At 50.2% G+C, this 142,428-nt stretch overlaps 3 protein-coding genes across 4 annotated transcripts in view; 2 read left to right on the plus strand and 1 right to left on the minus strand.

Annotated features, from left to right (window-relative positions):
• Positions 1–209: 209 nt before the first annotated feature.
• On the minus strand, positions 210–100,848 carry LOC114692653 (phospholysine phosphohistidine inorganic pyrophosphate phosphatase). 2 transcript variants are annotated; one of them, XM_028868551.2, is made up of 7 exons: positions 100,655–100,848; positions 78,707–78,894; positions 75,211–75,364; positions 66,468–66,531; positions 64,832–64,924; positions 58,069–58,160; positions 210–1,261 (listed from the first exon to the last, which is right to left on the minus strand). In XM_028868551.2, exons 1-7 carry the CDS (start codon positions 100,777–100,779, stop codon positions 1,165–1,167), a joined length of 813 nt encoding a protein of 270 aa, XP_028724384.1. In that variant the 5' UTR covers positions 100,780–100,848; the 3' UTR covers positions 210–1,164. The 2 variants fall into 2 exon arrangements, with proteins under 2 accessions (XP_028724384.1, XP_028724393.1); XM_028868560.2 differs by lacking the exon at positions 58,069–58,160.
• Positions 100,849–112,999: 12,151 nt separating this feature from the next.
• Positions 113,000–116,905, plus strand: Nkx1-2 (NK1 homeobox 2). The gene is made up of 2 exons (XM_028871948.2): positions 113,000–113,542; positions 114,989–116,905. The coding sequence occupies exons 1-2, from the start codon at positions 113,329–113,331 to the stop codon at positions 115,690–115,692; spliced, it is 918 nt and encodes a 305-aa protein (XP_028727781.1). The 5' UTR covers positions 113,000–113,328; the 3' UTR covers positions 115,693–116,905.
• A 16,918-nt stretch (positions 116,906–133,823) lies between these two features.
• The window catches only part of Oat (ornithine aminotransferase), a 20,041-nt gene continuing 11,436 nt past the window's right edge, over positions 133,824–142,428 (plus strand). The window contains exons 1-2 of the mRNA XM_028868537.2: positions 133,824–133,921; positions 140,421–140,653. Coding sequence (XP_028724370.1) covers positions 140,455–140,653 — 199 coding nt within the window. The 5' untranslated portion in view covers positions 133,824–133,921; positions 140,421–140,454. The remainder of the gene's footprint in view (positions 133,922–140,420; positions 140,654–142,428) is intronic.

Here is a 142,428-nt window from a genome sequence, read left to right on the forward strand (position 1 = left end):
TCTTTTTCCATTGGAGACGAAGAAACTCTCCTTGACATCTCTTAGTCTCCATGTCTTAATTTCTTAAAAGGGTCAGAGCAGGTAAGAAATTCCGTAGCTTTGCCCCTCTACTGTTCAGTGGCAGGGACAGGGTTGGAACCTAAGAACCTGTTTGGGGCCTGCTCTCTCTACCCACTTTGGACCCTTACCAAAAAAAGCTGAGTCAAAGGTGGACTGTTGAGGTCATGTTTATTGAACCATAATTTGTGCTGTGCACTGGGCACAGCCAATTCAAGTCTGTCCATTCCAACTCCAGCCCATTCCAGTCTGTCCATCCCAACTCCAGCCCATTCAAGTCTGTCCATCCCAACTCCAAGGTACTTTCTGTGTCGCAGCCTTGCTGTAGAGGTGGACATTTCTGCTCTGTGGGAGGGTATCTTCAGTTTCCTGAGAGCTCCCCAGCCCATGTCTGGGTAACTCATGGGGACAGGAAGAACAGTGGGCTGGCATGGTTTGCTGAGGGAAGGGGGAGGGGGCAGACTGCTCATCAGGCGCTCTGACTGGGGCCAGGTAGGCGCTCTGACTGGGGCCAGGGAGGGCTGTGAGTGTTAGGCAGGCTGGCTCAGCTTGGGCTTCCCGCATTGTGCAGGGCAGGCCCCTGAGTTTTCTGCAGGCTCCTCACTCACATCAGAGAGTTCAAAGAGGAGTCAACATGCCTCATCCAACTGGATGGTGCCAATCAAAAGACCATGTGCCAATGGTGACTGAAGGAATTCAGGGACTCAGGGGGACCTTCCAGCCCATGTCTGAGGGTTTCATTTTCTGGAGGCCTGACAGGTCTCTTGCTTTTACCTTCCTGGAGGTCACTAATGTAAACACGACATGGGCCAGGGAGGGGAGCAGGCCATACAGGTAGGGAACAATCCTCTGCCCAGAGGCTGGGGGGGAGGGAGGAATGCTGACAGGCAACTAGCAGAGGGACGTTGAGGAAGGGGAGGGCTGGCTCTGGCCGAGGGACAAGCATCCCAGAACTGCCTGCACCTGCCCATGCCAGCAGCGGGCAGAGGGCAGGGCAGGCAGAGCTCTGGGTAGCCTGGGGCCTGGAAGCGTGGGGGAGGGGGGCACAGCAGTGGGAAGAAGTGTGGGCACAGGGTGGTGCACTTGTCCACGGCTCCGGAAGGCCTGTCACTTGCCCACGTGCTGCAGCAGCAGGTCCACAGCCTCCGCAAGGTTGTCCACGTACCCGTCAGCCTTCACTTCCGGATGATGCTCATCGGCAGGCCTGGAAGACAGGACTGCAGCTTAGTCTGGAGGCGGACGGTCCACGTTTGTTATTACTGTGTACTAGAGCCCAGGTAACATCATAGAGAAAAGACATCTGTGTAGGTCCATGTTTTAGAGACTGAAAATCCCACCCGAGTCCCTCGCCCAGGCTTCATGGAGAACGGAAGGACAGTGTCATGGAGGGAGTGTGGTACAAGAGAGTGTTCGGGGGGGTCAGGCTTAAGCTTTAAAAACTCACTACTAAGCAGGTGCTTCTTCCTCTCAGTGCCTGCAAGAACCACCCCCGACCCCTCCTGAAAACAGTAACTCAGTGAGTGTCCCCAAGACCCCAAGTCGTTCAAGGTCCCACCTTGGTCACACTGGGTACCAAGCCTCCATCACACAAGCCCTTGGGGGACAAACCACACTCAAACTTTAGCAGCCAGAGACCCCCGACAATGGCCTCCTGAAGCCACTGCCAGCTGGCCACAGTGAACCTGCCTCCCAGCATGTAGCATGGGCCTGGCTTTACCCCGAAGGAACCTCCGTGCTGTCCGCCCTGTCAGGCAGCCAGGGCTGTGGCTCCCTCTGTGCCCTCCTCTGCCGTCTCTCTAGGGCACACACACACACTCCTGTCTACAGCAGAGTAACCGCTAGCCTTGGCTCCCTTCTTCATCTAGCAGAAGAATCACCCAGGAAGAGCACCCTGATTGGTAAATTGGGGTGCTGGTCTGGTACATGTGCTTTCTGGGAACGGTTAGGGCTATTGACAATCAAAATTCTTCCCTTCCCTGATGCTCTGGGGTGCCATGCGCTGCCCAGTTCTTGGAGGCCCCTGCTGCCTCATAGGGATGCCAGGGGCTCCTGGCAGAGCCATTCTCTGACTGGGATGCTGAGGACTAGGACCTCGCCTAAGCCTTTACCCATTTATCTGGCCGCGCCTGCAGTCTGGCTGGACACTGACCTGGTGCAGAAGCCTGGACACTCAATGTGGTTGAATCTTGAATTCAGAACGACTCTAAGCAGGCAGCAAGACTGGGGAGGGCCCGGGTGGGCTCATCTTCACAGTCCTCTGAAGACGTGTGGGCCTCATCCCAGGCACCATGGGCAGCCTTGCCAGGGAAGTGAGCCAGAGTCTCATCTTGGCCACCAGAAAGCCCCTTCCTTCCCACTGTCCCGGGCTTCATGGCTTCGTGCTGCTAAGCAGTCAAGCAGGGTGTGGCAGGAGGAGGGCTAGCCTCTGCAAACCTCCCACTCGCTGCTAAGGGACATGCTGCTGGGATTACCCGAGGCCTGACTCACACGTCCTCGGCACTGCAACATCCTGCAGTAGACTGTTATTGCACCCTCGAGTCTCCACCCAGCCTGAAGGAAGTGGTTCGGTTGCCTGAGAATAGCTAAAACCCATGGTGTCCTTTTCAGATATTAGATTCTGACAATTCTAGAACACTAGCTTGGAGGTCACATCCTGGAGGGAAGGGGTTTTCCTGCAGCTGCCAAGGCCCTGGACTAGAAGGGACCAGAGGAGCCTCTCTCCACAGGGAAGGGCGATAAGAATAGCCTAGCTCCGTGTTCACGGGCGGGGGTGTGGGTGTGGGGTGGGGGGTGGAGGCTGTGCAGAGAAGGAAAGGAAACAGCCAGGATTTGAGGGTATGATGGACAGCCAGAAGGTCAGGGAGTTCGTGAAAGGGTTCAAGGCCTGAGCTCAGCTTCCACCATTGTGCTGGGGATGACGCAGGGCGTCTCTGCAGCAGCTAGCCCCGGCCCTCAGATCCTGTCTGGAAGTGGGGCAGAAGCGGCTTTGCCAGCCATCTGGCTCACCTGGGGACGACTGTCTGGAATCTGGAGCTTAAGGGCTTACCTGGGAGAGGCCCTCCTCTCTCCCCGCACAGCAGTCCCCGGTGGGTCTCACAGAAGCTGCATGATCGGGTCAGCCTCCACCAGCATGGCTGCCATCCTGCCCTCTGGTGGATTCCTCACAAGGGAAAGGGGGTATTTTCTGGCCAGGCCAGACTGGTTCCTTCCAGCTTGCCCCTGCCCCTCCACTGGATCCACTGGGTTCTCTTCAGTCTGGCCTCCTCCCCCCTCTCTCCTGCAGCCAGGGATGTCCCAGGATGCTCACCTGCTCCGGCCTCTCCCTTGAATAAGACTGCTGAGTGTCTTAAATGCCCGCAGCCCAGACCCTCAGCAGAGTTCCATCCCGTCCCCCTCCCTCCACACGACAGCCACCAGCCTCAGACATTCCCCACACATATAGGCCATCGTCCATGCTAAGTTCCAGAATTCTTCAATCCACCCTTCCTCCCTTCCTTCTTGAGATGGTCTCACAGGCTGCCTTCAAACTTACAGCAATCCTCCTGCATCAACTGTTAACCACTGCCTTTCTTTAGAATGCTCGACCTCCCCCCCCCCCAGACAGGGTTTCTCTGTGTAGCCCTGGCTGTACTGGAACTCACTCTGTAGACCCGGCTGGCCTCAAACTTAGAGGTCCGTCTGCCTCTTCCTCAGAGGCGACCACCACCATGGCCAGGCCTAGAATGCTCTTGAAATTCGCTCTATGGGAACTCCTGCATACCCTTCAAGACTCCGCTCCCATATGCTACCTCTGACCCTCACTGTCTATGCAGTGTGGCGCTCTCTGAGCATACAGAGCTTGTCCCCTGTCCCGCTGTGACGGGACAACACCCTGCTTCTCCACCCGCCAGGGATGGTGCTGCGTGTGCTTCCTAGAGGAGGGGCCGAGTTGCTCACCGTCTTGTCCCCCGAGCAGGGTTGGCCCCCAGCATCACCCAGGAAGTAGCTGTCACCCAGTGAATGAACAAAGGGCTTGGGAGGCGGCGGGGTGCTGCCTGTCATTAGCTATTCCTCCCCCACATGCCCCAGGAGCTGAGTGCAGGGAAGGGCTGGGGAAGGGCAGACACAAGGCGGTTCTGTGCACGCAGCCCACGGGCCAGCTTCACAGGGATGGGCTTTGTACCCAGTGGAGGAAAATGGCACAGGGACCCAAGCAAAGAAGTCCAGCAAGGACAGCCTCCCTCCCGCCACCTCCACCTCCAGGGCACACAGATGACAGGAGCCCGTCGAGGGCCTCCTCAGGGGCAGCGCTGCCAGGGGGTTCGCTCCTGCTCTCTGCCAGTCATGGCCTGCTCCCCAAGAGGCAGGGCAGGGTTCTCATGACTATGCGGGGGAGGGGGCATGCATTCTTGTCCACTGCTTTGGACCAGTTGGGTGGGCTGCCCCTGGTGGCTGAGGCTAGGTCCTGGGGCTGCCCAGGGACAGAGCATTCAGTGACCTGGGAACTGGCATGGGGTAGCGCTGCCAACTTTAGGCCACAGTGACACAGCTGGAGGACAGAGGGTATCACTTCATGGGGCCAGATGCAAAGGGCATTTTTACATCTGAATGTGGGTGGGGAAGGAATCTGAACTACCCGGGAGCCTGGAAACCAGAGACTGGCTCCCACAAAGGCCAGGAGGATGGGGCTGGGAGACCCTACCTCCTCTGGTCTATAAATCCAAGCTGTTCTGGAAGCCCATAGGGGACACCTCTCTACTGGGCATGTATTCAAAGGCTTCCTGCTGTCTACCTGCTGGCTCAGAACACACATGGTCAAGACACAGTTCCCTGGGCTCCAGAGGAGCAGGCAAGAGGCCAGGTCACCTTAAACCCAGCCAGTAGCCAACCCCTGGGCTGCTGGCTGGTACCCGAGGGTCAGTGATCTCCCAGGAGTGTACCTGGGTGGTCTGCATTGGACATAATTCTCAGGCAAATGTTCCTCTTCCTCTGTTTTCTGTTATATAGCACTGGTCCTAGGTTCTGGAGGTGGGTGTGGAAAGTGTGTCCAGAGTTGGGTGTTCCTGCCCTGTCCCTTGGGGAAACACTGGGTTATGAATACTGATTATGAACATACTTATGTGGACATCCTTCCCATGGAGCCCATGTCCTCATTCAGCTGAGGCCTCTCTGGTGTCCACTGCACTTAAGGCCTGGTGGCTGGGAGACATAAAAGGGGTTTATTCCTGTCACAGCCCTTGGAGGGCTGGGCCTGCCTGGTACCTAAGTTTATGGTACCTCCAACCTCGGGCACCAGCAATTGCTCTTGTACCCTTGCAACCCTCGGCCCAAAGCCTGTATCTCCAGCCCTGTCTCTACTTGACACCAGCTGAAGCCACCATGGACAAGGCTTCATCAGGATTCTTCATTGGCCTGGAGCAGTCTGAAGGTTGGCCACACGTCAAGGATGAGGGCCATTACCCAGCTCCAAGCTCCAACAAGAGAGGCTGGCCAATGGCAGGCCTGGAAGAGTCTTCCTGAGGCCCCTACTGAGGTGTCTTAGTTACTGTTCTACTGCTGTAGAGACACCATGACCAAGCAGCATATAAAAGAAAGCATTTTGGGGCTGGAGAGATGGCTCAGTGGTTAAGAGCCCTGACTACTCTTCCAGAGGACCCAGGTTAAATTCCCAGCACCCACATGACAGCTCACAGCTGTCTGTAATTCCAGTTCCAGGGGACCCGACACCCATGGAGATAATAATTATACCAATGGGCATAACTTTTTTTTTTTTTAAAGCATTTAATTGGGGGCTTCCTTATAGTTTCAGAAGGTTAGCCCATGATCACTGTGGGAGAATTCCCACAGAGCTCCACCTGGTCGGCTCCAGAGTGCTAGCACCTCGCCTTAATCCACCTCGTGTTTCTCTTGTTACCCTCCACGTGAATCTTGTCTCGGAGTCTGGCTGACGGTGCAAAGCCTACACAAGTTTGGTTGAAGAACCCGGGACACTGCAGGGATTCTTTAGCGTCAGTTACTCTGCACTTGGCACCCTCCCTTTGGGAAGCTTGCATGAGAGGTGTTGGGGTATGAAGATGAACTTGCTGAAGGATGTAAACTGGAGAACAGTAAAAGGGGTTCTTTGCTAAGCTACAGCGGGCCAGTCTTAGAGACGAATCACCCCTGCAGCCTCTGTCTCTCGACTCTGGGGACCTGTGTGAACCTACGCCAACACCCGGTATACAACAGATCATCGTGGCGGGAAGTATGGCGGCAGGCGTGCAGACATGGTGTGGAAGCAGTAGCTGGAAGCCTACATCTATCTTACCAGCAAGATGGAGGGAAAAAATAGAGACTGGCCTGGCATGGGCTTTGGACACCTCAAACCCCACCCCCAGTGACACACCTCCTCCAACAAAAAGGCCACACCTCCTAATCCTTCCTAAACAGTCCATCAACTGGGAAACCAAATGTTCAGATCTATGAGCCTGTGGGGGCCATTCTCATTCAAATCACCACGTTAGGGCTGTGGCTCCCTGGCCACTGAAGGGAGTGGAGACATCATCTATGGCGGGTACCTCTCTTGCAGTCAGAGTCCTAGTCAACACAGGTGACCAAAATGTTCCATCTCTTGGCAGCCCAACAGAGCAAAAATGTGGCTGGGGTCTGGCCCAGCGCGCTGCCCGATGCTCTGCCATTTTGGCTCTGAAGTGGGAGCATCCCTTCCGCGGACACCCCCAGCAGAAGTGAAGTTCAACTGAAAATGCTGTACACTTGGAGGGCCAACCAGTCCAAGCCCCAACACCTGCGCTTCTCCAGGAAGAGATGGGGCTGAGGAGGAGGGCGGGGCTCCCAGCCAGCCCCTTGCGCAGTGGTGAGGAGCCCCGTCTCCCAACACTGTCCAGATGAGCTCCCGTTCCCATCCATCCCCCTCCCGGGGCTCCAGCTGGCTGTTCTCACTCCACCTCCACCGGGGCAAAAACCCGTCAGCATGTCAGCAGGGCTAAGGGTGGGATGGGGACCTGTGCCCCCGACTGAGACACACCCTTCCTGCATGTGGGCAGCCTATGCTGGAGGCTGGGCGCGCAGCCCAGAGGCAGGAGCGGGGCATGTTGTCTGTCCTAGCCCCATGGCTTCCTGGGGTCCCTGGTGGTCTCAGGCCCATCCATACCTGAAGACCTATGGTGGGACAGGGCTGATCTAACCAAACTCCCCTGAGACAGACAGAGCCTCAGGGACCCAGAGCCTACCCCAAGCTCTCCAACTGGGAGAGAGATCAGAGGTCTCCCCTAGCAGGAGGTGGTGCTTGTCAGGCCAGTTACAAGGGCACTGAGCCCTGGTGGGTAAACTGAGGCAGGGAAAGGTGTTACCAGAGGTCTCGCACATTTTCAAGAGCCACAGACTCAGGCCAGGGTGCTGGCTGTTCATCAGGTATGTGACATCCTGGCCTCTTGCCTGCCCCACTGGGCCCTAGGAAACCTGTGAGTGATTTCTGAGCTGACAGGTAGACAGCAGGAAGCCCTGGTGTGTCTAGTGGAGGGCTGTCCCTTATGGCCTTCAGAGCAACTTGGATTTATAGCAAGAGAAGGCAGGTCTCCCAGCCCCATTCTTCCGGCTTTTGTGGGAGCCAAGCGTGCTGGTGTCTTAGATTCCCCTTAACCCAGACCCAGAGGTACCCTTTGCTTCGTTACCGCTGACCCTGTGATGTGACACACTGGGTTGTGTGTGGGGAGATGACTCGTTAGTCACCATGTGAGCTGCACTCTAGGTCATCAGGTCCTCCACCTGTGTGGGTGCGGACCCTGCAGAACACCCACCGTGAGCTCTGTCCAGCACTCCACGCAAGTGTGGCCAGTGTCTCCAGGGACAAGGAACAAGAGCTCAGGGGCTGGGGACAGCCCAGAGCCCCAGCCGTGACGGCTCTGGGTTGGCAACATTTCAACCTAATCTAGATCAAGGCTCCTCTGAGTGGCCCCTCTGGGAGTTGCTATTGAGTTTGGTGACCTCTGGCTCGCCCTCGATGTCTGTGGCAGGGACACCTCTCCTGCCTTCTACCTTCAGACCAAATCTCAGCTGAAAAGTGTTTGCAGCTTTGACCGTGAGGCGAAGAGAGCCCATAGCTCACAAAAGCTGACAAGATGGAGGTCTGGAAGCCTCTAGGAAGGGCCACCGAGAACAACTTAGAGTCAATAGGACTAGAAACCAAAGTCAGACCTGACGCGCTGGATAGAGCAGGCAGCTGGAAGCAGAAACCGGGCAGGGATTTTGCAAAGGACAATGTTACCTACTGCCTGGGATCACCCTGTGGCCTGGCCTAGTCATGACTTAGTTCAACTGATGACACCTCTCGACCAGGACCCAGCCCATGGAGCCACCTGAACCTACTCCACACAGCGGACAGCTTCCGGTAAGGTTCCCGAATCCCACAGACGGCAGCATATGGTGAGTGTGGGCAGAGCAGGAACCAGCTGTTGGTGTGATGGTGGTCTCCTAGGAGACCTCCTTGAAGTCCCTGGCCATGGCTGGAGTATGAAGGAGGTGTCCTCAATTTGTATGTCTACTGAAGATCTTTAGAGTTTCTGGTTGGTAACTACAGAGTCCTTCAAAACTAAAAGCCAGCCAGGTATGGTGGCACACATCTTTAATCCCAGCACTTGGGAGGCAGAAGCAGGTAGATAGATCTCTGTGTGTTTGAGGCCAGCCTGGTTGACATAGTGAGTTCCAGGCCAGCCAAGGCTGTTATTTCATGAGACCTTGTTTCAAAAACCCAAAACAAACAAAACAAAAACGAGACGCTACAATCCGGCTTCTTGAGCACTTTGGTAGACCCAAGAGTGGACAGAGGCTGTGGGCAGCCACACAAGGAGACAAGGCAAGTGGCTCCTGTTTGTCCCACCTCCACCTGTCCCTAATTCTCACTCGTGTGCCGGGCACCCTTCACTCAAGTGCATTTCCAACCTACCCATGTAAAACTTGGGCTGAGACTCAATCCCCAGGGAACATGCCATGTCCAGCAGGCAGTTTTCCTTGAAGCCTTCCCAGTCTTGGCCTCCTTTCTTAGGGACCCACTCTGTGTCCCTGGCACTCACACCGAGCACCTTTCATCCTTCTAAACTGCATGGTATCAGTCATGGCCCTGCTCTGCCGTCAGTGATCTGCCTTCTCAGGGACACAGGAGATCCTAGAAGGCTGGCTTTGACACCGCGAGTCCTTGGACAAATGGACATTCAGAGCCTTCTCTCTTGGTCTGTGGAAGTGAGCTGAGAAGAGCCCCTCCCGAGGCTGCAGGGGGATGAAATGGCTGGGACGAGGTGTGCCCACAGCAAGTGCTGGACCTAGGTGGATGTGCTGGATGGAGAGAATAAACGGTGGGGCCCAAAGCTGGAGCTTGATCCCAGGTCGAAGACTGATGAAGGCCTGCTGCACTGGGTGGCTGGTCAAATGTGCCTCCACTGCCTGTTGTCTCTCAGCGGGCTCCGGCCAGAGTGGGCAGGGATAGCTTCCAAGCCTTTTGGGAACTCACACTGGACCAGCTACAAGACTTGTAGCCAGGTCTTGAGGCCAACATATTTCAGCGGAAAGCATTTTCCTTAAGGGGCTCTCAACGGAACCATGCAGCTGTAGGCTGGTCACACCAGGGGCTAAGGGTCACAAGGGCGCGATGCCGTTTCTAAGTAAGTCCCTGGCAGCAGATACTCAGGCCCTGCAAAGACCTGTGTAGCTATGCCAGGAGAGAGGTAACAAGGGACTCTGGATTTCCCCTAAGACAGAAAGGGCAGCAACTAATAATACCTCTTGGATCCCCAAGCCAATGAGAAGTGCTGTTCACAAAGTCATTTTGAAAGTCTATCCCGGCCACCTTGTATGTCCGGGACCTGGCAAGAGGACTTGCCCCACATAGCTCCTCTGTCTTCACAGCAGTTAGGGGAGGAGGCACTACTGCCCCATCTTACAGCTGACAAACCAAGGTTCAGAAAGGGTAAGTGGCCTGCCCAGGGTCACAGAGCTGGTGTTGAGAGGTTGGTTTGGCTGGGCTGTGGTGGCGCACGCCTTTAATCCCAGCACTCGGGAGGCAGAGGCAGGCGGAGCTCTGTGAGTTTGAGGCCAGCCTGGGCTACAGAGTAAGTTCCAGGAAAGGCGCAAAGCTACACAGAAAAACACTGTCTCAAAGAACCAAAAAGAGAGGTTGGTTTGGAAACATATGTAGCCTGGTCTAGATCCCATGGGGATCCAGGGCTGAACTGTCAGGTGATGGACAACGGTCACTTGGAGGCCGGCAAAGGCAGGGGCTGGCAGCTGGCTTGGGACAGAGGAACCTCTAACAGCTGTTCATGTTTTGATGAAAACACGGTAAGCACCTGGTATGTGTGTTTGGCTTTAAACAAGTTGGTCCCACCCCTTGCCGAGTACAACAGCTGAGTCCCTGAGTGATCAGGGCCTCTCAGAAAAGCCACTCTGCCCTCTCAAGCTGGCTTCCTGAGGCTATACCCCTAAGCTCCGAGTCTCCACGGGGTGCCAGGATCGCAAAGGCATGGAGAAGGGGCATCCTTGCTGGTCTTGCAGCTGGCTGGCATCCCTGAATCCTGTCACTTGAGGACCTAGTGCCATGGGCAGACCTCAGTGACTGAGCCAGGGATCCTGTTAGCAGGCCAAAGAGAGGCTTGGCACCCTGGGAGAGGGGACTAATACTCCTGAAAACAACTTTCCCAGAGTACCAGGAGGGCAGGGTGGTGCTTCCACTTGGAACCTCTGTCCTGATCTCTCTGTTCCCAGTGAGCACCCCCCCCCCCTTCAGAGTATTTGCTGCTGGAGAGCAGGCTGCTCCCTGGGGGGAGTTCCTGCTCCATGCAAGTGTGACCTGAGCCTAGCAACTGGCTTCCCGACCTTGTGGCTCTCCAGGGACTTCTGGTGGAGCAGCCTCTGCCTCTATCACACCTGCTCACTGACGAGTATTAAACTGGGAGTCCAGGTGCCGAGAGTACCCGAGGGGGACACAGGCCACAGGAGCCACCAGGCAATATCGGCAACAGCATGCTCCAAAAGCCTCGGCCAAACGCCACCCTGAGTGAGCTGCCCCTCTGAAGCGCATTAATACAGTGCATTAATAACTAAGGATGCCTATGAGTGATGGGCTGAGCCAGCATTAGATGGGAGGACAGACTGCCTGTGACTCCACCCTATCCAGGGGCAGGAGGGCTCACCCTGTTCATTCCAGATACACCAGCATCTCTGATGGAGAGACACTGGCCTGAGTATGCGGATCCATGGAAGGCCTGGGTATTTCTGCTAAGAGTTAATTCTAAAGCAACATGGAGTTTGGTCTGTGGCAAGTTCTCGGTAAATCCTTGCTGAATTAAAAGACAAACGCTCTAAGGAATTCCAAGGACGCTTAGAGCAGCTGTGCCCTGCAGTCCACAGTAAAGAGAGTACTCCCCTGCAGGAAAGTAAGTCCAGTGTGGTGTTTCTGCTTGGTAGGATACTACACAACTCTGAAGAGGAGTCAGGATGAGTAGACAAGAGTTAAATATTACAGGGCCACAGTTACAAAGATTGGGAAATTAACAATTGTCCCAGTGAGGCCATGGTGAAGGCACACTTAAGCTGCTTGGAGGTGGCTTAGGAAAGCACACGATGAGGACAACAGTGATTCTATTCTACACTGCCACGTCTCCCCAGAACCAGTATCAGGCTGCAGAGTGATAGCTGTGGATGATTGATTGATAAATAAAACACTGATTGGCCAGTAGCCAGGCAGGAAGTATAGGCAGGACTAGCAGAGAGGAGAATTGAGAGAACAGGAAGGCGGAGAGGAGGAGACGCCAGCCTGCCATCCAGGGAGCATCATGTAGAGGCAGCAGGTAAAGCCACGGAACATGTGGCGATATATGTATTAACAGAAATGGGCTTAGTATAAGAGTAAGAGCTAGACAATGGTAGGCCTGAGCTAATGGCCAAGCAGTTTAAATAATATAAGCATCTGTATGTTTACTTTCTAAGTGGGCTAAGGAACTGCTGGGGCTTGGCGGGACCCAGAGAGAAAAACTCTAGCTACAAGTGATGATGATGATGACAGAGATCTGCCTGCCTCTGCCTCCTGGGTACTAGGCGTCAAGGCGTGTGCTACCACACTTAGCAAGTTTATTCTTTAGCCTCAACCAGGACCAGGGCAGTCCCTTCTGAACCTGTGGCTTGACAACCACGGGAGGAACAAGACTGGCTAGTGCTGGCCCTGAGGGCAAATACGTGCCTGGGTACAACAGATGCCATGTGCTCTGCAGACCACATCCAATTGTTGCAGACAGGGCCAGGCCAGGTAACCCCGAGGCGGACATAGATCAAGTACCCAATGTGAAAATATCTGATTTGTGACCCAAGGGGTTGCGACCCACAGGTTGAGAACTTTAGAGCTTTAGAGGCTTCAGGTCAAAGAGCCAGCATGGGGGGACACTGGTCCCAGCCTAGCCCTGATGCTGGAAATAACCAGAGGGAAAATCTGTCAAGCCCCCAAACCTGACAGGGTCTCTATGGTGCAGCCCCCTAGCTTCTAAGTGAGGAACCTTAGGCCAAGAGAGGACAGATATGTTGAAGAAGACTGTACCCGAGAGGTCAGAGCCAGCCCTTGGGCACATGAGCCTCTCTGCCACCCCTAGGTGAGCGCCTGAATAGGAAGGGTGCCTCTATGCCTTCCCTAGCTACTCTCCTGGACACATGGGAGGCTGGGCAGACCAGTGCAGTTTACCTTCATGCCTCTGTACAGATGAGAAAATTGAAACAACCCCAGAGGGACCAGGGAGGAGGCCAGCATCCTACCCATATTTACTTAACACCTCCTGTACCGGGCTCCCCGAAAAGCTAACTAAACCACCTCCTTAATCACAGGCCAGAAAAGTCAGCTCGTAAATCAGCGGAGCAGTAGGGTGAGGGGCCATTCAGCTTGGGCTGGGAAGCCAGCCCGCCTGAGGTGGTGTGCCCCACACTGGGCCAATTGTGTCCATGGGGGACCCTGTCCAAGCTGCCTGGGCTCCTGGCGGGCTGCCTGGACGGCTCCTGGACAGAATCTTGTTTTCTCCAGTTTTCGTCCCTGACCAGGAGGCTGAGCCGCTCGGAGGAGCATTTACTCAATGTGGCTTTGCCCCTCTCAAAGGCCTGCCTGCCATCCCACTGTGCCTAGGAAGCCAGAGGCCAGGCCAAAGGAGGCTGAGATCTCCTCCTGTCACCCGCTGCTTGCCGTGAGTGGATGGTGGCAGCAGCGGGACTCTGTGACCCTCAGAAGGGTGCCGGGGTGCGGGGTGGGGGGTGGGGGGGAGACTGCACGAGGGGTTGGTGACAACAGGCTGGAGATTCTAGGTTGAGCTTTTTCCTGAGTTTGGAGAAGGCCCCAGAGACTAGCTTCCGCTTACCCCCCTCTGCAGCTCCCCTCCAGGGGTCTCACAAGGGAAGCCCCTCGTTAGCTTTCAGTTTGGTGTATTAGGGATCGGCTCTGCTCGGCTACGAGGATGGGCAAGGCTTGTTGGGGGCTGGGTGACAAGGGGAATGGGACACCTTCGTTAGCGTGACCTGGGGGTGATCCCTGGGAAGCAGGCCCAGGGGCACCTCCCGTTCTAGCTCTTCCTAGGAAAGGAATGGTCGCGCCATCTCTCATCCACTCGGGGCCTGCTCTGTGTCAAGTCGGGTCCCGAGCACACTAGCCTCTGAGGCTTTCTGCTGTGGGGTTAACATCCCACAGGGCTTGTTTCCGCTCCCTGCCCACTTTACTTCCTGACTCATTTAATTTGCTTATTCTCCTCTATAAGCGTGTTTGTCTCGGGTGGAGGTGGAGGTGGGGGGGGAGGGAAGCACACACCTGGGGTTGTCTTAAATTGTCCCTAAATGAAGTTCCTCGGAGGGGAAACCCTAGTGTCTAATTGCCTCCAGGGATATTGAGAAGGGATATTAGCCCAAGATCAGAGGTGGGTGGAAAGAGCTGGTTTAGGTGTTTGGTGGAACCCCCGTGGACGCAGACAAAAAGTCATGCCAGTATCAAAGTGGGAGGCAGCTGATCAGGGTGAAGAGGGAAGCTATAGCACCGAGGGCCCCTTAGACAGAAGAATGGAGAGTCTCGAGTCAATGGCGGAGGTGACACCCGGAGAAACTGTAAACCTATCAAACTAGTTGTTGCTGGAGAGGTCATGGACCTAGAAGAGAACAACCTACTTCTGCCATTGTCTTAAACCTGTGTACTTCTTGAATGTATTCTAAATGCTCATCCTTCTGCCCGCAGGGAACGGTAGCTCTCACCCCTCATCAAGGAAGCTTCCTTTTGCAGCAGACAAGAGACAATTACAGAGAGCCACCAGGGTCAAAATGCAGAGAATAGGCGACCACTGCGTGCCCAGACTCAACTGATACATCTCAATGCAGCCCCCATACCTGAGACTCAGGGAACATCACGGAAGAGCGGGTGGAAAGACTGTAAGAGCTGGAGGACCAGAACAGCTACTGCTAGATAGTGTCTTCTAGAGATGGCAGCGAAGCCGTACCCACGAAGTCTCAACAATATAGTTACCCACACTGGACCTGCATCATGACAGCACCAGCTGGCTGGTGAGGGAAGCTTTACAAGGTCCTACCCCTCGATGAAGAGCTACAGGCAGTCAATGGTTCAGAAAAGAAGGATCAGTCATCCCTGCCCACCCCCACCCCGCCCCCGCCGGGATGAGCCCCCCTGATGGGCTATCCAATCCCAAGTGGTCAGCCCTAAACACATACAGAAGAGCAACACTAAGTGACCAGTAGGCTGTGTGTGAGTGTAACAATAATAACTATAGAAAAAGAGGTCATGAGTTTGAAAAGGAAAGGGAGATGGTGGGAGGAAATGGAGGAGGGAAGGGGTGGAAATGATGTAAATACGGTACTCATGTATGAAATTCCCTCCCCCAAATTTAAATAAGAGAAAGTAGAAGGCTGTAGAGACGGCCCAATGAGTAAAAACGCTTGGTGTGCAAGCACAGCCCCGAGTTTGAATCCCTAGGACCCATGAGAAAATGCAGGGCATGGCTGCACTCCACTGTTGGAGGGTGGAGACAGGCAGATCCTAGCCAAACAGCACGTTTCAGGTTCAGTGAGAATAAGGTGGAAAGTGATGGGGGATCCTCTGGCCTGTGCATGCCCATTCACAAACACACATACACATGAAGGAAGAAAGGGAGGGAGGGAGGAAGGGACAAGGAGGGAGGGAGGGGGAGAGAGAGGGGAGGAGAGAGAGAGAGAGAGAGGAAGAAGGAAAGAAACCAAGAGAAGATGAACCCAGAGCAGGCAGAGGCAGGAACCGGAAAGGTGCCCGTACCACACCAGCTGCTCCTGCGTCTCGAGCAAGTCCTCTTCTCTGTAAGCCACAGTCCACAGACCAGATAGCTTCCTGTGCTGTTTAGAGCCTGGAGCTCACAGAAGAGCCTGGGGACAGCACAGATCGGAAGGACAGCTGGAGTAGAAGCCATGCCCTCCGGGTCTCTCCCCCTGGGGGTTGGTTAATAGAGTCCCCAGCTTACACCAGCAAATGAGCTCCAGCTTTGCAGCACCTACAGACACCTCACCATGCACGAGGCTGGGCCTTAACTTTTCAATTATTCCCACAAAACACTCAAGATGTATTTATGGGTTGCCCCCTCCCCCGTAAGTGTCGTGCATGCCAACATTTCAATTCTCTCTTGGACCCCAACTGCCCATGTTGACACACCCAGACCCCCAAGCAGCACTTAGGTACCCTCTGTTCTGCAAACTCCTCCCCAACTACTTGGGAGGACTACTCTGCCTCTGTCTGTGCTCCCTACACAGAGACGCAGAAACAAGATTTCCTGGGTTTGGGGCTGGTGGAAAAATCTTAGAGAAAACAAACAAAAAAACGATGACCTCAGACCTTTTCTGTCTAGGGCAAGGAGCCTACTTCCTGCAAGGAGGCCAGAGGCTGTCTACCTAGCCAGCCCCTTGCCTTGCCTTGCCTAGCCCAGCCAGGGCTGCGAATGCACCCTGCCCCTCAATTAGCTGGCTCTTTGACGCTCTTTGCCTTTCCGAAAAGGACACATGTTCCGGAAGGGCCATACCTTCTCTCACATACAGAGCCTGAAGTGACAGCGCTGGGCATGGGACCTCCTACTGTCTCTTCACGCAGTGTCCAGCGCTCTGTGGGGCTGGGGGATAGATGAATGCCAGGCCTCCTGAAGCTCCTGCCTTTGGGGACATGAGTTTAGCCCCTGCACAGAGGCAGGTATTGGTGGTGGTGGTGGTGGTGTGTGTGTGTGGGGGGGTATGGATGTTTCAAGCAAGGAAACCAAGTTCCCTAATGGGGCTGCAGAGTAGTTGTCTCTGGGCTGACTGGGGTCACTCACCATGACCAATACCAAAACTAGACCTTGGCTGGGAATTCTGGATCGGCAGAGTTCTTGTGTCTGGGTTAGGAGAAAGCCTCCCCTGACCATGCCCTTCCTATACCCATCTCCAAAAGACTTGCGGCCACATCCAGAAGGCAGCATGGCACAGCCTCCAAACCACTGGGCGGGGTGGGCATATCCATGCACGGATGTGTTGTTAACAGAGCCAGGCTTCTACGACATCACGGGCAATAAAGACATCGAGCTGCGGCACAGCCCACAAGGTCCCGGGGCTTTCCCATGGATGCGTGGGGGAGGATACCTTCCTCCACAGGCCCCAGACAAAGCCAAGCGTCTGTTCCGCACCCCAACCCCAAAACACGCGCCACATCTTCCTGCTGCTGGTGGACGGGGGAGGGGCAGTAGGGGACGGACGAGAGAGGGAGGGAGACAGAGTGTAAATGAATGGATGCTGTTAACATTACTCTTTGGAAAGAATGACAGATTCAAAACCCGCAATGCCGATCAACTGCACCTCTATTTTTCTAAGCAGGGGAGGTGTGTGTGTGGGGGCAGGGTATACATAGAAAACTTTCCTGAAAGGACTTGGCCTTGAAGTATGAAGTCAAACAACTGGAATTGGCAGGCCGACAGCTCTGGATTCCACCAGCCTGAAGAACGGTGGCCCCAGTGGCAGGTCAGGCGGAGGCACAATGCAGCTATTCATAGCCCAGCTGGGCAGGGGCCTTCAAGTGTGAGAGGCCACGGCACCAGGGACCCCAGAGGTCTGACCCAGAGCCAACGGTAGCTCTGCGGCGGTGGGTATCCCCCACAGAGGCCAATGGGACAGTGTGAGGGCAGACAGGACAAAGTCCTGCTCTGAGTCACTAGCAAGCACATCAAGGAGACACCTGAGAACAGAGATTTGGACCATCCACCATGGCAGTCGAGCTGGATGGGGCTCCAGTGCCATGGCCTCCCTGGGCCCGCAAGGCTCTCCCTCAGGAACACAACCCAACCTTCCCCTGTGGACCTGCCGTGGGCTTCCTGCGGTCACAGCCGCGTCACCTTGTGAAAGTCAAGTTTACATTGATGCTTCGACTCCAGCCCACAGCCGAAGCTTCTGGGCATAGAAGAGACAAGAAGCTGGCACTTGAGATGCATGCTGGGAGAGGGACAGAAGTCCCATCTGTTCTGTGGTGAATGACCTCCACTAACAGGCGCCATCTTTAACCTCTTGAGTTGTTGGACGCGGAAGGATCTGTGCTTCTGCACGGAGTGTCTGCCTCGTGGCGGCAGGAACAAGGTTTGAGAGGGTCTGGCCAGAGCTGCTCAGCACACTGGTCTGTAAGGGGGACAAGCCTGTTCTCTCACAGTTCCAGAAAGGGCACCATGAGATCACGGCAGGGCCCTCCTCGGTTGTTCTGCCGTGCAATTTATGTCCAGTCCACGCTTCTAAATAAGCGACACAGCTGGTCAGGAGGGGGACATCCAGGTTTCCTAACCCCTCCGCGCTCTTCCTTCCTCAGCCTAGGACGCAGAGCGGCGCCGGGTGACGGCCACCGCCCCGGTGGAGGATGGTCAGCGCTGCCCGTGAGCTTCTCACTCTACTCGGGATCAGTGAGGGAGCCGACAAGGTGACCTCAGGGCAGGACTCATTATCTCTCAGAAGGCAGCCTTAGGGAGCTGTGTCCCAGGCTGCAGCCGCAGCTGCGCCTACGGAGCTAGGTCCTCACATACAGGCCTGTTTGTGTGAACAGTTGTAGACGTATCTGTCTAAAGGCACCGGAAGTTTCTCCAAAGAGGAAGGCCTATTGTCCTCCGGCCTTCGCAGACACTGCCAAGGTGCTGACAGGGGCCCCTCCTGACCCCTCTAGGTTCAGGCTGGAGGGGTGACAGCTGGCACGAATGCTCTCTGAGTGCCAACTGTAATGGGCTGTGGCTAGAGCTGGGCCACCGGTACTTTGCAGAGACCCAGTACTCAGATGCAATACTGAGAGAGCCCAGGAGCCTGAGGTCAGGCACGCGTGTCCAGTTTGGGATAAAGCTCCCACCTCCAGACCCGTGTGATCTCCCCAGGTTGGTCTCAAGACAGCTGGCTTCCCTTTGAGGTGGAGGTGGAGGTTACCCCAGAGCCTTCCGGAGAGCCGTGGAGTCCCAGGCCGTGTCCCGTGGTGGTACCGGGGCTTTTCTGCTCCTTAGCCATTTATGCAGCCCATTCGGGGCTCCCTTCCGTACCCACGCTTACTCTGTGTTTTGCAGAGATTGGATGCAACAGTCTCCTCTCTGAGTGGCACCTGTGCATCTAACCCCAGGCCTGCCGCAGCACAGCTAGCCCCACCCACCTGGAGATGCAATTAGCTGATGCAGCTTTTTTTGTTAGTTTGGTTTTTGTTTTTGAGACAGGCTGGAACTCCTGACCTTCCGTTTCAGCCTCCTAAACTGCTGGAAGTACAGACAGCGACCATTACTCCAAGCTACTGTCCCCTCTGCCCCCTCAATGGCTGAGATTAAAGGTGTGTGCCGCCACCCCTAACCTACTGTCTCCGTTCTTGAAGGCATTTTCAACCCAGAGAATCATTAGACCACATTCTCCTCGTTAGCACCCACGTCAAGTGGGTCACACACAGTGGAACCAGTCAGCAAGGGGCAACTGCGTGTGTCTCTCCCCAGTTCCACATTTGGTGAGAGAGTGACCCGGCTGCAGCTGGAAAGCAGGGCAGAGGGTCACCAACACCTCAGGAAGCAGCAGGATGACAGGTCAGCTCCCCTGCCCAAGCCCAGAACTGGCTGATACACTTCAGGCACGGCGCCACTTTCCCAACTTCCTCTCAGTGGTTAAGAAGACTCCACATGACAGTGACTTATACGGGCTCACATGTAAATGTGCCTGCGCCCACAGAGGCAGAGAAAGCCAACACCCAAGACAATGATAATGAAATAGAATGACTTAATCCAGGGAAGGCCCCTTCGAGTGAGCAAACCTTTTAAACTAAATGATTAATTAATTCATTTCTTTTTTGAGACAGGGTCTCATTTGGTAGTGCAGGCTGGCTACTGAGAACTGGGACTCCAGGTGTGATCCACTTATGCCCAGGTCTGCAAACTTGTAATTTATGAGAAATTTTGAGCCATTAAAATCTGCTGGCACACTGTGCCTACCCTGCCTGTAGGCTTCTGCAGACCTTCCCCCTGCCTGCCCGGGAGCCTGCCCTTCCCCCCGCAAGACTACAATCTCATCCTCTCCACAAACACAAGTTCAAGTGATGCTGCTGCTAGATCCCATGTGGCCAGGCAAACGCTATCCTATGTCTCTCCCCATGAATCTGGGAGGCCCTTGAGGGTGGCTCACCTCTGATTTGTAACTGACCATGACTCACATTTGATGAAGTCTTGGGACAAGGCCCATCTATTTCCCCTAATTCTGCCCCCATGCCAGGAAGGAGGATCCCAGCCCAGGATCACTTCCAGTCTCTGTCCACTTACTCCACCAGGGAGGACTGGCTTATCTCACAGATGTCCCCTCCTTCTCTAGGTATCACCTACACAGAAAAGCAGCAGCCCCAAGTGTAGGAGGGGCAGGGACCTGTGTGACTAATTTGCTACCTTAGCCATGAGTAATATGGCTCAGGGGGTAAATAAAGGCTTGTCACAAAGCCTGACAACCAGAGTTAGATCCCTAGGACTCACATGACAAAGGAGAACCCCCTCCTGCAAGTTGTCCTCTAACGGCCGCATGTGCACCGGCACACGTAGACCCCCCCCCCCCAAACCAATGAATAAACTCCAAAATTATCCTGTCTCTTTTAAAGAGAGACACAGCCAACAGAGATCCAAGCCCATTCATAACCGCATCAAAAATAGTAAAACGGGGGCCGGAGAGAGCGCTTGGTGGGTAGGAGCACCTGAATCCTCACACCCACAAGAAAGGCCGGATGTAGGATGTAGCTGTGCACACCTGTGACCTCGGCGCCGTGGGGGTGGAGGGAGGACTCATGGGACTTGGATGCCAGCACAGCTCCAGGTTCAGTGAGAGCCCTTGTCTCAGAGCAAGATGGTAGAGAGTGGAGGTGCAGGAGTCTCTGGCGTCTCTGGCGTCTGCCCTTGCACACACGGGCATGTGTACACACATCCACACCACACACACACACACACACACACACACACACACACACACACACGAAAAATTTAAAAATAGCAAAACAGCACATGGAGGGGCGCCATCTTGAGAGCAGAGAACACGCCTCAGGAGAATCTGGCAGCACTGATATTGGATCTACCTGCCTCCAGAACCGAGGAGACTCATTCCTCTCCTTCATAAACAGTTCCGTCTTGGGTGTTTTGTGACGGCAACTCAGTCCAAGACGTCCCCCAACTTAAGCTACAGATTCAATACAATCCCAGCTGAACTCAGAGAAACCAACAACTTGATTCTAAAATTCACACAAGACTGCAAAGGCCCCAAACCAGACGCAAAATTGGGAAAAAGAACAAAGCGGGAAGACTCGTGCTCACCAACCTCAAAACTAACCACAAAGCCATGGCGACTGTGCAGCGCTGTGCTGGTGCTGGTACAGACAAACCATTACGGAAGGCCAACTGACTTATCACCATTATTGTGTATGTGCGTGCACAGTGCAACGACTCTGCTCACGGTATAGCGCAGTTTTTTTTTTAGACTTCTTTTTCTTTTGTGGTATGTCTTTATTATATACATGAAATGTGTGATGAGACAGAATGAAAGCGTGGAGTCCACCCACGTGTCTATCCCCGGGAGGCTGGAATACAAACTGCGGGGCAGCAGTAGGTTGAAATACGACGATGTCGCTTTGGCCTCTTTCCTGGCTGTGCTGAAATGCTGATTTCAAGGTGTGCCAGGCCTAGGGATGAATAGGTGCTATGTGCGGTCGGTCTTCCCCGCTTGGCGCCGTGTGAATACAACTGAGGGCGACTGGCTGGTGCTCAGGGAGGGCAGTACTGTGTTTCCCTCCCCAGAAGCTGACTGTCGGCAGGAGTGACTCACATTTGCCAGAGCTGGGGTAGCAGGAGAAGAGGGTAGGAGACAAGCTCCCTGGCGTGACGGGATGGGGTGGGCAGGGGAGGAGAGATAACACGGCCGGTCTTGCCCATCCCCTTGCCTACCCTACTGTAGGAGACCCTTCTGCTGACACCGTCAGTACCAGAACAGCCCTGGGGGTGGGGTAGGGGGAAGGTCCCTCGGCACATTAGCTTCAAATGTCCAGTATTTCCCACTGATTACCCACAGAAGCCTCTGCCCGTGTGACCCCTCTCCTGGGAGCCTTCTTGGTCCACATGTCACGCCTCTGGCATCCTGAGGGCGACAATACTAGCACCGTGGCAGCACCTAGTGGTGCTAACAATTCTTCAAGCCCACAACCGAAGTGCAGCGCCCCGGTGAGCGCTGGTGGGCACCAGGCCACACAGGCGCGGCTCCGGCCTCATTAGGGAAAGCTTCTCTTCTAAGCAGATCCTTCTGGTCTTTTCCACCAGGTTCCTGGGACACAAGTCACAGATCACACAAGTAGGGTGGGGTGGACTTAGGTCTGTCTTTCCTGATGGCTCTGCTGACCTGCAGCTTCCTCAGTCCCCAGGGCCCTTCCCATCAGAGCTGCTGGACTGTGGATCCTGGTACCCGTCTAGGGCCTGCAGAAACCCTGCCCATGGTGGGTTCCCATGCCTAGCACAGTGCCCGGCACCTGAGGTATTCTTCAACCACGCTGAACAATGCCTTGAGCTCTGCTCATCTGTCAGATGGGGCTTACAGCACCACCCCCCCAAGAGGTTCCTAGGATGTTTTCTGATGCCCCCGGGGCCTGGGTGGGTAGAGGTGGTAGCCTCTGACTGAGGCCAGGAGGTCAGTGGAACCTGGAAGCCTAGCTAAAAGGAGGAAGAGTAACTTGGGCATGGGCTGGCCTCCTGCCTCAAGGCTTAGAGGCCAAGTTCTGCGCAGAGGCCACTCTGGTGAGGCCTCTGGGCTTCCACTGGGCACCAGCCATCTTCTGGCCTCCAGGAGGGGTCTGTGGGACTGTGGAAAAAGCAGATGAGTAAGAGCCATGTAGCCTATTCCTGGAGTCCCGATGACATCTGTCATCCCTCACCAGGGCAGCCAGGGGTTCTCCATTTGTCCGGCAGTGACTGAGAAGGCCTGGGCCCATCTTAGGGAGCCCAGCACCTAGGGCCAAACACCACGCACAGAATAATAAGTACAGCGGTGGTGTGGGAGGGAACAGGGCAGTATACTGGGAGAGGGAGAGATATCACCCTAAGAAAATGCCTTCACTGAAAAGGAGGCAGGGAGCTATGTGTGTGTATACACACATGTGGTTCGTCTTCATGTATATGTACACACATGTGAGTAATGAGGTAAAACCTAGTCCCACTTGACCAGACAGTGATGGTGACGGTTACCGGTGACAGGCCACCTGGTCTTTCTGCCTGTCTTGGGGCCTCAGAAGCCTAGGGGCCCTGGAATGATCTCTAGAGAGTGTCACATGACCGTTTATGAATCTAATTACTATTTCCCTGGAACAATAAAATCTCAGGGTGGGTTCATTGCAGATGTACAGGAAAGATTAGCTGCTGAACAGGGCTGATGGGTGGGCTAGGGGTGGGAGGTGCTACCTACGTCCAGCAGGCTGGGCTAGTTTTCATCCAGGGTCACAGTTTGAGGCTGTCCCACGTCCAGCGGGCTGGGCTAGTTTTCATCCAGGGTCACAGTTTGAGGCTGTCCCCGGATTGTGATGGTTGGCATCAAGAGACCCACCAGCCCATCCAGTTCTCCTGGCACAGCAAAGACCCCCACCTCACTCTGTCCAGCAGCTACGGCTTCTCTGTGGACTCAAACCGGGAAGGGTAATGGTTCCTTCTGCCCAGGTACTAAATAAGGCAGTCAATGCCCAGTGGTTGGTACTCAGTAGATGTGATATTTGGTTTCTTTATCTACAAGATGCAAAGCCTAGGACTAGATCTGTTTGATCTTATTCACCCTTACAGGGTGGAACACTAGAACACTGAGACTTGGCTGTGGTGGGTGTCCTGCACTCTACCCAGGCACAAGCTGATGGAGTGGAGGCAGAAATCCGGAAGCATGGGACAGAAAAGGAGTTGGGAAGACAGGCCTCCATCAGTGGTAGCCTCCTCCTCCTCCTCTAGGGTAGATCCCACACTTGGATCCCCAAACCTTGGACCAGCTCCACTGTACCTCCAGTCCTTTGCCTGTCCCCTGTCCAAGGAGGAAAGACGTTTGTGTGGGCAGGCACAGTGGGGACTCCAGAGGTCCCTGTGCCCAGACCCTGTAGGTCTGGGGTAGAATGTAGAAGCAGACCATGGAAGAGGCCTGAAGTGGGATTTAGGGGATTTAGGGGATCTAGGAAGTCTGGGCATAGACTACAGGGGAAGCCTGGGGCAGAACTGGGGAACTTGGAGCAGGCCATGTGGGAGGCCTGGGGTAGGGCTTGGTACCTGGGGGTGGGCTGAGGAGGCTGGACTCTCCCCATGCGTCCCTCATCTCTCTGCTGCCTCACACCTCACACTGGTGCTTTATGCTCTGCCAGCTCCTAACATTTGTTTCTTTAACTTTCTGGAAAAGCTGCGTTTTCACTCCTGTTCTGCCAGATGCTTTTTTTTTCCCTTTCATATGTGTGCTACATCAAGCACATGAAGTCATCTTTCTTAGCCAGCAACAGAACCCTGGGTGTGCAGTGGTTACGAAAACCAGGCCTGAATGCTCTGGACGAGGTGAAAAAGGACCAGCCCTGCCAGGACCCACGCTTTCCTTTGGCGTGCACTTTGGTTTCACAAATCAATGACTGTGCAGAAGATTTGGCAGAGGGGCTTTGGGGAGGGGGGAGGCAGCAGGCCACCGCAGTGTTCAGCCCGGCAAAGCCACGGTCTCTGCTCAGCCCCAGGCCCAGATGTCCACCACCTCACTAGCCCTGCTCACCCCCACACCCAGGCTGCACGCATGCGTGCGTCCTTCCTTCCACCCACCTTCCCTTTCACCTTGTTTCAGCTCTGCATACCTGAGGCTAGCTGTTTCCCAAGCTCTGCATACCCGAGGCTAGCTGTTTCCTGAGCCTCAGGCTGATTCTCCTGTCTCCACCTCCCACCTCACCCTAGGAATGCTGGGATTACAGACGGGAGCATGCTACCTCTTTCTGTGAATTCTGGGGTCATCAGGCTTGTGAGGCAAGTGTTCTTAACCACTGAGCCGTCTTCCCATCCTTGACGGGTTCTTGTGTACATATTTTACTCACTCATCCACATGCCCGGCACCTTGGGGGGCCGGGGAGCAGAGGACTAGGACCTGAGTCTGAGGCAGTAACAGAACAGGGATATGGTGGCTCCTAGTGAAATGGGTGTCAGTGTGCTCAAGGGGGCTGGGGTAGGGCGAGGGCTGAGGGAAGAGATGAGACAGCTGTGGGCGAGAGAACAAACAGGAGGAGGATTAAGTAAGATTGGCTAAACTGAGCCCTGGCCAGAGGCTGGAGTATGGCCTGGGACCCACAGGAGCTGCCCTCCCCCGTAAGAGGGAGGGCTATGGTATGAGGAATAGCAAATGACTGAGGGGCCGGGCAGTGGTGGCGCACGCCTTTGATCCCAGCGCTTGGGAGGCAAAGGCAGGCAGAGCTCTGTGAGTTCAAGGCCAGCCTGATCTACCAAGTGAGTTCCAGGACAGCCAGGGCTACACAGAGAAACCCTGTCCTGAAAATCCAAACAGAGTGAGGGAACTGTCTAGAGCAGTGGTTCTCGACCTTCCTGATGCTGCGGCCCCTTAACACAGTTCCCCATGTTGTGGTGACCCCCAACCCTAAAACTATTTTCTTTGTTACTGTTATGAATTGTAATGGGAATATCTGATATGTCTGATGGTCTTCGGCGACCCCCGTGAAAGGGTCATTCGACCCCAGAGGGGTTGTGACCCACAGGTTGAGAACCACTGATCTAGAAGGTTGGGGACAGATGCCCACACAGAAGAGGGCATGTTAATCCCAACTGTCTCCCCACGTTCATGCTGAAGGCCAGACCCACGGTGAGTGTTTGGGTGCATGCTCTAGACATGTTGTGTTGGACCAAAATTGTGCATTATGGGAGATACCGCCCCCCCTCTTCAACGCCTCTCAAGTGTGGGACGCTGCCTGTCATCACAAGGCCCAAGTGTATGCTAGCATCCTTCACTGCCAACTTCCTGTTTCCCTCCACTTGTAATGGCTGGATGCTTGGCCATGGGGCAGGTGTTTTGAAGGGTTACACGCATACTTCGTCACTGTTTAAATCTCAGAGGGCTCTGCGGCGGGTAAGGGGACAGTCAAAGCTTCCTGGACTCAGGGTAGGGGCTAGCTGGAGACAGAAGTCACAGACAGAAGCATGGCATGGCTGGGCTTAGGGGAGACAGAGGAGGATGGTGGGCCCAGGCCAAGCAGCCGGGAGCCCAAGCTCTGAGAGGCCAGATGGTGAGGGGAGACTGAAGGTTGCTATGATGGGCTGGGGGGCAGCAGGTGGAATATGGAGCCCCTCCTGGGTCAAGATGGTACCCCTCCCCCAACGCCCTGCCCTGCCCAGAGCCACCATGTGATCTTACCCTCCAGTCACTCTGCCACGCATCCTCCCTACCCCCATTCAGCCACTTCCTCCTCCAGGGCCATCCCAGATACCCAGTACAACGTGACCACTCCCCTCTCAGAGCCTGGCATACCTGTGTGGTTTATGAGTCTCTGTGGACTTGGTCTGATGTTCACAGCCCCCAAACCTAGCAAACTGTAAACAGGACAGGACACTTGGTGGAGATAAAGTCAGGCTGTATATACAGGAAGCGTGGGATCCAAGCAGCCTGGGCTGAGGGTCTCCCTCTGGGGCACAACCTCAGACAGTGGATGAGCCCTGTGCTTGTCTGGGGACCTGCTGCTGGCATGTTCCTGCTCCTGTGCCCAGCAAGCCTACTCCCCTGGTACTCCTGCTCGTCTGCCAAGGCTGCGTGCTGAGAGCCATGTGTCAAACACGACTTCCTGCTCAGTGTGGCATCAGATATTTGGCAGGCGGGTCTCATCTGCTTGTCTTTCCGGTTTCACACAAATGAACACAGACGACACACGCTATCGAGTGGAAGACGGAACACACACCACAGGGGCACCAGGACTGGGTCTCTCAATCCTCTGAACGTGGTTGCCACTGTACTGGGTGCAGGGCCTGAGACTGGCATGACCACCAGTGACAGCTGCAGGGCAGTGTGGTCACTTCATGGGGCCTGTGTACCTGGAGGCTGTGAGGATGGCTCTGTGTTTCCCAGGTATGGCATACAGACCAGAACCTGTAGGAGTCTCAGGCCGGGGAAGCCACTGTTGGAGGATGGGAATCTCCTGGGTCAGGAATGGCTTGGGGGAAACGCCAGTCTCGATGTTCAGTTCTACAGAAAGGGGTTGTGGGAGCTGCGTGTGTAGCTCAGCTGACAGAGTGCGTGCCCAGCGTGCTCCAAGCCCTGGGTGCCACCCCCAGCACTGCATAAACCAGGAGTGGTGACACACTCCTAGTACTTCACAAGTCGGGAAGTGGAGGCAGGAAGGTCAGAATTTCAAGGCCAGCCTGGGCTACATGAGACCCTGTCTCCAAAGAAGGGTGGGCTGTCCTGGTGACCTGGATCCCAGCATACTACTTTGGCTTGGTGACAAGAGGCCAGTGAAGGTGGGAACGGCGTGGTCCTTGCTCACTCTGTGGAACGGCACGGCCCTCCCTTTCTTGGAAGCAATAAGGAAAAGGGGTCAAGAACTGAACGGCACAGCTGCCTCCTGCGGCCCAGCAATCCCACTTCAGGGAACTCGGTTCTGACAAATGATCAGAGCACACAAAAAACGTTTGCAGTGAAGCCCAAGCCAAAGATGTCAGCTCCCTGGGTGGGACATATGTAGCAGGGCATGTGAGAGGTGAGCAGGCAATCAGGAAGAGGCATGATGGGATTACAGTCTATTTAGGGAACCTTCTAGAAATCCCAAGGTTACTGCTGGGCATAGAGGTGCACGCCTTTAACTCCAGCACTTGGGACGCAGAGGCAGGTGGATCTCTGTGAGTTGAGACCAGCCTGGTCTATAGAGTGAGTTCCAAGACAGCCAGAACTGCATAGTGAGAACTTGTCTCAAAAAACAAACAATCAAAAAACCAAACAACAACAATAATAATAATGATAATGATAGAAAGTTATAAGGAGCATAGCCAGGCATGACAGAGCACATCCGTAATCCCAGCACTCAGGAGCTGGTTGCAGGAGGCTCACACAGTGTGGCTACCCAGTGACTGCCGCCTAGGAGGGAATGGGTTCCCAAATATACCACAAGAACATGACAAGGCCACTCTGTGAGCTATGTGCCACTGATCTGTTAACATTTTCTTCCAATAGCTCCCTGAAAGAACATGCCTCCAGAGGGGCCATTTAGCCCAGGATACCAAAGGTTCACATTAGCCATGTTGTTTTTGGCTGGCTCATGAGGGGAAGTGGAATAGATGGAATTTTCCTTATATATTCTTGCTCGTGTGTATGTGTGCATGTGTGCACGTGTGCACGTGTGTATGTGTACACCAAAGGTTGATGCTTAATAAATTGTTCTTCAATCTGATTTTTTTGAGACAGAGTCTCTCACTGAACCTGGAGCTCACCAATTGGCAAGACTTGCTGGCAAGTCCCAGGGATCATCCTGCCTCTGCCTCTGCCTCCCCAGAGCTGGGATCACAGGTCTGTGCTGCTGCACTTGTCTTCGGGTACTGGGGAATCTACACTCAGGTTCTCATGCTTACACAGAATGCATTTTTCTGACCAAACCATGCCCCTAGCCCCTCTCCCCAGATATTCTTATCCAGTCTTTAAAGATGGCTGCCCAAGTTGGTCACAGTGACGATCCTAGCACTCAGGAAGTGAAGGAAAAAGGGGTGCCAGTTAATGCATGACAGAACTTACAGAAGAACATTCCAGAACACCATTCCAAACAGGCCCCTAAGTCTCTATCAGTGTAACACTGGAAGAGTAGAGGACCGCACAGTGACACCTGTGAATGATCCTGGTCTCCATACCACAAGTGGGGAGGATCTACGAGCTCATTGTAGTCTAGGAAGTTAGACCTCTGTGGATACAGCTCAGATGAGAGAGAAGCCCCCCAGCATGCACGGAAAACTTGAGTACCACCCACAGCACTACACAAACTCACTCCAGTACTGAAGAGGGAGAGGCAGGAGGATCAGGGTTTTGAGGCCATCCACCGATACAATGTAAGTTTGAGTCTAGCCTAAGCTACAGGAAACCTGTCTCAAAAAGCAAAGAAAAACAACAAAAACAGAAACAAACAAATAAACAGACCCCAAAGTACCAATAATACAGTGCTCCCTGTGGGGGAAGTATGGGATGTAGTTACCCGCAAGGAGAAGCAGGGATCTTGAAAAAGCAGGCCACGTCCTGCTCTTTCAACTGGGACCAGTTACAGGGTTGTGTTTTACTCTGTCAGGACACACCAACTAAGCCGGGCATGGTGGCACATGCCTTTGGTCCCAGCACTTGGGAGGCAGAGGCAGGCGGATCTCTGTGAATTCGAGGCCAGCCTGGTCTATATAGTGAGTTCTAGAACAGTCAGGACTGTTACAGAGAGAAACCCTGTCTCAAAAAACAAAAACGAAAGATACACCAACCAGAGCCAGGCGTGGTGGCTTACATCTGCATACAGCGCTGGGGAGACTGAGGTTGGAGAATGGAGTGTTGGAAGCCAGTCAGGGCTACAGAGTGAGATCCTATCTGGAAGGAAGGCAAAAGGCAGACCGTGCCCTCACGCTACTTGCTTTCCAGTAAAGGTAATTTACAGAAGAAACGCAGCTACTTAATATGTGCGTCAGCGCCAGTCACAACCAACAGCTGTTTGTACGTGGGTGTGGGCATGTGAGCATTGTGTGCACGTGTGGACTTACATAAGTGCATGCCTAGATGTCTGCTTGTATACCATGTGGGCTCACGGGCACCTGTGCGGACATGTGATGGTGTGTGCGTGCGGAGAATAACGACTCAGTTTAGCAGAGGTGATCATAAGTGACAGTCAGCAATGCAAGAGGTCAGCTGTCTCTTGTCAATAGTTCTGTCCGCTGCCAACCCCAGGTGTTGTTTTGTGGTCAGCTGGGGACCTTCCTGATCTACAGTAGACCAGAAAGGGTCATTTTCGCTGACACTCGTTATGTACAAGCCTTGTTCTGTGCTGGGTGTCAGGCCAAGAACGAGGTATTTCCTGTTCTCTTCCTTATGCCCATCTATAAATGGAGGAGACCCAAGCCAGGAGGGGACAGCTGAAGGCTGAGCTGGGATTGGATGGCATGGGTCCTTTGGCTAGTCAGAGCGGCCAGCATTCTGTCTCTCTTATTTAGCAATCCTTATCTTGGCTAGGCCCAGGCCTCTGGCTATAAGACAACGAAGAACCTTAGGGATCTTCAAGTCTTCTTTCAGAACAGTCAAAACAAATACAATCGGCAATACAGAGACAGGGACAAGTGTTGCTTGAGTTTTCCACCTTGCCCACAGTTAGGACAAATCTCTGTCACCCGCCAATCCCACAGCCGCTCAGACCCAACCAAGTAAACACAGAGACTTATATTGCTTACAAACTGTATGGCCGTGGCAGGCTTCTTGCTAACTGTTCTTATAGCTTAAATTAATCCATTTCCATACATCTATACCTTGCCACGTGGCTGGTGGCTTACCAGCATCTTCTCATGCTGCTTGTCCTGGCAGTGGCTGGCAGTGACTCCTGCCTTCCTGTTCTTTTATTTCTCCTCTCTGTTAGTCCCGCCTATACTTCCTGCCTAGCCACGACCAATCAGGTTTTATTTATTGACCAATCAGAGCAACTTGACATACAGACCATCCCCCCAGTACAGCCAAGTGCAGACCATCTCAGACACCTGCACTCAGGCCCATGGTCCTAATCATCCTTTATGCGGACCTGCTGGGTAACGCCACAAGGAACCCAAGAAGGGCTCCCACAGGACATACAGAACATCCCACAGCAGACAAGAGGCTGGAGTAGAGAGATGTGCTACAGGGGCCCATGCCTTCTGATACCCTTAGACCAAGGTACAAGTCCCAGCTTGGAGTTTTTAGAGTCCTAGGGAAATGTCCTCAACCTCATCTGCACTGCTCTCAGCAGGAGCCTGGGACACAAGGCCAACAGAGAGCTCTGCCTGGGGCTGGGGGGTTCCAGCCCCTGGCCAGTACCATCTGAAGGAGTGCTGGGGGGTTCCAGCCCCTGGCCAGCACCATCTGAAGGAGTGCTGGGGGTTCCAGTTCCTGGCCAGCACCATCTGAAGGAGTGCTGGGGGGGTTCCAGCCCCTGGCCAGCACCATCTGAAGGAGTGCTGGGGGGTCCCAGCCCCTGGCCAGTACCATCTGAAGGAGCGCTGAGGGGTTCCAGTTCCTGGCCAGTACCATCTGAAGGAGTGCTGGGGGGTTCCAGCCCCTGGCCAGTACCATCTGAAGGAGCACTGAGGGGTTCCAGCCCCTGGCCAGTACCATCTGAAGGAGTGCTGGGGGGTTCCAGCCCCTGGCCAGTACCATCTGAAGGAGCACTGAGGGGTTCCAGCCCCTGGCCAGCACCATCTGAAGGAGTGCTGGGGGGTTCCAGCCCCTGGCCAGCACCATCTGAAGGAGTGCTGGGGGGTTCCAGCCCCTGGCCAGCACCATCTGGAGTGCTGAGGAGATACAGGTTCTGGCTGCCTACCTGGGTACTTCTCTAGACCTGTATCTACAGTGAAGAAATATGGCTCTGGCCTGGAAAATACACTGCTTCTCACCAGTGTGGGAAAAAAACATTGCAATATGGTTGAGATAAAAAAAAAATTTAATTTATTTTATGTATGAGTGCTCTATCTGTCCTTACACCTTTGTGCCGGAAGAGGGCATCATATCTCACGAGAGATGGTTGTGAGTCACCATATGGTTGCTGGAAATAGAACTCAGGACCTCTGAAAGAGAGCCTAGTGCTCTTAACCACTGAACCATCCCTCCAGTCAGTCCCCTGAGATAAATTCTAAACAGAGATTTATTTATTATGTATACAGTGCTCTGCCTGCATGTATGCCTGCAAGCCAGAAGAGGGCACCAGATGCCATTATAGATGGTTGTGAGCCACCATGAGGTTGCTGGGAATTGAACTCAGGACCTCTGCAAGAGCAGCCAGTGCTCCTCTTAACCACTGTGCCATCTCTCCAGCCCCCTAAACAGACCTCTTGATAGCTGCTCACCAGACTCTGCCTCCTTCATCTAAGTGAGGAACTCAGTTGCCCACCTCATGCGATCAAGTTCTTCAAGGGCCCTACCAACCCTGCCCAGAAGACCCCACTAAGCAGGCCTGTACTGTTCCTGTAGAGTGCTGCCCGTTTTGACAAGCTAGCCAATTTTCACAGTAAAAATGTTTCCCAAGCTGTGAATGAACCATGACTATGCGGACCTGGGAAGAGGTATACCCAGTACCACCAAGACGCTCCCAACACCCTCGGGCCTACCAGTCACCCACGCAGACAGAAGCAGGAATGCTTCCCTGGTCTCTCAGCTTAGTGGCCTCTGCGGGGTGGGAGGCAAGAAAGTGGCTTGTGTCCCAGGGAGGCAAGGGTAACCCCTGCTGAGGGTAAGTTCCTTTGGGGACATGGCCATCCTAAGCAGGCTGTTCATGTGGAGAAGGTGCCAAGAACTGGAGAGTACTTAGTATCGCAGAAGTCTCGAGGATCTGTTCCCTTAGGGTAAGAGGAGAAGGTGCGTCTGGGAGGCCAGGCCAGACTGGGAATCTCTGTGCTCAGCCACACCTGTCCCTGGGCCTCTCCCGGAGATACCAGAGGGTGGCATGGTAACCGACCACAACAAACACCTCCCAGCTGCCAAGGCTGCAGCTCCAGGCCACCCAGGGACAGCATGGGCCTCCGGAGCCCAGTAACCCAGGCCCTCTGAGGTCAGCCAGGGTCGTCCTCGGCTTTGTCGCCTTGGTTTTCTTGGCTTCTGAAGGCGGAGAGGTTCTCTCCTTCGCTCTCAGAACCAGATCATGTCGGCTGGAGCCGGGAGTTAGCAGCCATGGTCAGGGCTGTCTGCCACCCTCCTTAGCTGCCTCCTGACCTTCGGCAAGGTCTGGGCATACTGAGACAATGAGAGGGATGCTCCAACCTGGGTGTGCCTGACAAGCCGTCACCCCCAACCCCCCTTCTTTCGTCCCTGGTACTGTTGGCGTTGCTAGGCAGCCCACTGCCTCAGCCTCCTCAGGACCGGGATTACAGGCACCCACCACCAAACCTGGTGATAACACTGGATCCTAAGTCCCCAAAGGACACAAGGTCAGAGTGACGTTCTGGATGTCTGGAGACCGATTTTAGAATAGTGCCCCGAGCTAAATTAGAACCCTTAATAAACCCCGCAGCAGGGACGCACCACACCGGTGGTTACGTTTGGGGCGATTACGGCTTGCGCAGAGTCCCAAGGTGCCTGTATTCTTTCTGAAAACATATTTTTTAAAGAAAAAGAAGCCATGAATTTAAGAGTGAGCAAGGGGGGTAGGTTTTACATAGGAGAGGCTGGAGGAAGAAAAGAGGAGGGAGAAAATGATGTAATTATATTTTAATTTCAAACAATAAATAAAATACCTAAAAGGTTATTTTTTATTTATTGGGTGGTGCATATGCCATAGAACCCACGCCCCGAGTGTGTGTGTGTGTGGAGGTCAGAGGACAGCTTTTGAAAATGGGTTCTTTCCTCCTACCGTGTAGTTACTGGGGATATAACCTAGGGTGTCAGGCTTGGCTTGGCAGCAAGCACCTTTACTGTCTGAGCCATCTCACTGACCCCAGGGTCTCCATTTTTATTTTGTAATGCCTTTATTGGCTTAAAAAAAAAAAAAAAAAAAAAACACTTTATTTGTGCATTGGTGTGAAGGTGTCAGATTCCCTGGAATTAAAGTTACAAACAGTTGTGAGTTGCCATGTGTGGGTGCTGGGAATTGAACCCCGGTCCTCTGGAAGAATAGCCAGCGCTCTTAACTGCTGAGCCATCTCCCCAGCCCCTGTGGTCTTCATTCTTTACAGACTCCCACTGAAAGACGACAAGACAAGGGGGGATGGCGCTCGCTTCTGCAGGCAGATAAAGGACAAGCAGGCAGACAAACCAACCCTCCAGTGTGACCAGAAGGTGTCTCGAAGATGGAAATTCCCCGCCTACACGTGTGTTTGCCAGCCTGCCACGGGCTGTGGAAAGTGAGGGCTGCTTGGAGGAAGTCCCTACCTACAGAGTCTCAGGTGGGCCTCCCTTGTTGACGCTCTCGGAGTGCAGAGCACTACAGAGTCGTGGAGTAGGGCACGGACCACACTGCAGGGTGACTGTTGGGCCAGAGCTGTCCCATGACCACTGCGGCCGCAGCCTCACTCAAGTGCTCTCTGGTCTAGTGCCTGATGGGAGGACAGGCTGGAACGGGGCGCGTCAAGGGAAGTCAGGGCAGAGCCCAGCAGTTGCAGCAGTCACGAGTTCTCCCACAGCCTGGCAGGTCAGGCCCTTCGGCCCAGAGCAGCTGCCAAATGGCTTTCCAGGCCCTCGGACACCCGACCAGTTCTCTGCGAATGGCCAGGTGGCTTCCTTTCTCAGTATCTAACCTTTTCCTTAATAAACAATAATGTAACTATAGCAAACACTGGAACTAGGGACAGGAAGAAAACTCTCCATGATTTCACAGTCCTGGGCATGCATACCTCCCAACCCAGAATCACTCCATACTTACCCACCTCCCCCTGGGGAAGCAGGGCTTGCATCCAGCGTTCACTCCACAAATGTCTGTGGGAAGGATGCTGATGTCCATGTCCAAACAGACAGACGGGTGACCCCAAGCCTCTCCCTCTGCTACTCTGGGGCTCCCTCCCCGTGTAGCATGTTTCCTGTCTGTCACTGGCATCTACCCTCAGGTTACTGAAGCCATTTCCCTGGGTTGCTACATGTGAGGGCTCCTTTCCTCCTTGATACAGCCAGTAAACTTCTCCAGATACGTATAGATCCACATGGAGTTGTAAGAAATGGAAGTGACTCGGTTTCCCCTAATGGCAGCCTCTCGCAAAACTACACAGCACTCTCAAAGCCGACATGCCGACCTCACTCCAGCTGAAATACTTCCATCACCACCAGAGTTCTTCGGGCGGCTTGTCTGTGGTTGGTTTTCTGAGTCACATCTTATTTATTTGTTCCTTTCTTGCATTTGAAGTTCTCTCTGATGGCATCTTAGCCTGAGAGTCTCTGCCACCGTCTTTCACTATACAACGGCTACCAACCACTTTACAAGATTTCTCCCCGTGATCTGCTTCACGGAGGCCCATGCCCCTAGTTTCTTGTTGTCAACCTTAACTAGGCTGACTTGGTGCTCGGCACAAAGGGTCTCCACCAACTTGTGTACACAGGCTCACCACGACTGGATACAGACATACGAAGATGGGCTTGGTGCTGGTCTAAGGGTCTGGCAGCTTCTCAAATGCATGTGCTAGGCTGACACATAGAACCCACTGTCTACAAAAATCCAGAGCTGGCAGTACACATCCCAAGCAGATGCCCTAGGGGACATGGCAGGGGAAAGTGAGTGCCGGCCCTCTAAGAACCAGTCTCCCAGGCCCATGGCCCACTCCAGATTGCCGAGAACACCCTCCAGGACCCATTCGTGACCCTCTGTGAAATAGTTCGAGCCTGGTGCCCTTCCACTAGACTCCCCCCACCCCACTGCTGCCTTGGTGGGTGGCCTTTAAATCAACACAGCTTGGGTTATGACCAGGCTGGGAGGGTGTGAGTCCTAGGGAAGCTGGTCAGGTCCCTGGCTGGAAGCCTGGGACCCACAGCTAAGGGAGTAGAGGACGCGATGCAGCTGGAGTCAGCTAGCATACATTCCAGCAGGTGCACCTGGATCCCACCCAGCCTCCTTCAGCACTAGGTCAGTATTGCCCAAGGGCCAAAGGGCAACTTCTAGAGTTCATGGAGATCTGTGAGCATTCCAGAGTCCAGACTCCACTTCAGATGGCTCCAGCCTGCTGGACGGAAGCCGCCCTGCTGAAGTACTCTCCATGGCTCTCTTGTTTTTCATGTCCTCCTCTTCTCTTTCAGCCCAAGGTGTGGACACCTTGCTCTCTGAAACCATGGCTGATTGCCTTTCAGAGGTGAAGCTAGTTAGACGTCTGTGCTCAGAGTTATCTGTGGAGAGCACAGCAAGGGTCAGATTGGAGGAAGGGCCAGGCCTGGCCATTGGGCTGTCCAGGCCCAGGAAGCTGGCCAAGATTTTATTTGTAATTTCTTTTGTTTCCTGTGTTAAGGGCCTACAAGTCCAAGCAAAAAGGTCGAGAAAGAACTGAGTGACTTGACATTCTCCCCAAACGTCACCCCAAAGGGTGCCAGGTGGGGAGGTGGTCAGCAGAGGAGCCTGGCTGGCTGTCACCATGAAGTTCCTACTCTGGCTCATCCATCTTTCTTTGGCAAAACCTCTGCTACCCCCATGCTCAACATCAGGGCCTAGGAGGGAAAATGAAAACACTAATGGCTTGCTCAGTGATAAAAGTGGGCATTAGGCCCACTCTGTCAGGCGCTGAGCAGGCTGTGGGGTGTGGCAACATGGCAAATGTCACTTGCCTACTGGTTCTGCCTCTATGACTTCTACCCAGTCATTTCTTACAAGCCTTCCAGAAAGTTCTGCTTCTGAACTGGACTCATGAAGCCCAGGCCTTCCTAGGAGACGGTGTGGCTTTCCCCCAGTCAAGTAAGCAGGACTTTGGTGACCACACTGGACGCGCTCGACCATGCACTTGCTGAGGTGTCCAGCCTCCTGACAGAAAGTGGCTAAGTGGGGAAGCGAACCTCGGTCTGTGCAGAGTCCACACAGTCTCACCATTTTGCATAATGACTGAAATGTAGTTGGCCAGGAGCCTTAATGTGCACCGACCACCACCCTCACATGCCTGAAACTAATTTGCCGGTGTCTGCAGTCATAGGATCTGATGGGCCTAGAGAACAAAAAAGAGGCATCCTCTCCAGGGAATAAATAAGCTACAGATTCTGCGTTCCATCTCTGATGAAATGCAGATTTCTCATTAAGAGAAAGCCGTCATCTAGAAAACACAATAAAGGCTGAGAAAGGAAATGAATATGCAATTTATAGAGGGAGAAAGGTCTCATCAGCCATCAAAGATGACTCCATTTCCCCTATCAATGAAGGCCTGCTTTTAAAACGACAACACTGTGCCTCAGCAGAATTAGTTGTCACGGATATTAAGAAGTAAGATGCCCATCATACAGATAGGGTAAGCAACTGGAGGGCAAATTCTGCAGAAATTCAAATCTTAGAATTCTGCATACCCTCTGACCCAACAATTTCCTCTGTAAGAATTTATCCTAATGCAGAAATCACAATTAAGTGCAAGGCCACGTGAACAAGAATGCCCATGGTGGCCCTGTCTACAATAGGGGTTAGTGTCAGGCATGGTGGCTCAATGCACATCATCTCAGTGCTTGGGAGGCTGAGGCAGAAGAATTGCCACGAGTTCAAGATCATTCTGGACTACAAAATGGGTTCCAGGGCAGCCTGAGCTACAGAATGAGACCAAACAAGCAAACCAAAGAGTCACAAACAACTGTATCGTCCGATAATAATCATAATCATAAAAGGCTGGCTATGGTATGTCCGCACAAAGGAGTTGGATGTGACCACTAATGTGGCCATGCAGGAGAAGGCACCGTGGTGACAGGCTTAGTGATGTAGAGGGATGTCCTTCACCCATCACTGGTAAGACTGTTTCTAGACAGAACACATGCTCTGACCTCATTTTCTTTTCCTTCCTTCCTTCCTTTCTTCCTTTCTTTCTTTCTTTCTTTTCTTCCTTTCTTCCTTCCTTTCTTTCTTCTCTCTCTCTCTCCTTCCTTTCTTTCTCTCCTTCCTTCCTTCTTTCCTTCCTTCCTTTCTTTCTTTTTCTTTTTTTTTCTGAGACAGGGTTTCTCTGTGTAGCTTTGCGCCTTTCCTGGATCTCACTCAGTAGACCAGGCTGGCCTCCAACTCACAGAGATCTGCCTGCCTCTGCCTCTGCCTCCCAAGTGCTGGGATTAAAGGCGTGCGCCACCATTGCCCGACTGACCTCATTTTCAAACAGAGCACAGAGCTCGCCATGTGCTCTAGCAGGCACGCAGTTTTGGGGTGAGCAGCAGATGCCATCAGAAACCCCATGAGCTGGTGGGCTGGTTGATGCCTTTTTCTTTGAGTTTTCCTAAAATTCTCAACAGCAAATCTAAGTACAGGCTTGGGAGCCAGCCTGACTGAATTTAAAATATTGCCCTTTCTGCCCCAGAGTAGTGGCCTCTGGGTGACTGCAGGGACAAAATGAGTGGCTGCAAACACTGAACAAATTCTGGGTACTGGGGCAAGCCAGCCATTGTTCGTCCTGGTTCCCATACGTCATGGGGGTACAAATACAGTCAAGGATTTTACTTATCCCTAAACAAGTGATGTGCCCACATCCAGGACTTAGTGTACGGAGCCAGAGAACCTACACATGGAAACAGCTCAGGGCAGAGCTGCGCCCAGAACTCCAGAGCTCTGCAGTGCCGGCAGCTTTATTACCTGTAAGAAAAACTGCAAACGGGAGTGGTAGGAGCACTTTGTTTTCGCAGAGGACCCAGATTCCATTCTCATCACTCACAGAAGGGCTCACAACGGCTTTAAACTCCAGTTTCAGGGGATCTGACACCCTAGTCCTGCCTCCACAGGCTTCTGCACACGGTGTACGTAAATTCACATGTACACATACCTTTTAAAAACCTTTAAATAAAAGAGAAACTGCTCCTTTTTACAGTTGGGTTTTTTGTTTGTTTGTTTGTTTCAAGACAGGGTTTCTCTGTGTTGCTTTTGGTGTCTGTCCTGGAACTCGCTTTGTAGACCAGGCTGGCCTCCAACTCACAGAGATTCACCTGCCTCTGCCTCCCGAGTGTTGGGATTAAAGGCGTGCTCCACCACTGCCTGACCCTATAGTTTTATTAACTCATTCATTTTTAAATGAGGCTGATGGTCATGACAGAAAGATTCTCTAGCCTTAAAGAAAGTAGAAAATAGTGATCAAATATGTCCGCAGACAGTATTGGGGTCCTGGATGCCAGGCAGTACAGAAACCCAATGAGGCTAGCCCTTCTGCGGCCCTGTGCAGGAAAAGGGATCCCCTGCCACACCTACCTCTGCTGGGAATGCCAGCATTCCCAGGTGGCAGAGATACGATGGAGATGGGAGTTGCATACATTCTCTGAAGCACAGAACTCAGCAGGGTTCTGGGCAGGGAGCACATCCTTGGTAAGGCGGCTTCTCCGTGGTGCCCTCCCTTCCTGGACAGGCTCTCTGTGGAACAGCTGTGCTGGGAAGGCCCACAGACCACCAAAGGGTCCCGGGGCAGGGTTTCCAGACTGTGGTCCTTCCCCTGGGCTAGCCATCCCCCCCCCGCCCCCCCGCCTCGTCTGGGCCCTGCAGCCTCACCCTGCATCTCATCCCCTGCCATCCCCACCCCTCACATGGCTCACTTAGGAAGAGAACAGAGTGGGGCTCCCTGGAGAGGCAAGGGTTATAGCGAGGCAAGAAAGCCTAGGTTCAAATGCTGGCCCAGTCACACTTTCTGAACAGACTCTGATCGATAACTCAGCCTCTCCGGACTTGTTTTCTCACACCTGCAAGGCCAGCTGCATTACCGTTTTCAGGCATCAGAGCATGGTATCTGTCATGCACTGTCATGCACAGCCGTCATGCGGGTTTGCCATCTTCTTCGGTGTGGGTGCACCCCTCACATACACTCATGCTCCCCATGCGCACCCTGTCCTAACCCTCCATCACAGGAACCTGCTTCTAGCTGGAAATTTCTCACAGAGTTGCAAAGCGCTGAAATAATACCCCGATGCCTAGAAATGAAAGAGTGTAGAAATGATGAGAGGAGAGGGCCCACCAAGGGACTCCAGCCACAGAGACGCCAGCAACACACAGACACTGGCACCAGGACCTGCCCACCTGGCCCTGCCCCCGCGTGGCCCTGCCCTCCTGGTCAATGTAGATGGCAAGAGCAGCGAGTACAACACTTGGTGCTTACTGTGCACAAGGCTCTATACTACGAGATTTATGCCCACTGTTTTTTATCTTCATATCCCCATTGTGTGGAGTCTAAAAGAGGTCACCAAACCACCAGCACCCAGGTGGCCCAAGCCAATAACCCCTCCCCAAATCCTTCTGCACACAGGCCAGAAGTGTCCTCCTTCCACACTGGAAATGCTCACACAGGGACGCTGCCCGGAGAGTACCCTGGGCCCAGAAGACGTGTTTCGAGGACAGTGGGAATTCCTACCCCTCCCCAATCAAGGAAAAGTTGGATCCTAAACAGGACAGCTGCTGTGATCCTTTCAATGCAGGGGCCTGGGTTGCCTGGGCTTTTCTGCTCTCCCAGATGGGGTGGGGGCTGACAGAGGGCCTCTGCATGGCTCTTAGGTGCCGTGGTACTTTGCCTAACTGTGGTGCCGTCTGGGTTTTCTGGAGGCCCCTTCTTACCAGCCTCCACTCAGGGCAGAAGCCATGTGCAGGGGGCAGTGAGGGGAGAGCATAGGCCATCCTGGAAGCTCTTGAGCCTGGGGGGGCTCCACATCCCCCAGATGAGAATTCTGCTTTGGGTGTGAGGGACTTGTACCTTTGTTTCTCCCAAATGCCCTTTGGTATGGGAATCTAACTGGTCAGGAAACAAGGCACAGGATCCTGCTTCCTACAGTTACCACTACCCTGGTGGGGACCTGCTTCGGAGCCCCAGGGGTGGTAACAGCAGGTGCTGACCCCTCCCCGTAGGGGGACCCAGAAGGCCCCCGATGTGCAGTATAAAGAATGCTGAGTGGCACTCATTATCAGCTTGGAAGGCCAGCTTAGAGGATAGCCTGTAATTGCAAGGGTTTTGTAAATGTTAATTACGGTTGCCTTCATTAGCTCCAAACCCATTGATCTATGGATTATATTAGGTTTATAAGTGTAATTACCTTAACAGGCATATGGATTACAATTATGCTCTACTTAAACCCCAAATGTATAGCATATAAATTAGCCAAGGGACCATTCCGAGTCCTCAGGGTCACACTGCTGAAATGCTAGTTCTTTGAGGCTTTATTCTGAAGGCTGCTCCCTGCTATACAGGCGGAGGGGCTTTGAAACCGGGAGGGAGAGGAAGAAGAACAGAACACATGTCTCTGGAAGCCCAAGCCAGCTGGTTGCTGTGAGCTCTGGATTCTTACCTCTCCCCAGGAAACACCGTGTGTATGCCCGTGTGTGCCCATGTGTGTGTGTGTGTGCCCGTGTGTGTGTGTGTGTGTGTGTGTGTGTGCCCATGTGTGTGTGTGCCCGTGTGTGCCCGTGTGTGCCCGTGTGTGTGTGTGTGTGCGCGCCAGTGGGCGCGCCTCCAGCCCCACCCCACATAAGTGTACACATAACCTCAGGTGTTACCCTCAGTGTGCTTCTACCTTGGTTTGAGAAGTCTCTCACTTGGTCCCTAGCTCCCCAATGGCTAGGCTGGAAGTCCAGAGAAACCCAGGGATCCGCCTCTCTGCCTCCCCACTGTTGGAATTACAAGCATACACCGCCATGCCCAGCTGGTTGCTTGTTTGTTTGTGTTTTAATGTGGTTTCTGGAGACTGAACTCAGGTCCTTGTGTTTGCGTGGCAAGCTCTTTACCCACTGAGCCATCTCCCCAGACCCCCAACGAGCCCTTCTGCACCCACTGGCGGTCATACCCACATCCTGGTCTCTCTGGTCTAGCCTCACTCCCACTCTGTTCTGGCACCCTCCTTCCAGGCTCCTGGGGACGATCCTCTCGGGCTGCACACTGCCCTCTCCTGCCTGTCCTTTTCTCTTTATAGGGCCACTGGGTTTGAGGCTGGTGGGGTGCATAGGCAGAACTCATGTGATGGGACGTCATGGAGAGGTCAGAGATGGATGAGGTCAAGTTGGGACAGAGCACAGTCTCTGGAGCAGAGAGAGATGTTTTTGACAGACTGAGTAGAAGTACCGTGGCCTCTTGTCCCCAGGAGCTGGGCTAGTCTCCAGGGAAGAAAAGTCACAGAGACAAGCACGTTGTCAGGGCCTCTCTACCTTAGCTTCTGGGGTCAGAGGTTAAGAGTCCAGGTTTCAGGGGGTGACCAGCTGACTTGGGCTTTCAGAAACATGCAGTCCCCTCTAACCTGGCCTCGCCACTAAGATATAGTCAATATGTCCAAAGGCCCTGTGGCTGCCTGCTGTGCCAGATTGTGCTACGTGGCCCTGGACTCTCAGAGGCTGCCCTGTAGCCCTTCTACCTGCCACAGGCGGTCCAGCCCTCCCCTGAACTGTGGGGCCGGCTGCCTTGGCCCTGTGCGCTGCTGCTCTTCTGTCTCCCATCCGTATCCCCCTTCCATCCCCGTCTATCAGCGCAGAGGGCCTGGTGCTCAGGGTGCCCTGCCCTTCTGTCCTCCGCAGCACCCCACTTGAAAGTGGGTTAATGGTATTCATCCATACGCCAATCAGGAGAGAAAGCCATCTTTGCCTGGTGGGCTGTGGATTAATGGACTGTGGTGTGTCCCTATCTCCTCGAGAGACGGGGCTCCTAGGCTGTCCTCACTGGGGAGGGCCATGGAGTCCTAGCTAGCTCTTAGCCCCTCCCAATGCAGCCTCCCTTGCCAGCTCCTGCCACCTGGACCTCTACAGTCATTCCCCAGTCAAGCTCAGCATTCCCCACATAGCCTGAATTCTGCTCGGAGGCCAAGTCTGTTTGGCCAAGTGGTGGCCCAGGGCCTTTGCACCTCAACACAGGCCAAAGGCAGTCAGGAATGGTAACGGCCCTTCAGAGGGAGGGCACAGGCTCACTCTTTCTGTCTGTTCAAACTCTACCTGTGGACACTGCACAGGATAAGCTGTGGATTTCTCTAGAATGTGTCCTTTGTCCATAGACATCCACAAATAGAATTAATGGAATCATTAGTGAATCTTAAGCCTCAATATTGAGGTGAGCAATTAGGAACAGGATTACAACATGCCATAAGAAAGCCTATCTTGTTTGTCTGTAATGGAAAGACCTCTCCCATCCCAGCAAAACCAACAGCTCGACTGTGCATTCTCCGGGGACTGCAGGGTTGAAGGGCATGCTTACAGGAGGCTGACAACATCGGCTTGGACACTGTTCCTGTCACCGTGGGGCCTTAGCCACGCACCTGGGGCCACTCCAGCCGGGTCACGGGATGTTCCTATTTAGTCTGTAACGCTCCCAGAAGTGGGCACAGTCAAACATCCTGTCTACCACAGAAGAGAAGGATGCTTCAAGAGGGGGAGGACTAAGCTATGACCCCAGCACCCAAACTTGGCTCTTGTTGCCCCAAGGCTGCAGCTCTCCCAGGCCTTGAGCATCCTCCTCACGGAGGGGCCAGCGGGAGCTGAGGCTGTAACTCTCGGTTCTGAGGGTCCCCAGGGGATTAGTCACAATGTAGCTCACATGTGTCAACCCACACGGATCAGTATACTCCGCTGAGCTTGCCCTCTGTGACGTTCCAGGATGAACAGCTACAGCCTGACTACAGGCCTGCTGGGTAACCCATTCATAATGCCTGCTGTCGGACTGAACCCTGGGATGTCCCGTGAGAGGAGACACGGGAACAAGCTACTCCGCCAGCCCAGCGAGGACGCTGCACAGGGCGCTACACTCACTCTGAATTGTACAAGACCACATGGGGGTGAGCTATAAACAGCTGCCAGGCTCCTACAGGGAGGGGTGTGGGTTACGGCATGAATACTGCCGAACCTCGGCAGCCCAGGCAAGATGGATACTGTCATCGTGACGGACCCTCGGAGGAGGTGGGCTCTGAGGATGGGCCAGGTGTCACTGTGCTCCTTCCGAGAGGTGGCCGTGTGCTGGTTTCAAGCCCCGGGGGCCTCCCTGATGGTGAATGACAACGGGTGACTTATGAAGAGGCTCCAAAGGGCACCTTCCTCTCTTGGTCGCTGCTCTGTTCTCTCGCCTTGGGAGGACACAGCAAGAAAAGCCCTTACCAGGGGCAGAGCCTCGGACAAGCTTCTGCTCTCTGTTGATTACCAGCTCTGGTAGAGCAGCGCGGATGGGCCAAGACAGGTGGATCGGGAGGGCTCTGTGCTTGTGCATGGACAGAATCAATAAATTCTGCAGTCTGAACTGGGGCTGACTTGGCGGCACCGTGTGGCTGCTTCCTGGCCTCTGCCAAGATCAGGACCCATCCAGGGTCCCTCTGCTCCATGTCCACGGAGAACTCGACAACAGGTCACTCAGAGCCGTCCCTTGCATAGTGCTCTATAATGCACCCACTTCTGCGGAGTCCCAAAGCCCGGTCACAGCCCAAACCGAGAGCCACACCACCAGCTCAGCCCTCGCTCCTGCTCCTCCAGATCTGCTGTGGGAAAGCACCAAGCCCTGAGCTTGGCACACTACTTGATATTTCAAGTGTTCCCTAAGATGTCGGACCCTCAGCTGGGGAGGTGACCAGAGATAGACCCCAGAGCCTGGTCAACCAACTCTGCCTCTTCTGGGAGAAGAGCTTAAGACCCACTGAGAGGCAGGCCTGGCCAAGTCATAGCTGGGTCACAGCATCTGGTCCCCTTCCCATCCTACATGACTGTCTGTCTCCCTTCCTCCTTATAGTCCTAAGGTAAAGAAACGGCTCCACCCCCTGGAAGAAGGTGGATGCGGTCTGGAGAAGTAGCTGCTTCCTGGAGGCCCCAGAATCAGCATGTGTCACTGTCTCTCTGGCTTCATCCAGGAGCAGAACATGTAGCGCTAATGAATGGGTTCCCCTAAGGGGTGGGATAGGTCATGGGTACCGCTCTGGCCCCTGCCCTGGCACACAGGCTTCCTGAACCTCCTGCAGCAAAAGGACAGGGCAGATGTGGCCAGGGCTTGCTCCTCTTCCTCATTTACCTTCTCTTGACTCTCCTATGAGGTACTCATCTTTACCCTTCAGGATCCTCCTCAGGGAGAGGCCATGCTGGCTGGAGGCGTGTCCTGTGGCTGCAACCCCATGCCATCCAGCCCAGAAGCAGCTCCTGGTTCACATGTGACGCTTTCCTGGTTTCTGCAGGGGGCCTTCTCCACCATAGGTGGCAGGATGGTGTCACACAGCCTGATTGCCAGACCGACAGAAACCCCTTTAAAAGTCTGACCATGAGAAGGAACATGGTTTGTTTCCATTTATAGCAAGTCTTGGGACAGGCAAAACTGTCTCTGCTATTAGCTTTCAGGAGGGTGCGTCTGGGGGCTGGAGGGCAGAAGATGCCAGAAGGGCCAGGGCATCCACTCATTCACAGAGCTGCGTGCATCTAGGGTCTGTGTGCTTTTGTGATGCATTAATAATCAGTTTTATTTGTTTATATATGAGAAGAACCCTGACCACAGCAAACAGGATGTTTCTGACGCCTGTCTTCTGACCTAAACCCCCAGCCCAGGGGCCGCTAACAGCTGGATATATGCTGGGAGCACTTCGGCCTATCAAACTGACCAGCACTGTAACTGAGGGGGCGGCTATCTCTGGGGTGGGGCCCTCAGGGCTGCCAGCCACAGGCCACACCACAAGGAGGGTTAGTTAGGTCGAGGGCTGGCACATGACAAATGTACACAGAGCTGTCCTCAGATGAAGGCACACAACGGGAAGCAGAGTCCCCACCCCTGACTTCCAAGAAGAGAAGGATTTCTACTCTATCCCAGAAACCACAGATGGGGAGATCCAGATTCGCACTGTATGGGGGCGGGAGGCCTCGTCTGGCATCCAAGGCTGGGAGAGGTATGTGCTCAGCTCTGGCTTCCACTGCTTTCAGGCCAGACCGGACGAAGTTCCCTACATCCCCTTCACTCTGCTAGCTTCCAACTTCCTGGGTACACGTAGCCCAGGGCAGCCCCAAGGGTCACTCCCTCACTGTTAGGTCACCTGCCAGGACACAGTGATGCCCTAGGATGGAAATATGGTGGGGCTCAAATACTCTTCACAGGATTTTAAGTACAAAACTGCCTTTTATAAAGAATCGTACTTCGTGTCTTTTTGTTATTGCTGCCTCTTAAGGAAACAGGCAGAACAAAACGCTAACTGGAGTCCCTCAGAGAGATGGGATTCTGAATTATTTCCTCTGTGCTTTCCCATATTTTCCAAAGGGCAGACATTTCTTGCAGAAATAGAAAAATCACTTTAATTTTAAAAATGAAAAAAAAATTGCAGCCTCTATTAAACATATAAAAACAGGAAGAAGAACTGGAATCTTGAGGGCAGGAAATGGCTTTACTATAGACTGCTGACTTGGGCCTACGCAGGCCCCACAAGAACCCTCCACCTGACGAGAAAGGAGGACAGAGCACAGCCTGGCATCATTGTGGAAGAGGCCCTGGCTACTCAGATCTCTCTTCTCAAGTAAGAACCCAGGAAAGGTTCCCTGCTCCCAGGCTCCCCTGTCTCAGTCATGATAGGGCTTCAGATCTCCTCCTTCTTGGAGGTTCACAGCAGCTGCAGGCACAGGCGCTTGTTATATGCCCACAGGAATGTCAACCCTGGAATGGAACAAGTCTGAGGGGAAGATGATGGGGTCTGGGGTCCCCCGGGCCAGCTAGAAGCATATAGGCTATGGGAGGACAGGACCCGCCCCCCAGTCAGGGATTCCTGCCTCTCTCAGTATATGTACTCTCTATCCTACATATGGCCTACACGGGGTTGCATAATACTGGCTGAAATCAGGGAAATTCTCCCTCCTTTTCACCTCTCAGACAAGGACTTAGATCTGGGCACCTATCCCTCCAACAGGTCTTGACAGAGGATTTGGTGTGCACCATACCCTGAGATGGGTACCAGGTGACAGTGAGGGTGGCCTGGGTAGACCCTGTTCATAGGACACATGTAACAAGGTGGGGACAAAAGACACTGGTCACAGAGTGGCTGCATCACAGCTACATTAAGAACTACAGGACAGGAGGGCCAGAAGGATCAGTGTGATGAGGTCCAGATGTGCAGGACACAGATGGACAGCAGCTGTGAGGGCAGGCAGGCATGCCCTCCAAAACCCCCAAGGAAGGTGAGGGAGATCAGCGGGGAAAACGTGGGATTGAGAGGCTCGGGCCAGAGTAGGCAGGGCAGCGAGAACCCCGGACTTGTCCCCGCCCAGGCATTTAACTACACATACGTGTTTTTGCTTCTGGTTTCAAAAGAAATGAAAACATCTTCATGAGCTCCTAAACTATGGCAAGCCAGCCCACACAGCCCCAGACACCAGCAGGAAAAAAAAAAAAAAAAAAAAAAAAACTACAGGAACCACCAAGGCAACTGAGAAGCGTGGCTGCCTTGGGCTGGAGTGCCAGGCTGAGCACACTGCCAGGGTATATAGTACCCGGGGCAAGAGCTGCTCCAGAGTTGCCCGCTGCAGCAACTGCCCTCAGGACACAGGGGGAGCAGCCTGCAAGAGGTGCAGAAATGAAAGACTCAACTGCAGTGAGCACCCTGGCCGCCGGGGAGGGGGGGGGCGTAATGTTCTCCTAGCTGGTGAGACTCACTGCTACCTGGACCCGGAGGAGGGACAGGAGAGGGATGGCATCCAGCCAGAGCTGCAGCCGGGCACTGGGGAGCTTTGGAGCAGTTCAGGTTTGCTGCAGACCTTGGACTGGGCATCGGGGTAGAGGAGGTGCCGACGGCATCTACAGCCTCGCACCAGCTATCTACTACCCCCCCCCCCATGCACAGCTCTGAAGTGTGATCCCAACAAAATATCACACGACGCAAGCTCGCCTCAGGCTGGGCATGCCTGCCACCCACTCTCCGGGCCTTGATTCATGACACCCCTGGAGCCTCCATCGCGGAGGCTGCTTCTGGTCATGCGGGCGGCGGTCTGATGTCCAACATCTCCCTGGAGTGCCTCATAGCACATGTGCCCTGGACTGTTCTCGGCAGCTGGAAAGCTGTGGGAAGACGGGGGGAATTGGGAACTCTACAGTCACTTGAACTCTAGGGTCTACTAGGTTGAACTGTTCCCTGAACTTGAATTATTGAAACCCAGAGGCAGCTGAGTTTAAATAATTTACTATATTTACTTTCTAGGGTTGTTCCAAGAAGCAGTACCGGGGGTTGTCTCCTGGCGCAATGTGAGGCTCACATTCTTTTCCGAGATGGCTATTGTTTTTATTAGGAAACCAGGGAGTCTGAGCCACCTGGCGCTCTCCAGCAGAGCCAGGACAACATTCCAGGGGCCAGACTAAAGCCTCGGCGTGCCCACCTCCTGTCCACAGCCCACTGGGCTCGTGGGGGGCACACCAGCTGGGACACTCACCCAGCCCGGCACTTGAGTGCGCTTCTTTCCATCTGGCCTCAGCAGCCCTGTCTGAGCTCGCCTCGAAGTTTATTTTAAACTATTTCACATGGAAACACTAAGCTTCCTCTTTACTGGTGGGGTCCAAGAAGGTTAACCCCTTCTTCTCCATGCTGCCTAACGCCTGCCAGAACTGCCCCACCCACCCACCCACACAGAGAGAAAGAAAAAAACAACAACCAAGGACTGCCTTACACACACTGCTGGGGATCCTACTTTCCATGAGCATCTGCACCCATGGGAGCTAGGGTTCCTGGTGGAGCGCTCCAGAATAAGCCTGTTCTACTGTGAGGTGGAGAGGCTAACAGAGAGGTGCAGGAAGACCGAGGCCAGAGCAGCCTGCTAGCCACAGACTTCTTAAACTCAGCCTCCCTCTTTAACAGGTCAGGACAGAGCTCCCCAACCTGGCTCTGTTTTTAAGGCAGAGGTGGGATAACCACCACCTTCCCTGGTCCAGAAGAGTCAAGGAATAAGGAAGAGTCAAAAGAGCTGCTTACGATACACTATGAGGAGAGACTTCTTCTAAGTTTCACCATGGTCCCCAGGTCCTGAGAGACCACGGCAGAACTGGAGCTTGGCAGTCACAGACTGGGAAACCCTGAAACGGCCCCTCTTGGTTCTGCAGTTTGAACCCCTTGGGATGCAGGGAAGTGGGACACAGAGTTCAGACCCCAATGCCAACAGCAAGCAACTTCTCTTCGGAACCATCAGATGCTGTGAGGGTGGGGACCTGTTTGGAGCCCCACAGCACCCTGCAAGCTACCCCAGCCTCCCAGCTTCCTATCCGATACTGCTGACAATGAGTGCTGCCCCTTCCTGCTATTGCTATCTGTATAATTTAGACACAAGAGACCAAAAACAACAACAACAACAACAACAAATACCAAAGGGAAAAAAAAAACCTCAACCAAACAAACAAGATTAAATGAGAAGCCAGCATTCTGCTAGGGCCATGTGGAGAGCTGAGGCACTGAAGGAAATCAATACATCGCTTCTAAAACGGGGCACCACTGGCCATGGACTCCCCTACTCACCCACTGGAGGGTGTCCGGGAATTTCCTCTGTAGCAGAGGGCTCCAAGTTCCCCAGTGCCCGCCCCCGACCCCCCATGCAAAACCCTTTCCTGGAGGCGTCTTCATCACTAGTGCCCAGTAAACCTGAGGTTCTCATCTTCAGAGCTCACACCCTGCCACACTAGCACACGATCACCAAGCACAAACGCCCCTTTCCCTGGACACGGAAGCCTCAGAGCTGAGCCTTCGCTGGAGACACAGGAGACACATGCTGGCACAGTCTTGCTCGACCTTTCCCAGCAGGGCGACCCCAGGCAAGTCAGCTCCTTCCTAGGGAAGTGGACTTCCGTCCGCCTCGAGGCTCAGTGAGAGAGTATGAGGGGGACAGCTGGGAGGTCTCTGTTGCTCAGACTGGCTCATGCTCCCCAGACAAGGCCGAAGAAGGGGAGCCAGCAAGTAAGAGGGTGGGGAGAGAGAGCAGGAGTCAAGTTCTCCCTATTGGAGGAGGAAAGTTGCAGCCAGGTGCCACTGGTAAGCACCTCACACTTTCCACAAATGGATGTGGACGCAGAAGTAAGCTCGCCCACTGTGTAAGTACACCATGAGGGTTGGGGCATGCACTTTTTCTCCTCTGGTAACTTGAGGGCCGAGAACGGCGACACCCAGAGGCACTCCTTACCCCAAGCTTAGAGGCTACGGGGCACTCGGCATGGAAAGAACCAGGGCTTCCTGGAGAAATGGCTGGTTCCAGGGTTGTATAAAGACCGAAGATGAACCTGAAAGGGTTTTCTGCACCAGAAATCCAGGAAGGGCACAGAGAGCGGTGTGGGGCATCACAAGGATGCGCGGCCAGCCGGAGGGGCTGCGAGGGGACACAAGGCGGAGCGTTTGAGCAGACAATGATAACCTGATAGATCAAACAGGAACCTGCGGACCCATGGTGGTACAAATGGACTGGAGGGAAGAGAACTCTTGTTTTTTTAGAGGAGAATGGCAATATCAAACCAAAGGACAAATGATGAAATTATTCCAGGACGGTCACACAGACTCGGGCTGGGGAGAGGACTCTGTGGTTAACAGTGTGCCCTGCTCTTGCAGAGGACCTCAGTTTAGTTCCCAACACCCTGGTCAAGTGGCTCATCACAACCTGTAATTCTAGCTACTGGGGACCCAAAACCCTCTTCTGGACTCTGTGACCAACTGCACTCATGGACACATCCCTCCTGCCCAACCCCAACATATGCACATAATTTAAAAAAAATAATAAATCTAAAAAAGGAAAAATGACCAGCTGAAAACAGAAATGTCCACTGATATTGAGAGTACTGTGTCAAAGTGGGTGAGTGACAGGCTACTAGTGTCCCCACAGACACTGAAAGTAGAAACAATGGTGGCTGACAGCTGTTTGCTTATGCTTAAGGCACAGCCTCACAGACCCCAGGCTTGAACTTGAACTCCTACCTCCAATGGTAGTCACCGTCGTCATCATCAAGCAGTCAGCGCTAACCTCACCAGTAACGGGCATCACCGGTCACCTGGCAGGATGGCACTCTGGGGGCACTGGCCCTCAGCTGCTGCCCCACAGTGTGAACTGGGTGTTGTCACGAGGAAAAAGCACACGAAACCGCTGCCTGTGGGCTTCAGAACCGCTGCTCCTGACAGAGCTGGGTCGGGGTAGAGCATGGGATGAAGGAGCCCGGAGGTCTCCAGGGGACTTCACAGCTCTCTCTCGGGAGCTCTGGGAGTCACGAAAGAGACCCGAATGGGATCTGTGTGAAACAGCATATGAAGACATCGATTTGGAAAATTCCAAAATGGTGTGGAAATAAGAAGGTTGGGGGAATTCTTTGTTATTCTTATTTATGTGTGTGCACGCTTCTGCACACTTGTGTTCATCTGTGACAGTGTGGCTGTGCCTATCAGTGTGGGTGTGCCTATCACGGCCGCGTGTGGAGGTCAGAGGACAGTCTCGTGGGATCAAGACAGGGTCTCTGGCGGTTCGCTGCTGCAGACAGCAGGCTCGCTGGCCTGCAAACTTCCCATGATTCCCCTGTATGGGATTACAGCCGCTCACTGACACAGCTAGTCTTCTGTGTGTTCTCAAGATCGGAACTCGGGTCCTCGTGTTTACAAGGCAAATAAATGCTTTACTCAGGAGCCATCTCCCCAGCTCCTGGAGCACAAAGCACATGTGGGGTGCAGAGAGAAAGGAGCTACTGTTACCACCTGGTGTTAAGTCACCCTGCCCCTCTAGTCCCACCCAGAGCGGTAGAGCCTCCTGCTGGATGGAGGACGCTGAGAGTCCGGCCGGCATGAAGAAAGCCAGGCAGGGATCCTCACGGGATCCAGACAAGCTTAGGCGGGGGGCACGTGGGCACAGGGCTGGAGGGGCACAGCATGGACAATGGCTCCGGGAACAAATGCAGAGGGGGCAGCAGGGGACTTGTGGGCAAGGACTCTCCTGACACAGGGACCCGGCCTCTCTGCTCTCTGACAATGGCAGGGGACCCGGGATTTTCCTCCTGGGAAGGTACCAGCTGGAGAAGAACAAAAGAGAAGCCTCCATGGGTCACAGAACCAGCTTTGGTTCTTGAGACCCCAGCCTGCCCTGCGTCTAGCAAGCTAGCCCGACCCCAAGGATGACAAAGACACGCATCAGCAGGGGAGCAGGAGCGGGTGAGCATGCATGGGAGTGAGCTGCGAGTACAGGGGCATGGATGTGGATGATGTGTGTGTGTGTGTGTGTGTGTGTGTGTGTGTGTGTGTGTGTGTGTGCGCGCGCGTGTGTGTGTTGGGGTGGGGGGTGGGAGGGAGGCTGGCTGTGAGTGCCTGTGAATGGGCACTAGGGTCTGGTGTGCTGCAGCCTGTGGTCTGTGCATTCAAGTCCTCAACTAAGGAAGGACTTGGCTCTTCTAGAACCTGGTGATCAAGCGCCCTCTCGTGGCCGGAGCAGGAGGCAGCGCAAGAAAGAGGAAAAGGAAAGTTGACTGTGGAGCTGGAGGTGATCCTGGGAGAAGATGGATGGGAAGAAAAGGACAATTAGGGGAGGGGGGACCTGGTGCTGTCCTGTCTTCCCTGAGCTTCACCCTCCCCAACACTTGAGATACCCTGTCAGACTAGATGCATGGAAATAGGAGGAAGCTTGGGCCTTTCAGCTGGCATGTGGAACCCAGGTCTGAGTATGAGATAAAATGAGGTCACCCTGCACCAGGGAGAGGGAATACTGTGAAGACAGTTTGTGTGACAGCCCCCCCATTCTTCCCTGTCACAGGCCAGGGTCAGATGCCACAGCCATCACCCCATGATCCTGGAGTAACCCTGTCTGAGGTACAGAGTCCTTGTCTAGATGTGGTTTTGCTTGGTGGGGAGGGGTGGGGGCCTGGGACAAGTTAAAGTGTAGGGATAGATTGGCTGCCATTGAGCCCACTTAAGGGGCCAGCCAGCCTGTGTTGGGGCAGGCAGAGCCCCGTTTCCAGTGATTTCCACTTAGGCAAGGGCCGCCCTGGGTGAGCATGGGTCAGCAGGTGTTAGCTCTGGCGGGATGGCTTTCCTTTTTGAGAAGCCCCAAATTCACAAACCTTGGGCAAGCTGAGTGTACCCTGAAAGACCATTCGTTCTTACAACAGTGTCATGACACAGGGGACCCCTAAGGGTACAGGGCACAGGGCACAAAGTCACTTATGACACTTAGCCCTTGGTCACCACCTACACTCAGTGTTCCTGAGCACCAGCCACTGCTTTAGCGATGGCAATCTAGGACGCAGAGGTGGCGGTCACAGAGCTGGAGGAGTGGTCGGCAGGACATCCCAGCACCAACGTCCCTGCTCTATTTGGGCCTCAGTTTCTGTGTCTGCAAATGGGAGATGGCACAATGATATTGGGAGCTCTATGGTCCCTCTGAGATTCGGCTCCGTTTCCCCTTTTAGCTGCGGGAAATAGGACCAGCCTCCAGTACTGTCCTAGGGACCAGAGGACAGAGGCTAGACCAGTGTCACCCTAATGCATCGGATGCCTTGGGCCTTTTACTCAGGCTTCTGGCACTTTGTCCTCTGGGGTCGACCCTAGGTAAGGGACCTCACCCCACTCCAGGTAGCTGGGTCTCTTCTGAGATGGCTCTGATGTACCTTCCTGGGTGCCGTTTCCTGGAGGAGTCTGTGAGGGCCCTTCCAGCACCCCACGTGAACACAGCGGGAGCTAAAGGCTGCACAGGGTTCCCGTCCGCCTCTCAGAAAAGCCTGGGAACCAGACCCTACAGGCATCATCCACAGGCACAAGGTGACACTTCCCGGGGGGTGGGGATGAGGTCAGATGACCCACTGCAGGACCTGTTCCGGGTCAGAGGCTCCCAAAGCCAGGCCTTCCCGTAAACCAGCTCATTGGTAGAGTTGGTCCTCGGACCTGATGTGTTTGGAAGGGGCAAAATGAGGAAGAGGGAGAGATCTGAGCCTGTCTGAATTCAGAGGCCGCCCACTGGCACACACTGAGAGCGCACATTGCAGGGGGCAGTGTGCAGGATGCCAGCGACGCTGCCGGAGTCACAGCAGCCACCAGGGCTATTCACAAAAGCCACCACTATCCCTTAGGGATAAGGGACACAGGACCCCGTGGCCACCAGTGCGCAGTCAGCGGTCACCTGAGGATGCATCTGTGAATTAAGAGTGTCATCTGCAGTGAAAAGGGGACAGTGCGAGAACACACACACACCTCCGGTCACAAAAGCTCAGGGTTAGGGTTAGACTAAAGTTTTCCAGTAGTTCACTGATAGAGAGTGTAACATAAAACGTTAGGGTTAGCCTTCAGGGTTAGCGGTCAGGGTTAAGGTTAAGGTTAGATTTCCTAGTAGGCCACTGTGGTAGTTTGAAGCTCATAGGGAGCGGCACTGTTGGGAGGTATGGCTTTGTTGGAGCAGGCGCGGCCTTGTTGGAGGAAGTGTGTCGCTGTAGGGGTGGGATTTGAGGTCTCCCGTGCTCAAGTTACTCCCGCTGTCACAGTTCGCTTCCTGTTGTCTAAGGATCAAGATGCAGAACTCTCAGCTCCCTCTCCAGCGCCATGCCTGCCTGCCTGTGTGCCACCGTGTCTCCCACCATGGTGATAATGGACTAACACTCTGAAACTGTAAGCCACCCCAATGAAATGTTTTCCTTTATAAAAAGTTGCTGTGGCCATGGTGTCTCTTCACAGCAATAGAAAGAAAGACACCACTAAGGCAGCCACTAACAGTAAGAGTAACGAAGTATCAACATTCCAAACTGTCTTCTCCATAGAAAATCAGTGCTGGCCTTGCTATCTCTACTTGGTCTCTGAAAACAGTGTTTCTTGAATGTTCCCATTGGGACAAGTCACTTTTCAAGCCACTTGAGGCTCTCTTCTCTGGCAGTGTTTCTAGGGCTATTACCTCTAGGTCCCATGTGGTGATACTGTGTTCCCCAAAATATTGTGCACCCTAATAAACTTATCTGGGGTCAGAGAACAGAACAGCCACTAGATATAGAGGCCAGAAAATGGTGGCACACACGCCTTTAATCCTATCACTTGGGAGGCAGAGATCCATCCGGATCTCTGTGAGTTTAAAGCCACACTGGAAACAGTCAGGCATGGTGACTCACGCTTTTAATCTCAGGAAGTAGGCCTTTAATCCCAGGAAGTGATGGCAGAAAGCAGAAAGGTACATAAGGCGTGAAGACCAGGAACTAGAGCTGGTTAAGCTTTTAGGCTTTTAGCAGCAGTCAGCTGAGATCCATTTGGATGAGGACACAGAGGCTTCCAGTCTGAGGAAACAGGATCAGCTGAGGAACTGTCAAGGTGAGGAAGCTGTGGCTTGTTCTGCTTCTCTGATCTTCCAGCATTCACCCCAATACCTGGCTCCAGATTTGTTTTTATTAATAAGAACTTTTAAGATTCATGCTACAGTCCCTCATCCTTTCAACACTCACGAACAACGGCACAAACCGAGCCTCTTGGGCTGGAATAGACTCACTGTGGGTGACCTGTTGTGGAATATTATTTTCAGATGTGTTACATTTGTTTATGCTGTGGAACATTTGTTTAATGATGCAAAGATGTGTTGTATTCTTTATGTTCCCTTTACTTAACTCTGGGAAGCTGTGTTACTTTGCCTGCCTAAAACACCTGATTGGTCTAATAAAGAGCTGAATGACCAACAGCAAAGCAGGAGAAAGGACAGATGAGGTTGGCAGGCAGAGAGGTGGAGAAATCTGGGAAGAGGAGATCAAGGAATGAGAAAAGGAGGAGGGGGACTTCAGGTGCCAGCCACCCAGCTACACAGCAAGCCATGGAGTAAGAAGTAAAGAAAGGTATATAGGATAAAGATAAAGGCACAGAGGCAAAAGGTAGATGGGATCATTCAAGTTATAAAAAGCTGGCTAGAAACAAGCCAAGCCAAGGCTGGGCATTCTTAAGTAATAATAAGTCTCCGTGTGTAATTTATTTGGGAGCTAAGTGGTGGGTCCTCAAAGAGTAAAGAGTAAAAGAGTAAAAAAACAAAACAAAGCAAAAATACAACCAACTACAGTGACCCAGTTGCTCCCTTGTAAGAACTAAGATTCTTATTTTGTCATTCTCCCGGCTAGCAAAAGAGGATCTGCCTCCTTACAAACAAGTCCTGTCCTGTGGAACCAGGGCAAGTGGTCAGTTTCCAGAAGCCTGTTGGTAATTAACCACAGCTGCACAGTCACCACTCCGGGCTACCAGCAAAGGACTTGGCATGTGCCAGGCACTAGACGGAACTTTACAGTTACAGAAAGATGCCGTAAAACAGTCAAGAAAGAAGCACGTTGCACAGTATAATCCCATTTGTGTAATAAAGGAAAACCCAAAACATTAGCCATGTGCTTGTATGACCAGAAGGGTGGTCTCCAGATGGAATTCTCTCTCCAAGTGCAAGCTCCATCAGGCGGATATCACTTCCCTCTGGCTGATCTTAGGTTTTCCGGTGCTGAGGATTGACTGGGTCTAGGGCCTCACACATGCTGGGTAAGCACTCTACCACTGAGCTACACCCCACCCCACTGACAACACTTCCCTCTGAATGGCATGGAGATGACTGGACTCGGCAATGGGCCCACACCTGGGGGACTAGAGTGGGTGTAGCTCCTAATCCTACTCGTGTGGGGGGGGGGCTCCCTCCTATGTGTGGGATCTTCCTTAAAGACTCAACAGCCTAGAGGTTTGTTCCAGCCAATCGCAAAGCCACAGTGCATTCTGAGTACATGGGGCCACACAGGTTTAGACTGGCCAGACAGGCCCCAACCAAGGACACATTTTCCTCAACTACGATGTTTTCCTTAATAAACTAGAGTTGTCCTGCTTCTGGGCTTTCAAAGACCAAAGTGCTACTCAGGTGTCTGGCCACTAAGTTGCAGCACACACTGAACATGTGCCAGCTGGATTCCCACTGCTGAGCAGCAGGGGACACCACCATAAACAGTGCAGCCACAGAGGGGTGCTGAGCACCACTGCCCAGTGAGGAGCCTCTGGCCAGGACAAAGCAGAATCAGGCTTTGCAGCTCTCAGGGAAAAGAGGGATCATGGATCATAAAGTCTGCTCTGGCCTGAACGTGTCCCCTCAAATTCTGGTGTTGGAAACCGAATTCCTGGTGCAACCGTGTTGGAAGGCGGGCCTCGGGGAGGCGCTTGGTCATGAGGATTGATACCCCATGAAAAGGCCTTGAGGGGGCGTGTCTGCTTCCCATGGCACATGTTAGGATCCACGATCCCTCCTCCTCTGGGGATGCAGGAAGACACATCCGGAGCCATCTTGGAATGGGACACTGACCTATCGGCACCTTGATCTTGGACTCCCAGCCTTCAGAACTGTGAGGGACTCTATTTCTTGTCTTCAGCAATGCGGTACTGTGTTTTACATCAGTGTGAACAGACCAGGAAGGGGCAGGCTGGCCACTTGGGAAAAACGCTTCTGTGGCCTCTGAGCAGGACTCCCTCAGATCAGATATAACCAATGGAGCCATGAGAGCTGCCTCAGAGAGGCTGGGGAGGAAAGGAAGTCTGTTTTTCAGGGATGCTGGGGTTTCAAAGGCACTTCCACCCTGGGAAAGTCTCAAGTGGCTTCTGACGCCGGACCCCAGGAGTGTGGACACTCCCTCCCTCACTCTGAGCTTACAGAGGGCCTCAGCTCATGCCTGCCTCAGGTTTCTCACGCAGGATGGATCTCAGAGTGAAGGTCAGGCCATTGGTGGATTCTAGCCCTAAGACAATCATTCAGATGTGTGTGACTGACCTACCATCCTTCAAATCCAGATCACCATGTTTTCACCAAGTCTCCCTAGCACCGACAAAATGGTACTTTGTTTGAAGGGCCTGGCCACGATGGAAGCCACTGAAAATAGGCAAGGCAGGGGCTAGTGATACTGTTCGGTTGGTAAAATGCTTGCTTAGAACGCACAGAGCCCTGGGTTCGATCCCCAGCACAGCATAAATTAGGAATGGTGACACACTCCTATAATCCCAACACGTGGGAGGTAGAGGTGTGTGTGTGTGGGGGGGTGGCGTTCAGAAGTTCCAGATCAATTCTGGCCACATAGCAAGTTTGAGTCAAGCCTGAGCTACATGCGAGCCTGTCTCGAAACATAAAAGAGGGGTAGAAGAGAGGGAAGGGGAGAAATTATGTAATTATATTTTAATTATAATAAAAAATTATTAAGCAATAAATAAATAAGCAAGACATGGCCGATGCATAAGACACTCTCAATGGTGAAGCAAGTTACAGCCCAGTCCCCAGAGGGCAGACCCAATGGCCCAATTCCTAGCAACTGTTCATAAACGCCAGACCCAGAGTATGCCTGACAGCTACCTGTGGTCTCTGTGCCTCTCACAGGTTGGAGAAGGTGAAATGCAAAGACAAGGAAGGTAGCCAGACAGCGTGAGGCCAGCTGTAACCTCAATGGCTGCAAAGGTTCTGAGCACACTGCCCAAAGGAGCGTGGATGGCTCCACCAGATTCCCTGGCCGCAGCCCCAGCATGGGCAGAGCTTTGCCTCTTTATCCTCACACCACACAGATTCACGTCTGCCTCGAGGTCCAGGCTCTGCCTCGAGAGCCACTCTGCCTCACCACCACCACCACACAACGAAGGACAGTGATTTCTACTACAAAGGTCAGCCATCCGGGTCCTGAGGGGCCAGCTACAGACAAGGCCACGAATGTCCACATACTGTTTGTTTGGAAAGGAAAGCCCCAAGACAGGAAGGCTGTCACCCTGGGAGGGTCCAGAGAAGAGCAGGAAAACGAAGCGGCCGCAGGCACTGACCTGAACTTTCCGGTCCTCACTTGCAACGCCCTCATCCCACACTGCTGGGCGCCGCCAACATCACCCACGATGTCGTCGCCAATCATGATGGCCTGTCAGAGGTGAAATATGCTCAGAGGTTATGTCAGGAGAGTCTTATTCCTGGGTTCTTCATCTTTCTTTTTTTTCTTTTCGTGACATAACAAACGGCTTGATTTGATGTTTAAAGCCACCATCATACAAATTAAACAAGATAATATTGTCATTGTATTGATTTAAAGTCAACCCACCTTGAATCTATCTCCCGCTGCCCCCCTGGGCCATGACCAGTTTATTTATTCAATGTGAAATCAATCAGCAGCCGTCCAAGTGATCTGGCGCCTTGAGGGGCACCCGCCTCCGCACAGAGCAGACTGCCTTTTTTACTTGATGCTAAATGCTCCTCTGGGGTCAGGTATTGTGTTGTGAAAACTCAGTCAGTGTCTGGCAAGTCTGTGGAGTCTCCATTTCAAAAGGTTTTGCTTTCAATTGTCAAGTGACTCTGTGTAAAAACTAAACTCTAAACACACACACACACACACACACACACACACACACACACACACACACACACACACAAGAAATACTTGCTTACTGGCTAGGGTTTCAGAAGCAGTCTGTGGGACAGATCCCTCCCACCTGAAACAACCCCCCAAACCAGGCAAGTTCTCAGAACCAACAGTTCTCAAGGCACTGAACATCACACCAGGAGGGGTGTGTCTTTCCAGGCACAGGAAGCAGGTGAGGTGAATCTGTGAGTCGCCCAGCCCTGCCTTCAGTGTTCTCACGGTGTGTGTGGGGGGGGGGAGGATATCATGGGCTGAGCTGTACCCTCCCAGGTCAGCAAGGCCTGAACCCCAGTGTGAGTACTTGGACATGGCCCCTGCAGAGGTAACTGAGATTCCGTGAAGTCAAGGGTAGAGCCCTGACCCAGTATGACTGGGGTCCTTATTGGAGGGGGAAGAGACCCCCACAGCTGTCTCCAGACAAGCATAGCAAAGGCCATGTGAGGACACAGCAAAGAGGCAGCCACTGTGGTTTGGATATGGTTGGAGGGTATCTCCCAAAGGTTTACGTGCTGGTGGCCTGGTCTCCAGTGTCATGGTATCAATGGAGGCACCTATAATGGATGCAACTGGAAATCATTACATTAAGCAAAACAAGCCAGACTTAAAAAGGCAAATACAGCATGGTTCCTCTCATAAGCAGAATCTGAAATTGAAACTATACACATATGTATGTATCTGTACATGTACGTGTGTGCACTTGTGTGTGTGTGTGCGTGCATGCGTGTGTGCATTTATATATGTGTGTGGTTATAGGTCCTGAAACTAGAAAGGCGACCATGTGAAGAGAGGAACAGATGGCAGGACGGTGGGAAGTAGAAATAGTAAAGGAACACATGGAAAGGAAGCAGAGCAGGGCTGCCTAGCAAAGAGGAGAGACCAGGTGGAGGCCAGGGGGTGCCAGGGACCAGTGCACACTTGAAAATCCTCACTGGATTTCTCTGACCTCTCTTCCACTTCCTTCCTGTGTTTCACAGATATGTTACAAATACTGGTGACAAGCTGATTTCCATCAATGTCCCCAGATAATCGTATGGTGCTTACTCTTAGAATATTATGGAAAGTCAAGACATTCTGGTCTTCCACTTGTAGTAATGCACCAAAGTTCCTTTTAAAACTCACTTAATTTTTATTTATCTATTTTTCTTTCTTTTTTATTATTATTAAGAAATTTTCTGTTCATTTTACATACCAACCACAGGTGCCCCTCTCCTCCCTCTTCCCACCTCCCAGCCTTCCCCTCCTCACCCCACCCCCCATTCCCACCTCCTCCAAGGCAGGGACTCCCACGGGGAGTCAGCAGAGCCTGGTACATTCAGTAGAGGCAGGTCCAAGCCCCTCCCCCTGAACCAAGGCATGTAAGGTGTCCCACCATAGGCACTGGGCTCCAAAGAGCCCGCTCATGCAGCAGGAACGGATCCTGATCCTACTGCCAGGGGCCCCTTAAGCAGACCAAGCTACACAACTGTCTCGCCTATGCAGAGGGCCTAGTCCAGTCCCATGGAGGATCCACAACTATTGGTCCACAGCTCATGAGAACATAAGGGAACGGGATGGTCAAGCTGGAACAGGGACAGAGTGGGAGAGCAAGGAAAGAGATACCATGACAGGGGGAGACGTCAAGAGAACAGGAAGAAATAGGGTGCTAGGGGAGTTCCCAGGAATCCACAAGGATGACCCCACCTTAGACTACTAGCAATAGTGGAGAGGGTGCCTGAACTGGCCTGGCCTATTCCGGTAATCAGATTGGTGACTACCCTAACTGTCATCATAGAGCTTTCATTCAGTAACTGAGGGAAGCAGATGCAGAGATCCACAGTCAAGTACCAGGCTGAGCTCCGGAAGTCCAGTCGAAGAGAGAGAAGAGGGATTCTATGAGCAAGGGACGTCAGGATCATGATGGGGAAACCTACAGAGATGGCCAGCCAAACTAGAGGGAACTCACTTAATTTTTAAGAAGTCAGTTTAAAGCAATCCTGAGCAGATACTGGGGCCAGTAGCAAGAGCCCAGCTTTGACAAAACACGGAACCTTCTCCTGGGAGGACAGTGTTGGGGGGACACTGCTTGGAGCTAGAGTGGAGGTTCTCTGTTTTGTTTTGTTTTCTACCAACTTTCATACAGCAGTGTAGAAACCATCCAGCCACCTGGGAAAGATCCAGCCAGTGACATCTATTTGCTGTAGTGGAACATCCTGGGGTACAGGGACACACGGGCTGGAGACTCCAAACCTGTAGGACTACCTAACAACCTGCACAAAGTGGCCTCGGGTATAGATGGCCAGACGCTTCATGTCAGGCTTGCAGGCCCCCTTTCCAGGAGCCACGCTGAAACTGTTGATCCAGCCTTTGAACACTCCAGGGTTCCGACTCGGGCGTCTGCTGCTGCCAATGGCATTGGGACCTTTGTGTGACTGGGCTTCCTTAGAAACGGAACGCAAATCCCAGCTACGGCATGTCATGCCTGGCACCTTCCCTGCCTCTGAGAACAGCAGAATTGTGTACACGTGGGCTAGGGTGGTAGCTCAGTCGGTACAGAGTTCTTGATTAGTATACACAAGGCTGGGGGTTTGAGCCCCCAGCACTGTATACACTAAGTGGGGTGGCGTGTGCCTGTAATCCTTAGGAGATAGGGGCAGAAAGATCAGAAGTTCAAGGCCATCCTCAGCTACACAGGGAATTCAAGGCCAGCCTGGACACATGAAATACTGCCTCAAAGCAAACTCTTATGCACGTGCCTGCACACATGCACAACTAGACAGTGGGAACCGTCTTCTCAGGATCCTCTCGGGCTGGCGTTTGTGGATGTGGCTCCTGGAGATGGTTTCTGAAAAAAAAAACTAATCCCTCAGAGGAAGCACTATCACATGGAAGAGCATCTGTGGGATAGATGCTTGGGATGATGACATGATGCCAGCATGGGACAGAACCCCCAGGAAGCAGAGATGTGGGTGGCAGGGAGCTGGGGCTAGACATGGGCAGCCAGTGGGGTGTGCAGTGAAGCCTGTCTGGGCCAGCTTGTGGGCTCCGCATACCAAGATGCTCTCAGAACCCTGGGGAATTTCCAGATTTACCATCAGTGAAGGACAATAATCACACCGAGAGGAGCAATTATTGCCAAATCATTTAGGATTTAAAAAATCATTGGCAAGAAGATGGAGGTCAAGAGGTGCGCTGTCGGGGGAAATAAAAAACTCTACCTGTCAGGCTTGGCTTTTACTCCTTCCTGACTGTGATGTGATACAGGGGAGACAGACATTCAAAACTCGGAGACTGTTGGTACTCCAAGAGAACCCAGAAATGCGGAGGGCTGCAGGGGGGCTGTCACCCTCCAAGACAGGCTTCGTGGTTTGGATTTGTGACTCTGGTGTGGGGCACGTGGGGCAGTCGGCAGAGCACTTGTCTAGTGCCTGCATTCCTATTCCCCCAGCAGCAAAGAGAACAAGGTTGGTAGTGAATGCCCGAGATCGTGGAACTCGGGAGACGGGGCAGGAGTATCAGAAGTTCAAGCTCATCCTCGGCTCTAGAGTGAGGTAGAAGACAGTCTGGGCTGAAAGAGGAGATCCTCCGGCTCCTTCAATACTGCCTGCTTGCCGGTCTCTCCTTCAGCATCCTAGGTGCTCAGAATAAAGCCTAACAGGTAACATGCTATGGAGGACAGGCTTCCAGGGCCCAAGGGCTTCCCAAGAAAGTCTGTGTTCCGTGAGCTGTCAGCTCTCCCTGGACTCTGCTGGGCAGAGTCCGCCCCCGTTACAGGGAAGGACACAGTGGGGCAGGCAGGGCACACACCCTGCATGGAGAGTCCTCAACGGCTATCTACACCTTCAGCTTCCAGTCACCTCAGAAATGCAGAGGTGACACTCTCTAAGCCATTTCCACCATGGCCTGGCACATTTATAGACAAACACTAACATGGCAAAAGCCGAGGATCTTTTTTTTTTTTTTATGTGACTTTTTAAAAATGTGTATTTAAGGTGTGCTGTTCTCTCTATTTCTGGACCCTTGAAAGGGCCTGATTACCTCTAAGGGTGATGAATTTCCAAACATCTAGGGTAAGCCCAGTCCTCTGCTGTTTCTAGGCTGTTTGGGAATGATCTGGTGGAAACTGGGTGGGGGGCTGCCACCATGGGAGCTCAGGCTCTAAACACCTCTGCAGAGCCATTACCAAGGGAAGAGCGGTGATGACTTTGTCGATTAGGGCAGCTCAGAACAGTTAAGGTGAGCCACGACCCGGCACCGGAGCAGCTTGCAGCCCTTCCCAGGCCATTTCCATTAAAAGCATGCACATGCACACACGCGCGTGCACGTGCACACACACACACACACACACACACACCAGAGCCAGGGATTATGACTTGTGTGTGCCTATAGTTACGCGAAACTCTGTCTATACCTCCCGAGATTGAAATAACACCAGCAAGCCTTTCAGCAAAGTGGCAGGCTGGAGCCAGGAGGGAATGACGTGGGGAGACGCACAGGCACCGTGTTTAAATTCAGACCGCGTTAGCTCGCCCAGCGCCAGGCACACAGCCCAGGTGTGCACCAGGGCGCACATACAGAGGTCAGAAGACGAGTTCCAGGAGTCAGTTGTCCTTCCACCCTGGGAGGCCTGGCCACCGGGTTTGGCTGTGGGTGATTTAACCCACTATGTTATCACGCCAATCCGAACTCTAGAACATTTTTATCACCCACAGGAGACCAGGTACTCATGAACCGATGTTCATCACGTGCCCACAGCTCAACCTCTGGTAACCACTAGTCCACTCTCTCTGCCTCTGTGAGCTTGCCTGTTCTGGACAAGCCCTATAGAAGGATTCCATGCATTCTTTTACACCTAGCTTCCTGTCCTTGGCAGACTGCGTTCATGGTCCATCCCTCCTCTTTATGAGTCGGTGATACGTCACGGTCCGAGTGGGACACATGCTGCTGACCCATTCCTAGGGGATAGGCAGACAGCTGAGTTCCGTTCAGCCTTTTAGTTACTGTAAATACAGCTGCCATGATCATCTATATACGTGGTTTAGAGGACTCTTTGGTTCTGGGGCTCAAAACCAGGGTTTCGTTCTTGTTAGGCAAGTGCTCAGCCACTGAGCCACCCTCGGGCCCTCCAAGTCTGTTGTTGCTTGAACGCCAGTGTCAGTTCGTCTGGGTCTACACCTCGGAGTGTAATCACGGGGGCAGACGGCAGACTCATCCCCAAAGTTTCCCTCACGGCACCGGAGCTCTAAATCAGCCCTACCGGCAGGACACAGGCCCCCGCTCTTCCACATCAACACTGGCCATTTCCTGCTCTTTCTCTCCTTTAGTGGCCACAGCAGATGATGGGGTTTGACTTGTGGTCCTAGGAAACCAAGAGACTCAACATCTTTCTGTCTGCTCCTGGGTCATTGCCTGGGGTTTTACTGCTTTGTGCTTTTGTTAAAATGCCCGGTTTTAAAGGAAATACTTTAACATGAAAGGATCCAATCGGCCTGAGATTTGCTTTAAAACATGACGGTAACAAGTCAGCTCTGGGGCTGAGGGGATGGCTTAGCTGGAAGAGTGTCTGCTGTGCGAACATGAGTCCCATGAGAAGCTGCGCACAGCAGCACGCATCTGTAATCCCAGTGTTCTACGTTGAGACGGGAGACAGAGACAGGAGAAGCCCTGGAAACTCACGAGTTAGCCAGCTTGACATATGCAGAGGCAGGTAAGAGAGACCCCATCTGAGAGTGCAAGGCAACCCGAGGTTGTCCTCTGCCCTCCACATGCACACTGTGGCACACGTGTACCTGCAACTTACACACACGTTCATGCATGTACGTACACACACACACACACACACACACACACACACACACACACACACACACACAGAGAGAGAGAGAGAAAAAAAACAAGAAAGGAAAAATTTGTTTTTTAAGAGGGGGGAAAACATTACAAGAGGAGAATGTGTGTGATCTGGTTGTTGGGACACATGGAGAGTAACTATCTCAATCCTCTCAGGGAGAAGAGTTCTGGGCCGGAAGGATGGCTCAGTGGGTAATGGCACTGGCTGCTGATCCTGACAATCTGAGTTTGATCCCTGGAACCCACAGGGTGGAGGGAGAGAATGAATGGACACCATCCCACACCCAGAAGAACTAAGTAAGGAAAGGTCCTTTTAAAAAGTAAAAGAAGAGAGGAGATCCTGCTCCTCCTACCTGGTGAGCTTCCACCCCGATGGCTTGTAGGGCAGACTTGAAGAACTCAGGGGAAGGTTTCCCGACCACTTCAGCCTCAATACCACAGGCATACTGGCAAAGAAAAGACAGAGCACGGGTTTGAGATCAGGAACAGGAATGTGACCAAACATGGGAAAGACTGTCTTGTGATGGGTGAAGCCCTTCACAAAGCAGGATGCTATGGGCCTCAGAAACCTCTCACAGACAAGAGTGCCACAATTCCACAATAGGCTGCAGCCCAGAATGCTTAGGACACCTGCCCCCAGCTCTGCCACCCACTCCAAGGCTGTCCACAGCAGGGTAGCACACCAAACCTAGCAAAGCCACAGGCCTCCCAAGGGACAGGGGACCAGGGCTCTCATCTGCAATCCTGTTCAACTACAATCCCGTTCTCTTGCCCCTTCCTGCTGCCTACCTGCAAGTAGATCAGAGGCTCCCCTGAGGGGTCCAGGATTCAATCCACCTGCCTGTGTTGTGGAATATCAGTTTAAGATGTGTTACATCTGCTTATGCTGTGGAACATTTGTTTAATGATGCAAAGATGTGCTGTATTCTTTTTATGTTGCATCTGTTTAACTCTGTGAAGCTGTATTACTCTGCCTGTCTAAAACACCTGAAGGTCTAACAGAGAGCTGAACGGCCAACAGCAAGGCAGAGGAAGGACAGGCAGGGCTGGCAGGCAGAGAGAATAAATAAGAGGAGAAATCTGGGAGGGAAAAAGGGAGGGGGGAGAGGAAGAAGAGGGAGGAACGAGAAAAGAAGGCGAGGAGAACACCAGGGGCCGGCCACACAGCCAGCCGTGGAGTAAGAAGTAAAGAAAAGGTATATATAGAATAGAGAAAGGTAAAAGCCCAGAGGCAAAAGGTAGGTGGGATAATTTTTTTTTAAAGATTTATTTATTATGTATATAGTGTTCTGCTTGCATGTATCCCTGAAGGCCAAAAGAGGGCACCAGACCTCATTACAGATGGTTGTGAGCCACCATGTGGGTGCTGGGAATTGAACTCACGACCTCTGGAAGAGCAGCTAGTGCTCTTAACCTCTGAGCCATCTCTCCAGCCCTAAATGGGATAATTTAAGTTAAGAAAACCTAGGCAGAAACAAGCCAAGCTAAGGCCTGGCATTTATAAGTAAGAATACATCTCCATGTATTTATTTGGGAGGTGGGTGGTAGGCCCCCGAAGAGTTAAAAAAACAAAACAAAAAACACAGGGCAGGGGCTGATACCACCGGTACAGGGCGTGATATAGTAGCAGTCTAGGCAGGGGATTTTGGCCGCAGTCACAGTGGACTCCAGAGGTCTGGCCACAGATGGTTCTGTAACCTGGAGGGTCATCTCTGGGACAAGGCCAGGGAGGGCACATCAAGCCTGAGGTGTTACAGGGCCAGGAAGGAGGCAGCCATGAGTCAAAGAAGAGTGGTAAAGAGCATGCTGGGAGAGAGCAGCAGGAGGTTGGCCGGGGTTGGGGTCAAAGAAGGACGCACATGTAACTGACTGATGCCCCAGGCGATGGGAGAGCCAACCCCAGAGGAGAGGGAGTGTGTGGCTGGAAACCCCACACAGGAGGCCCACTCAGAGATATGAAAGGGCACGGGACAGAACCAGGGCAGGTACCTCGAGTGCCTTCATATAGGCTCCAACATCCAGCATAAGGCCAGAGGTCTCCTTGTAGTAGCGTCTGCAAGAGAGCAGAAGGGAAGAGGTGAACAGAGAGCCAGAGGTGCAGGGCAGTACTGACGCCATGCCGAGAGTGAGTGACGGAGGCCACATGGCAGAACCAGAGGGCCAGCAGCGTTAGGACACCACGCATCATTCGGCCAGTAGCCCCCTGCCGCTGGCCTTGCAGGGACCCTACCGCAATGATTAACCAGGGACCCAAGAGGGACAGATGGATCCAGTTACTAACACAGAGGAAGACAAGTGACCCGTGTTCTGGGAAGGGACCGCAGGCCCCCGGAGCATGTGCTGACTCCCTAATTGCTAATAATTAACCCTTAACTGCTGCCCGAGGAGAGAACTCCATTAGTTCCACAGCAGCCTGCCACATCTCCTGTTAGCTGGGGTCAGGCAAGGTGCCAGGTTTCACGGGCACCAGCTGCTTCCATGAGATGACAAGAATGTCTTCCCAACCAAAGGGACAATGCTGCAGGCTCTCTGGGAGCCTTCCTCCTTAAGATGCTCTCGTTGCTCTTCCAAGTGCCCACGGGCCCATCCCACATCAGACCAAGGCCTCGAGGTACCAGGAGTCCTGACCGCAAAGTCATCGGTACCTGGGGCTCTCTGAGCAAAGCCATGTGACCATAAGGAAGCAAGAAGGTGGCTAACACATCATGCTCTAGAGACAAGGTTCACTGAAGCCCAGGAATGGTACAGGGATCTGAGTTTAGAATTATTGAGAGGTCTGACCATCTTTGTCAGTTTTCTCTTCCTTCTGGGTCCAGCAGGGGACATTAACTAAGCATGTGTGCAGAGGACAAGAGAAGAGAGAGACACACACACAGGCTGGCTTCCACATTCAGATCCCCTCTGCTTCCTAGCAGGGACTTTGGGCTATGTAAGCCTTTAGACCTCAGCTTCCTCACGTGTAAAATGGTCCAAAGAAGCGACCCATCTGTATCTGGGCTGTTGTGAAGCTTGGGCAAAATAACACACTTAAAGTTCCTTACAGGCCCAGAACACAAACACCACTCAGCAGAGGACTGGAGAAGTCTACTACAAATCGCTGTTCACTGGAGCTGAGACACAGGCCCCGAGACATGAGCTCAGTGGAGAAATGAATACAAGCCCCAGCCTGGTGGTGCTGCTCCTGTAATCCAGCACTCGGGAGGCTGAGGCAGGGGGATTGTGAATTCTAGGTCAGTCTGGGATACATAGCGGATCCTATCTCAAGAATTCTTTTCTTCATGAGTATGTGTTGGAACACGGTCTAAGGATGGAGTTATGTGAGGAGAATTCCGAGTGCTTGTGAGAAAACTCCCAGAAAACAAGACAAGAGTCTTGTGACCTCAGTTTCTGCAGAACACTGACCTGTTCTTGGAATGTGTTTTCGTGTTCCTCCCAGATATAGCGGGCAGGAGTGAGTTTACTTCAGATGACTCATTATTGCTTGCTGCAATGCTTGATGCAAACATCAATGAAATGGTTAAATGATCCTTCCTATGCCTCTGTGGAAAAACAGGTTTTTGCCACATGCCGCTTGTCCCTGTGGTTGTATACAGCTTGAACTCATGAGAACCTTACTCTTGTGATTCTTCTTAACCCTCAGACTATAAACTGTCCGATGCTCTGAATAAAGCTGCCTATTGCATGAGACTTCTGTCCGACTCATTTACTGGCTCCATTCTCCTAGATCCCACCACCTCTAGAGTGGTGACATGTATGTATGTGTGTGCAGTATGTGCACACAGAGGCCTGAGGCTAGGATCGGGAACGCCCTAGACCACTCCTTCACCTTATTTTTTTTTGGGGTGGGGAGAATGGTCTCTCAGTCAAATCTAGGGCTTGCTGATACAGCTAGTCCTGCAAGCCAGCTTGCTCTTGGAATCCCCCGTCTCTACATGGCTGGAAGTATGGGCAGCCTGCCGCCACCCACCTGGCATTGTATGGGTTCTGGGGACCCAAACGCCAGCCTCCGTGCTTGCATGCCGATAGCTTTAACCACTAAGCCATCTCCGAAGTCCTCAAAAAGTTTTCTTCAAAAGTTTCCCCGGGCTGATGAGGTGGCTCAGTGAGTAGACATTTGTTATGCAAGCATGCAGACCTTCCGGTCCCCAGGATCCCCAGAACCCAGGCGTGGTACCAGGTGTCTGTCTGTAACCCCAGTAATCCTGCACCAGATGGGAGGTGGAGACAGGAAAAGCCCCAGAAGCTAGCCTGGGCAAACGACAAAGGGACCCCGTCTCAAACAAGGCGGAAGGTGAAGAGCGGCAGCTGAGGTTGTCCTGTGACCTCAGCATGCACACCCCAGCATGAGCATGCCTACACTAACTGACAGATACTGACAGATAATAGACAGACAGACAGACACACACACACACACACACACCTGTGATCTCCACATGCACCCCCTGGCACGAGCATGCCTACACTCAAACACACAAACACAGACAAATAGAAAGAAAACAGACAGCAGACAGACAGACACACACACACACACACACCTGTGACCTCCACATGCACACCTTGGCATGAACATGCCTACACTCGCAGACACACAGACACATATACACTTACTTAAAAATGTTTGTTTCATTTTTTCCCCCTATTTTTACCATAAACTATAATGACTATTTCCTTAGCCAGGGTCTAGTTTCAAAGACCTGGAGGATAAACAGAATCTGGCCAGCAGAGGGAGACACTGGTGCTGTGCTGAGCCAGCTGGGTGGCAGGTGCCTGACCCTACTCTGTCCAGGATTCTTTGCAGGACTCAGGGACATGGCAGACCTGGCATGCACCCCTGGACTCCCAGTGTAGAGGAGACATACACAGACCCACAGAGAAACTGTAAGCACACACACGGTGAGCTTTATGAATAGGTGACAGAGGCATCCCTCAGAAGAGATGATTAAGCTGTGCCCTGAGGGGGAGCAGGTCACTCTATGAGTGAGGGGAAGTAGTGTGAAGACCAGGGGTCACTTTGGGATCACCAGAGCATCTGATGGGGTCCACAGTAGCCCACCTCCACACCCACAGTTGGTCCACCCTCTTTGGGCAAGGGCCCTCAGGAGACTTCCAGAGGCTGCGACCCTTGTTCCAATAGGTAGCCAGAGAAAGATCCCCAGGAGAGGATTCTCAGGGTCCTCCCAAAGGAAAAGATGAGTAGAAATGGGTTAAGCAGAGGGCAGAGTAGGGACAGACCTAACTCAGCACATGAGATGCTCGCCAGGAAGTAAACAGAAACTTCCAAAACAAAACTGTAAGGGGTCCAGCTGTTTGCAGCTAAGGATTCTGGGGGTTTCCAGGTTACACCAGAGCCAGCTGGAGGACACAGGAGATTGGATGGAGGGGAACAAGCCATTCTCATTTGGAAATCTCACCCCTAAGGAGTCCTTGGAACACAGCTCTGCTGGCCTTGGATCTAGAGGTTTATTTTAAAGTAATTTCAGGATGTTTGGATTTACTGGGTGACTTGAAATACAGCCAAAGCATGACCTTCTCTGCCAGAAAAAAATGGACTTTCAGAAATTAAAATAAAAACTTTTTAAAATTTTTTTTTGAGACAGGATTTTTCTGTGTAGCCTTGGCTATTCTAAAACTTGCTCTGTAGACCAGGCTGGCCTCAAACTCAGCGATCTACCTGCCTCTGCCTCCGCTGCCGGAGTGCTGGGATTAAAGGCGTGCGCCACCACTGCCCGGCTAAAATGAAAACTTTTAATCCCACCCCACCTCTCTCCCTCTCTCTCAACAGAGGCTTGTTTCTAAGACAGGGTCCCACTACACTCTCTATGTAGACCTCCCACTCACTGAGGTCCTTCTGCCTCCACCCCTACCCCAAGTGCTGGAATTACAGGTGTGCCCACGACCTCGGTTTATGTGGTGTTGGGGATGGAACCCGGTGCTCCATGAATGTAGGCAAGAACTCTAACCAAACAAGCTACATCCCCAGCCACCCTCTCCCAGTTTTCTTTCTTACTTTTTTGTTTTTGTTTTTTGAGTTTTTCTCTATGTAATAGCCCTAACTGTCCTGGAACTCACTCTGTAGACCAGGCTGACCTGGAACTCACAGAGATCCACCTGCCTCTGACTCCTGAGTGCTGGGATTAAAGACCTGGGCCACCATGCCCAGCTTATTTTCTTTTTTAGACTGAATCTGGGCTGCTTCTTATACAGCACACTATTTTTCTGTATTTCTTATTCATTCAGGAGAACAAAAATCCACCCTGCAGCCAGCTGCTGGCTGTAAACACTGTGCGTTCCCCTTTAAGAGGAACAGCAAACGGGCATCTAATTTACACCCTCCACTAGCAACCGGATCTAGTTTTCCTTCCTTTATGGCACAGTGTGGCCCGCTGGGGGCCTGGGAGGGCCCTGGGCCCTCTAGCCACTGAGGGCCACTGTGGCTACCGGGAGAATCGGGGCGCAGGGAGCAGTCACATCTGATTTTATGCTTCGTTCTCCCGCCGTTTCTGATTCCTCGGTGAGGCCTCCCTGCAAAATGACCACTTGACCTCTCCCAGAAGAGGCATTTAACCTCCATAGTCTGTAGAGTAAACAGCTTAATTTTCTGACGGCAGCATGACAGGAGAAATTACAAAGGCAATTCCCTCTCTCAGTCCACACAGATGCCAAATGTAAATCACTCCATCTGGAGGAGGGGGACATCCTGCCTCCCTGCGCCCTCAGGGAAGACACCCCAGCCTCGGCTGTAGGGACAGGGGCTCTTCCTGGGTCCTTGGGCAGCCTGGAGAAGCTGCCACCCTCTGGAAGCTGTCGAGCCCTTTCTCTGTCCGGGTTTGAAACATGCCACCCTTCACCCAAGTCAAAGTCTAGGGAGCTGGAGGCCCCGCTCATATCAAATCAACCCTCGGATTTGATACTGCTGAGTCTGCTGAAGTTATCACCCAGCCAAGAGCCAGCAATTGCTGCTTTCATCTTTTTCACCAGCGTGCTTATTCAAGCCATTACTCGCGGTCTGGAATAACCTTTAGCAGTGATGAAACTGCATCAAAGAAAAATGCGGTGACATAAATGACCTACAATATTGCTTTTTCATTATGCACATTTTCTGGTGGAGGGTTGCCAACTCAAATACCCAAGGGCAGGGCCCAGGTCAGTAAGTTAAGCAGGCCAAGTGTGCCTAGATTAATGGGTGTGAGGGCCCACTCACCAAGCACTGGATGGAAATACTTCCAGCAGGAAGCCCTGCTGCCTCCCAAGCTCAGCAGGAACCCCAAAGCATCATGCAAGCTCCAGAGTGTGAGATTCTGACCTTCTGATACTGTTTCTGTTGGCCAAACCAGACATGTACAGTCTTCTGCAAACGAGCTGGGCAGCATGCATCATGAAGCTCAAGCCAGACCTGGTAACTCACACATGTAATTACAGCACTTGGGAGGCTGAGGCAGGAGGATTGCTGAAAGTATAGGTTATCCTGAACTACAGAGTGAGACCCTGCATCAAAATAAATAAATAAAAGGATAGGGAAAAAAAACCCTTAAAAACCTTCCTTTAGTGGTCTCTAAGGACAACGTCTAATGTGAAAAAGACACTCAACCACCACTTACTGTCACAGACAATAAGACACAATCTCACTGTCCAACACTAGGGATTACTGAACACAACCCCAGGACACTCACAAGGCAGATAACTGTGTCACAGAGATATTGGGTCACGGTGTACCAAGTCATTCACAAGCTGTTGTTTGGTGACTATAAGAAACAGGCCACAGGGGCCTGAGGATATTGCTCTGTGGTTGAAACCTTGGCTGTACACGTGTGAGGACTGGAGTTCAGATCCCCAGCTCATATAAATGCCAGGTAGACATAGTGGCCCGCCTGTAATTCCAGCCTTGGAAGGCAGAGACCCCCACGACAAGCTGGACCTTGATCTGTGTGTGACTGAGAAATACTGCCTCACTGAATCATGTGGAAGATGGATGGAGGATGCTATTCCTGATGTGCACACACACGCGTGCATGCATGCACACACACACAAACATGTGTACCCATGCACATGCAAAAGTGTACACACACACACACACACACACACACACACACACACACACACACACGAAAATAGAAGCAAAAAACAAACAAACAAACCCCACACGTGACAAAGCAAGTCAGAGCAAGGTCAAGCCTGACTCCCACACTGGTTCCTTGTTGTTGGACCAGATACATAACCGGGAAGGAAGGAAATGCTGGTTCACAGTCTGAGGGGTAAAGAACACCATGGTGGGGAGGTGTGGGGGCAAAATCATGAAGCGCTGGGTCCCACTGCATCCAATTCTGGGAAGCAGAGAGCAGTGAATGCTGGTGCAGAGTCGCGTCCTTCTTCTCCCTTTTTCTTAGGGGTCACAGACAGGTGTGAGCGGCCATGGAGGTGTGGGAACTGAACCTGGGTCCTCTGGAAGAGGACTTAACCAGGGCTCTTAACCACTGAGCCAACAACTCTCTAGCCCCAAGGATGAGTCTTCCCTCTTCATTTAAACCTCTCTACAGATACCCTCACGGACAGGTCCAGAAGTGTGTATCTCAGGTGACTCTCGATCCAGTCCTGTTGGCAGCACCGGGTGAATGTCTGCATCTGAGCACGTACACCCCCAGGCTGGCGTTGGTGCTGCACAGCCAGACTACAGACACCTTTGATTTTCTTCTGAGGCTCTGTGATTTCTAAGTTTTCTTCCATGAGCATGTGCTATCTCGGGGGTAAGGAAAGATGCTACCAGGCTGGGGATACAGCTCAGTGGTCCAGCCTCGCCTAGCTGGTCAATGCCCAGGACCGACAGCGAGGGAAAGAGTGCTTTGCTGGCTGTGGCCGCACACCTGTAACTGCAGAGGCGGGAGATAGAGGCAAGGGAATCGGAAGTTGAAGAACAATCTCAATTATACAGAACATAACCAGCTTCAGGCCAGCCTGGGGAGATACCAGACCCCATCTCAAAAAAAAAAAAAAAAAAAAAAAAAAAAAAAACCAAAACAGGGGCTGGGAGGATGGCTGAGCAGTTAGAGCACTTGTTCTCACAGAGGGCTTGGGTTTGGTTCCTGGCACCCACGTGGCAGCTCACAACCAGCAATAACTCCACTTCCAAGGAATCTGACACCCTTTCTGACCTCCGTGGGTGGCAGGCACGCATGTGGTGTACATACATACCTGTAGGCAAAACATGCACACACATAAAATTAAAAAAAACAAAGAAATCAAATAAGGGAGAAAGGAAGGAAGGGAAGAGGTGAAGCAAACAGTGCTTTCCTTTAAAGGAAAAGCTGGTGCGAAGGTGTGCATCCTGACTGTCCCCCAGAGGCCCAGGGGCGAACGCTTGGGCCACAGCTGATGGCAGTGTTGAGAGGTGGTAGATCCTTAAGGAGGTGGAGGTCTAGGACTGGAGAGATGGCTCAGTGGTTAAGAGCACCGGCTGTTCTTCCAGAGGACCTGGGTCCAATCCCCCAGGACCCACATGGCCTGCTAACAGCAGTCTGTAAATCCAGTTCCGGGAAATCTGACTTTCTCTTCTGGCCTCCACCAGCACTACACATATATGGTGTGCAGACATGCATGTAAGCAAAACACTCATACACATAAAATAAAAACAATTATTTTTTTAAAAAGGAGGTGGGGTCTAGTAAAAGGAAGTTGGACCCCTAAGGTGGGAGAGCTCGGAGGGGACACTGGGGACTTGTCCTCTTTCTCTCTTTGCTTCCCAGTCCCCATGGAGCTAAGCTGGACACTTCTCCCATGGTGTCCACCCTCACCACAAGCCCAAAGCCAGCCTGTGAAGCTATGACCCCGATACCTGGCCTTCCTTGAACCTGTTTACCTCAGGTATCTTTTGGAGCGGTAGAAACTGACTAGCATGGTGTTGAAGTGTGATAAAAGCCCCATGAAACCATGGGGACCAATCCTAACTCTAGAGACGGCATCTGGCATCCAGACCAAAGCATCCTCCCAGACCCCAGGTGCTGTGGATATCGCTCTGTATAAATAAAGTGCTGATTGGCCAGTAGCTAGGCAGAAAGTATAGGCGGGACAAGAGAATTCTGGGAAGGGGAAGGCTGAGGCAGAGAGACACTGCCAGCTGATGCCATGACAAGGAAGATGTAAGGTACCGGTAAGCCACGAGCCACATGGCAAAGTATAGATTAATAGAAATGGGTCAATTTAAGATATAAGAACAGTTAACAAGAAGCTTGAGCCATTAGGCCAAACAGTTTAAATAATATAAGCATCTGTGTGTTTATTTTATAAGTGGGCTGTCTGACTGTCGGGGGGCTTGGTGGGACCAGAGAGAAAACACTCTAGCTACACCCAGGTCCATCGACTGATACATGAATTATCCCAGGGACCATTCCTAAACATCTTGTGCTATGCCCCATGCTAAGGGATCTTCTCCTACTTTACTATAAACTTAGGACAGACTACACCTGGCCTTTGAGATCTCCTCAGGGCCTCCACCTGCACTGATGCCCCTACCCCTCTCCTGGCCCAAGATTCATAAAGAAACTTGGTCAAACAGCCCTGGAAAGATTATGAAAGGGGAGGAAGGAGGGAATGAAGAGAAAAAGCAAGGCAGGGAGAAAAGGCCCCCGTGCCCACTCCCACAGCACCTGTCTGCCTCTGTCTCTACTTGACCCCATAGCAGAGAAGCACAAAGCACTGGGCAGACCTGCCCAGCACCATCCCCCTGCCGCGGCCAACTCACCCCTTCCCCAGTGATATGAGCACGGGGTTTTCCAGCTCCATGAGCACTCGGAAGGCTCTGTTCATGTTCTCATAGGAAAAGCCTTCACCAGCATCCGCAATCACGACACAGTTTGGGTTGGCCATGTCGATGTCATCAAATTCTGAGCGGACCCCTGGAACGACAAGAGACAGACAGTCCTCAAGCCCAGAATGTGGCCTCCTACCAGCTCCTAACTGGGACACCTTCTCTCAGCTAGGTCTGCCTGGCAGAATATATATTCCAGAACAGCCTGAAGCTGGGAAACATCCAGACATAAATAAAACCGTGGTACGGCCCCTACAGGGCAAAGAGCAAGAACACAGTACATGTGGTGAGCCGCTAGGCTGCTGAAAAAAACTTGACACAAAAGACTGCTTTCTGTGAAAGAGAGGGCTCCCTCAGCAGGCCTGGCTCGCTCGAATCCTGCACACTCCAGAGAGAGGCCTGTCCTTAAGACCCGCCCTCTAACAGCTCTAGGGAGAACCCCTGGGTCCCTACAAAAGTCCTTTCTGACAGGAGGAGTCTCGCACCCGAGGAACCGGGTCGTACTGGGTCCGCTTGATCTTGAGTGACGTACGTGGATGGATGCGGAGTCCCTAAGGTTAGTCACATGAGGACTGTGTGCTTAGAGGACCAGCCCGTCTCAGAAAAGTATAGGCTTTCCAGCCTGCCATGTCACACATCACTGCGGAGGCAGCCAAGCACGACCAATGCAGGGGACAACTGGGATTTCATGCCTGGCTTCCTCTGCCCTTCGCCTCATGCCGCTCCTCCCTGGTCAAGCTGAGCTGTGATCTTTCACTGTACCCAGCTTTAATGGTGAATACAATGTCCTTCTGGGCCTGTCCAGTAACTCTAGGTTACTTAGTAACTTAGTAACTAAGACCTAGAGTCGCCTTTGGGGTCCCTGGATCAAATATACATTGTGCCCTTCTATTGATATGTAATTCTAAATAGGTACATTTATTTACAATAGAAATATAAAAATAATGACTGTCACCTGGGTGGTGGCAGCACACACCTTTAATCCCAGCACTCAGGAGGCAGAGGCAGGCAGATCTCTGAGTTCGAGGCCAACCCGGTCTACGGAGAGAGTTCCAGGACAGCCATTACACAGGGAAACTTTGTCTCAGAAAACCAATAATAATAATGATAATAATAATAATAATAATAATAATAATAATAACAACTGTCATTAAGGGGTAGGTATAGGAACTGACTGGAAGGATATGCAGGCAGCTTCAGGGCGATAATAATGGAGGTCTCTAGAAGTGTGGAATTCTGGGGGTACAAAAGTTAAGGTCAGCAAAAGCGTAACAGAGGCTTGGATTCTTGGCCACACATAACTCTTACATCAACAGAAAAAAAAGTGACCACACACTGAGCTCCAGGCAGTCACAGGCTGGAATGCTGAGGGGAACCTGCACCAACACCCATTGTGCTGATCTGGCCGCCTGGGGGGCTTGGAGCCCCAGGGAGCCTCCCGGCCTCACTGCCTCGGTGCTTGGGTGACCGGGGTACACTGCTATGCTCAGCTTCTCACACGGCTGTGGGGACGACAGTCAAGTCCGACTGCTTGAGTAGCAGGTACTTATGGACTGGGTCATCTCCAGGGCCTCACCAAGTGAAAGTTGTTGAGGCCCGCTATCTGTCTGAAGATTTTAATAATATGGTACTGGGTGGAAAACATCAATAATAAAACCTAGAAAAAGTCAAAGCTGGAAAAACAGGTACATTCACTGGGAACATAGACACAACAGCAAGGAAGGACAGGACAGCCCTTGCTCCTCCAGCCCCCCAAGTTCTGTCCTGCCAGCTGGGTTATTTGGTTAGCACTGCCTTGGAGCCCATGCTTTCTCCTCCCCACCCCAGCCCAGCCGCTCTACCCCTTCCTCCATGCCTAGCAACCCTTTTCCCGGGAAACAGGAGATGGGATTTCTAAATGCATTGGCCGGGTTCCTAACTACAGAGAATGGAGATTAGAAAGAGGATTTTTAAAGGCTGGTCATGTTTCTCTTAACTGATGCCGGGGCAATGATTCCATCCTCCAGCCTTCCAGGGAGTACTTTCCATTTCAGCAGAGTGCCCTGACTCTGCCCAGAGGTTTGTCGAAATGAAAATAGGGGTCTGTGGTGGTATTGTGTTCCCCAAAATATTGTGTACCCTAATAAACTTATCTGGGGTCAGAGAACAGAACAGCCACTAGATATAGAGGCCAGAAAATGGTGGTACACACGCCTTTAATCCTATCACTTGGGAGGCAGAGATCCATCCGGATCTCTGTGAGTTTAAAGCCACAATGGAAACAACCAGGCATGGTGACTCATGCCTTTAATCCCAGGAAGTGAGCCTTTAATCCCAGGAAGTGATGGCAGAAAGCAGAAAGGTATATAAGGCGTGAAAACCAGGAACTAGAGCTGGTTAAGCTTTTAGGCTTTGGAGCAGCACAATTCAGCTGAGATCCATTTGGATGAGAACTTAGAGGCTTCCAGTCTGAGGAAACAGGATCAGCTGAGGAATTGGTGAGGTGAGGTAGCTGTGGCTTGTTCTGCTTCTCTGATCTTCCAGCGTTCACCCCCATACCTAGCTCCAGGTTTGTTTTTATTAATAAGACTTTAAGATTCATGCTATAGGGGTGGGAGGATGGAAGGGGAAGAAGGAAGGACAAAAAAGCATTCCAAAGCACCTGAACCCTGTTTTTTTTTTTTTTTTTTTTTTTTTTTTTTTTTTTTTTTTTTTGAGACAGGGTTTCTCTGTGTAGCTTTGCGCCTTTTTCCTGGAACTCACTTGGTAGTCCAGGCTGGCCTCGAACTCAGAGATCCACCTGCCTCTGCCTCCCAAGTGCTGGAATTAAAGGCGTGCGCCACCGCCCGGCATGAACCCTGTTTTTAAATAGTCCCCAGAGAAAGGCACTCCCTCTGCTTTGCTCCTCAAAAGCCCCCCATTGAGGGCTCGAGGATCTCTGCTCTTGCAGACCAAAATCACCTGAGTTCAAACACCTTGTTCTGACGGTCATTTGCAAACTGCACCAAAGAGCAGTACTGGGTGTCACTGAGGCAGACAGGCTGTGGGCGGCAGACACTGGAAAGCTATAGACTTCAATCTTGATTTTCTTATTCTCCTATCCACCCCCTCCACTTCCATTCCCCCCTCCTTTCTTCTCTGTCATCAATCTTACCTCTTGGGTAAATCTCTGACCTCTTGCCTAGATCAAGGAACACTACCTCAGGCTTTACTCTCAGGACACCTCAGGCCTGGCCTTGAGGCTGGGGCTTGGAGAGGGATAGCTGGGGCCTGGTCTTACCTTTCCCCTGTCCCCCAGAAGGGAGCCTCATGAGTTCTGTACCCTGAAGACTCACAAGTGTCATGGAGGAAGTCAGGCTTGACCTGCATTGTTTCTCATGGCTTGGCCCAAGTGGGAGTGGACGTCCTCTCCCCAGCCTCCACCACGAAAGTTCGTCCCAGGCAGGCCTACCGTCATGGATGAGCAGGTGTGGCCGCAGGCCGCGCTCCTTCAGGATCTGGCAGGTGGCTGGTGCAGGGGCGGTCACCTCCCCTTCTGAGATGTCAAATCCCAGGCGCTGAAGCAAACCCACCAGCTCTCCCCGGGACTTCTGGGACTCGTTGGTGCAGAATCTCACCTTCAACGGGGACCGCTTCAGTCTGGGCCACGGAAACACAAAGGAGAGTGTGCTCAGCACAGAGGAGTGTGGCCTCCTGAGAAGAGGCCCAGAGAGGGACTCCTGCAAGAGCAACTGGTTAAGTAGCAGTGCAGGCCAAGTCACAGCAAGTCCCCGGGGTGGCCCAGACAGTCACAGATGTGTTCAGGATAGGATTTCTTTTTCTTTTTTCTTTTTTCTTAAGATTTATTTATTTATTATGTATACAGCATATATGACTGCGGGCCAGAAGAGGGCACCAGATCTCATTACAGGTGGTTGTGAGCCACCATGTGGTTGCTGGGAATTGAACTCAGGACCTCTGGAAGAGCAGTCAGTGCTCTTAACCTCTGAGCCATCTCTCCAGCCCCCCAGGATAGGATTTCATAGCTCGAACAGACCGCTTCTTGAAGAGCAGGATGCTGGCAGGCCACACCCCTAAACTTCCTGTCAACCCCACATGATCTGAGTCAGCTGAGCTTCCCTAGGGCTTCCCACCCAACCTCGGCTTAGAACACTTCACCCCCCCACCCCACCCACACCCATCCACACACACACACACACTTCACCCCCCCACACACACACCCCACCGACTCCAGACCCACTCATCAATCCCCCATCGCCATCCACTTGGCCTAGCTAGCTGCACACGCCATCTTAGCATGCCCGCAGCTGTTTCTCCCCCACACTCCACAGCACTTGCATTTCCCCCTGGTACTTGTTACTGCCCATATCCACGAGTTACTAACTGGATCCACTCTTCTCCAACAGGGTAAGGCAGAGGCACCAAGCTGAGGCCTGTCTTCTCACTAAAGTCAATAGACAGGGTCTGTCGGAAACAGACAGCAGCAACATGACAGTTCTGGAATGTGGAAGTGGGAACCCCACCCTGCATAAACCCAGACTGAATTTATGGAATGGAGGTTCCATAAAGCTGAGATGCGCCGGGCGGTGGTGGCGCACGCCTTTAGTCCCAGCACTGTGAGGCAGAGCCAGGAGGATCTCCATGAGTTCAAGGCCAGCCTGGGCTACCAAGTGAGTTCCAGGAAAGGCACAAAGCTACACAGGGAAACCCTGTCTCGAAAAACCAAAAAAATAAACAAACAAACAAAAAAAAAAACCTGAGATGCACTGAAGCCAGGTACCATGACCCCCTCCTTCGGAGCATCCTGGTGACATTTGGGTGAGCTCTTTGGGTTCAAAGCCACAAAGCGGATGCCTCAAGAGGCCCCCAGTGAGATGACATTCAGCTTATCTACAAATAACGAGTGTGCACTTGGTACTGGGCATGGACATGTAGTGACTGCAGGCTGGTGCTGTGCCTGCGGGGAGGGCCTTCCTGGCCGCAGTTCTTGGGCGGCATGGAGGCTGGCTGGCAGTGAACGAGAAGGATCGCAGGCAAGGCCATTTGCACCTGGGAGGAGAGAGACCGTGAAGGACACAAACGGGGTGAGGGGACAATGGCTATCTGAACAGGAAGGTTGGAAAGGCCTTACTGGGAAGCCACCTAGAGCTGAGACCTCGAGGAGGAAGCACTAGCCTGAAACACCTTTAGGCTGTGCCTGATCCTGCGGCCCCTAGGCGCCCACAGAAGGGGTGAGTTTCAGGAACCGGCCAGCTCTGGGACTACCAGGTGCCATGTATGGAGAAATCTGCAGCTCTCCAGCCGTCCGTGCGGAGACCACATCTTCCGCAGCCTCGGGGGCTCATCCCTTTCTTATTATTTGTCTTTCCTAATCAGAGGTTTATGAATGACCAATTACACTCAGTGGTTAATTGCCCTTCATAAAGATGGCTTTTTTATTTTTAAATTAGGCAGTTAATATATTGTAACTAATAGCATCACCTTGTGTATTAGGGAGGGGTCTTCATTGATTGGTGCCTGGAATGTGTGATTCACACCCAAGTTAATGGGGCAGTCGAGGGAAGAAGTGCAGGGGTCTCCCGGGAATAATTACCGCTAATGAATGATGATGTGACCTTCTCAGAACAGTGAGCAATCGGTGTGACATGGAGATGGCAGGGCCTCACATCTGTCACTCTACACACAACTTCTGATGAGGGTGGGAGGAGGGGGGAGCTCACGGTCTCCTCTGAGAGACCAGCATGAGTTGGTTGGAAATCGGTGCTTTCTGTTTGTGAGTTTATCTGTCCAGGGACAATGTGCCTGGAACTGTGTATGCAGAGCCTTCCCTCTGGGTTCTGTCCCTCTGTGCCACCAACCATGTCCCTTCTTGATGCGTTACCACAGGCCCTGTGACCCCCAGAGGCCAGCCCCACGAAGTCTCTGTATTTAAAATCACTGGATATTATTACAGCAGTCCCTGTCATTATGAAAATAGTAAAGCGTGGGATGGGGAGACGGCTCAGTGGCTAAGAACACTTTCTGCTGTTGTAGAGAACCCAAGTTTGGTTCCCAGCACCCACAGGGCAGCTCACAACTGGAACTGTATGTGACAACTATATGTAACTGCGGTTCCAGGGGTTCAGACAGCCTCTTCTGGATTCTGTGAGCACTGCAGACACACGGTGCACAGACACCCATGCACATAAAATTAAAAATGTTTAAAGTCAATAAAGCGCCAGGGCAGGTCTCCATGGATCTTGGCTGTGGAGAAGCACACTTACTGTGCTGAGTGTCCACGCCTGAACTTGTCTTCACCCTCTCAGGGAGGTCATCCTCACAGGTAGCCCTCCATATGTACCAGCTAACTGAGTAAACGTATTCCCCACTCAGGAGACAAGAAGGGAAATCTTCTAGAAGAGGCCTGACCCAGGTCATCTGGCCTGTGAGCACAAAGCCTGGGGGGCCCTTCAGCTCTCTAGGAAGGTGTGTGCAGGCCCCTGAACAGAGGGCCTTCAAATGTGACACTACGCCCCGGGCAGGGCCCGGCTGTCCCAGCTCTGCTCTGGGGCATCCTACTGTAGGGAGGGCTGAGACTCGTGTGGGTCTGACCTGGGTGTGTACCTGGGTTGAAACTGAGATAGGGAAGAAGCCACGCACCAATGTGAAGAAGGCCTGGATGGCCCGCGCTATGGACTGAACTCTGCCTCACCAGATTCCTACACTGAAGCCCTAACTCCCAGGGTGTCTGTACTTGGAGACAAGGCCTAGAGCAGCAAAGTATGATTAAGTAGAATCATAAGACAGGGGTCCTCATATGATAGGACTAACGTCCTCAGAGGCCCCACAGGCTGGGATGGTGACGTATGCTTGTAACTCCGGCGCTGAAGGCAGAAGCAGGAAGATCGCTGCCAGTCTGAGACCATGGTCCGTCCACAGGGCAGATTTCAGGCCTGCCTGAGATACCTCAGGAGACCCTATCCCCCGAACAAACAAAAAGAAGCCTGCGAGGCCTGGTGCAGGCCGTCTCCATTCTCTTCCTTGCTCTCTCGTCTCTCTCACAGCACAGAGATCACGTGAACACACGGCAAAATCGCCGTCACCAGAACCGAACCATGCAAGCACCTTGAGCACGGACAGCCAGTACCTCCAGCACTGGGGAAAAGAAATGCATATAGTATCAGCTGCAAGTTGTCCGTGTTTGTTACGGCGACCCAGGCAGAAGGAGCTGAGGGATCATGTCCACATCTCTCTGTGAGCGCTGGTGCCATATACTATAGATCTGGCCCTGGGAGGCCTAGAACACAGATTCCGGATCACGAGAAAAGGCCCAAGAAGGCACAGCTTCCAGAGAGCTGCAGAAGAATCCCTGATGAAGGACAGTGGCTGCAGGTCCACCCCAACACCCAAAAGCCATGGCAGGGAAGGCCCTTGGCTGGCCTGAAGACCCCACTGAGTTTGTGGCCAGGGTCTTTGCCACTGACCAACCCCGCCCCCCGCAGGAGTCCCACTTCCTGTGACCCAGCTGGATCTCTGAACTGACCTTAACCTCATCCCAGCGGGCCAGGACACTCCTCTGAGTGACAACATCGCCCTGTGCAATTACCGTGCATCAGATGAGCCGGTCCCTTACAAATCACCTCGGACTTCACACATCTGCTGGCTGTCGGGCATCTGCCAGGAGCGCTCACCCGAAAATAATGAAAACCTTCTCATTACTGTTCTGTGGCAGGTAGAGTGTTAGGACAATTATTGGACACCCTGAGTGACCTTGGGATAGCTCAGAGCCTGCCCTCTCCAGCTTGCCAAGGGCTGAGAAGCTGGAGAGTAAGGAGCTCCTCTCAGAGGGACCAGAAAGGGAGACTGCGCAGGGCCAGGAGCTGGTCAGGGGCTCCCGATGGGTCCCCTCTTCTCCCTCAAGCCCTGGCTTTTGTTGCCTTTATCTGCCTGGAGGTCCTCTCATTGTCTAGTCTTTGCCTTCATCGTCATCGTCCCTTGGAGCTGAATCTCATCCTCACTCCAGGCCAGGTCCATGTTGTTCCTCCCTCCAAAAGCTCAATCTCCCCCTGTTCACACAGAGGCCATGCTCCTCCTGCTATGCTTTGTGTGTCGCCAAGACCTCCTTCCTCCAGCCGCTCTGCCAGCTCAAGGATTTCTGGAGACCAGAGCTGTGACTTCAGGGCATCATGGCCTGTGCTTCCACAGGTGTCACAGGAACTGGAGACAGAGCACAGCAGCCCTGGGGACAACTCCAGGGGCTAGAGCCTTGTGTGGACCTAGAGCCAGAGCGACTAGGTGGAAATAGTCAGGGTCCCCCAAACCAAAAGATGTCACAGAGACTACAAGAAACCCCTGAAAGGGTCCATAGAGACCCTAGGGGATAGGGCCATCAACAGGTGTAAAGTACGTGTTTACAGGTGAAATGTCCATGAGGTAATCTCAGACTTCGGAAATGGCAGTTCAAAGGCTCACTAGGTTCCAAGATGGACAGGAAGTGACCAGCACAGTCCTGTACAGAGGTAGTTTGGATGCTTTCTAGATTCCTGCCCAAAATGAATCCAGCATTGCTGATGCTTTCCTGGGAGTGACCTGAGTGACCCAAGTTGAATCCAAGGCCCACCTGGTACCAGAGACGCTCACATGGCAGAGACTGGGAAGGCCTTTCCCTCATCTGTCTTCCCTCATCGGTCTTCCCTCATGTGTCTTTCCTCATCTGTCTTCCCTCATCTGTCTTCCCTCATCTGTCTTCCCTCATCTGTCTTCCCTCATCGGTCTTCTCTCATAGGTCTTCCCTCATGTGTCTTTCCTCATCGGTCTTCTCTCATCGGTCTTCCACTGATCTAACCAGAAGTCCCACTCCGACCTCACCTAAGGTGGGAAGGCAGGTCCCACGTACTATTGAAATGGGAAGCAGGCCAGCGAGATACAAGGTCTGCTTTCCTAGAGGGATGGATCAGTCAATCGCTTTTCTGTTGGTGTGACAAAACACCTGGGTAAAGCAACTTGAGAGAGGAAGTGTTTACCCTGGCTCACAGTTCAAGGGTACAGTCCATCATGGCGGGGAAGGCATGTCGGCAGGAGGCAACTGGTCACCGTTGTCGTCACAGGCGGGAAGCAGAAAGAGAACGTCGATGCTCAGCTGGCTTTCTCCTTTTTATTCAGCCTGGAACCCCGGCCCATAGAATGGTGTCACCCACATGTAGGGTCTTCCCATCTCCATTGCCCAATTTAGAAAATCTCTCCTAGACATGCCCAGTGATTTGTCCCCAAGGTATTTCTAGATCCTGTCCAGCTAACAACATGTGACACAAGCCATCACAAGGGGAAAAGATGTTAATAGTACCTCTGGGGTTATTAGAAAATGAAATACAGAGCCGGGTGGAGGTGGTGCACGCCTTTAATCCCAGCACTCGGGAGGCAGAGCCAGGCAGATCTCTGTGAGTTCGAGACCAGCCTGGACTACCAAGTGAGTTCCAGGAAAAGGCGCAAAGCTACACAGAGAAACCCTGTCTCGAAAAACCAAAAAAAAAAAAAAAAAAAAAAAAAAAAAAAAAAGAAAAGAAAAGAAAATGAAATACAGGCAGCTACCCAAGCTTCTCAGCATCCAGAGGGTATCAGAATAGTTTTGGTTTGGTTTGGTTTTGGTTTGGTTTGGTTTGGTTTCGTGAGACAGAGTGGGCCAGGATGGCCTTAACTTAAAATAAATTAAAAAAAAAATTCTTGCCTCAGTACCCTGAGCGCTGGAATCACAGGCATGCACTATTCTTACGTGTTTGTATGTTTGTTTGTTGATATACAGGGTCCCAAGGAGCCCAGGTGGGCATCAAACTCAATTGTAGCTAAGGATGACCTTGAACTCCTGATTCTCCAGTTTCCTCCTAAACTGGGATTAGAAGCCACCCCATTTCAGGGCTGTCACTCAGAAGGCTCTCTAGTGCCGCAGGCTGGAGACGCTATCGAGACTGGCACAGAGGAGACGCGATCTCCATGAACTCCTCACTCACTGACATCAGCAGAAGACCTGAGTGGTAGAAGGCACCAGCCATGGCACCGCCAAAAGCTTGACTGGCCCTACTACACCTTCCTTATCCTTTTCCCCTCTCTTGGCATATGGCTATCCCTGCCCAGGCCTCCCCAAGCTCCAATGGGCACTGCTGGACAGTAGCACATGTGTGGTCAGAGTCCAAACTCTGGGCAGAGAGCAGCAGCAGCAGCAGCAGCGCGGTGGTCAGGTGATGGCTCCTCTCGGGGGTAAGCCAGTAGGCCACATGCATTCAGGGAGGTCATGTGACTTGGGCAGGACCCTAGCCAAGGCCCTTACAAAACACACAGCCCGCCTACCCTGCGCTGGTACCACCTTACCTGCCCTCAGAACATCTAACCATTGTGTTCTCTATGACGTGCTTGAGCTCAGATCACAGGGACATGCCAAGGCCAGAGCATCGATTTCATAGCAATCGACAAACACTTGAGTCGAGTGCATGAGACTCGGTAACTGGAGAGACCCTGGTGACCCGGACCTAAGTGAGTCACACACAGAGGGGAGACTGGGGCATAGGCAGCATACCGGGGATGTCCAAGGACACAAGTCCCACTCTCCAGCCCTGCAAACTCAGCTGGCAGGCAGTAATCCCCAACCCTTGAACAGGTGGCCTTGAACAGGCCAGACTGTTCAGTGCCCAGCGTCCCAAGAGCATGGTGGAAGCTGGGCTCAGAAAGCAGACATGCCTCCCTATGTGTTCTGCAATTTGTTCCCTAAGCCTCTCAAACCCCAGGTTCCTCATCTATGCAGCAAGGCATTCACAGCAGCTACCAGATAGGGTTGCTGGTGCTATATTAAGAGACATACGGGAAGTACCTGGCAAATCTGCAAATACTCACTAATAAGTCACAGTGATGACTTTAGGGTGACCTGCTACTGTTAAGCAGCTCAGCCTTTCGGGTAGGTTCTGTCCAATAGGAAGGCAGGGTTTCACTGAAGCAGGACCAGAGGAAAAAACCCAGAGTGCACTGCCCAGGGCACCTGCAGGAAGAGAGAGAGAGATCTACTGGGGAGAGGAAGCCTCAAGACTTGATAGGTGTCCTGGAGGCACCAGGACAGAGGGATATACCCCTTCGACAACTACCAGCAGCACCTAGTAACTGGCTTTACTCACACATCACACTACATCCTGTGACAATCTGAGAGATGGGGGTCCCACTCACAGGTGGGGACCTGTGGGAGGATGCTGAGATACCTACCAGGACAGAGCCAGGACAATAGTCCTTCCATGTTGGCCTTGGGCAGAACAGAATGCTTTAACTTTGAATAGGAACCAAGTTCTATACCTGAAAGATGCTGTTTTCCAAGGAAGCAATCCCTCGTCCCACATTCTTCATCTGACAGCAGACCATTCACGGAGTGCCTATGGCTAAGTCAAACTCTGACGACAGAGAAAAATCCCTTGCATAATTCTGTGCCTCATGGTGATATGTTGTATACTCTAATAAAATCTACCTGGAGATCAAAGAACAGAACAAGCCACTAGATTAAACACAGAGAACAGACAGTGGATCTCTTTGAGTTCAAAGCCACCCTGGACTAAATGAGAATGACTCAGTCTAGGAGAGAAACAGAGCTAGGCAAGGGTGGCACACACCTTTAATCCCAGCACTTGAGATCTCATGCCTTTGCTTGGGAAGCACACATGCCTTTAATCCCAGCACTAGAGTGGTTGAGAAAGGAAGTGATATGGTGGGCAGAGAAAGGTATATAAGGCGCGAGGAGACAGGAACTAAAGCCATTTGGGCTGAGGAAGCTCATTTGGCTAGAGGCCTATCGGTTGAGGCTTTTTCAGGCTGAGGGGGCCTAGAGGTAAGGGGTGGCTTGTTTCTTTATCTCTCTTATCTTTCAGCTTTCACCCCAATATCTGGTTCTGTTTTTCTTTCTTTCTTTTTTTTTTTTTTTTTTAATTACAAGACTGTGGAGAATTTGTGTTACAATGCCTCACCATGCAGGTTATTACAGGCAGAAAACTGAGGAACCTGGCCTAAGCCCACAGGCCAGCTGCAGGGCAGAGCTGGGATTAGAAACCCAGGCTCAGGCAGATCTTTGTGAGTTCGAGGCCAGCCTGGTCTACAGAGCGAGATCCAGGAAAGGCGCAAAGCTACATAGAGAAACCCTGTCTCGAAAAACCAAAAAAAAAAAAAAAAAAAAAAAAAAAAAAAAAAAAAAAAAAAAAAAAGAAGAAGAAGAAGAAGAAACCCAGGCTCTCACCCCTTGGCTCTGACACCTATCACTTTTTTGATGACAGGGAAAAGGTGGCACCTGCTGGGTGTGACCACCAGACCCCATCCCTTCTCATGAGATAAGTCTCAACATCTCCCTCAGACTCCTCCTCTATAAGCTGGATGGCATCTTTCCTGCCCCCAAGGGTATGAGAAGCCACCCTGAGCAGTGCCTGAGAACTTCTCCATCTGCCCTGGGGGCCATGGCTTGTAAGTGGGTCTCACAGGTTACTGTGACACACTGAAAGGGAAGCAGTGACCCTGCTCCAGAACACCCACACTGGCTGCCTTGACCTCTGGGGGTGACCCTGCCCACCTGAGGTCACAACCCAGGCAACAAATCATACTGCTAAAGGAGGAGTTGTGTCTATAGTCTCCCTTATTCACCTAAGACTGTCTGGCCTCCCTCCACCAAGTTCAAGCTCATGAATCAACTATGACACCAGCCCAGATGGATGAAGTTTGTTGTGTTTACTTTGTATTTTTTTTCTTAGTTTTTTGACACAGGGTTATGGTGATATTTTATTTGTGCTAAAATGTGATTTTATTTGTATGTTAATAAATGAAGTTGCCTGGGGGTCAGAGCTAATAGCAAGGCATAACAGAAGTCTGACAATGGTAGACATGCCCTTAATCTTGATCACACAATAGGCAGATTTCTGTGTGTGTTTAAGGACACCACCAGCATGGAGATACACGCCTTTAATCTCAATACCAACCACAGAGACCTAGAGATCTGTATAGACAGACAATGACGAAGAGGTCATGTGGTTGGGTTTACAACCAATAAAAAGACAAAACAAAAAGTCAATAAAAAAACAAACACACAAAAAAATTGGTCTCATTCTCAGGGAAAGGACAACAATGACAACAAAGGGTAAAAAGGAGGTTTTTAGTCTCAGCTCTTAGCTACTGCTCTGACCTCTTGGGCTTTTAACTCTACATTTGGCTCTGTGTTTCTTATTTAATAAGATTGGTACATCTACACAGGGTTTCTCTACGTAGCCCTCACTGTCCTGGAACTCACTCTGAAGACCAGGCTGGCCTCAAACTCACAGAGATCCTCCTGCCTCTGCCTCCAGAGTGCTGGGATTAAAGGTGTGCACCACCACTGCTTGGCCTATTTTGTCTTTTAAAAGATGGCATAATAGTCTGGCACAGTGGTGAACACCTAGAATCCCAACCTCTAAGGCAATCAATCGTTCTCAACCTGTGCGTCATGACCCCTTTGCTGTTGCATATCAGATATTTATATTATGATTCATAACAGTAGCAAAACTACAGTGAAGAAGTAGCAATGAAATAATTTTATGGTTGGGGGTCACCAAGCATGAGGAACTGTATTATAGGGTAGCAGCATTAGGAAGGTTGAGAACCACTGCTCTATGGAGACAAGAGCAGAGCAGTTCTGGTCTCCCTATGTTCTGGGCAACACAGGAAAATCTCCACCTCAAAAATAAACAAATAAGGGAAGAGCTGGCTCAGATATAAGGAAGTTTTCCAACAAGACTTGTCACCTGAATTTGATCTCTAGGACTCACACAGTGGAAAGAGAACTGACTCCTGCAACTTACATCTCACTTCTGCACGTGGGCCATGGCGCGCGCGCACGCGCGCGCGCACACACACACACACACACACACACACACACACACGGTAAACTAAACAAATAAAAACATAACATCATTTTTTTAAAAAAAGGTATTCTAATGGCCGGGTGGTGGTGGTGCACGTCTTTAATCCCAGCACTCAGGAGGCAGAGGTAGGCCGATCTCTGTGAGGAGGCCATCCTGGTCTACAAAGCGAGTTTCAGGACAGCCAGAGCTACACAAAGAAACCCTGCTTCAAACAACAACAACAACAAAAAGGTATTCTATATACATTATCCTACAGCTTTCTCACTTTTATACCATCCGGGTCATATAAACTAACATCCACACCAAAAGAGCTAATTTCACCTCCTTCACAGCTACACATGAGTCTGCAGTCTGGATAAGGTGTCATTCAGAGGCTGTGCGGTCTGGGCAAAGCACTGTCCACCCACTCTGTCTCCTGGTACTCTGGGCAGCCCCTGGCCCGCAAACCAGATGTGTGCAGCTGTGCCCTGAGCCTCCCTGCCATCACTCTCCAAAACACCCTCAAGCTTTTCACTGCCTGATCTCACAGGGGACATTCTTTTCTTTTTTAGTTTAGCTTTCGTTTCCCCAAACGAAATGTAGAAGGACAGATGCTCTGAGCCTGGCAAGAGGGCTCAGCAGGTGAAGGCTCCAGATAACCAGAGTTCAGTTCTTGAGACCAACTCCTACACGTTGTTCTCCGACCATCCCACGTGAGCAGGAGCACGCACACACGCAAATAACTTAAGTTCAAGTTTTTAAAACTGCTCTCAGGGTAAGCCAGGGAGTGGTGGCGCATGGCACATGACTTTAATCCCAGCAAAGGCAGGAAGATCTGTGAGCTCAAGGCCAGCCTGGTCTACAGAGTGAGTTCTAGGGCAGCCAGGGCTACACAGAGAAACCCTGTCTCAAACCTCCATCCCTCTCTCAAAAAAATTACTCTGAGGGCAATAAAGAGTTAAAAATCTCACTCTGGTCAAATACAGAGTTGGCGGACAGGGCAAAGGTAGTGCAGCGTGATGGGCAGCTGCCCTGGGGACTGCAGCGATCAGGAGAGGGAGAATTCTGGCTGTGTCACAAATCCCCCCGTGCTCTTGGAGGACACAAAAGCAAGGGGCCGGAAGACCCACGGGGTCAATGGGAGGCATCTATTGGGACAGGGCTGATGACGGAGGCCTTGGACTTTTCTCTGAATCAAGTGCTGGCAGGAACATTTACAGAAGGAAGTCACCTGGGTTATGAAACTTCAAGTGTTGACATTACAAAACAGAAAACCCAGAACCCAGGATAAAGAGCATGCTGCTCTGGCCCATGTCCTCCCCCATCATGGCTCATCTCTGGACAGGGAAGGGCGATGTATAGGAGAGCTCAGTCATCGCCAGCAGCCCAAGGTCACAGTAGAGACCCCTTGCCCAAGGCCTGGGTGGAGCCTCCCCTTGGCTAGCCAGGCCCACAGGTGGATCTGAGAGGAAGCAGCTCAGCTTGGGCTAGGGTCTGCATTGTTACATGGCTACTCCTAGGAACTGTGTCTTCATGGCTGGATGCTGTCACAGCAGCTGAGCACTGAGGAGGTCCCACAAGAGGTGAGGGACCAGCCAGATTTCAAAGCTGCCCTGGCCCAATCGCTTGCTGCTGCCCCAAGACCGTCCGTAATGGCATCTGGGTTTCCACTGGGTTCCCAAGATTTCTGTTCACCCTAAGGATCAAGAGGGGCCATCTGGAAGGCTGGGTGGAGGGCCTGGCTCACCATCCTGGGTGGGAATTGCTTTATGAGACTGCCCTGGGCTGCGGCCCGGTCTGTTTCCTTCCGCCGCTGCCGGCTCCCAAAAGGCCAGGCTGGGCCAGGCTGGCCCGGCAGATGTGCTTTAGTGATCTTCCACAGGATGCAGTAAACGCTCATTGCCTTTCACATGCAGATGCCTTGGGGGCCTTTGTGCTGCAGCTCCTGCTGTGCCCAGCCTGCCTCTGAATGGTTCCCCTCAGGGAGCCTGAGCCAACCACAAATGGGCTCCAATAAAGGCCGGTGGGGGGAACCCAGGCGGGTTACAGATGTCCACGCCCGCCCACAGGTCCTACAGCAGTCAGTGGACTCCACCCAGCAGCTTCCAGAACTTAGTGGGTAGCAGGAGTTGGGGGGGGGGGAGACACACACCACATGGGAAGGGCAAAGCTGCCTCCTTCTTCCATCTGGGATGCTCTTAGGTTCACCTCTGTTGAGCTCAACTCAATGCCCATGGGACCTGTAAGGCCCCATGAGCACCTGCAGCCCTGGACCTCTGCACAGTTCAGCCTTTCCCCACTTGGCACACCGGCCTGCCTAGTGCAAGCTGTTCGCTGCTGGTCTCCTGGCACTGCCAACCTGGCTCCACCAGGGCATTGGTTTCTTGCCACCTGGCTCACCATCATAAATTCTCTGGGTCTAGAGCAGGGTTCCCGGTACACTGCAGGTGTCCAGCGAATGTTTGCTGGGTGCGGGGGTGGATGCATGCAATCATTTGTCTCTAACAAGAACTCGGCCTCTTTTCCTGCTTCTCAAGACCTCAGCCCTCTCTCCTTGAAGAGGGCTCACTGGGCACAGGGGAGAGTGAGGTAGGGGGGTGGGCACCAGCCTGGCTCGAGGCAGGCCTCCTGCAGGGGACCTCTATCACTGTGGTTGACCTCATTTGCAAAGTCTAAGTTTTCCCTCTTCCTGTGCTTTCTGTCCCCCCCAAGAAGGAGGGACTTTCTAAAACAAAACAAAAAACTGTTACCACAGAAAACCCAGAGAGAATAATGGGAGACAGTAAGCCATTCCCTCCTAAGTGCCTTGGGGCCACTGTGCTTGGGGGGGCTGCCAGGGAAGTGCATGTCCCCAGGTCCCGTCCCACCCCATCACACTTGTCCCACTGCCACAGTGGCTCTTCCCCGGGGAACTTCCTTTGAGCTCCTGCAGAACTTCAAAAGGAACAAACACTGCACTTCAAGGGGGGTCACAGAGGCAGAGGTGGAAAGAACTGCCAAGGCCACCCAAGCCAGCTGGATGCCCAGAGGAGTACCCTGGCAAGCTGGACCCATCTGTGGAGGGTTCTGGGAGGGGCCAGGGTTGGCAAATCCCCAGAAAACTTCAAAAGCAGGTGTGTTTTAACAGAGGGCAAATCTCTTACCCCCCGCCAAGCCTCTCTCACCTGAGGGCCTGTGGGACTGCCCTAGGCCTGAGCAGGAAGGGTTGGCCCTAGAGAGGCCAGGGCTGCTTGGAAGCCTTCTCATCAAAACCCACAGAAGAACTGGGGTAAGGAAAGGAGTGGCAGTCACGAGACAGACAGAGGTCACTTGAGACGCTCCAGTGGGCCAGGCACAGATTTAGGGACTTGGTCCAGTAGCAAGGAAGCCAGGGAGTTCAGGAAGTGTCGGGGTCCTCGGGGATAATCCTCAGGAACAATCCCACAGGCTTCTGGAAAGGGAGCTCCCCAGCTCTGCCAGCTGCCTTCCGTGTGTTTTAGGATGGTTGTCACAGGCTGCTACATTTCAGTATCGCCACACGGAGTCGCCCTGCTATGCAAGCCTGTGGGGTCAAAGGAAACTTTTTATTCTATTTTTATTTATGTGCATTGGTGTCTTGCCTGCATGTATATCTGTATGAGGGTGTCAGGTACCCTGGAAATGGAGTTACAGACGTTGTGAGCTGTCCTGTGGGTGCTGGGAGTTGAACCCGGGTCCTGCGGAAGCACAGCCAGTGCTCTTAACCACTGAGGCATCTCTCCGGCCCCTTTCATTTTTTTTTTTTTAAGATTTATTTATTTTATGTGTATGGGTGTGTGCTGGCACGAATGTCATGTGTGCCTGCAGAGGTCAGAAGAGGGCGTCCCCTGGAAGTGGTGTTATAGATGGTTGTGAGCCACTAGGTGGCTGCTGGGAACTGAACCCTAAACCTCTGCAAGAGCAGCAAGGGCTCATAATCACTGAGCCATCCGTCCAGCCCTCAAAGTACATCTTAACAAAGCCTTCCTGGGACCAGTCAGAAGACACAGCTCAGAACCCACAGGGTCGAACGGAGTCCTTCCCAACACCATACCTCTTTGTAGCCTTTTCCTGGATAGTGCTATGTCAGGTTAGGAACATCAGCTTACAGGCAACCATTTAGAGCAATAGTTCTCAATCTGTGGGTCGCAACCCCTTTGCAAACCTCTACCTTTTTCCCAAACTGTTGGCATTATAAATTGATAACAGCAGCAAAATTACAGTTATGAAGTAGCAACGAAAATAATTTTATAGTTGGGGGTCACCACAACATGAGGAACTGCATTAAAGGGTTGAAGCATCAGGAAGGTTGAGAACCAGTGATTCAGAAGGAAGCCTTGTCCTGTCCCAGAGCCCCTTCCTCCTCAAAAGAGTCAAAAAAGAGTCCAAGCAGAAATCTAGGGTGGCAGTTAAGATCCTGCTCTGGGTCTGGCAAAATGAGGTTCAGGGGGTTCCTTTGCTGTCCCAGCTCAGGTGCTGAGAGAGCTCCCCTCACCCTGAGTCTCAAGTATGCCTGCTAGTTAAGAAAGGTAACAGGAAACCGGGCAGTGGTGGAGCTCGCCTTTAATCCCAGCACTCAGGAGGCTGAGGTAGGTAAATCTCTGTAGCCTGGTCTACAGAGAGAGTGCCAGGACAGCCAAGACCACACAGAAAAACCCTGCCTAAAAAAAGAAAAAAAGAAAGAAAGTTAGAAAGGAAGGAAGGAAGGAAGAAGGGAGGGAGAGAGGGAGGGAGGGAGGGAGGAAAGAAAGAAAGAAAGAAAGAAGGAAGGAAGGAAGGAAAGAAAGAAAGAAAAAGGAAAAAAGAAAGGTAACAACACCCCACTTTGGACATGGGGGGGGGCTAAAAGGAAGTCACTAATAAAATGCCTGTGGGTAGCAAACATTCGTCTCAAAGGCCAGCTACCTTGCTGTCACTGGGAGATACCTGCCTGAGCAGTGATTTATCCCAACCACACTACTGCCTAGTAAACCAGGGACACCTCTTCCTGCTGGTCCCTGCCAACATCTGCGCTCCTGACAGGAGGGGGGACGCCTAAGAGGGGCTGAGGCTCCACGGCTCCACTCTACTCTTCACAGGGCTCCAGTGTAAAAATGACCCTGCTGGTGTCTGTGAGGAAGAGGACAGCTCCGCAAAGTCACCCTCAGCAGCCAGAGGAACTCCCCTAGACTTGTAGAGACCTCATTTCAGGCCAAAACAGGATCCGCGGCTTCAGTTCTCATCAGATTTTCAGGACTGGCCAGTTTATGAAGCAGAATTGGAGGTTTTATTGAAGCTATTTTCATGTAGACTTAAGCACAAGGCTGAAGAGAGAAAGAGAGGTGCTCAGAAGGAAGTAAGGCGTACCCACGTGCAGAGGTATGGCCTTCTCCAAGAGTCACAGGAGGTAAGGCATGCCCAAGTGTAAGGACGGACTTTTTCTTTCTTTCTTTCTTTTTTTTTTTTTTTTTTTTTTGGTTTTTCGAGACAGGGTTTCTCTGTGTAGCTTTGCACCTTTCCTGGATCTCCCTCTGTAGACCAGGCTGGCCTCGAACTCACAAAGATCCGCCTGGCTCTGCCTCCCGAGTGCTGGGATTAAAGGCGTGCGCCACCACCGCCCGGCTAAGCGGACTTCTCAACAGAGATGTGCGAGTAACTGTCTTGGCATTAACCACAAATATTTTGGTAGCTCTCAAGTTATGCCTTTTTGTTTTGTTTTGAGACAGGGTTTCTCTATGTCCTGGAACTTGCTTTGTAGACCAGGAACTTGCTTTGTAGACCAGGCTGGCCTCAAACTCACAGAGATTAGCCTGCCTTGTAAGGACATATGCTATCATGCCGAGTTTTCAAGTTACATCTTAAATGGTTGCTAAAACATTTTATTTTAGAGCCAGGTGGTGGTGGTGCATGCCTTTAATCCCAGCACTTGGGAGGCAGAGGCAGGCGGATCTCTGTGAGTTCTAAGGCCAGCCTGGTCTACAAAGCAAGTTCCAGGACAGATGGGACTTTTACAGAGAAACCCTGTCTTGAAAAACCAAAATAAACAGATAAATCTTATTTTTATTTCTTCATTTTTCTCTCTCTTTTGATAAGAGACATGATGGGCCTTGGAAGTGCCTTGCATGGATTTATAATCGCTGATAAAGTAAAATCAGGCACCACTGGGGCACACATGCGAGGGGGTAGCACATGTCCTGTCTCTACAAGGGGCTTCCGGTGGGATCCTAGAAAACTGCAGGCTCACAGCTGGGAAGGGAAGGAGCTCTTACACAGCTGTTAATTATGCTGGAATTATTCTGTGCGTCAGAGGCTTCCTTCCACCTGACTTCAGGGGGAAGGGCTCCCCTGAGTTCTCATTTCCCTAGGATTTTCTCTGTCTTCTATCCTGCCTCACTGCAAGGAAAGGATGAAGGGGTTAAACTCTCCCACTGTCACAACAGAATTTAGGTTCCACTTCTCTGGGAAGGGCAAACAGGTGTCTTTTCCAACAAAGGGCCATTTATCTCCAAGGCCCTCACCTTCAGGGTCGAGCGAGAGAACGAACACAGAGGGCCTAAGTTACCCTCACGGTGTCTCAAGGACAAACCCAGCAGCCCCCTTCTGGGTCCCGGCCAAGCTCGTGCAGATGTGTCCAAAAATGATAAAACTAAACCTCAGCCAATTAAAAATATACTCATGTAACCTCTTATGTAACCAATTATGTAGCTGACCCTGAAACTCCCCTTAGCTGTGCTTAAAAGGAGCTTCCACGTTCCTCTGGGGGTTGTCGCCATTTTTGTACAGGTGAGCGACCCCACTTGCAAGTGGTGCAATAAACGTTCTTTGTTCTTGCATCTATTTGAGTCTGGGGTCTTCCTTCAGTGTTTCTTCCGACCCTCCAAGGATAGACAAGCTGAATACAGGGAAGGAAAGAGAACAGCCAGGACCCTTGTACACTGCTGACTTGAGATACAAACGACACAACCACTTTGGAGAACTCCCTAGCAGCACTTATCAAACACACGCCTGCCTTCTAATTCAGCTACTCCACTCGGACACTGCCATGTTCCAGGGATGCTCACCCTCTAGGACACATTCACACACTCTCCAAAACACCAGCTGCAATAACCTAAATAAGAAATAGAGGCGTGCGCGAACTGTGTCATCATTTGTAGAGGTTTGAACAAGACCCCCCCTCCCACCTCAACCCCATAAGCTCATATATTTGAGTACTTGGTTCCCAGCTGGTGGAACTGTTTAGGAAGGATCAGGAGGTGTGGCTTTGTTGGAGGAGGTGTGTCATTGGTCACACTATTCCGAGGTAGCTCTCTCTGCCTCATGCTTGTGGATCAGATGTGAGCTCTCAGCTTCTGCTCCAGCATCATGCCTACCTGCCTGCCTGCTGCCATGTTCTCCTGGATGATGGTCATGGACTCACCCTCTGAAACCATAAGCAACCCCTCAATTAAATGCTTTCTTTTGTAAGTTGGTCATGGTGTCCTTTCACAGTAGAACAGTAAGACATCACTCCACGGAAGCATGCTTATCACAACTGAGCCATCTACAAACCACTTTCCACAGATACAACAGATCTCTCACAAGTAATAGCAGGTGAAAGGGACCGCATAAAAAGGGACACACATTCTGGAATTTCTTGACTGCGGAAGCCATGTGAGCAGCTGCCTCCTCAAGGTCCCGCTGCCTTGAGTCCCCTTCACTTCGTGTTCTCTCTGGCCCCACAATATCCAGAGTCACAAGCAAAAATAACCTATGGGGCTAGAGAGCAAAGCAGTGGCTGCTGTAGTGGGTAGCCATTCCAGCTTTGATCTGGAAGTTTCAACCCCCAATGAGGCTTCGGCAACTGTCACACCTACAAGGCGGGGTCAAGGGAGGCACCTGGAGACCCGAGATCTGGATGGGCCAGCGCTCTCTCTGTTCCTGGACCCTTGATGGTGGAGGTTGACTGAGCAGAGTTCCAGAGAACACCGCTGGACTGCGATACACCTTCCCCAGACCCCACGACCTACCTTTCCCTTTTTGTAAGTTACCCACTAAATAAATCTTCCTTTTAACTACGTGGAGTGACCTTGATAATTTCACCAATAGGCTGCCCTGGGCTGGGGAGCATGGAGGGGGCTCTCTGAGATGCTCACACAAGAGAGTGAGATGAATTGGGTGTTACGTGCACAATAGGAATGTTTTCTAGATGCAGATTGTACTTTAGTAATTTTTTAACCAGGCCTGTTGGCACACAGCACGATCCCAGCACTCAGGAGGCTGAGAAAGAAGGATCTTGAGTCTGATGTCAGCCTGGGCTACAGATTTTTTTTTTTTTTATAAGCAATCTGTTGCTTTCAAGTGGCTCAGACTTTAGAAGAATAGTAAAGGAATGTGGTGGTTTATACTGATTATCAACTTGATGGGATCACATAGAAGACTAGCCTCTGAGCATGTCTGTGAGCAATTCTCTTGATTTTGTTAACATAGGTGGGAAGACCCACCCTAAAAGTGGACAGCACCATTCCCTAGGCCTGGGTCCTGGACTTCATAAAAAGCAGGAAGCTAGCCAAATGTAAGCATTCATTTCTCTTGTTTCCTGACTGCAGAAGCCATATGACCAGCTGCCTCCTCAAGTTCCTGCTGCCTTGACTCTACTTCACTTCCTGTTCTCTCTGGCCCTACAATACCCACGCTGGAAAAAGTCCCACCAGACCTACTTCTAAAAATACCTCTTTCTCTGTTCCCAACTTGACTGTCTCCTCCCTCAGCCATTTTAAGTGTCTAAACTAGCCACCATGGCTCCTCCCTCATCCCCAGCTTCATGGCCTTTTAACACCATTCTTCACCCCATAGCTGAATAAAGCCACATGTTAATGGAACAATCTTTTTGTACACTATGAAGATGTGTCTTTGCCAAGGCGCCTTTTGATTGGTTTAATAAAAGAACTGTCTGGCAAGTAGCTAGGCAGAAGGTCTAGGCGGAACAGCCAGGCACAGAGGATGCTGGGAAGAAGAAGGCAGAGTCTGAGGAGACACCATGAGAGTAGGATGAGGTAAGCGAGCCTTGGGGCATCATATAGACTAATAGAAATGGGTTAATTTAAATTATAAGAGATAGCTAAAAAAACGAGCCTAAGCTATTGGCTGATCATTTATAATTACTACTAAGACTCTGTGTGGTTATTTGGGAATTGGCTGGCCAAACAGAAAAGTCTGCCTATAGCCACATATTATGACTTTACTTTGTTTGTTTGTTTTGTTTTGTTTTTCAAGACAGGGTTTCTCCGTATAATTTTTTGATGCCTGTCCTGGATCTCGCTCTGTAGACCAGGCTGGCCTCGAACTCACAGAGATCCGCCTGACTCTGCCTCCTGAGTGCTGGGATTAAAGGAGTGCACCACCACCACCTGGCTGACTTTATTTTTTTGCTTTTTTTTTTTAATGGTTCAAAAGCTTTAACAATGTTGCTATGCAAAGTTGGACAGTGAAGGGTCTTTCTCGCATGCTTATCCCCACTATCCACTTCTCTCTATTTGAACCCTGTTTCTTTACTCCAAAAATAGTAGGTGTCTTCCCAGGATTTATGCAAAAACAGCAGTGGGAACATGTGCAATTTATCCAATCCAAAGAGGAGACACGTGATTGCTGTCCTCACTAACAATGTATCTAAAAGGAAAAGTGCTCACTCACGTTGTATGGTGTCTCCTGTGGACAAAGGGACAGTAGCCCTAATGATGGAGAGTGGTTCTTCTTGGTCTTTTATGACTTGGTCAAAAGACATAACCACCTTATATTTCTCATAAACAAGGCAGGACAACTACGCAGAAGTAGAACTATTGCCAGGTGGAATGTTTTTCATATGCTTAGGAGGTCACTGATGTTTTTTTCCTGGTGAATGATTGTGTCATTTGTCCTTATTCCCATTCAGTTGCTGACTTTTTTATTTATATATTCTGAGGCATAGACGTAAGGGCTCTCTTGTCAAAGGAAATCTCATTTTCATTGTACTTATTTGTACATGTATACACGTTCATGTGTGTGTACATGTCTGTGGATATGCATATATAACAGGGGTAATCTCAATTGTCAACTTGATGAGATCTAGAATCATCCAGGGGACATGCATTTGGGCATGTCTGTGGGTAGACTATCTTCATTTGTTAATTAAAGTGGGAAGAGTCAACCACTGTGGGTGGCACCATTCCCTGGCTTGTATGAAGAAGAGCTGTTTTCACTTCTGATCTATGGTGACTCAATGTATTCATTTGATCACAAAACATCGTCTACCTTCCCTTCAGATGAGACCCTCATGAAGGTCTCTTCACCTTCTCTGCCTACATGAAGCCACTTCACTTCAAAACACTGTCCAGTGTCTGACTTGATTCCAAGAGGGGCCTCCACATAACGCTCAACACACAAGGCTCACTGTAACACAGGCAGTCCTACATTCTGGGGTTAGTGGAGAATATGTAAAAGCCAGAAAGAAAGACAGGTAAACCTGGACTTCGGCCCACACAGAGGGCCCAGGTGTTTCCTAGGAGTCAATGTCCTTCACCAGCCCCTTTTACTTTGCTACAAAACACAGTTTGAGGCCTTGTAATCTCATCAGTACTATCCCTCAAATCTCTCTGTCTCTCTGTCTCTCTCTCTGTCTCTCTCTCTGTCTCTCTCTCTGTCTCTCTCTCTCTCTGTCTCTCTCTCTCTCTCTCTCTCTCTCTCTCTCTCTCTCTCTCTCTCTCTCTCCCACACACACACACACACACACACAGATAAGTAGGGGAGAGACTCTTGGGATCAAAGGACTTACTCAACTGCAGGTAAATAAACAGTCCTAGTTAGGTTCTGGGAGGCTGACTGTTAGACAGTGAGCCCCTTCCAACTGTTCATCAACTTTACACAATACTGGCTAGGGACATCAAAGGCAAATAGCTCAGACTTAATGCCAATGGTGGTCCCTGGCAGGTCCTGCATGGGCAGGCTTGAAGAACCAGACATCTTCTCCTCCTCAAATCAAAACCAATACATAAGAATTAGACAGCTAGCCACATATGTGATTTAAAGTTTTCTAAGTTAAAAGAAACAGGTGGAACATTTAAAATAGTTTACTGGCTTAGTATATTTAAAATGGCCATTTAAACATGTAAGCAATATAACGAAATATTTAAAAGTAACTTTTCCATTTATTTATTTTTAGGGTGGAGCACTATGTGGAGGTCAGATAGAAGGCAACTTGCAGCAGCCACTTCTTTTCTTCCACCATGTGGATCCCAGGGATTGAACTCGGGTTAACGCAATTGTTAGTGAGTGCCTTTACCCATGGAGCCATCTCACTGGCCTAACATATTAATATTGCAATATCACTTTTTGAATCTGTATTTTACTTGCAGGTTAACCAAGTTCAACCGCTCACTTGCTTCCAAAGGACAGCTCCAACCCTTGGAAGCCAAGCGCTAACACAACCTTCCCCACCTGGTTCCTAGCCAGCCTGAGGGGCGGGACCAGTGCGGGGGAGGCGGGTCCGGCGCGAACGCCCCGCCCCGGCAGCAGCACAGCCCGACAGTCCCTGCGTTGAGCTCACTCACCTCGCCACCGCCTCCACGGAGCCCGCAATGGCGGCTCCGCCGCCTGTGCCGCTGTCATACAGCACGCCAGTGATGTCAAGCAGCACTCCCCGCACGCCCGCCAGCCGCTCGGCCCACGTAGCCATAGCGTCCTGCTGTACACCCAGACTCGGCGTTGCTGCCGCCAGTATCCCGCGGCCACGCCTTCCACGCGGGGTTGCCTGGGAAATGTAGTCCGCAGCTGGCGGGCCGGGCGCAAACCCGGAATCACGTGGACCCGCCTGGCACTTGGCTGCGTTCCTTCGCGGAGGCTGGCATCTTCAGGGCATAGCAGAGAAGCTGAGAACGCGTCCCTCGGAACACCTCCCTAAGAGTCCGGGCGAGGCAAATTGAAATGAAAAGTAAAACTGCCCGGGAGGGATGGCTCTCATTTATAATCCCAGAAGGATTGAGAGTGTGAGGCTAGGGTCAGTGAGATGCCACAGGGGTCAAGGAAGCCTAACAATTTGAGTTGATCCCCAGGACCCATATGATAGAAGGAGGAAACCAATTCCTGCACATTGTCTCCAGAGCTCCATGAGTGCAGGTACACATACATATTGATTAAATAAATGAATTTTTAAGTGTTGGAGACCAGCCTGGCCTCAATACTGAGGTTCTGTCTCAAAAGTGAGAGAGAGGGGAAGACATCTTGGAAGCAATTGAGTAGTTGGCACAATCCCGCTCCTTGGAAACACTAAAGGAGTGCAAACAGGATGTCTGCAAGCTGGAATAAAATTAATGTAGATCGAATATTACGGATGCTGGAAGAAATGTGCCGTTGAAAAGAAAGACTAGCCTGGTGATGGTGGTGCACGCCTTTAATCTCAGCACTTGGGTGGCAGAAGCAAGTGGATCTCTCTGAATTTGAGACCAGCCTGGTCTATGGAGCAAGTTCCAGAACAGCCGGGGCTACACAGAGAAACTGACTTGAAAAAACAAAACAAAACAAAACAAAAATGGCAACAACCTTGGAAAACTCTTCTGGTTTTTTTTTTGTTTTTTTTTTTCCCCCGAGACAGGGTTTCTCTGTGTAGCTTTGCGCCTTTCCTGGAACTCACTTGGTAGCCCAGGCTGGCCTCGAACTCAGAGATCCGCCTGGCTCTGCCTCCCGGGTGCTGGGATTAAAGGCGTGCGCCACCACCGCCCAGCATGTTTTAACATTATATGAAAAACAAAAATCCGGGGGCTGGAGAGATGGCTCCGTGGTTAGGAGCACTGGCTGCTCTTCCAGAGGACCTGGGTTCAATTCCCAGCACCCACATGGTGGCTCACAACTGTCTATAACTCTGGTTCCGAGGGATCCGGCACTCTCACACAGACATACTTGTAGGCAAAACACCAATGTACACAAAATAAAAATAACTAATTAAAAAAAAAAGAAAAGCAAAATCCCCAAGTTGCATGCATGCAATAGCCTTGGAAAAATAAAGACCATAGTAATAAGGGTAGAAGAAAATGAGAATGACGGTGTATGAACGCAGCAATTTTTTGAATGATTCTAACACTTCATTAATGTTATGTCATGTTGGCCACAAACATCGGTCTAAAAACAGAGGGGTTTCCTGGACTGCCCCATGAAGTAATGAAATTGAAATGAGGAAATGACTTCTTCTATTTGAGAAATTTGAGAGTTCAAAGGAGAGAGGGACCACATTCTGCTTCCATTCCAGGCTTTTGTGAACAGAAAGGATAAAGAATTCAGTCAGTTTATGTGTATGGGTGTTTTGTCTGCATGGGTGTCTATATATCACATGCATGCCTGGTACCCACAGAGACCAGAAGAGGACACCAGATTTCCTGAAACAGGAGTTACAGACCATGGTGAACTGCCATATGGATGTTGGGAATTGAACCAGGGTCTGCCTGGTGGCGGTGGTGCACACCTTTAATCCCAGCACTCGGGAGGCAGAGTCAGGCAGATCTCTGTGCGTTCGAGGCCAGCCTGGTCTACAGAGCGAGATCCAGGACAGGCACCAAAACTACACAGAGAAACCCTGTCTCAAAAAACAAAACAAAACAAAAAGAAGAAGGAGAAGAAGAAGAAAAGAAGAAAGAAACCAGGGTCCGCTGAAAGACTGTCCAGTGCTCTTAACCACTGAACCATCTTTCCAGCCCCACAGAATGTTAGAACTTTAACCCATTCCAATGAGTTGTGCATTATTCATTTGATGAGCTTACTGGAGGAACTATTTGCAAGAGAAATAAAAGGTGTACTGTCTACCCTGAGCAGGTTTACTATGCCAGAGACTAGTATTAAACTATATATAGAGAGAAGCCACTCCAGCTAGAGGAGATTTGTGCTCACCAGGCAAGAAGGAGCTTACAGATTTGGGGCTTGGAGGGTGGAGGCTGAAGAATCCGGCTGGAGTCCCACTTAGCCAGGAGCCGTACATCTACGAGAAATGGCTGCATGCTCTGCTCCTTGGACAGTCCTGTCCCATTGCCTGTTTGTAAACGTGAGAGACCTAACAGAACAAACACCCTTTGCCTCAGCAGAAGAGCCAAACACTTTCAACCCTGCCTTCCTGTGCTTACCCATCCCCTTCCAACATCCCGCTGGACAGCACCCAGTCTAGTCTGCAAGGGAATCTGGGTCTCTCCAGACTGCAGGGTAGGAGCTGAGTGAGTCTGACGGAAGAATCTGCCAGAAGCCTCTGCTCCATGCAGTGGGCTCTTGTGGTGCAAAGAGGCCAAAGATGTTATCTTGCCTTCAGAGATGAAGATGGTCAGAAGATAAGACGACACCTTCAGGATGGCTGGGTTGATGTGTGCCAAGTGACAATGAGTAACTGAGATACAGGCAAGAGGACGGATGCTGTGGGCCATGGGTGGCAACAGTGGCTTCTAAGCAGACAGGACATTGGAAGTGGACCTTGAAAGAATCTCTGACTCAAGAGTCATGCCCAGGAGGATTAAGGGTACCTCTGCCACATCTGCCAGTGATGAGCATGTCTGTGCAGTTCTGGCCTCTCAACTAGCTCTGTGTGGGACCTGGACAATCACTGTCGTTCTCTAGGTAGACAGAAAAAAGCCAGTGACCCCTTGAAATTTCTACATCCTGATACCCAGAACCTGCAAGCACATTAGCTTATACGCTGAAAGAGGGCTTTTGCAGGTGTGATTATACCCATGACAGTGTGGGGAGATTAGCCTAGCTGATCCCGTGGGCCCAACATAATTACAAATGTTATCATTAAAGGAAGTAAGAGACAGGGGAGTGAGAAGCAAAGGAGATACGCCAAGAGCAATGGGTGTGTGTGCTACAGTTCCAGCCTTGAATAAGAAGGCGGCATGGACCAAGGGAAACAGGAGGCCCCTGGAAGCTTCAAAAGACAAAGTGGATATCCCTAAATCCTCTACGAGGGAAGCAGCTCTGCTGACAACTTGGTTTGAAGACTTCTAATATCTAGACTTGTGCCAAATAATCAATCTGTCATCTGAAGCCACTGTTTGTTACAACAGAGGTAGGGAGTGGATCCAGAGAGCCAAGTCTGGCATAGCAGCCCGACCTGACTGGTCCATGGCAGGGAGTCTCCGAATGTTATCCACCTGATCCAAAATTCCAAGAACTTTGAATATAATGGGCGAAGGGGGTTGTCTAACTTAGAGTCACATCTGGCTACGTGCAATAACCAGACCGGGTTAGTTTTACTCATGTGCAGAGAAAGGCGTATGGAAGAAAGGCCACCTTGGCCAGTGCAGAGGCGGCGCGGCGGCGGCGGCGGCGGCGGTGGCGGTAGTGGCAGCAGCAGCAGCAGCAGCAGGCGGCAGCAGGCTGTTTCCGCCTTTCTCCATCAGCACCTGCACCTCCAGCAGGAGGTTTGACCCTCAAACTCTCAGGCTGCCTGCTGCACTCCTGGGGTGGCTTCTGCATTTCAGACAGAGAGGGTGGGGAGAGGAAACAAAGGCTTCCCCGGGCCCCTAGCCCCAAAAGACGCTTTTGGCACCTTTTGGGTCAGACTCCAGTGGTCCAGTAGCACAGGCATGTGTAGGGATGCATGCTCCACCAGCAGCTTTGGGCTTAGTTCTTTTCCAATAACAAATCTGCAACTGCGGCTGAATTTCAGCTTACATATGAATCCATCAATCCTTGATTACTATAGCGGATGTATGTATAATCCTATCAGATTTACTCATACTAGCCAGGGCTCTGGTTGGCCAGTGACAGGAAGCAAATTCCTGCAGCTTAAATTTCAAAGGAATTCATTGACATTCTTGAAATTAACTGAAAGCTTTGTCCCTCACTGGTTACCAACTCCAGGGAACAGAGTGCCAGGTCAACTGCCTCATGAAGAATCTTTTCTCAACTGGGTCTGACAGTTCCAGAAAAAACTCTGACTCTCTTGGGTCAGGGCCTCTCACTCCCAGAGGAAAGTGGTACTTGGAAGATTCAGGCTGACTCATGTGTCCTACCAGAGCTGTGAGAAAGAACATTTGTATTCAACCCCACCACGGGCATGTGGAATCAGGGAGGCCATGGATTGACACTGTCTGCACTGTCCCAGACAGGTTCTTGTTTTGAACACTTGTTTCCTAGCAGCTGGTGCTGTTTTGGGGCGGTGTTGTAAAACTTTGGGAGGTTGGGTCTAGTTGGCATAAGTAAGCCACTGAGGGTGGGTCTTTGAAGGTTTTACTCAGCCCTTGCCTTCTACTTTCCTGGACACCAGTGATGTGAACAGCCTGTGACACACACTTCGGACATGAAGGCTTTGTCATGCTTTTCCTCCCACAACACACCGAGAGACTCCCTGAAACTGTGAGCCCCCGCCCCACAAAAAGACAAAACTTTTCCTCAAGTTGTTCCAGGCAGGTACTGTGGTTGTGGAGGTGCAAAGTAACTATTACAGCAAGAGCAAAAAATCATAACAAGAGGAAGAAGGAAGCAACCCTGTATGGGCAGAAATACCATGCTGGGGGGTGTCTTTCTGTACGCTATGAACATGTGGTGTTCCCATTGGCTAATAAATAAGCTGCTTTGACCTATGGCAAGGCAGCTTAGAGGCAGGTGGGAAATCCAAGGAGAGAGAAGAAAGAGAAAGTCAGAGTTGGAGAGATGCCAGCCCACTGCATGCCTGAAGGAGCAACAAGATGCCAGCAGACAGGTAATGCCATGGCTACGTGGCAACATACAGATGAATAGAAATGGGCTGAGTTAAGTTAGAGCTAGCTAACAAGAAGCCTGACCCATAGGCTATACAGTTTGTAAGTAATATAAGCTTCTGTGTGTTTTCTTGGGACTGAGCGGCTGCGGGAGGGACACAGGAAAACTTCTGACTACAATACCAGGCACCCACTACCCACAGGACCCTTTGTTTTTTTTGTTTTGTTTTGTTTTTTGTCTTTTCGAGGCAGGGTCTCTCTGTTTAACAGCCTTGGCTGTCCTGGAACTCACTCTGTAGACCAGTCTGGCCTTGAACTCACAGAGATCTGCCTGCCTCTTCCTCCTGAGTGCTGGGATTAAAGGCATGCACCGTTTGTTCTTATTATCAAATCCTACCTACCCTGAAAAGTGAGATGACCAAACCAAAGCCTGGCCATATAAGCAAAAGCTTCCTCTGTCTTCCTGAGATGGGCTACAGTGTGTGCTGGGGGGATTGGGCAGCCACTGATCCAGACTCACTCCTCAAACTTTAGCAGACATTGCACTGAACTTGGAGCATGTATGAAAACTTGGGCTGCTTGGGAGAGCCTTGATGTGTGACGTGAGTATCTCACAGCATGACAGCCAGCCCGAGTCAAAGCAGAATGTCTCCAGAGCAAGCGAGCCAGCATTCTGAGAGAAACAAGGCGGAGGCTGCAGGCTTCTTGTGACCTACCTTGGTCACTTGGGCCTTTTGGCATTGCTTACATAGACACAGTGGGGACTGGTCAGGCATGCTGAGCACTGGGCACATTCCGGGTGAGCTTTGGAGAACAGATGCCATAACCTCTTTCTGCCAGAAACACCACCCTGGGTTAAATTCTTGCTGCTGTGCCTGTGGCAGGGTTCTCTGACTCTGGCCAACTTAATTCTAACACGGTTTAGAGGGATGGGCAGGTATAGTGTCACATACCTTTAATTCCAGCACTCGGGAGGCAGATCGCTATGAGTTTGAGGACAGCCTGGTCTACATTGAGAGACGCTGTCTCAAAAACAAAAATTAAAGGAACAGTTTGAAACAATACTGGTGATTTATAAAATGAACATAGGCACAGTGTGTACACTTGGGAGACTGAGGTTTCTGGGTGGCCCAGCTCACTTGCTAGAGCTGAGAGCACCCAGTTGAGTTATTAGGTAGGCCAGGAATAGGCTATCATATAGCACAAATGCCCCGTCCCTCGCCATCTGTCCCATTGAGGGGGAGCCTTTCCAGAGGCAGCATGCACAGACAGGGAAGCAGCACATGGCTCATATGATGTCTGGGCTAGGGATTTTGAGGAATCTTGATTTGATTCCAGGACATGTAGACTACATCACACCAACCAAAATGACCATGGAAACATTATAGAAATAGTTTTAATTTCTCTTTTCATTGCTAGAATCAAATACCTAGCAAGAAGCAATTTGTGGAAAAACCGGTTTCTTTTGGCTCACAGCATGAGGGTACAGTCCACCATGGCAGAGAAGGTGTGGCCGCAGGAACCTGACGCAGCTGTTAGTCTACAATCAGGAAGCAGAGGGATATGAGAGCTGATGCTCAGCTCCCTTTCTCCTTTTACCCAGTCTGGGTCACCACCCCATGGGAGGTTCTGCCCATCCTCTGGGTGGGTCTTCCGTCCTCAGTTAAGGTTCTCTAGAAAGACTCTCAGGGGCACACCCAGAGGAATGTTTCCATGGTGGTTTTAAATCCAGTCAGGTTGACAATGAAGGTCAAACATCTCACGGGTAATAAATCGCCTGAGCTCACTTTGGGTGTCCTCAGCCAAGGTCACAACCTCACAATCCACCCACGCGCTCCTGAGAACCTGTTTTCCAACATTTTGATTTGGTTGTCCACATCACAAAGAACGCAGCGTTCTGGGTTTTTGTTTTTCCTGGCCAATAGGAAGGTCTGGTAGTTCAGATGAGAATTCCTACAAGGTCTGTCCACATGGTTGAGTAGCAGCCTCTGCTTGCCAGACAGCCCAGCTTGTTCAGTTGGTTTAGCAGCTCTGTTAGGCCACAGCCTGGACAGCTGAGGTCCAAGGTTTTCATATTTATGTGAGGCAAACAAGTTGGAGAGGTGGGAGACCAGGGCGTAGGTGGGGAGATGAAAGCATAAGATGTGGGTGCATATTCAGGAGATACAGGGTTTTGACCTCTGTGCCTTACAGGAAACTGCCTGACTGGATTTTATTTTGCCCGGAAGCAGGTGGTTTATGGGCTTTCGAAATTCTCCCCTGCTTCCTGATCTCCATTATACAAACACGCCTTTCTCTGGCACTCCCTGTTGGCTCGGCACAGAAAGCCAAGGCCCAGACCTCATGGACCTCTTCTCTTCCTGTTGGTCCTGTCGCGAGTTCTCGCTCAGTCCCTCAGCTTGCCACTTGGCCTTTTACATTTCCCGAGCACCTGTCTCTACCTTTCTAGACATCCGGTGCAATTCAGTTTGCCTGGCAATTCCCCTTACTCTGGCTCCTCCCGAGGACACTTTAAAATGTTATGGCACATTGAATGTAAGAGACCCTTCCCCCACCAAAAAAATGGGTCCCTGAAACCCGTGGTCCAGTCTGTCTCTGAGTAGTCATGCATGGGCTCGTTTATTTCCTCGGATATCCCATTACCTAGTCCAGCTAGCTGCCCAGTGTTAAGGACAAGCTGCTGCAGTTAGGTTACATCTTGGGGCCAGGAGTGGATGCCCTCAAAAAGAACATTATCAGAGAGGGTTCAGAACTCGCACTGCATTCAAATTCAAGCGCCAACAATTTTGAGCCTGTTCCCTATCTAACCCCTCTAAGCTCATTTTCTCAACTGCAAGCTAGTAGAAACTGATTCAAAAACTCTGTGGAGAGCTCCTGAAATAATGTGCAACAGAGCTTAGCCCAAAGCCTGGCCCAGGATAAGCACCCAACAAAGAGTGTATGTTGGTAGTACTAATTACTATAATCAGGATATGTATCAAAACACAATGATAAATATGGGTTCTGCTCACCAATGTAATCCTCTATTGCTTAGTGACCTTTGATGTTGCCTCTAAGTTTTTAAGATATAGAACTTGGGCTGGAGAGATGACTTAGCAGTTAAGACCACTGGCTGTTCTCCCAGGTTCAATACCCAGCACCCACATGGCAGCTCACAGCTACTCAGTTCCAGGGTATCTGATACCTTCATGCACATAAAATAAAGTTAAATAAATTATTTTTAAAAAAGATACAGAAGTTGACTCTTTAACCCCAACACTCAGGATGAGTAGGAGGCAGGGGGACCACAGACTAGCCTGAACTATATAGGAAGACCAACCCTGTCTCAAAAACAAGTTGATTTTTTTTTTTTACCTATAGATTTCCACAAGACACACTTTTACTGTTTAAAGTGAAATATGTAAATACTTTTGTTGTTGTTGTTTTTTTGCAGTTTAGAGGAAGACAAGCAGGCTGAGCTTTTGTTTTGAATATAAAAATCATTTTTTTGAGGCAGAATCTTGCATAGCCCAGGCTGCCTTGAACTTTGTAAGTAGCCAAGGATGACCTTGGACTCCTGATCCTCCTGCCTCCACTTCCCAAGTGCTGGGATTACGGGTGTGCACCATCAAGTTACCTGGTACTGGGTAAAGAACCAAAACTTCATGCATGCTAAGGCAAGCACTCTGGCAGCTGAGCCAAGGGCTAAGACCCCAGCCTAGGAAGGCTACATTTTGAACTTACGTTTCACAAACCTAAAGTCTCCAAGGTGGGTTTGTGGTTTTTGTTGCTGTTTTCCAGTTTCATTTACTTACTTTTGTTTTATTCAGAGAGGTGTTTCTTATGTGGCCTTGGCTGGCTTGGAATTTAATAGAACTTAATGACTTCAAATTTGTAACTATCCTCCTGCCTCTGCCTCCCAAATGGATGGATGGCATCCGACTCTGAGGTGTGCTTGCTCTTTTTTTTTTTTTTTTTAAAAGTCATAGCCTGGGGTCAGGTAAACACACCATTGTTCTGCATACAGTAGCTTCCTTTTAAAACCCGGTGTCTTTTTTTCTTCCCACTGTATAGAGTGACTAGGGAAAGCTGGCTGAATGCCCAAGTAGAGGGATGTATCCCAAGGCTGTCTCCATAGTCAACACCTCCTTTCGGCCTTCAGCTGTGCCTGATGAAGCTGTCTCTTTGGCATGTATGTCCTAACCTATGGGCTGGCTCAAACAGAGAATTCCACTTGTATTTATTTCAGGAACATATGATTTTATCTTAGGCACCTTAATGCAGCTCCTAATATCACCCACCCTCCCTCTGCATACACCGTACATTCTCTCCATTGTTAATCCTGCTCCCGGAGTGGGTGGCAGCTTCTCCAGGCTGGGCTGGGAATTACAGGCCACTTTGTTTGTGCAATCGCTTGAGAAGCCTGGCACCATTGATTTGCATCAGTGCCTCCGGAATAGCCTTTTGCCATCTCCTTAAAGATACTATCTAAGCTGTGAAATTCATTAAATAGCCCCAGAAATGGATCAGGTTATTTAACACAACATCCCTAATGGCGCAATATCTCAGCTGTCCACACTGATAGCGAACATTGTCTTGGATAGCGTTATCAGCCCAGGACACCCGCTATGAATATTGATCCTGGGCTTGTTACAGCCATCACTTGCCATCAGGACAGGTCAGAGTTGGAACCCACCTAGCATCAAAGCAATTTAAAGGCAGCACTCGAACAGAATTTTAATGTCCAGGCAGGGGGAAGAAAAACAAAACAAAACAAAACACCCCGACGACCAAATCAACTCTATGCACAGAGGGAAGATGGCTTGCCAGATGTGAACACCTGTATTACCCTGGCTCACACATGTGCCGGAACGTTAGTGGGTCAAGCACATCTCCCAGTTGTGCCTGAAGGGAGGTTTCACTGCATTATAGTCCATACAAAACAAGTGGCCAGAAAAAGGGTTTCCTGCAACTTGCTGCCTCCCTCTCCCCGCAGTGGAAAGACATACCCTGGTCTTTGGTTTGTCTCTAAGCCGAGTGAAGGAGACACAGCAGGGTTTCTTCCATGTCATTTACTATCCAGAGCCAAGCACTAAGCAGGGTCCCTGGACTATCACACTGTTGTGAACACATATAGGGGGAAACGGTGAGGAAATGAAGACAGCGATGTAAAAACCATCACAGAAGCAGGCATGCTTAAGGATCTGCAGGTTACAGAATGTGGACTCCCCATGTTCTTGAATTTTCTCTCCAATTTATTACTTCCTGCCTTTTTTTGGGGGGGGGTCCCTTTTCTGTATTTAGCACCACAGACTTCAAAGGAAAGATGACTTACACGAAAGGAAAAACTATATAACTTAAACAACAGCAACAACAACAACAATAAAATGAGGCTATGGAAATTCAATGAAATAATCCAAGTTCTATCTGATCATGGCGGGGTGGGGGGGAGGGGTGTGGGGTTTGGGGGGTTGGGGAGCATTCCTGGTCCTCTGATTTGAGATACAGGTGCCCTCTGGAATGTTACCCCCCCCCCATTCCTATGAAATGGCCTCAATGTTCCTTCCAGAGAAAAGGGCAAGAGAAGGAACATTTTTATCTATTTCTGGGTGACTTTAGGGAGATCTTTCCCCAGTGACCCTGAAAAATCTAATATATGCGTATATATGGAAAAAAGTAGATGGAATCGGGGTCAATAGGGAAGGGAAGAGAAAGAAAACGGAAGACTTAAAAAATGTGAGAACTGGATGAGAAAGGGTTATCCAAACAGAAAACAAAGTATGTGCATTCCAGAGGGATCTGTGATTTGCAGGTATTGTCCCTGGGCCCTGCCTCTCGGTTTCTGGGTTGTCTTTTCCCTGAGTTTCACACGGCACATATTCCCTTCGGCAGGGGGTGTTCTGGTGGGCTTGGGCTCTGCACTTCCTTCCCTTCACTTTAAAAGCGCAATCCGTCTTTGCTTTAGGACTGGAGCTGGCTTGAATTTCGGCAAGACTTTAAAGTCCGCAGGGAATATGGTGGCCACCCCTGGGAGGGGCTGAAAGGTTTGAATGAGAAAAGCAAAAAGGAGCTAGTCCCCCGAGGATGCCTCTTTAATAACAGATAGGATTAGTAGCCCCCAGCACTTTAGTGCGAAAGAGTCCCCTCCTCTTCCTACTTCTTACCTGCTCAGACAATATTAATTGCCAAGACATTGTCTGGGAACCGCATGGGGCAAAGAAGAAAGGAGCGGGCGGGGTCCGAGGTGGCTCTGGGCAGTGGAGCTAAGTCAGAGATGCTTCAGAATTTGCGGCTGAAATAAATGACTAATGTCCACAGCGGTGACAAAAAGAAGGAATGTCACCACGGGTGTGGCTTGTGCAACCTTTTCTTTACCGCTGATGCTGGCTGTCCTCCCTGGAGACTTGGGGGTCAGATGGGGCCATTTTAATCGTATCTCTTCTCTGATCTTAAATTCAAACCAGCGGGCATCTTTTAACCTTTTCCTTCTTGGGGCTGGGAGAGGATGGGGGGATCAGAAACAGAGTCAACTTCTGAGGCTAATGATGGAATCTGTGACTGAAGAAGCCTGGGCAGCGAAAATGGCACTCTGGGTCACTGAAAGGAGGACAGCCACCTTCAGCCAAGCCACCTGGCCCTGAGCCCGCGGCCCTCCTGGTTGGGCACTGTCATCTTTACTATAAGCCCCCTTTGACCTCTGACCCTTCTGGCCTTCCAGGTAGAAAAAAAAGTCTCCTGCCCAAGAAGAATTTTTTTGCCTCTATTTACCAAGACGGGACGTGCTGAAAAATCCCTGGCCCAGCCCAGACTCTTGTGGACCGTAGTGACCCTGGGCAGATCATTGCTCATCTTTGAACCTCATTTTCCCGGTTTTTGAAATCCAGACTGTAGTCCCCGGCCACGCCCACCTCACAGGGATGCTTAGAAAATCAAAGGAGTGTGAGAAAGCCCCAGGGCTTTGTAAACTGTAAACACACAGGGCTTTAAAAATTCCAAGTAAATGGGCCCGAAGCCAGTTACTGTGGTTCACAGATGGTGCATGAGATGCGCCAAGCATCTTTGCGAAGCGATCAGGCCTGGCCTCCGTGGCATCTTCAAGTCAAAGGAAGATGGCAAGTGCTCTAAGAGAAATAAGTAAACTTCAGTCAGGCAGATGTTTATGTAGAGGGGATACTGGAGATGGAAGCCTCCCTCGCGCCCTTCACGAGTCTCCACAGGATGGGAGGACGCTCGCGCAGCGTGCGACCGCGATCCCTCGAATCGGGAACGCGCATTGGCAAGCGAGGGTCCCTCTGGTCCAGGCCAGCTGCCACCGCGCCGCGCGGGATAGTCCCAAGGCAGCTGCGAACTCGCCCTGCACGTGGCGGGGGTCTGGCCAGTGCAAGTGCCAATCCGCAAGCAGCCCCCCGCTGCTCTCCTCCCGCCCCGCCTCCTTGCCACCCTCTCCAGCTTCTCTTGGCGGGGAAAATCTAGTTCGAGACTGGAGCGCTGTGACCGAGACAGAGCTTAAGGCAAGCCCTAGTGCGCCCATCCCGGACCCCGCGCGGCCAGCCTCTGGTCCGTGGGAGGCGGGCATGTTGGCATGGCAGGATGGCGGGGCCAAGGCGGCCCCTTCTCACCACAAGATCTCTTTCTCTGTCCTGGACATCTTGGATCCACAAAAATTCACGCGAGCTGCGCTCCCGCCGGTGCGTCTAGCTGCCCTGGAAGCCAAGAAAAGTTTAGCGGAGGTGGAAGCAGGGGAGGACGGCAGCCCCGAGTCTGCGATCGGGTCTCAGGAGACCCCTGGTAAGAATGCGAGGCGGTTTCAGTCTAAGATGGTATCCGTGTGTGTGGAGCAGCCAAGGTCTGATGAACGGCTGTTGGTGACCTGGGAGCTAGAGAAGGCGCACCCGCGCGCAGGTGCGAAGTGAAGCCTCCCCTCCTTGGAAGAAGAAAGAGGCAGGGATGAGGCTGAGATACCAGGGCAGGTATGTGCCTCATTCCTGAACACCTGCTCAGTGGATGAGCGCAACAGCTCTGACTGGCTCGCATATCTAACGGAAATGTGTTATGCTGTCCACGTGCTAGAAGCTGGGCTAGGAGTTGGGATAAAGGTTATGAAAACGCCTTCCAAGTATCTAGTATCATTAACACCACTCCTATTTTATGGCCGAGGCCATTGAGGCCAGGATTAGGTGCTTATTTTCAACCACTCGGAAACACCTGCAGAGCCCATGCCTTCACCTTTCCTGGACCTGACAGGGGACTGGGGGTGGGCCGACAGAAAAATTTGGGTGCTTTCTCTCCTAGACCATTGCACTTCATCCCTGAAGTTGGTGGACGTCAAAGGAAGGGTTCAGGAAAGTTTGTGGCTGGAAGGACTTAAGACGGAAGGATTTATGCCGAGTGGGACATGGGCATGAGATTTCTTGGAAGGAAGCCGAAGGTCTAGGGACTCTGGTCCTGGGATAGGCTGTATGCAGCACAGTCCCCTGCTCCTCGTTTCTAAGTTTGGCAGTGATTGTCTGGGGCCCGGAAGCCTCTAGTGGCCTGCCTTGGGGCCCGGCCACGGGCTTGGATTAATTGTTTGGATGGTCTCTCTGTGGGGCTGCCTTCCCCTCCCCCTAACTCCTTGATCGATATTCTATTACTGGCGACTGCATATCTCCTGCCCGCAGCTTGCAGGTACTGACTTCAAACCCCCTTTCCCTGTCTGATCCTAATATTGTTCGATTAAAACTTACCTTTAATAGATGACATCTATCGATCAGGCCCCGGACAAATCTGAAACTCTATTAACACGGCCGGAGAGAGAAGATGGGAAAGGGGGAATTTCTCTTTTTGGGGGGAGGAGGACTTAATAACTTCTTTTTTAATTGCTAGGAGTCGCACACCAAAATAGGCTTCTAGGGACTGGGGAGATTCAATAGTAAACGCACTTGACATTCCCATATCGTAATAGCAGACTCCTCTCTTCTCAGCTCGATAAAGTCACTATACTTTCTTGATATGGGGTGCCATCCAACATGTACTTTTTGGGTGCCTACTGAATGGCAGATCTGTAAAGGGCAAGAGGACACTGCACTCCTGAATCTGCTCCCTAAGATGTACGCATTGGGGACGGAAGAGGACAAAGTGGAGATAGTTGCATCAAGGGGAAAGCTGAGTCTTCTGGGGGAGGACTAGAAGGTTTGGGGATGCAGGTGGGTAGAGTTGTTACAGGCTTCTGGTCACCCTGCCCTTCTCTCTCAGATGCCGAGGGCCGAGGCACTGGCCTCGCGTCCCCCCTGGAAGGCTCCGAAGCGGAAGAGGAGGAGGAAGCAGAGGATGCGGGGCGCGCGCAGCGGCCGGAGCGCTGGCACCGGGTTCACGAGGGCTCTCCAGAGGCCCTGGTGGTGGCCGCGGGAGCGAGGGAGAGCGGTGTGGACGGGCTCCCAGCGTCCCCGGGCTCCCCCGGCTCTCCGCGGCCGCGGCGCCGGCGATCCGAGCCTAGCTGTGCCAAGCCACGGCGAGCGCGCACCGCCTTCACCTACGAGCAGCTGGTGGCCCTGGAGAACAAGTTCCGAGCCACGCGCTACCTGTCCGTGTGCGAACGCCTGAACTTGGCGCTGTCGCTCAGCCTCACCGAGACGCAGGTCAAAATCTGGTTCCAGAACCGCAGGACCAAGTGGAAGAAGCAGAACCCGGGGGCCGACGGCACGGTGCAGGCAGGATGTAGTACGCCGCAGCCTGGGACACCCGGCGCCGTGGCGGGGGCCTGTGGCAGTGGCACCGGGAGCAGTCCTGGCCCACCGGTTCCGGGCGCTCTGCCCTTCCAGACTTTCCCCACCTATCCCACGACCAACGTCCTCTTTCCCTCCTCCTCCTTCCCGCTGACGACAGCCGCCACAGGGAGTCCCTTCTCTCCTTTTCTTGGGCCCTCCTACCTGACCCCTTTCTATGTCCCACACCTATAAACCCGGTACTCCAGCCGAGTTGGGATTCGCGAGTGACCAGTATGGTGGTGTGGACCCCTGCTTCACAGAGGGGCACTGACCGCCCCCTCCTGGTGTACTGGTGTCTGTGTGCCCCTTCTCTCCAGCTGCTAGTGACGCCACCAGAGGGCGAGGAGAAGCCACCTGCTGGACTCCATACAGGCCACTAAGGGGTCCAGAAAGTATCCAGACCAAGCTGACTCAATCTTCCAGCTTCTGGACGTCACTCTTCACTTTCATTCACTTCCAGGGCTCTGTTTTTTTTTTTTTTTAAGGGTCTTGGTATTCAATACCAGGCTAATAAGGGTTCCCAGGATAGAGACCAGAGGGAGCCAAGATGCTCTGGGCACCAGCTGCTAGAGCCAAAGACTGAATATTTAAAGGTTCCGGTACATACCGAGAGGAAGAACTTTCCTTCCTGGTGGTGGAATTGTCTCAACACAGTACTTCCTCTCAAATCCTGAACAGAGCTGGGGCAAGTTGGACCCAAAACAGATGCAGCTATCAAATGGACTGTTTTCAAGATGCATAACTCAGCATTTCTAGATCTCATTATGAGATTCAGACTTGAGCCAGTTACTGATGCTAACAGACTACCTTATTTTCTGTGTGCAGACGCCACGCCACGTGTATGTACCAGGAAGTTGTTCAGCTTTGTGCCTAGACTGACCTGGAAGAGACACAACTTTGTTGCCTCACAGGTTTTGAGAGCAGCTCGGATAGATGACAGCAGCGCCCTAAATGCATCATAAGGACAGTAAAGGGAGTGATGACCCAAAGGCCATGCTGAAGTCAGTGTGTGAGCTGTTGTGATAGGCTCCTTGGTCCGGCCTACACCTTCATGGACTGCAGAACTGACAAGTTGGAGCAGAGCAAGCTCCACCCACAGGCATTGCGGTCAGGCATTTGGAAGCACAACTGTAACATTTAGAATACCCGAGAAGCTGACTTGAAAACAATTCTTGTTTTAATTTAGTTTTCTCCCCCTCCTCATGATGGTGAACAAGCAAAAGCTGTAAGGGACCAGGAAAGAAATACTTCCCAAGTGTAAAGAGCAATGAAGGCCAAAACCTTGTTGGGAATAGGCTCAAGGATACATATGTTTTAATCGCTGCTTTCTTTGTGTTGTGTGATATTTTGTTTGTGTTCTGACAAATAAAGCTTGCTTGGAGTCAGAGGTGGAGCTGGCCACTAGTTAACCATAGAGGTTTGGAGGCCTGCAGAGAGAGGGACAGGAAGTGGTAAGGTGGGGCTGAAACAGGATCTCAGCCCCTTTGGTCGGAGGAACAGAGGAGGTAGGAAGTCCCTGGTGGCTGCTCCCCTACTTCTCTGATCTCTCAAGTTTTTACCCCAATATCTGACTCCTGGTTTTTATTGATAAGATTAATTAGAATTATGCATCATCTGTCATCCAACATTTGGGGCACTAATTCACGAAACAGTTGCTTGCCCATCAGCACCCACCTAGATGGCTGGCTCTCCCTTACTTCCCCAAGCCCTCTGAGCAAGTCTGGGCTTTTCCTGTTGCAGCCTCTCTATAGCAATCTCCACAGTTGCCTGGGCTCTGAACTCCACTGGACATCTCTGCCTTCAGGCAGCTCTGGACTTTCACCTCCCACAGGTCACATATGCTACTTTTGAGCGTTCCTATGCCTGCCTTTCAGGTGGCTGGCTCTTGGGCTCCTTTTCCCGGTGGGTTGTGAGCTTTCCTTGGACCCCCTCCTCAGGTTGCTGACACACAATTGTGGCAGTTGTCCTCAGCCAGGCTGTGCATCACCTATGTTCTCTGCTCAGACATGCCAAGCAGCGCCAGCCGGTCTCTCGTCACCGTCATTGTCAGCAATTTGGTGAGAAAATGGGAATTCTTAAAGAGAATTAATTTTTTTTTTTTTTTTTTTAAAAAGGAGGTTTTGCCGGGCGGTGGTGGCACACGCCTTTAATCCCAGCACTCGGGAGGCAGAGCCAGGTGGATCTCTGTGAGTTCGAGGCCAGCCTGGGCTACCAAGTGAGTTCCAGGAAAGGCACAAAGCTACACAGAGAAACCCTGTCTCGGAAAAAAAAAAAAAAAAAAAAAAAGGAGGTTTTTTTTCCCCCCACATTTAAAGGGAAATACTTATGATGGAGGGAGTTAGGTTTCTGTATGATTACACAATGGATGGTTTAAAAATGGAACAATTAAATGAAGGGATAATCAGCGTAGCTGGGAATGACATAATGTTAATTATCATTTTGATAATTCTAGTTTTATCCCTAAAAAAGTTGGTTGATATGGGTGCCAAGATACAGGCCTTAGAAAAAATTACTAGAGAAAGTATTGCCATTTTGACTGTTAAGTTACAAGCCTTAGAAGTACGTACTAAAACAGGTAATAGAGATATTCAGAAAAGAGAGAGGAATTTAGAGGAGAACCAACCTCAACTTTACATTGTGAAATTAGAAATAGCCCATGGTTATCAAAAAACCAACCTTAATTTATCCGGTTCCCATACAGGAACAGCTGTCAACTGACAGGCATCTCCAAGGCTGTGGAAGAACTCACTGGATTCCTGTGGATGTGTTAGCTTTGAGGAGATTTAAGGAAGCGATAGTCTCATATGGTGTGCATTCACCTTTTGTGAAGCAGATGTTAAATTCATGGTCAACTAGTTGCAGAATTGTCCCACAAGACTGGAGAGACTTGGTTACAGCAGTATTAGAACCTGGTCCTTAATTACAGTGGAGGACCTGGTGGAAAGATGAGGCTAAGACCATTGAACAACAAAATAGGGATAGAAATATTGAAATTTCTCAAGACCAACTTCTTGGAGAGGGTGATTATGCTGATGTACAAAGGCGGTCTCAATATGATGACCATGCCCTGGCTCTATGCTGTACAGCAGCTTTGAATGCATGGGACAGAATTGAAGAAGTCGGAAAGAGAACAGAGTCATTTAGTAAAGCTATACAGGACCCAAAAGAAACTTTCACTGATTTTATTTATTTATTTTTTTTACAAAGACTTCAGCTGTAAATAGAATGGTAGAAAATTCAGAAGCTAGACAAATATTAATTGAATCTTTGGCTTTTGAAAGGACTAATTCAGAAAGCAAAATGGTGATTAGGCTTTTAAAGGCAAGATCTGCACCCATGGAGGAATGGATTAGAAAACTAACTTATAAGACTCACCAATGCTTTTCATTTGATCAGACATAACTTGCCAAAAGGGAACCTCCCCAAAGTTAGGATTGGGGCAGGGATATTTTTGTCTTTCCATGAGAATGAAGCCATTCAGCTAAGGAATCTGAAGATCACCGGACAAATGAGACAGCTGAAGAAAAAGGACGAATCATCCAGAGAAAATATCCCAAGAAAAGAGTAAATTGGCCTATTGGTATATCACATTTCCAACAGGCTAAAATTTCATAAATCTTCCCAAATGTTTGTTTCTGTCATTCTCTATAGACACATAATGCAGATGATCTTTTTGTAGTCTCAGTTCAATTAAAAATTAAAGCTGGCTTTGGAATCAGAGCATGGCCCTCTCCTCTAAACCCAAGCGTACTTGTTAAAAGGAAAATTCAGAATCTCTGTATCATGTCAGAAGAGCCACTTGATATGGGACAGAAGAAAAACCAAAATTAAGGGACTATTATATTGCCACTAATCTCATAATCCTTTGGTTCTATTTTGACTCTTTAAAACTTTTCTTAAGGTATAAATATTATCTCAAGATTTACATCTATAATTTAAACTTTTTGTCATGATATTAATGGTCATAGAGTGTTTAATGCTCTTTTTAAAATATTTATTTTTATTTTATGTGTTTGCCTGCATGTATATATGTAAATCATGTGTATGAAGTAGCCCTGGATGCCAGAAGAGGGTGTTAGACACACCCCTGTCATGTGAGTTCTGGGAACTGAACCCAGGTCCTCTGAAAGAGCAGTAAGTGATCTTAACTACTGAGCCATCTCTCCAGCCCCCGATTTTGAAACTCTTACCTCTAAAAGACTTTATAAAAAATATCATACTGGATTAGAGTCCCACGACAGGACAGCTGAAGGATGTCTTGTCTCTAGTTCCCTTGTCTTTTTCTTTCTTGTTACTTTAAGATATCTTTATTTATTCAAAATGCCTCTATCCCTCCCCCACTTCCTTTGTATAGTAAAACAAATACATAGTGCAAATGTTTCTTGGGTGCCCAGTGTGTGCCAGGGGCTGCCTTCAACTCTGGGGATACAATGGAAAGACTCCGCCTTGACACTGGGGAAGATGAGGTATGAGAAGGTCACAAACAGGTGAGTAGCTGTGCTAGGACATGTAGCAAATGTCACAGCTTCCTTGTCAGCTGTTTCTGTACAAAGAAGCAGTGTCTTTAGCATTGATGACATTTGGACTTCTGGCTAGAAATAAATAATTCTATGAATTCTACCTTTGCCAGGTTTGTTCTCTACATATCTGGCTTGTGTTTGCTAAGACGATGCCAGATATTTAAAAACACCCGGAGCACGGCAGAAACAGCCCAAGCACATGCTATGGCCAACCCGAGGTCCTGCGTCTCTGAGTTGAGTCATGTCTTCCTCTCGTCAAGCCCTTAGCTTCTAGGATGGAGTTCTAAACTAAATTCAGGTGGAGCCACATGTAGTAGTTTAGAGAAATCTCCATCTTGGGCCAGAGTCTTGGCTCAGTGGATAAAGGCACTTGATGTTAAGCCTGATAATCTGAGTTTAATCCCCAGGACCCACGTAGTGGAAGGAGAGAATTGACTCCCACAAGTTTTCTTCTGATCTTTCTTCTGCCACCGTTATGCATACTGTGACACCTGCTCTCTCTGACCCAGAATAAATAAATAAATAGATAGATAGATAGATAAATAAATAAATAAATGTAGAAAAATCTTTCTTCTTGATAGTAAGATTCATAAGTTCATGTGATTGGACCTGTGGCTGATTTTTAAACTCTTTTTTTAAAAAAGGATTTATTTTTATTTTATGAATGTGAATATTTTGCCTGCGTGTATGTATGAGCACCATGTGCATACCTAGAGTCCAAGAAGGCCACAAGAAGGCATCATATCCTCTGGACCTGGAGTTATGGATAGTTGTGAGTACTGGAATGTTGGTACTGGAAACCACACCTGGGTCCTCGGTAAGAGCAGCACGCTAATTGTTGAACCGTCTTTCTAGCCTCTGACTTTGAAACTCTCTTACCTCCAAAAAACTTTTTAAAAAATATTTATTTATTTTTACATTATGTGTATAAATGTTTTGCCCTGGATGGATATTTATGCATCACATACATGCCTGTTGGATCCCCTGTAACTGGAGTTACAGATGGTTGTGAGCTGCCCTGTGGGTACTGGGAATCAAACCCAGCCCTTTCCAAGAGCAACACATGCTCTCAACCACTGAGCCAAGCTCTCCAGTTCCCCAAAAGATTTTCTAAAAAAACCATTCTGGAACAGGATTCCATGACAGGACAGCTAAGGGTGTTTTGTTGGTCCTGAACTCACACTCTTTGCACATATGTATGTGTTTGTGAATGCGAATGTGTGTTTGTGTTTGTGTAGATGCATATAGAGGCTGGAGGAGAAGCCTGGGTGTTGTCCCCAGGAACACTGTCCCTTCCATGTAGATGGGATCTCACCAGTCAGGGATCCTTTGTCTCTATCTTCACAAGGCTGGGATAACAAACATGGGCTGTCTCACCTCGAATTTTAAAAATGACACGTATTTATTTCTCTCTCAAAGTTGGATGATGAAATAGAAGCAGGGTGTCTCACATGATCTTCCTGTGTGTCCACGTCTCAGCATAATCCTCTTCCCTGGCAGGCAGGCTAATCACTGACACTTCACTTCCCGGGCTCCAGCTCACAGGCAGGTGAGATCTCGTCACCTCATTTAGCAGATATGTGGGGTGGCTTGGATAGTCACACTCTCCTTTTCCCACCATAGATAGTTTTCTTGTCCTCAGGAATTCATGCGTGAGTTTGGCCCAACCTTTCATCTCTCCTAACCCAGTATATGTTGGCAGTCAGTCAATTACTGTTAACTGAAATATGCTTTCCCTTACTGGTTTGTCTAGTTCTGTCTGTTTTGTTCCTTAATAGTTACAGATGAATCTATTTTTCTACTTCTTTTTTTTTTGAAATCTGGAAGATAAACTTTTACAGGATTCAAAAATTACTTGAGGACCAGTGAGATGGTAAACTCAGGTAAACATGCTTGCTATGTGAGCCCGAGGACCTGCGTTGCATTCCCGTAATGCATGTAAAGGTGGGAGGGGAGAGCGGACTCCACAAAGTTGTCAATCCGATCTTTACACACATGCTGTGGCATATGCCCCTCCCCCGCACAGACTAAATACAATTTAAAAATAATTTGAATGGACACCTCACATTCATAAAGAAGCAGTTTATAATTTTAGGTATTAAAATTCTTTCTTGCAAGTTTTTTTTTTTTTTTCCTTTGAGGCAGTCTCTCTAATGTAGCCCAGAGTAGCCGGAAACTCCTCATTTCCCTACCTTTTCTTCCCAAATGCTGAGTTTACAGATAATGGAAGTATTAATATTTTTTTATGAGTAATTCTAACTTCTTTTATTTTTTTTTTCTAGTAAATTTTAATGGATTGTACACAGCCATAAGAAATTATTGTTTTGTCAGATATGATGGCACATGCCTTTAATGCCAATACTTGAGAGCCAAAGGCAGGTGGCTTTCTTCATGTAAGGCCAGCCTGTGAGTTCCAGGACAGCCAGGGCTACACAGAGAAAACCTGTCTCAAAAAAGGATGTTTTTTTCCTTTTTTGTTATCACAGACTAAAATCAATACAAATGAATTACTTAGGAAAATGATAACCATAACAAGATTGGTAGGTCAACATTGTCTAAGTTCTAGCAGTTTCTGTCCCCATCTCACTGATTGGCTGGCCCCAGTTCACAAACTGTTTATTGAATGGCCTGGCTTTGTTCTCCTCCCAACCCTGGATTGAAATGTTAAAGCCTTGAACTGGGACCACAGACAGGTTCTTTGACCCTGAAATTTGCATTTGAGGGTTTTATCTTGCAGATAACCTGCAGGCAATGTCAGAGACAAGGTTATCTCTTATGACATGGTTTGTCACAGCAAAGATTGGAAAGCATCCAAGTGTCCAACAATCACGGGCTAATAAACAAAAGAATGAAGGTGTTCTTCCCACACTGTCCCAGGGAGAACTCTCTGGGCATATCAAAAGGCAAGGGGCAAGGGTTGGGATGTAGTCAAGCATATGCATGAGCGTTGATGATCAGTAAGCTGTAAAGCAAATGCTTAGCAGGCATGATGCCCTGTGGATTGCTCTTAACCCCTGCCCAAAGGAGAGAAATTATGAAAGGTGAGGTACACAGGACACGTTACCTGCTTTCTCAGGTGTTTTGCAGTTAAGAAAATAATGGATCATATTTGTTTCTATTTACATGAAGACTCACTGGAAGAATCCCCATGGAATTTACACACAGGGTTGCCCAGGGAATGACTGGATGGAGTGGTGTGTGTGTGTGTGTGTGTGTGTGTGTGTGTGTGCGCGCGCGCGCGCGCGCGCGCTTTGCTTTGCTTTATAAATGAAGCAAATGTGTTATCTACCAAACTAAAAGAATTGGCTGGCTGCGGGGAGAAAAATCCCATAGAAGAATTAAAAGAAAAAAAAAAAATCTTAAAAATGACAGGCCAGGTTCAGCATGACGGCTCAGCAGTTAGAGAGCGTGCTCCTCCAGCAAAGGACCAGAGTTTGGTTTTTAGCACCTAATCAGGCAGCTGGCAGGCATCTGTAACTCCTGCTCCAGGGGGATCGGATGCTTCTGGTGGCTTCCACTGCATCTGCACTTATGTGCACACCCACACACAGACACAGCTTCATAATTGAAATTTTAAATATTTCTTTTTTACGAAAGAGTCAGATCCTCCAATTTACAGAATTTATAGGTTTCCAAAGCTCCTTCTAACAACGGTCTTCAGACAACTGGGAAGGACTGAAATTATATTTTGGTGATCTGTCCAGTGAGGCACCGGGCCACTTCCCTAGGTTGATCACAAGTTTCCTTTGGGAAAATAACATGGGAGCATGGGTAGCAGCCCAAGGAAAGCCAGCCCTGTGAAGTTTGCGGTGGGAACTCCGCAAACCGCAAGGGGCAGCAGCGTGAAGTGTGGGGATAGAGTGGTACAGGCTTCTCAGCAGACAAAAGTGGCCTTTCCACATTATTCAAGCAGATCTCCATGGTATATCGGAGCCTTGAAAAGTAAGAGTACACATGGAGTTTTCTATGTATGTGACTTACTTAGATTTCAATAGGAATCTCTGTATTAGAAGAAAGCTTCAGGGGTGGGCGATGCTTCCAAGAAAATGGAAAAAAAAAAATATTCCCTGAAGAGATCTTCAGAACATCGCCATTCGTGGAAACTCTGGGTAGCTTGGAAGGCACCGGTGTTTTCAAAGTGCTGTGTCTATTGGTGATCTCGGAACAAACCATTTTTGAGATGTTTGTTTACTTTTTGAGACAGGGTCTTGCTCTATATCCCTGGCTGGTTTGGAATGTGCTATGTTGACCAGACTAGCCTTGAAGTCACAGAGATCCTCTTGTCTCTGCCTTCCAAGTGCTGAGATTAAAGGCGTAGAACACCATGCCTGGCCCTCAAAACAACTCATTTTGTCTAATGGGATAAATGATCCTTGGGGTCTCAAGATACCCAGTTGAGCTGAAGTTAAGACTTGTCTTACACGTTGTTTGACTTCAAAGCCTGTTGGCTTATCCACTGTACAGTACAGAGAGTGGGGGCCCTGCCTACAGTTCATATTCTTTTCAGGATACCGACCTCATAAAGACACACCAGCGTGGCTGATCACAACATTTACCTCCCTCAACACAGTTTACTCAGTCCCTTAGATCCATCTGTGAGCCCTGTGCAAGGCTTTGTGAATTAGGAGGTGCTGAAGACATAGTTTAAAAGTGTAAAATCTAGGTTTGTGGTGCATGCCCACAATCCCAGCACTCAGGAGTGTGAGGCAAGAGGATTGCTGTGAGTTCAAGGCCAAACGGGGCCACATAGTAAGACCACGTGTGACGATTTATATTGATTGCACACTTTATAGGATCTGGAATCACTTTAGAGAGGAATCTCCAGGTATGTCAGTCATTAACTGAGGGAGGACTGTCCCCTGACATGTGGATGGCACCATCCCTTGACCAGGGATCCCAGACTGCACAGAACGGAGAAAGCTCACTGAGAGCCAACATTCACCAGTCTCTGCTTCCTGGCTGTGGATGCAACATGAGCAGCTGCCTCATGCTCGGGTCACTATGATGGACTGGACCCTCGAACCCTGAGCCTTCCTTCCTAAGTAACTTTTGCAGGTGTTTTGCTGTGGCAACCAGTAGGACAGTAATGTGCCATGTCTCGAGTTTTTCTGACTTAGAAATGGGGTGACCAATGGCCTTCAAGTCCTCTGTTTCTATTATACCTGTTTACATGGGTGCAGAAATCGGGAAGCAAAAGTTAATTTCCTTAATCAAAAGAACAAGTCAAACTGTGTGGCAGGCCGCGTGTAACTTCTCATCTCTAATGCGAGGGTTTAAGTCATGATTATCACTAAAATACTCTTAGGAGGAATCCAGTTCAGGTGAAAAGAGAAGAACATGTCACTACTATGGCGAGGACAGCCACAACTGTAGTGCTTCTCAGGGACTCAGTGTCAGGACTGGCATTGCTACCCGTGAGGTGACCTTCCAAGGTGGTGGGTACTCAGTCTGAAGACCTGAGTTTGAATCCTGGAACCCACGTGATGGAAGGAGAGAACCTATTCTCACAAGTTGTCTCCACACACAATAAATGGAAAAATAAATTTAAAAAAATCAGCAACCAGCTGGGCGGTGGTGGCGCACGCCTTTAATCCCAGCACTCGGGAGGCAGAGGCAGGCAGATCTCTGTGATTTCAAGGCTAGCCTGGTATACAGAGCGAGTTCCAGGAAAGATGCAAAGCTACACAGAGAAACCCTGTCTGGTAAAACAAAAACAAAACAAAACAAAAAATCAGCAACCAAAACCTCCTTGTTGAACACGACAAAACAAGGATCTGAAAAACAACCACATTGTATCTGGCTTCAGCTTCACTATGGTAATGTTTTTACAATGCATATGTTTATCAAGTACAAATTGCAACTATCATTTGTAAATTACACTGTAATAATGCTGGGCAGAAGGATTTAAAAGTATATTCAAATCAATAACGTCAAGAAAAAAAATCAATAAATCATGACTTTTTAAACTTGTTTTGTTTTTATGAGAGTCTCAGCTACAAAGAGACAGAGTTAAAGTCTTTAAAAGAAAAGCCATAAAGGTTATCCAGACTTTAATGTTCAGAGCCAGCCTTTGTGAAACCCATAAAAAGTTATTGCAAAATACATTGAGTGTCTTAGTATCAAAGTCGATAAGGATGTAAATATTTAACTAGTATTTGCGGCTTATCCTCTTTTTAGATTTACAAACAACGCAATATTTTCAAAGCCAATGCGTTCTTAAAATTCCCCCAAACGTTTTTGTTTTCATTCTTAATCTAAATAATAATTCCCTCCCTCCCCTCCTTTTTCTTTTTTTGGGGACAGGCTCTCCATACCTCGTCCGGTAGGCTTGCAACTTGATATGTAGACCAGCTAGCCTCAAATGTGTAGACTCCCGCCTCTGTCTCAAAATCTTCTGATGGTGCCGCCACCATGGAGTCCTGAGTGGGGTGTCTGGCTTCTTCATGTCATTGGCTGGGTCCCTTTTGCAAGGTCAGTGAGACAGAAAGTGGAAGGAGCAATGTGCCAACAGGGCACACATTTATTTGGGTGAAAAGCTACAGGGTCTCTAAGAAGTGAAGCCCACCAGTTGATTTCAGGCTGGGGTAGTTACAGGGCAAAAGTTCCTGGGGCAGGGAAGGAGAGTGAGAAGTCTGCCTTTTTTGGCCTGCAGTTGGCAGTTCAGAATGTTAGGTGATGGATAAACACATTTCTGGGCTGACTGTTACTTGGGGTCCACAGGGCAGGGAAGGCAAAAAATCTATAGAAACAAGTTACGTTAGTTTTGAAAACTAAATTACTATACTTACAGGAATTGTCACAATTCAACCAAAATGAAGGAAGGGTTCCCTTCTCAATCTCAGTCCATGGGAAGAATTTGTCTCTTGCCTTCTCTCCTTTGTACATTTTATAAATATGTTCAGGGTAGCCTGGGGATGTGGCTCAGTTGCAGAGTGCTTGCTTAGCATGTGCAAAGACCTAGTTTGATTCTCAGTACTGCATAAACCAATTGTGGTGGTACATGCCTATTATCCCAGCACTTGGGAGGTAGAGGCAGGAGGATCAGAAGTCCAAGTTCATTCTTTGCTGCACAGAGTTAGATGCCAGACTGGGATACATGAGATCTGGCTCAAAAATGTTTTTATTAGGCTCATGTGACATTTCTTCAGCACATGACTGTCCTTTGGCAAGACCAGCATTGAGATGTGGGTCAGAAGCACTTGATATGCTTTTTCTTCAACTCAGGCTTTTAGGACTTTGGTCTCTGGCTGTTACTCTTCTACCCTGGGGAAAGCTTTGGGCCTCAGGACCCACCCCTTTATAAATGGCCACCTGCTTTACCTGTAGTTGCTGCCCAAGGCCATAAAGATGAGCAGTGATACATATAAAAGAATAAATAATTCCTATGAAAAACAGCACAGAGCTGTGAGTGGTGGTGTGCACCTATAATCATCACATTTGGGAAGCAGAGGGAAGAATTCAAGGTTAGGTAGGGCTGTACAGTGAGATCCTGTGTCTCCAAATGAAACCAAATAAATGAATAAAATACCAAACTAAACAAAGTAATCTAGTCTGGGAAAATAAGATCTAGACAGTGAACTGGAGACAAAGTAGGAACATACTGGCAGTAAAAGAGTGGACAGAAGGAGGAAGAGGAAGAGGACGAGGAGGAGACCCTTGCAGGCTGGGAAGTTGGGGAGGGTCTTACAAGGGGAAGTGAAGAGAAAAAACATGGGATATAGTATAAAAATGGTGAGATAAAAAGGTAGATTGCTGAGTCTACTTTTGAACAACTACTATCCTCAAATATTTTGCATTGGTATGGCTTTTTGTATACTGATACAAATTTGAGGTTATTTTTGTTAGAACATAGTGTACATATGTTTTTACTCTTGTTTAAGGTATTGTACCTATGCAGTTCATTTAACAATGTAATGTAGATTTCTAGTCCTTGAAAGTTATTATTACAAACTATTTAGGATAGTAAAGAAATGCAGGTTAGTAGTTAGTCACCTATAACAATCAAACTTGTAGACATGTTAGGTATGTTTTCAAGGTGTAACAGAGTTACATTTTAGATAGATAGATGGTCTTCAAACACTTCAAAGACCTATAGAATATGACATTTAAAATCTTTTGTTAACAAAGGGCTTTTCCTGACAATGAGACGAGTCTCCTCCTGGCAGCACCAATTTACTTCACAAAAGATGATGGGCATTGAAGAAACTCCATATAGAGCTTATTTTCTCTGTGGCAAAAGAAACTGCCCTTGCCACAACTGACAGTATGCTGTCCAAACTAGACAAGCAGGACACAAAAGAAAGTGAGGGCCAAACTTTGCCAAGACAAGGTAGGACAGTCCTTCAAAAATTCTTGCTTTGCCGGGCAGTGGTGGCACACACCTTTAATCCCAGCACTCAGGAGGCAGATCCAGGTGGATCTCTGTGAGTTTGAGGCCAGCCTGGTGTACAGACAAAACTACACAGAGAAACCCTGTCTCAAAAAACCAAAAAAGCAAAAAAAACAAAAAAAAAAATTCTTGCTTCACAGAAAATTCTGCTAGATCTTCTAGGCCTGAAGATGAATGCCTCAACATTGCAAAGAAACCTTGGGTGACTGTCCAGGCAGCCAGATATCTAAGTCATTTTGGAAGTGGTTTGCACTGCACTTTCTGTTTATTCAGGTAATACTATATCCTTCTGGGGTCTTTGATGGAGTTGAAAACTAGGTAGTTGTAGTTGCAGTTTTCCTTAGTCATGATTAAAAAGCAAATTAGATAGATACAAAACTCTGGACTCATCAAGAGAGGATAGTTAATGGAGGATTTTTTCCGAGTTTGCCAAATACAAATGGACTGGACATTATGAGTGTAATTCTTACCTGATAATTGTTTTTATTGTATATAGTTTTACTGTGTTAGAATTCAAACTTTTTCTTCTTATTTAGACAAAAAGGGGGAAATGTTATGGAATAATCTTTTTGTATTCTGTGAATATGTGTCACTCTGATTAGGTTAATAAAAAGCTGAACAGCCAATAGCTAGTAGGATTTTCAGGGCAGAAAGGATGCTGGGAAGAAGAAGGGAGACTCTGAAAGATGCAGGAAAGCAGGATGGACAGTACATGGAGGTAGATGAACCTCAGGACAGCATATAGATTAATAGAAATGGGTTAACTTAAGTTATAAGAGCTAGTTAAAAAAAGCCTAAGTTATTGGTCGAGCTATCATAATTAATAAGAATTCTCCATATCATTTAGTTGGGAGCTGGCTGGCAAGAGAGAAAAAACTCACTCTAGGGAAGGACTGATGTTGTAGATAGACTTCTAGGTTCTGATATGGGACAATGAGATAGATACTTCAGACAGGCACAACCTCACATCAAGAGTGACATTTGAATTGCAAAATTCCTCAGTCTGCCCATAGCTTCTACTTCAGACTTAGGCTCAGAACAGCTTTTTCCAGCTGCCCCTTTCTGGCTGTCCTTGTTCCTGCTATGTGGTGACATATTGTGCACCCTAATAAAACTTACCTGGGGATCAGAGGACAGAGCCAGCCACTAGATTAGACGTAGAGGCCAGACATTGTTCACACACACCCTTAATCCTATTATTGGGAAATCTATCTGGATCTCTGTGAGTTCAAGGCCACACTGGGAACAAAGCCAGGTGTAGTGGCACTACCATTAATTCCAACACTTGAGATCTCATGCCTTTGCTTGGGAAGCATACACGCCTTTAATCCCAGGAAGTAAGATGGCAGGGCAGAAAAAGGTATATAAGGCATGAGGAAACAGGAAGTCCCTCTCTTTAGACTGAGGAGTTAGTAGAGGTAAGCTAGGGGCTAAAGCGGTTCAGCTGAGACCCTCAGGGGTGAGGACTCAGAGGCTTCCAGTCTGAGGAGTTGGTGAGGTGAGGTTGGCTGTGGCTCGCTCTGCTTCTCTGATCTTTCAGCATTCACCCCAGTGTCTGGCTCTGGGTTTTTTTTTTATTATAAGACCTTTTAAGATTCATGTTACGCTACTGGATCTCTGGTGTAGTGGATGTGAGCATGCTTACTCACATCCAGACACAAATATCTCCCCCAAGTCAGGGAGTGTTTGCTTGCAGGTATGTATGTCCACCAAGTGTTTGCAATGCCCTCAGAGGCCAGAAGAGGATACTGGATCCCCAGGAGCTGGGGTGACAGATGTTTGGGAGCAGCTTGGTATAGGTGCTGAGAACTGAATTCAGGTCATGCAGCAAGTGCACTTAAATGCTGAGCCATCTCTCTGGCCCTGGGAAGACATCTTTTTAGCATGAATATAATTTGCCACAATTTTTTTCTCTTGCTGTTTTTGTTGTTTTTTGTTTTATTTTGTTTTGTTTCCACTAATATTTCTGAGGTCTCTTCTTAGACTTCCTCCTTGGAACTAGTGTGGATTTTTCAAATGATTAAAAGTTTGAAGCCCACCAGGTGGAGGCAGACAGATTTTTGTGAGTTTGAGGTCATCCTGGTCTACAGAGTTCCAGGACCACCGAGACTATACAGAGAAATCCTGTCTCAAAAACACACACACACACACACACACACACACACACACAAAAAAAAAAAAAAAAAAAAAAAAAAAAAAAAAAACCAAAGGGGGAAGAAAGTTTGAAGCTTAAGCCAATGTAGCCTATACTAATAACAAATAATAAGGTAGACCATGAAGTATTGGGGTGGGGGGAAGCCTCCATAACCGATATTCTCTCACTTGTTTCTTTTTTATTTTTAAAAAGTATTTATTTTATTATTTTTTAATTATGTGCATATGTGTGTGGGTAGGTGTGCATGGGGGCCAAAGGCATCAGATCCCCTGGAGCTGGAGTTACAGGCAGTTGTGAGCTCCCCTAAAGTGGGTTCTGGGAACTGAACACCAATTTTCTGGAAGAGCAGCACACACTCTCAATCATTGAGCTGTGTCTCCACTTTACACCCCACCCCCCACCTTTTGCAACAGTCTTTCTGGGTAGCTCTGGCTGGCTTCAGACTTGCAATGATCCTTCTGCCTCTGCTTTCCCAGTGCTGGGTTTGCAGGGATGTGCCACCGTGCCTGGCATCCGCAGTCATTTTTCTAGTCACTAAATATTGACAATTGTCTACTTCAGACAGCAAAGTATTCATTCCCTTCCCATGTGCGATGAAGTCAAACTTGCAAGATTTCTGTTCATGGTTACTGAAGGAAGACTCCCCAGTTGTCTGTTTCCCTCCCTGTTCACACTGGTTCACTTGGTATGAAACTCCACACAGAGTCAGACACTCATGTCACTTAAGGGACGTTTGTCAAATTAACTTGTGGACTTAACTTGGGTCTTGGCTATCTGCTCAGAGGGTTGTTCTTTCTCACTAGGTTTCCAGTTTCTGCAGAATTACTTGCTTGCATCTGTTGGTACAAAGTTTCAACAATGCCTGCCCTGTGTGTCTGGAGTACATGTTTTTAGGTTGTGCAAGTGTAATCAGAGTTGCTCTGTTTCTGGGGTGGGAAAAGGCAACTTTGAGGTACAGACTGTTCTTTGGCTACAATTCATGATGGGGAAAAAAAAACGGTTAGGAGGGAAACCATAAATTTTTATCATGCTCTTTGTACCCAGTGCACTTCTCCGATAAGTGAGAAGTGATAAAACCCAGACAGTGTCAGAAGTTTCTTGCTTATGAAAGCCTTTTAATCGAAGAGCATCTTGGGAGACCAAAAGCATTGCCACATGTTTCTGTGTTACTCTTAGCTCTTCTGATGAGCTCATCTCCTCCTCTGTGCCAAGTCATGACAGGATTCCTGGGCTCCGGCCCCAAGCACTTGTCCAGGTTTGCAGAGCAGGACCACAGAGAAACAGTTCCTTTCTGACCCCAGGGGAAGAAGGGTCAAACCCCAAGGAGGTTGAGTATGCTGAAGTAGGTGGTATGAAGGGAATCAAGATCTGAAAAACAAAGTTATGATCATAATGAGCCCTAGAAAGGTAATGATCATTTTGGTAATGATGTGGGCAAATGGCCTTGGCCAAGGACAGGATGAGCCCAGGAGGGCCAAGTGCCATCTGAGGCTTGCTCAGTGCCCCTGCAGATATAGGCTCTGCCCTTCACAGCTTGGTCTCTGAGCCCATGCTATTTTCCTGCCCCTACTAGCCAGGTCAGCTAAGACTTTCCCTGTTATGGCTGTTGAATGGCTGCCATTTGACCCTCTGCCTTCATTTTCTCCTCCTCCTCCTCCTCCTCCTCCCCCTTCTTCTTCTTCTTCTTCTTCTTCTTCTTCTTCTTCTTCTTCTTCTTCTTCTTCTTCTTCTTCTTCTTCTCTCTCTCTCTCTCTCTCTCTCTCTCTCTCTCTCTCTCTCTCTCTCTCTCTCTCTGTCTCTCATGTGTATGTGCACCAGTGTTGCATGGGTGTGGGTGCACAAAGTCTGGTGTCTTCCACGATTGCTCACCTCCTTACACATTTTATTGAGCCAGGGTCTCTCACTTGAACCCAGAGCTTTAGGAATTTTCCTGTCTCCACCTCCCTGAGCACTGGGATTGCAGAGGGGCCTCTATGCCCACCCAGCATTTATATGGGTGCTGAGGATCTGAACTCTGATCTCTTTATGCTTGCTCAATAATCACTTTACCTACTGAACCATTTCCCCAGCTCTTTCCCATCCTCTTTTCTGTCTTACTTTCTGTCTTGGGAGGCTGCTCTGTAGGGACTGTCTTAACAGACATCTCTGGCCTCTGAGCGCTTCAGTCCATGAGAAACTCTGGCAGGAGCAAGATCCAATTTTTTTTTTTGTTTCTGGTTTTTCAAGATAGGGTTTCCCTGTGTAGCTCTGGTTGTCCTGAAACTGCTCTATAGACCAGGCTGGCTTCGAACTCAGAGATCCGCCTGCCTCTTGCCTCCCCAGTGCTGGGATTAATAGTGTGCATCACCACCGCCCCCCAAACTCCCTCAAGTGGTCTCTCCTCAAACTCCTTTCTGGTTCTAGAAACCACACTTCTCTCCCTTGATACCTAGACTGATCATGGCTCTCCCTGGTGCACTCCATGCTTGTGGTTTCTCACCCACACACAGTCATTCCACATTGGAGTGTGAAATCTTTCTGGCTGACCCTGATGCATAGGGCAGAATCACTGTGCCCGCAGGCAGTCCTCTGCTGCCTGCGGCTTGTGGCCCTGTATTGGGTAACTCTGGGTCTCTTCTATTATCTGCATGTTTCCTGATTTATAACGACTGTTATAGACAAAATGATACTCAAACACCTTTTGATTCTGTTTATCCTGCGATATCCTTTTTGGGTTTTGAGTTTTAACCATGGTGGTAGAGGGCAGAGCAGGCAAGTCTGTGCTGGGTTGCTGTCATTTACAACGACTACTAACAACAATTAACAGCTAGGCAGTGTTTTACAGCTGCAAAGATGATTCTGGAAGTATCAGTAAGCTGTTCCGCCATTCTGGCACATGAGGGTTCAAAGTCATGTGATTTCAGCATCTAAGAGGAGATGATGTTGCTCCTAAGAGGCTCTTCCAGGAAAGGCTTTGGAGGGTCCGTCGACCAGGGAAACGCCGTAGGATGCCAGCATCCCTTCGCGGCCAGGGAAACGCAGTGGGATGCCAGCATCCCTTCGAGTCTCTGTTTCCCTGCCTGTAAAAGACAGCGAACTGCTCCTGAATCCAGTCCAGAGCAGAAGCGCCGCACACACAAACACAGACTGCACATTTACCGAGAGCAGCGGAGCTTGGCGCCCTGCGGCTCAAGGCCGGGTGGGTGGGGCGAGGGAGGGCCTCGTGTGATTGGTGTGCGGCCCTCCGCCTCAGCCAATGAACTTCAAGCGCAGGCGGGGCGGGGCAGACACGGTTTCTTAAACGGAGTGACGCGCCGGGCGGCCACATCGGGCTTGGTGACTCAAGTGTCGTCGCTCACTCCTAGCGGACGCTGTCAGGTATCAAGCGCGCGCCGGGACTGGGCGGGAGCGGCTCGGGACCTGCTGGGTGTCCCAGAGTCGTCTCAGCCGGGGCAGCGCACGGCTGTACCGGTCTTGGGTGCGGCACATCCCCGGGGCGGGGCGGGCTCGGCAAGGGGACGAGCAAGGAACCGGAGGCCCGAGACGTGGCACGGCTGCCTGCCAGACACAACTCGGGCTCGTCGCCCTCCGGGCACTCGCTTGGGCCTTCCGCGGCCTCGGCTTTCGAGAAGGTGGCGGCTCGAGCTGCCTGGCTGCCGGGGATCGGATCCCTGGGCACAGAGCAGTGATCGCGTGGTCCAGTCACCGGGCGGGTGGTGGGGTGGGAGAGCGCTGATGCGGACCGAGCCCGAGTTCTTGGGGTACCCTCTTGTGTCCCGCGACTGCTCCTGCCCTTCCCTCCCCACTCCCCACTTTCTCTGCAGCCCTAAAGCAAATAAGAGGATTGAGGAAGTGACGTGTACATTATTGAGATGTTGGCTAGGGATTGGCCCACAGGGCTTTCGGCACGAAGACCCCCCAACTCCACCCCTGTCACTCCCCCAGATGCTGAACCTCAGAAAATTCCAGGCTAATTGCGCGGAACTTCTGATGCCAACAAACCTTGCCTCAGGCCTACATCATGCCTGGTAGTGCATTTATTTACCTTGTAGATGTGTCAAGATATATTGAGAGAGGAGAAAGAGTGATTTTTGGAAGGAAGTGTCCTTTCCAACTGAATAACCTCCAATTTCTCCATCCTAAATTTCCTCAATCAGGATTGTCAGAGTGTCTGTGGGTAAATTAGTTTCATGTAACCTGAAGCTGTATGATTTTTTTTAATTGTGTGTGTGTTTGTGGGTATGTGCACATGAATGCAGATGCTGTGTGTGTGCGTGCGTGTTTGTGGGTATGTGCACATGAATGCAGATGCTCCGTGTGTGTGTGTGTGTGTGTGTGTGTGTGTGTGTGTGTGTGTGTGTTTGTGGGTATGTGCACATGAATGCAGATGCTCTCTCTCTGTGTGTGTGTGTGTGTGTGTGTGTGTGTGTGTGTGTGTGTTTGTGGGTATGTGCACATGAATGCAGATGCTCTCTGAGGCCAGAGAGGTCCAATCTCTCTGGAACAGGAGTTCTCTCTAGTTGTGCCATGTAATGTGGGTGCTGGGAACCAAACTCTTCTGGAAGAATAGTAGGTGATCCTAACTGCTGAGCCTTCTCTCCAGCCCCTGAAACTTTATTTAGGATTTATTTTTAAAGGTATTTTTTCCCTGTTTCATATATTTTTCTTCTACAGTCTATTTTTATTATAGTTACTTGCGTTTGTATTTTATTCCCTTTGCTGAGTTCTTAAGGATGAGTCAGATTCCATACTTTTAAAAACAGTTATGAATGGGCAATGATTTGGAGGTGTGTGGAGGGTGCGGTGTAGCTGGTCCAATCCTTTTTCAGTAGTATTAGTTGTTTGCTTGTGACGCACTTGAGGTGAATTTTAGCCAGAATATTGGTTACGTAAAACAAAGCTTTTGTTGGCAGAACTTCAAAAAATAAGGCCTGTATTTGTGAATGGTTACCTCAGAAAAGTAAATATTTGACAATAGCCAAACCAAATTTACTTCTCAAGCCGAATATTTTCAATGGCTTTTGGATGACTTTACATTGGTGATTCTTTTCGAGTAATTTAAGAAAATGTTATTTAATAGGGCAGACTAAACAAATTCTTCCAAGTGCAGCCCTTTATGGACACTGTACTGTGGAAACATTGCTGTGGGCCGATAAAAGGTAGTGAACAGTGATGGCTTTGAAATTAAATGTTAGGTGTTCAGAATTCTCGATCTATCATTAGAACTTGTTCTCATTTCTAGGCCCTTATGTCTGCTTAATGTAAATAACAAGAAAATAATACAAAAAATAGTAAATATAAATAATAAGTGAATAATAATGTGTTTATCAACACATTATTTTGCCCTTTGAGGACTGAAATATATTAGGTCTAAGAGTGAAGCTTTGATTAGAAGATGAACTTCTTCTGCACGGGAGGACAGAGAGGCAGCCTCTCAGAGTTAACTTACCCTGATGCGGGGTGGGGTGGCCTCATTCCCTCTCCAGTCTGGGTCACTTTCTGTTGCTTCCTTGCATCCCTTAGGAGTTGGGTTCAGTAAGGACCTCGTTCACTTGGCAGACAAGAGAATTTCAGCAGAAGCCCCTTACCAAGGCTAGGTGATTTTCTTGAGACATGGTTGGTTACTCCTTTTTACATTCTTGTCTGATTTCTATTTATTTAATTTTAAGACAGGGTCTCACTCTGTAGCCCTGGTTGGCCTGGAACTCACTGTGTAGACCAGGTTGGCTGGATGCATCTGGCTCTGCCTCCAGAGTGCAGAGATTAATGGTGGATGTCAGAGTGCCTAATCACCTCTAACTTCTTGGGTAGCCAAGGATGATCTTGAACTCATGATCTTCCTACCTCTGCTTCTCTGGTGTATTTGGTGTTGGAGATGGAATCTAAGGCTTCAGCCACGTTAGTCGAGTACTCTACTCACTGATCCTCAGCACTATATATAGGATTTTTTTTTTTTAAGAAAATAGTCCAGGCCGGGCGGTGGTGGCGCACGCCTTTAATCCCAGCACTCGGGAGGCAGAGGCAGGCGGATCTCTGTGAGTTCGAGGCCAGCCTGGTCTCCAAAGTGAGTTCCAGGAAAGGCGCAAAGCTACACAGAGAAACCCTGTCTTGAAAAAAAAAAAAAAAAAGAAAAAGAAAATAGTCCAGTTTAAAAAGGACACCGTGGCAGTGTTTTTTTTTTTTTTTTTGGTAGAAATTGGCTAGCGTTCCTGTGAACTTAGAGCAGAAGAGAACCGAATGAATGACTCCTTTGTGCTGAACCTGGAGCTTTAACATGAGCTCCTCGAGACGCCGGTGAATGGCTTCAGCTGCAATTGACAGATGGGGAAACAAGTTCAGAAGACTGGCACATCCACCTCCTAAAGCCACAGACCGAATTTAAATTGTGAAACGCTGTGCGTTTTCTACCATTTTTTTCTACCACTGTGGATTTCTTATCCATTTCCCAAGCCTAGAGAAGATTATGATGGCTGTTTTAAAGGCCACTTTAATTAATATTTTGTTCTAACAGTTCTCATACAGTACAAACTCAGTAACTTGAACACAGAGACTCTTTAATGGAAATGTGCACCGTAGATTCTGATATATCGTGGTCTGGGCACCTCTGATCTTTCCCAGTTAAGGAAAATATCCAGAGATCTACTTTGAGAACTTGGGGGGTATTACTCATGTTTTGGATGTTTTTGTTAGGCTACTGATAATAGTCATTCTGTATAAAATTGAGGGGACCCAGCAGATAAATAGATTGTAGCTGAGCAGGTAATTCTTGTGTGAATTGAGGTAAGTTGAGTTTAGGTAGCCTTCTTTAGGTTCTTTCTCCTTGAAGGTTTGTTTTGAGTCAGCTGAGTCTAGCTTTGGACTGGAAACCCTCCTTCTCAGCGCCCCCAAGTGCTGGGATCACAGTCCTCTCCCAGCCCCCTTCTGCAGTCTTATTTCAATCTGTAAAAATACACTATTGAAGCATTTTTAGGATTTTTTTTCAATAACCAGTCTTTTGAGTATATTTCTGCCTATTGAAAAAGCAGGGCTATAGACTTTGGTAGCAAAAGTTTGAGAGTCATTTTTATTTTAAATTTGATCCTTTGCCTATAAATAGGTGACCTAGTGGACCCAAGGCTGCACTTCCTTGGAGTATTGACTGTACTTTTCTTTAAACAACATTGTTTTCTTTTCTTTGGTTTTTTTTCGAGACAGGGTTTCTCTGAGTAGTTTTGGTGCCTGTCCTGGATCTCACTCTGTAGACCAGGCTGGCCTGGAACTCAGAGATCCGAGTGCCTCTGCCTCCTGTGTGCTGGGATTAAAGGCGTGTGCCACCACTGCCCAGTACCATAAATACAATTTATGGTCATTGTAGAAAATAGAGAATAGTTAAAGATAGTCATAGTGACTTTTTTGTTTCTTTCCATTAAGGAAAGTTTTTCTAATACTCTTTGCATAATTGAACATCTGTATGTATAATTTTATTTTCTTTACTTAAACATATCCTAAAATACCTTGCCATGTCATTAGAAACTGATTTTAAAGATTTATTTATTTTTTTGTGTATGAGTGTTTTGCCTGTGTGTATGTAAGTGCACTCCTAAGAAGTATCTGAGAAAGCATATTTTTCTTCACTGAGATAGGGTTTCTTTGTATACCTCTGGTTGTCCTGGAACTCACTTTGTAGTCTAGGCTGGCCTCGAACTCACAGAGATCCGCCTGCCTCTGCCTCCCTAGTGTTGGAATTAAAGACGTGTACTATCACTGCCTGGCTGGGAAAGCATGTTTTATGCTTATTTGCTAGGCAAAAATTAATACTGGTTTTAAGTTTTTAGTAGCTCAAACAGCATATACTGTATAGACTGTAAAGAGCCTAGAAAGAAATGATAAATAGGTGTTTTAACTTAGTGGTGGTGATGGGGACTAGTTCTTTGTAGTATAGTTAGACATTTTCGTTAGCCATCATTTCCTGTCTAGTGATTCTTGCATTGTTTTTGTTAAGTGTGAGAGAAAATACTGTGGAAGTTGCAGCCCTTTTCCTTAGGAAAATGTACTTTTGTGTATAATTGTGTGCTTTACTTTAGGAGTCCTTGGGATCCTCTCAAGCCAGTCCCTAGAGCTTGAGTTTCAGATCTGTACTCTGGTCTGACCGTGGGAAGAAAGAATAACAGCAAGTTTTTGGCAAACAAGACAGAGTTGTGGGGTTTGATTAGTGATTGCAGATTCTTGAACCGCACTGGATTTTTAGTATGGAGCGAGAGCCAAGGTGAAAGCTAGCCAAGCCCTGTGATCGGCTGACTTGGCAGCTCAGTCAAGAAGGCTAAGATTATGCATGGTTTGACTTGTTAGAAAATTTTGTTGAAACATGAATTAGCTATTTGTCTTTTTTAAAAAAATAAGGAGATATAGACATCCCAGGCGTGCCTGGCTTTGGGTAACTGTCCCCTAATCTAGAATTTATCTTCAACTGTTCCCCCTTTCTGCCTCCAGACATGGTACCTCTGCACACACTTATTTCCCTTTTACTGTGGCCCCTTCCTTACGAGTCTTTGTTTCAGGCTCTTTACCTGCTGTGATCTGAATGGTGAGCAGTGTGCACAGAAGTCAGGAGAACACTGGTGGAGGCTGGGTTTAGGACTGGAGCAGAGAGAGTAGCCTGATTCTGAAAAGTGTCAATAGTGTGAGTGAGCACCAGTGTGCTCGGAAATTCACATGCCTAGCTTGGCTGTTTGTGCTTTGATATTCTCTTGGTTGACACTACTGTTTTCTTCTCTGAACAGCTGATTTTTTTGATACCTCTTTTTAGTGTGTGTGTGTGTGTGTGTGTGTGTGTGTGTGTGTGTGTGTGTGTGTGGTGGCTGGGGTTAATAAAAACAGCCATTCCCTTTTCATCTGTTTATATATTTGTGTTTGTTACTGTAAAAGCTCAAGACTCTTAATGAATCCCAGAACAAGTCTTCTTGCCTTTGTTTGTGCTTAGTTTGACTTCCAGGAGTTTTAGATATTTGTGCTAAATGACAGATTCTACCTTTTGTAGTTTGGGTGATAAACTTTTTTTCAGCCTCTAAAAGTTACTTTTCCCTGTCTCTCTCCATTTTTCTTTTAAGATTTATTTTATTTTTTTTAAAATTTTATATGTATTAAATGTTTGTCTGCTTGTATATATGTGCACCATGTGGGTGCCTGGTGCCTGCAGAGGTCAGAAGAGGGTGCTGGATCCCCTGGAGTTACAGACAGTTGTGAGCCACCATGTGGGTGCTGACACCTGAAGCCAGGTTTTCTGTAAAAGCAGCAGATCCTGTTAACTGTGGAGCATCTCTCTAGCTCTGCCCCTCAGTCTCTTCCCCCCAACCTTTCTATTTTGAGACAGAGGCTACTTGTAGCCCAGGCTGGTCTGGAACTTCTTACTGTGTAGGTCAGGCTAGCCTGGAACTTGTGTTGATCATCTTGCCTCCTAAATGCTGGGGTTACCTCATCTAGATTAAAACCACATTTGTTACTGTTTCACTACTTGCATACCGGGACAGAGAAAGAATGTAAAATAGAGAATAGAGGTGGGGGTGGTCCCGCAGGGCAGGAATGGGGCTGAGAGAGGATGAGGCGTGTGCTGCTTGTAGTCCTAGCTCCAAATGGTCATTTGAACCCAGAGTTGAAGACCAGCCAGGGCTTTAAAAAAGTGCAAATGGTTCATACCCCCTGCTTCCTACCCCATGACTCATGGGCACCCAGCAGCTCTGGCCTCTTGACTTGGCGCCCTGATGTCTGCCTTGTGCTCTGCACACCTGATAGGAAAAGGTTGGATATTGACTGTGGTAGATGCTCAGCAGTTACTTAGTGAACAGACATGCATTGGCCCTGGAAAGGTTCTCACTCAGCGCCTTCTCGTTGCTTTGGACAGGTCTCTGTACTTCCATTCCTGAAGGACCCACAGGATGTTTTCCAAACTAGCAAGTTTGCAGTCTGTTGCTGCTCTGAGGCGAGGAATCCATGCCTCAGTCGCCTCTACTGCATCTGTTGCAACTAAGAAGACAGTCCAAGGCCCACCATCCTCTGAGTACATTTTTGAACGGGAGTCTAAGTATGGCGCACATAATTACCATCCTTTACCTGTGGCCCTGGAGAGAGCAAAAGGTATGTTCTAATTAATCCACCCCCACATTTGCTGTTCTAAGAATTAGTTGTTTTGTATTTACTCAAGTCCGACCCTCACTGAATGTGTGTTGTGGATAGTGTTCCTTCGACTTTACTCAGTGTCTAGGGTACCTGTGCCAGTGGGTCTTCCCCATGGTGGCCTCACCTAGGGGACATGCAGAAGAATGTGACATCACCACCAATTTTCCTTTTTAACTATTAGTTTTTATTTTGACATAACTCTAGTAAAAAGTTATGATGATAGTAAAATGTTCCTTTCCTCTTCATGCAGATCTCTGAGGGCTTTTGTTTGTTGTGTTCTCTCCTCCCCTCTGGCCCCATGATCACCCTGTTTTCTAGCTTTTCACTCCTAGATAGTCAGTGTGTCTTTTCTAAGGTCGCAGGAACTTTATCTTTTATGTGCACATGTGATCATCACAATCAGGAAGTCAACAACCTAGCAGGAATCCATTTTTCTTTTATGTCCTGAATTACAAAAGGAACTTTAGACCAGGACTCTCATTCTTGTTGGGTTTGTTATGCCCAGATTGTGGGGACCCACAAAAGACCACTACGTATGTAAAAGCAAAGAGCCGTTATTTCAAGCTCTGGGGCTTGGTCTTTTATGTCTGTCTAATGCAGGGGTGAAAGCAGAGAGCCCAGAGCCCAGGCAAGGTGGAGTTTTTATCATAGCAGAGGTTGGGGTGAGGGGATTTCCAGGGTTCAGGACCCCAGTTGGCTGACATTTGTCTGGGGGTATATGGAATGTTTAGAATGTCAGGTATTTCCTCTTAGATGTAGGCCCCACTGGATGTAGTCAGCTTATGGCTTTTCCTGGGTCCACGTGTTGCCTATGGGAAGCTGTGTCTGGGCCTCTAAGCCTGTCATGGCAGCTGTGTGGTCAAACTGTTTTGGGCCCCCCCACATTCTTCCTCCTCCTTCTGTCCTGGGCCAGTATTTCTTCATTGTAACACTTTCCCAACTGAGTTATTTCAGCCCTGTAAGCTAGTGTTCCTTAAAAGTTTGGCACTGCCTGAATTGATCCCTGGAATGGAATTGCTAGGTCATGCAGGAACTCTGTGCTTGGCTTGTAGAGGAACTGCCAACCTTTTAAAATAACCATGTATATATGTGAGATGCCTGTGCCTGAGCAGGAGCAAAAGAGGAAGTCAGGTGTCTTACTCTCTGAGGTTCTGCTTTATTCCCTTGAGGCAGGGTTTCTTGCTGATCATGAAGCTGGCCAGTGAACTCCTGGGACCTGCCCATATCTGTGCTTAATGCTAGGGTTATAGGAATGTGTGGCCATGCCCCGCTTCATTTACATGTGGGATATGGGGACTCAAACTCAGGTCCTCATGCCGTGCCTGCATAGCAAGAGCTCCTACTCACTGAGCCATCTTCCCAGCTCAGAATGGCTAACTATTGGTAGAGAGACAGGCTTTCACGGTGTAGTTCAGGCCGGTCTTGGACTTGGATTCATCCAGCCTCAGCTACCCAAGTGCTGGGATTCCAGGTGTTCACCGTCACACCCAGCTGCAGTTGGACCATTTTACATCTGCACTAGCATTGTATGTGAGTTCCAAGTTGTTTATATCTTTGCCCCCCACCCTTTTTTTTCCTTTTCACAAACTATAACCATGCTAGTATGAAATAGTATCTCCTTGTTTTGATTTGCATTTCTCTAATGGCTGGTGATGTATTATACATCTTTTCACATTCATATTAACATCTGTATGTGTTTGAAGAAATGCTAGCAAGTTATCTTTACCATTTTT

Source organism: Peromyscus leucopus, chromosome 1 (assembly GCF_004664715.2).
Source record: "Peromyscus leucopus breed LL Stock chromosome 1, UCI_PerLeu_2.1, whole genome shotgun sequence".
Taxonomy (NCBI): Eukaryota; Metazoa; Chordata; class Mammalia; order Rodentia; family Cricetidae; genus Peromyscus; species Peromyscus leucopus.

What these genes read in the sequence shown, in the direction of transcription:
- LOC114692653 (XM_028868551.2), bottom strand. Translation starts at nt 100,779, where the DNA reads ATGGCTACGTGGGCCGAGCGGCTGGCGGGCGTGCGGGGAGTGCTGCTT. An exon ending in ACACCTGCTCATCCATGACG is followed by an intron (nt 75,365 to 78,706) that starts GTAGGCCTGCCT and finishes TTGTCGTTCCAG; the next exon opens with GGGTCCGCTCAGAATTTGAT. An exon ending in GTGAGGACCGGAAAGTTCAG is followed by an intron (nt 1,262 to 58,068) that starts GTCAGTGCCTGC and finishes CCTGTCTTCCAG; the next exon opens with GCCTGCCGATGAGCATCATC.
- Nkx1-2 (XM_028871948.2), top strand. Translation starts at nt 113,329, where the DNA reads ATGTTGGCATGGCAGGATGGCGGGGCCAAGGCGGCCCCTTCTCACCAC. An exon ending in CGGGTCTCAGGAGACCCCTG is followed by an intron (nt 113,543 to 114,988) that starts GTAAGAATGCGA and finishes CTTCTCTCTCAG; the next exon opens with ATGCCGAGGGCCGAGGCACT.